The sequence below is a fragment of the Pseudoliparis swirei genome, chromosome 11 (genome assembly GCF_029220125.1).
Source record: "Pseudoliparis swirei isolate HS2019 ecotype Mariana Trench chromosome 11, NWPU_hadal_v1, whole genome shotgun sequence".
Lineage (NCBI taxonomy): Eukaryota > Metazoa > Chordata > Actinopteri > Perciformes > Liparidae > Pseudoliparis > Pseudoliparis swirei.
The window spans coordinates 12,250,930-12,395,108 of NC_079398.1; the positions used below are offsets into that span (position 1 = coordinate 12,250,930).

At 45.3% G+C, this 144,179-nt stretch overlaps 2 protein-coding genes across 11 annotated transcripts; one reads left to right on the plus strand and one right to left on the minus strand.

Annotated features, from left to right (window-relative positions):
* Positions 1-1,240: 1,240 nt before the first annotated feature.
* insm1b (insulinoma-associated 1b) lies at positions 1,241-4,097 on the plus strand. Its single transcript, XM_056426605.1, has one exon. It carries the CDS (start codon positions 1,513-1,515, stop codon positions 3,001-3,003), a length of 1,491 nt encoding a protein of 496 aa, XP_056282580.1. The 5' UTR covers positions 1,241-1,512; the 3' UTR covers positions 3,004-4,097.
* A 1,877-nt stretch (positions 4,098-5,974) lies between these two features.
* ralgapa2 (Ral GTPase activating protein catalytic subunit alpha 2) lies at positions 5,975-102,167 on the minus strand. Of its 10 annotated transcripts, none has more exons than XR_008833283.1 (43): positions 101,902-102,167; positions 81,564-81,674; positions 81,139-81,188; positions 72,742-72,799; positions 71,209-71,252; positions 70,948-71,128; positions 70,632-70,747; positions 69,868-70,006; positions 68,533-68,741; positions 67,963-68,208; positions 67,555-67,737; positions 65,910-66,044; positions 65,644-65,792; positions 65,426-65,537; positions 64,815-65,052; positions 63,799-63,984; positions 61,198-61,344; positions 60,706-60,828; positions 59,592-59,677; positions 59,400-59,490; positions 59,021-59,194; positions 55,572-55,745; positions 54,668-54,861; positions 53,206-53,304; positions 52,854-53,009; positions 48,972-49,100; positions 47,898-48,026; positions 47,580-47,638; positions 47,152-47,260; positions 45,118-45,228; positions 44,774-44,842; positions 44,409-44,546; positions 41,850-42,027; positions 39,640-40,474; positions 38,951-39,022; positions 38,140-38,263; positions 37,869-38,024; positions 34,945-35,100; positions 32,721-32,848; positions 14,008-14,129; positions 10,938-11,038; positions 10,737-10,778; positions 8,642-8,730 (listed from the first exon to the last, which is right to left on the minus strand). XR_008833283.1 is itself a non-coding variant. In XM_056427340.1 (42 exons), the coding sequence occupies exons 1-41, from the start codon at positions 102,005-102,007 to the stop codon at positions 10,774-10,776; spliced, it is 6,027 nt and encodes a 2,008-aa protein (XP_056283315.1). In that variant the 5' UTR covers positions 102,008-102,166; the 3' UTR covers positions 8,642-8,730; positions 10,737-10,773. The 10 variants fall into 10 exon arrangements, 4 of the variants coding, with proteins under 4 accessions (XP_056283313.1, XP_056283316.1, XP_056283314.1 ...); XR_008833280.1 differs by having other exon boundaries at positions 10,938-11,687; XR_008833284.1 differs by lacking the exon at positions 10,938-11,038 and adding an exon at positions 12,467-12,576.
* Positions 102,168-144,179: the final 42,012 nt, after the last annotated feature.

The window sequence follows — 144,179 nt, forward strand, 5'->3', positions numbered from 1 at the left end:
GGAAAAAGAATGCACTCTCTGCCAAGTGGCGCTCTGCAGGCCACATTTAGCCATTATAACGAGGGGGAAAAGACAAATACACAATATATGAGGTATGCACAGAAACCTTAGGGGAGCTGGGGGAGAGAGTGGGGCACAGATAGGGTCGGAAATAAAAAGCAGGAGGCTGTGGAACTAGACAATTAAATAGACGCGGTTGAAAAAAAATCCATTATTAAAGTAGTATACACATATTTACTTTAGTTAATTTTGGATTATGTCAACTTTAATATTAAAGCGTACACACTTCTTTTAGCAATCTGAGCCCAAACAACAACAACAATTACCATCCTGAAAACAGTATTAGCACACAGAACAGTTGCACACTTTGTGCAGGAACAACAGCAGCTCCATCTTTGCATATCTCTGCAGCATTTTGCTACACCAGCCTCGGCTGCGGCCTTCTTTGTCTGGAGCACTGATTCCGCCCAGCACGCGTCTCCGTGGGCCAGATTGTCCGTGAGTCCCGTTAAGAGGTCAATTTGCCTTTCAAGCGACAAAAAAAAAGACAGGGGATTTTGAAGAACGGGCAGACGTGGCTATTGTGCACAAAGACCAGAGGGCCTTCTTATTACTTATGTATGCAGCAAGATGTCTGATTTATATGTCGAGTTAAACCGAGACAGACACGTGCCCTACAATAAAGAAACACTCCCTCTAGTGTTTATTTAAGACATAATAAAAGTAAAGGTCTATAAAACGCGTTTTGGCCTCTTGGAAGGCGCATGCGTATAGTGGGCAACGGTCGCGCGTAAAACGAGGCGCGTGGATCGAGAAAACAAACAACTCTAAAACGTGTGGAGGTAAAACAAATTAAAGTATTTACGTGAAACTGAGAGAATCTGGTCCCGCATGGCCCTATTTATGTAAATGTTCTCTTTGAGCAACATTCACATTCAAATGAATGCAGCGTTGGGTTTGTATTTAACCAAGCTCGCCTCATCCCTGTCTTAATTCTAAATTGTGATGATTGTGGCAGTGACGGACATTTCCTTTTGGCAACTCCGGGGCCCCCAGTGGAGAGCCACAAAGCCGTGGCACGTGTGCATTTGTATAGGAGCCTATCAGACCGTAAAAGGAGGAGGGTCCCGTCGTGTGCCTCTGTCGGGGAGGGGCTGAGCGCACACATTAATGTAATAAACCGCCAGTACATCTGCTAAGCTATCTGCACATCCTCCAACAAAATCCACCAAACCCCGACTTGAGCCCTCCCACAATCCAATCCACTGGGACACAGGTTTCATCTGATTGGTCGGGGATTCTGCAACAGGGGGGGCGAGAACAATAGCATCATTCCGGCATAAAAAGAGTGGAGCTATGCCTTGGAGATGAAAACATTTCAGCAACAGAAGAATCGATATAGCGGGGAGATAAAGTCCCATAAGCTTCTAGAGTTGCCATATTTTTAACAAACCTGGATACTCCAGACTGCGCCCACCTCCCCGAAGTGCCTTTCCGCTGTGACTCGCCAAGATGCCCAAAGGATTCCTGGTAAAAAGAAACAAGAAAACTACACATATTTCTTACAGGAATCGGTCCGATGAAGATGACCTCCAGGAGCGACCCACCCCAGCTGCCTTTCCGAGTTATGTGGACCCCTCACCGCAGATGTTCGTGGCGTCCAGTCCAGACCGCTTCGCAACATCTCCGGATTTCAGAGCAGCTGACGTGCCGGTGCCAAGACTGGAGAACCCGCCGGTACAGTTCGGCAACCCAGAGGCGGTGTGCCAAGCCCTCTACAGCCCCACCCGGCCCACCAGCAAGGAGCACGACAGGGGATATTTTGGGAGAAGTTTCAATCTGGGCTCGCCGATTTCTGCCGAGTCATTCCCGACACCTGCCTCCCTCTCCGGCCTGGACCACCTCCTGTACGCCCCGGTCGACCTGAAAATCGGCACCAGCAACAGCAGCCGCAGCGGCACCACCAGCAGCAGCCTCCCGGCACCGAGCAACCGGGTCGGCACCAAAAGAGCCGCAGTCGACCGCACAGAGCGCAAATCGAAACCCGCCTCCAAGAAACCCAAAGCCATTAGGAAACTCAACTTTGAAGATGAGATGACGACTTCTCCCGTGCTTGGTCTCAAAATCAAAGAGGGGCCGGTGGAGATGAAGCCGAGGTCGCAGTCCGCGGGAAACAAGCCTCTCGGGGAGTTCGTGTGTCAGCTGTGCAAGGAGGCGTACATGGACCCCTTCTCTCTGGCGCAGCACAAGTGCTCCCGCATCGTCCGGGTCGAGTACCGGTGTCCCGAGTGCGACAAGATGTTCAGCTGCCCGGCCAATCTCGCCTCTCATCGCCGCTGGCACAAACCCCGGACCACCAGCGCGCCGGCCCTGCCACCGGCGCAGGGCATCAAACCCGAAATGGCTAAAATGCCCCCGATAGGTGTCAAGTCCGTCACCGACGAAGCCAAAGACACGAGTGACAGAGAAACCCCGAGCCCAGGTGTGTCCGAGTCGGGCTCTGAAGACGGCTTATATGACTGCCAGTACTGCGGGAAGAGGTTCAAGCGACAGGCATACCTAAGAAAACACATCACGGCGCACCAGGCCTTGCAAAAGAAAGTTCTGGAGGAGCACGGGTTTCAAACCGGCGAGCACCCGGCAGAGCAGGCTCCGGTCTTATCCTCTTCCTCCTCATCCTCTTCATCCTCCTCCTCCTCCTCCTCCTCCTCCACTTCCTCAGCATCATCATCATCATCCTCAGAGGAAGCCTCAAACCAAAGCCCTCTCAATCTGAGCCCGGTGGACTGCCTGCTGTGCCCGGTGTGCGGGGAGAGTTTCACCAGCAGGGCCGGCCAGGAGAGACACCTGCGCCTCATGCACTCCTCTCAGATCTACCCGTGCAAATACTGCCCCGCCACTCTGTACAGCTCGCCGGGGCTCACCAGGCACATAAACAAGTGCCACCCCTCGGAGAACAGGCAGGTGATCCTGCTCCAGATGCCGGTGCGCCCCGCCTGCTGAACACAACACTAAACGTGTGCCTTTGATGGAGGGGGAACATACTAATGATCATTTAAAAAAACAAAAAGTGGCTTTGAGGTAAAAAAAATTAAAAAAAGAAAAAGAAAAGAAAAAAGAAGAAGAGTTTGTGATGCTCACTGCCATAACTTTAGGCCAATGAAGGGCAGGGCGGTTTGATGTTTACGTGGTGTTTAATGAGATGTCTTTTCCATGCCAATCAGTGATTGTTGAATGCTTCTCTTTATATTTGAATTACACATATAGGCCTATTTTGAGATCTTCGTTCTCAAATCAGTTTATCAAGAAAAAAAGGAAGAAAAAAAGGAGTACAAAGCGTTTGACTGTTAAAAGGGTATTTTTCTAGGACAGCACACGTGTTCAATGATAGCTTCTAGACCTAAGAAATGTCTTAAAATTCTCAGAAATCCTTTTCTCCATCAAAGCCTTGTGGATTCACTGACTGTGAATCAGAAACAATATCTATCGCTGCAGCTTTACGCGTTTTGTGGACGACAGAAAACTTGTCAACTTTGTATTGGTGGGAAAAAGAGAGTGAAGCATTCCCAGTTTAGTACCACGGATGCCTTTAGCCTCTCCGACATACATACACATCCAAATCCCGCTGTATACCTGCCTTAAAAAAAAAAAAGTCAACATAGACAGTTTTAATTTTGAATGCTGGCACATATTTTATTATGTTAATATTATTATTATTATTATTAAAGAATTGTTGCAATATTTTTCATCATGTTTATTTATTTATTTATTTCTGCTTAATTATTTTTAATGTAACTTATTGTTGTGTTTGTTGTGACTTCTTCTGTGAATCGTTCAGGCAAGTTTACATGTCGTATAGCCAAAATGTTTATTTTGTTCTTAATTCACGAGTCTGATCAGTGTCGTCGTGGGTTGGGTTTTAATCTTCAATCTCCGCAGCTCTTGAAAAAAGAAAGAAAAAAAACCCGTAAAGCTCTTACCTTAGATGCAATCTTTTTTAAGGACAAGTTATTTTTCTTAAATGTTGGCTTTTATAGCGCTTTGATTGTATGTGTATATCGTTGTTGTCTATCAAAATAAAAATATTTTCAAGGACACGTGTCTCATGGGTGGCTTAACTTTTAACGGAGTGAAAACGGACACGACGGAAATTAACTTAATTTCTTAACAGTAATCCCATATTTCTGAGTTTTGTGTTGAAGACATGAACCAGTTGTTTAAATAATACGCGCGTGTTTCCTAGTTTCGAGTGTCCATGATGTGTCTCCTGGAACTGTTTATCTTTAGGAAAGTCCAAGGGGAATTATTTATTATTTTTATATGACATGGCCGATATTAAGATGTCGGAATAAGACATCGGCTTTCCGTGTTCCTATTAATTAAGACCCAAATTAAGACAATTACCGTGCGTAAAACTTTGCGTCGAAGAGCTTTCAAAATTACCTTTAAACTAAAAACAAATGTTTACTCTTCTTTTATGATATAATTTTTAAAAGTATTTTATGGCTTTGGAATCTTCATAATAACTTTTACAAATGTAGTAACATTTGCTGTCTATCACACAATAGTTCACAGGGGGTGAAGGGCAGGTCTCATCCAGAGGAGGTGCGTTGAGTTGACTCCCAAAGGTGCAGGGCTCTTTAACACCCTCACAGTTTGAACACTGTTAGCATGCCACTTCTCGTTTCTCTTAGTACACTCCAAAGTAGTGCGAATCTATTCGTCCTCAACAGGAAGAAGAAGCTTCAGGAGCCCCTTGGACAAACCTCTGCCTTCGGTTTACCGGTCTGATGCCGGTAAATCATCGCTGCAGAGGCTCAATAGACGCCGTTTCGCTGCTGCCACAGAGAAGCACTTAGGGGCTAATCATAAATTCCCTCCTTAATACCATGTCAGGACATGACAGGAGGACAAAGAGGTGGTGGATCACACTCACCTCTGGAGCAGTAAAACATCTGTCTGCTTCGGGGGACTCATGCAGCTCGATTTGTGCTGATTTAGGACCCACGAGGGCTCGGTTGGCTCCATATCTGACCCCCAGCAACTGTAAAGCGTTAAGTCACTTGTAATTTAGAGGCCTCCAAATGTGTCACTTCAGACCTAAGAGACATGCTGTCAGCAAAGTTCACCTCAGAGCATCATCACTGGCTGGAAAAACAGGCTCAATTGTTAAAAGGATTAATAAATAAAAAAATTGTCTGATAATCTCCTGTGTTTCTCTTTTTGTGTGTTATTCCTGCAATAAACCCGTGAAACACCTTGAAAAGCAAGTTTACACTTTTTATTTATTTAAATGAGTGTTACTCCCCCTTAAGGCATCAGTAACAATACATCAAGATGGAGAGATTTCTGAAGTGTGAAAATGGACGACAGGGAGCAGTGTGAAATATTAACCAACACATAATACCAGCGGGTGGAGGACGTCAGCCTCACAGGGGCCGGGACACCCAGACCTGCCGCCCGTGTTGTAAACCACCTCATACGACCGAGGCAGCAGCAGCAGCGCCGGGTGAACATGAGGTAACATTATAAGCTTCTTTCTCGCCCTCTCTCAGTTTTAGGGGCTTCAATTACGGTCAAGTGCTTTTTCTTGCGTCTTTATATGACCCAGGCGAGACAGGGCACCCGTAGGTGCTATAACCATTGCACCTGTACCTCCTGGTGATGTTCCATTATGCTGGCCTCCCCTAAGCAGCGCTGAGCAGCAGGGGAGACAGATGGGAGGAGGGTCAGGTTACTCCTGCTGCTAGTGTGGCGGGGCCAGGGTCAGAAAGCCCATGGTAACAGCACCGTCATAACACACACACACACACACACACACACACACACACACACACACACACACACACACACACACACACACACACACACACACACACACACACACACACACACACACACACACACACACACACAATCTGAGGTTACACAATTAGCTGATGTGTTTTTAGAAGGAAAAACAGGACAAAAGATGTTTAGAATTTAAAATTAATTTAATGAAATGTTTAAATTTCCACATTTCTAATAAAGATAGGACTTCGGTCTTTAAAAACAGTTTGATATGTTGACAAGTAATGATGACATCTTCAAGCTTTTTTCCCCCTCTTTCTCTTATACAAAGATTATATTACAGGCATTAATATATTTATATTCGGAAGGCGCTCAAGCCCTCAAATTTGACACAATGTACAAGGATTTGAGTTGGAAAAAACAAAACACATACTAGGCCTAACGCTAGCTCATTATCTTCACGTATTTAAGACACAATCCTTATCTTGGTCCAATCTAACATCTCCAGCGGCCACCAAAGGGGAGCACAGAGCCCTTCAACACACATCATCTATACAATCTTTAAGATCAGCATCCTGCAAGGTTCCTTCAAGTGGCTTTGGGGGGGGACATAAAAAACAAAACATAGATGTGATCCATGCCTATAAATCTGTACATTTTTCAAAAAACAAAACAAAAAAAGGATCCATCCATCCTCCTTGCTATTTGGATTCCCCATTTTCAGCTCGGGGAATAAACAAACAAAAGGAGGCGACGGGTGAGGGAAGAGAGAAACACGACAGGAGCGCACGGGGGGAAAGTAAGGCATCGTAGTGCAACAGATGGGGATAGTGCTGCAGCTTGGGTGGAGCCCTCAGAGGGTGTGAGTGCACTGTGTGTGTGTGTGTGTGTGTGGGGGGGGGGGGGGGGGTGGGGACACCTGGCTACCATGACAACCCCGAGCGGGCAGGCTGGGGAAGTGAGAGCGTCGGCCTGGTCGTTGCTAGGAGGGCTGTTGGAGTTCAGCTCTGGCATGCCACCTAAACCAAGAGCAGCCGCCCCTCCCTCGGCCCGAGGAGGCGACATGGGGAGAGGATCATGGGAGAGCGGAGGGGGAGGAGCCGGTGCCACTTGATCCATTCACAGATAAAGACGGAGCGGCGCACCACCTGTAATAAAGACTAAATAGAGAAGCCCGCAATTCAAAATCCATCTGCCGTTGTTTTTGTTGAGGGGAAGCACATGACACTGACCTTTAGAAACAGAGGGTGGAAAAAACCCAAAACACTTTGAGTGAACGCGGCTGACGAGGAGACGTGACGCAGGGCGGCCATGGTTCGTCTCAGACGACGAAGAGGAGGAACTAAAATCGGATTATGTGGTGTTGGACAGCATCTTACAGGACAGACATTACACAGGCACTGTGAGACGCTCCTTCTGACTGACTGACACACACACACACACACACACACACACACACACACACACACACACACACACACACACACACACACACACACACACACACACACACACACACACACACACACACACACACACACACACACACACACACACACACACACACACACACACACACACACGTGCATGGAGGTAAGATTCCCCTGAGGCTCTGGCGGTATTTTTCCTCTACACAGCTCAAGAATACACAATAAAAACAAACATGTCATCAGATCGTCTCTCTATGGACATCCAGCAACAGACACAATACAGTTTAAAGCAATTTACATCCAATAACAAAGGAAAACATTCAATGCGAGTGAAATCAATGCCGGCGAGTGCAAAAAGACGTCGGCGGGGAACGTTGGAATGTCGACGTCTTGAGCTTCACGGGAACAGGAACCGATCGCGGAGGAAAGAGACGGGAGGAACTTATTCAATTACCGGACATGAGCTCACGTTAACGACATCAGAGGACGATTACAGACGCAGTCTTTTCTCATTCCAGCAGAGATGCATAAATCAAATCGTGACACAATCCATCGGAATTCATTTAAAAAGGGAAATTAATGTGATAAAAAAAACAAAAACAAATTTCTTCCTCTTCAGCTCAAGCTAGTCATTGATTGTCCGCTCTGGGTTCAAAACAATAAAATGAAAAGAAGCCTCTGGCTGCTCGTATACTGCAGGGCCTCCGTGGCCCCGGAAGCCTGAGTGGTCGTGCAGTGAGTTCTGGTTCTGGGGAGGCCCCCGTGATCAGTGTGTGCTCCTTTCCAGTGTAGCTGACCACGGCCACCGCCCGAAGTGCTTCTCTTGGACACAGGAAGGTGGTGGCAGGTGCAGAAGGAGGTATAAAAGGCAGACACGTCTATAAATGGAGACCAATCTTTAGTGCAGGTTCAGCGAGGTGCCATTTACAGCCGTGTCGTTCAGTGCTTCATCGCATTAAGAGACGGAGGCGTGGAAACAAAGCGGAGCCGTCCTCCGGCGCCTCACTGGAGGAGAACTGTTCCTCTCCAGTGCAGCCGGACGACAACACGGGAATAAAAATGACATTGTTATCACAGGTCGCTTTAAGACTCCTACGTCTGAAGCAGAAACCACCAGGGTGAACATAAATAGTCACACGTCCATCTCGATCGAGCCGTTAAACGCCACGACAAATGGAAATCAATGATTGACACTTAAATTAAAAAAATTGCAATATGCTCCAGTTACATGTGGGGGGACACGAAATAAAAACAAAGGACTCACGGGAAAAAAGACACAACTCTCTCAGCCCCGGCGAAAGGTTAAAGGCTGCACTCTGGGCGGGGGTGGGGGGGGGGGGGAGGAGGGGATGAAGAGCTCAATTGGAGGATTTGCTTATAGCGCTGGCTGATCGGCGGAGTTTTCCGGAAACTCGGTTCTTTGTGGCCCGCGGCATCGTGGGAGAAACCTGGTCGACGGAGTCCGTCGCGGTGCTTCCAGCTTCGGTGCTCGCGCTGCCGGTGAAGGAGCCTGGCAGAGAGACGGAGAGAGAGAGAGAGAGAGGTTAGACGTGGCAGTGGGGTTCATTGGGCTTTGTGTGGTTGCTGCTCATCCCAGCATGCTCGGTCATGCACGTCGCTGCTCCCACAACCAACAGGATTACCCAGTTCACGGGATTTCCACCAACATTCACCAAACCTCCGAGGACTGATCCATCCCTTAAAGTTATTAGAGGAGAGAGGCGGAGGAGAGAATCAGAAGAGGGTTCAGGAACGACATGCCTCTTTCACATGCCGTGAAAAAGCAAAGCGTGTTCAAGAGAAGCGGCGCTTCTTCACCAATGCAGCTTTGCCAGGTGCTTATGATATATACAAATAAATAAACGAGGTGACGGTTGCATCTACGGGGCAAAAATATAAAGTATTCAGTCGTCAGTGTGACCCGAGCGTTGAATGAGAACCAAAAGGCACTCGGCGATGCTGTTGTTGTGGCGCCTCCCCATCGACAACCAGCGGCCTTTTTCAAAAACCTCACGTCCATGATTATGGGATGGCCAACTGCACCGAGCCGGTCGGCGGGCACGAAACGCCGGCGAGGACAATCACAATCACGTATTGGGAACACTGCCCCGACTTCCTCAGTGTGCCCCTCCCCACACACACCCCCCCCCCACCTCGGGCCCCGCGCTCACAGTTTTTAAACAACTTTTTTTCCTGCTCTGTCGAGATGGCATCTGTTTGCCTATTTCCTTTCCTATCCTTTTATTTTCTGCCATTTTTTTCTCCGAGGCATCTCGAGTTGCAGCGGCTAAAAGGAACGGCAGATGGCCGGAGTAACAGACACTCGGCAGCACAGTGGCCACCGGCAGCATCCAGGGCCGCGGCTGGGAGAGGAGGGCTGCGGATGAAACGCCGGGTGCGTGTATTGTGAAGCGATGGGAGGGGGGAGGGGGGGGCGGGGACCCCCAACATGAATTTCTTAAATCTGCATATGAATAAAAAAGAAAAGAAAAGGGTATGGGCTTGGCTAAACATGAGGGCTGGCCAAATCCTGCATTCCCGTATTCTTCTCCTCATTCCTATAAACACTTTGTCCTATGAACTAAACTTTGCGAGACACATGACCGACAGGATGGAGGAAACCACCTATTACGGCTAATATACGCAGACGGCAGTGTGGTCCAGTTATCCACCCACTCAACAGACTTCCCTTTTCGTTTAGCGGCCATTAAAACATGCTGCACTAAACAGTCATCACTCCCACCGAGGCACTTAATGACTGTGGTTACATCAGCTTCTAAACGTCGCTCCTCACTGTATGGCCTTCTGTCGGAATTAATTTTCATAGCAAGTTACTGAGTGGAAATATAACCCAGATCCAGAGGAGCTAATGCATCATTATTATCGTTATAAGAAGCCCGCATTTCCGCTCTTTACTCAGCCCGGTCGGCCTTTCGGCGAGGTTAATTTAAAAACGGAAAGAAGGAGGGAGCGACCGAGAGCGAAGGAAAACAAAAAGGGTCTTTAAACGGCCCCGCGCTCCCATTGGTCGCCTCCGCAGCAGTTCAAACAAGGCTTTAGATGACAAAGACATCTTCCAGTGCGGCAGGTGTTCGTCTCAGAGTCTGCCCCGGGCAAACAGGAACACTCCAACCGGAGGAAATGGGGCGGGGGGAGAAAGGAATGAAAGAAAAGTGTTTGCTGAGGGAAGCGCGCCACATGCAGAAGCGAGGGCCAGAAGTGTAGCCGTATTGTTCATGCTGCTACTTAGTCAGGTGCTAATTGTCGCCACCGTGCATCACTTTCAATTACCAGCCCGGCCTGAACAGTCGGACCCCCCCCCCCCCAAATAAACAGCCTGATTTCTGTGCCCCCTTCTCTTTGTGAGAGCGCTCAGTAAGTAAAGCTTGGTTAGTGCTGAATGACAAAATAGGGGAGGGGTAGAGGGGAGGAAAAAAAGAGTCAGGATGAGTGATCGAGCGAGGGGTAGGTGGGCCGCTGGCCGGAAACAAGCGTCCGCTCTGACTCGGGGCTTACCTTCGCCATTTACAGTATTTGGATCGTTAAGATATTTTTAATCTACAAGGGAAAAACAGAGTAGAGCATCATGTGAGAGAGCAGACACACACACACAGCACACTGCAGCGGGACACAACGCCGCTGGAGAGGACAAGCGGGGGTTTATCAGACGTCGAGGTTAGTCGTCACTGGAGGGGTTGAAAGGTCAGACGAGGTCACCTGATCTGGGAGAGGCGGGAATCATCAAACGCCTTTCACTTTTCCCCCTTCTTTTTAAAAGACACCATTGCGGCCAGAGTGTCTGATGGTACCCGATTGATCTGAATGAATCCCAATGCACATTTCAAAATCAGGTACATTTTGAAATCCAGAGCATGAATGGTGGGCAGTTCACATGGCAACCAACAGGAAGACGTATCGCCGGGGTTACGGGAGGAACAGATGCTCGGGCACCTCGGAGGGACATGGGAGATTTGAAGTAAAAGAAAAAAAGAAAAGAAGCTTTCTCTTCATTTGGAAAAAGGTTTAGAGGACGAAAACACACGACATAAAAACACAAGGATAACAACGGAGCAAAGCAGTGCAGGTGTATCGCCACGAGGGCGGAGCGCCGCCCGCGTGACAGATGGACCGGCTCATGCAGGAAGCCGCGAGGCCGGTGTGAAGTTACAGGGTCAGAGTGAGGTTGCATTCGGGAACATGGCGGACGACGCCGTGGAGGATGCTGAAAAAAGCAAAAAAATGTAAAAGGGATGACGGGAAAGGACCGGGGGTTAAATGCCCTTTCACCGAGGGGCGCGCCACTTAGCAATTAGCATGCAGAGTCCGTACTTGTACGGAGGCGAGTCCTACTTTTCTTTTACAAAAGGCCTAAATGAAGTGCGGCCCCCGGTTATTTGACGGCGTCGGGGTTCAGTGACCTAAATGAATGGTGGATGGATGCCGGTGGGCTGTGGCTGGGCGTCATGCCTAGTGTGGAGGAAGCAGGCAGAGTCTTACAGTCCAGTTTGGCCCAGGGGAACTCCATGTCCCAAACCATCCCCGGCCAACGCCGGCACGCTGTCGTGGAGCATGATGACATGTTAGTGGCAGCAATGGGAGCCAGAGCAGGAGGGACGGACACACAGATGGACACACACACACGCGCACACGCACACAAATCACACACACAGGCGAGGAAAGCACATTTCAGTCGGGTAAGAATGAGAAGCAATGTCGGCCAGCCATTAATGATACATTAAAGCTATACATATATATATATATATATATATACACACATATATATATATACATACATATATATAGATAAATATATATATATATATATATAAATACACAAACACACTTGATGGGACACAAAAGAGAGGGATGATTAACCACAGCGATAAAGAATACTTGAATGCATTATTCATGTGGCCTGAAGTAATAAATACATGCCGATGGTTTTGAAAGAGCAGCCTTTAGCTTATGGACATAGCCGAGAAAAAAACATGAAAACACACACACAACTGTGGAGGCAAGGAGTACCTGTTAAAGTCAAATAAACAATTAGTTGATTGATAGAAAATGTATTTGCAACAATTTTGACAAAAGATAAATTGTGTCATTCTTTAAAGCAAAAATACCAAATGTACTGGTTCTAGTTTAGGCCAATGGAACTTCTATCTTATAGCTTTATATCCACCTGGTGTGTGTGTGGGTGTGTGTGTGTGTGTGTGTGTATTTTCTTAGAAACACATTAGGCTTACATTCTTGATATTTCTGTTTCTTTAACATGAGAGAGAAACTCTCTTCTTCCACACAGACAGTTTTCTCTGTCTGATTCTGTGGGTTCGGACAAATGACCCTCAGGATCAACCTGTCAGTGTTAAACAGGACAGACATCAGCATTAAAGGCAATTTGTGAAAGTGCTCAACAGCATCGTAATAATGGTTAACGTACAAGAAAGGGACTTTCGTTACATGCGGTAAGTGAGTCCTGGATAAAATATGAATGGACACCCCCCACACACACACACACACACACACACACACACAAACAGTAATCCATTTACATACGTAGTTTCCCGAGAAATACAAATTGCTGTTCAGAACGAGTTTCCGCAGCAGCGAGGGCGACACCGCTGCCGTCCAGACTTCATTATGTTACGGCCTCTCACATTAGACAGTGTGAGGCCCATGCTGTGAGACATTATTCTCGGGCCTGGCTACCCTCTCAAACTCATTTCTTTCCGGTTACAAAAGAACCCGTCTACGTCAGCTCGCACGTCTTGCTCTCCCTCTTCGGCCTTCGCCAGTTCTCCACTATATTTCTCTGCATCTCTATGTGTTCCTCTCCGCTCTCCCTTGAAGCTGCGTTGGTTCTGGGTATGAGAGGAGGTGACGAGAGGCCAGTCTGAGGAGATTTCAGGGGCAAACCCTGTGGTCATGTGGCCGACTATTTCTATACAGCCTGAATAGCACACCTGCTGACGGAGAATCACACACTAGAACGTAGAGACGCGTCATTCTCACACGCCGACATACAGGATAGAAGCATCACGCACACATCCAACCACCCTGAAAGCAGAGAGGCACTGGCTGATTGGAAAATGACAAGACATCTATGGTGTGGTATTGTCGAGCGCGGAGCAGAATGTGTGTCGTGATGCAACAGAGTGGAAAAGTGCAATTCCGTATTGATTTCAGTGCTGCTGCCGATCGATCAGAGCCGGGACGAGAAGGAAGAACACGATAAGACACGTTCTCCATTGTGTTCATCACGGCCTGATAAGGCTGCTGTGTTGACATCCGTGAGCTGCTATTTGTCAGTCGGATCCTCTAAGTGTTGGTGAACGAGCTCACACACACACACACACGCACACACACACACACTCTGCGGCTGCCATTTAACAAGGCTGCTTATATTCATAGGAAAGTAATTGCACGGAAAGATGCAGTTTGAAACAAGAAGAGATGAACAAAGTAGCGTGAGTGGGGCTTGAGGAAGTGGAGAAAGCGGAGCGTTTGAAGTCAGTCGGACGGCGTGAAGAGCCGATCGCGTCGTTTGATATTCATCAGTGCGTGTCGGGGGTGGACGAAGAGTGGAGAGAATTAGGAGGGGGGTGGAGGAGGCAAACAGGTGTGTTGTAGAGGAGGTGGAGAGGCTAATACAGGAGAGGAGGCAAGGGGGGCGAAAGAAGGCAGGAGGGGGGGAAGCGACGTCGGGATGGAGAGACGGAATGAGAAAAGCAAAAGGAGTGGAAAGAACGTGAAGATGGACGTAGGCGCAGTGCGGCTCCGTTCTCACCTGTCCCACTCATTGGATAGCCGGGAGAAGGAGAGAAGACCTGTGAGGCAAAGTCTTCAAAGGTCATGACCTCTCTGTGGTTCTGCACAATGGCCTCCAGGTAGAGCGCCCGCTCCTCATAGCTGGTTGGCGGTCGTTAAGGAACAAAACACAATAGCCTGTTGGAGAAGATGAAGGCAGCAAGGTCGAGAGGTATTCTTTGCCTCCTTTGTCATTAAACCCCAAAACTCACAAAATAGTCGAATTTCAGGATGTCATCGACCACACGTCGGCTCATCGTTTCCTGTGTCACACTGCATGCATGTATTGTGAGAGCGAGAGGCAGGGCTCCAACATCAGCACCCTCGCCAGAAGCAGAGCTGAACCAATCAGCCATGCCACACAGCTCCAAATAAGAAAGCGGTCTCCAAAATGATCGTACAAAAAGAACGAACGAATGCATCACGACTGGCGTGATGCTCAAAGCCTCTCCTCTCCCCCTCTCGGCCCTCTAATAGAACCCTGCTGCAGGCGGCATGTCTAGGACCACCCTCCTCGACATGCTGCCTGCCACTTCTCCGTGCCATCAGGGGGAAAATTGGAGCCATTTGAAATTCAGAGTGACAAGCAGTGACTGGAGCCCGGGCAGCCGGCATGGAGGATGGAGGGCCGGATTCGAAATGGGCAAAGCTCAAAATAATAAATAAATAAATAAATGAGCCTGCAATATGGCTGTCGGATGAGAGTGGAAAACATTCTGATGGCCATTATCATATCATTATCATAGATGTATATATCGTGCAAAGTCTGCTGTGGAATGGAGGCAAGTGCTGCATGAAACTACCGGCGGGAAAGAGGTCCGACGGAAATCACTTTTGAGATTGGACAATGAGTCCGATTATTCTCACGCCTGTCTGTTGTGGCCATGTTTCTTTGACAGACGACACACACACACACACCCACACCCCATTACAACTGCCAGGGTGGAGTGGCACTGGGCTGTTTCTGAAGCCAAGGCTGAACCAAGCTGAGCCGAGATAGGCTGGACTGGGCCGAGAGTCTCCGGTCTGGGTTAGATAGATAGGACGAGACAGGGACTGGGCAGGGGGCCTACTGTGGGCACATGCCGCCACAGCAGGGGCCAACAGCCATGACCAATGGCTTTGAGGGAACCGTGGTAAAGCGGGGGTGACGGGCACCTGAGCCGGGAGGCACCAGAGGGTACGATGGCCAAGCTGCTCACAGGGACCGACAGAGCTGGACCGAGGGGCAGACTGAGACAAAGAAGAGGGCAACAGAGGACGATGGGGATTGGGATTGTGGACTTGTAAATGTGTCGTCAAGTTCTGTTGCACCTTTGAACCAGTGTAATATTGTCTTTTTGGAGTCAATGTCTTTAAAACGGCAAAAGACATGAGCAGCATTATTCAACCATGGAAGGTAAAAGTTAAATTAGTGCACAGGAAGAGGAAACAAAAATTGCAGAAAGACTCATGTCAAAAGAATGGGGATGCCTACTGATGCTCACCTTTGGGGCATTTCGCTATAAACACACAAGGATTGGCAGGACAGAAAACCCCCAAATCCCTTAATAAAGCTCATACTTCCTACTTTAAGTAGGAAAAGGGGGGGGGGGGGAGGAGTCAAGGCCAGGATCATTAGTTAGGAGAAGCAGAGCCGCACAGCGTTCAGCGTGGAAGTAAAGACACTTCCCTCTTCAGCTCTGTGTCGTTGCTGCAGTCGTACCAGACATGCAACATCACTGCTTTCCGTCACTTGCTGGAAAAAAGTATTGGACAAAGAGTGGGCATCCCAGTCTCTGCTGCCATGGTAACCTGGGTCACAGCTTTGTGTGGTGGGTCACATCCAGGCTTTTATGGATGACAGACACAGGAAAAGAATGTTTGTAAAAGAACAAAATGTGCCCAGATAAATGATAAGTGGAAGACAAAATAAAGTAGAAGGAAGGACTTAATGTAAAGCAATGGGATAAAAGTTAGAAAGAAGCCGAGCGATGAGAGACAAGGGAGGACGAGGAGAAAGAAGGAGAAGCTTCCGCACAGCGTGGGTCAACAGAGCCATATGGCGGTCCATTATCAGAGATGCAGATGACTGGAGGCCTGTTATTGAGATTCCTAAAGCAAATATTGACTCCAGCTGGAGCAGGCGCTCTCTCCGACTCTGACACACGCCTCTCCTCCACCACTTCCTTCCGCTGCCCCCTCCATCCAAGTTAGACGAATGGATTATGGTGGGTGACGGGAGGAAAAAAGAAGAAGAAAAAAAAAAACTTCAACGAATAAAATGAAGGTAGATGGAATGATCAAGAGCTGAGAGATAACATAGGACCGGCTGCTAGGGAGAAAGAATGGCGGCGAGGGAGGGAGATCAATAAAAGGTATTTTGGAGATGAGTGAAAGCGAGAGCCATAATCAGCTCACTTAAGTAAATGTACGATGCTATCTGTGGGGAAAAAATTGCCGCACAGAAATCAGACCTGATGCACAGTGAGGGGTAATCTTTCCTCCTCTCTCTCTCGCGCTCCCTCTCCTTTCTGCTCGTCTCTCATTACTAAACCACGGGCACAGCTTGTTCCCCTGCCTTTGCACAGATGCGGCTGCCTCCATGCAGTAACTTAATCAACGGACACTTCCAGAACAGAGATGCAAAGACCACGTCCATGTCATGGACACCAAACCCGCTGACACAGGCCTGTTGTTCAGGGGGAGAGCAACAACATTCTCTGGAAACGAGGATCACAAAATACTAAATTGTGTGCTTTATGAAAATGGTAAACGTTGTGAGAGCCTTTTCTTCAATTCAAAGCTCCTCTATATAATGTGCTTTAAATTATTCTCAAAACCCTAGGGATGGACTTCAACCCAAGTCACCCGTGACATAACTGTCATCTACAGCTGAACCGGGCAAGCAAGACACGCCGGTGTGTGGGAGGAAAGTGTGTTGCGCCACTTTAGGAATTTCCAAGGAACCCCTTCGCTCCAAGCCGCTGCATTCCTATTAGGCAGAAGAGAAGGAGACCGATGCCAATGGAGCGGGGCGAACGTTGGGATGGTCAAAAAAAAATTCCAATGTGAAACAACCTCAGTTAGTGGAGTGATGTCTCAAGACATGGAGGCTGTGGTTGGAGCATGGTGCGGATGAGGAGGGAGTATTTGGTTGAAAGCACTAATTCAGTCCATTAGTGACCACATTCACAATAATGTGTTTTATTGGATAATGGTCCTTAATCACCCGGTCCCCTGATTGCCCTCTCTTCCTCGGAGACAAAGCCAGTGACTCATGGTTGGCATGTCATGTTTGAGTGTGGACAAACGCAGAGGTCAATTATGCCCAAACACACTCAGTGGAGCTCCCATGCAAAAGAACACAAATTATCTTCTGTTGCTGAAAAACACCACAAGAGACAGATTCCCACAACATGAAACCTGTAAAGGCATATATGTATGTGTGCGTGTGTGTGTGTGGGGGTTAGCCAACGTGTACATGCATATGTATCTGTGGGTGTGTGCACGTACGTATGTATACATATGCATGTGTGTCTTCCAGATGGCAGGGGGGTTGCTCTGGGGGAATGGTGGGGGTCGAGCATCTTTGTGGATCAAAGCCAAGGTCAGGGCAGCTGCAGTGGCCCATGTTCAAGGTGAATGGAGGCCTCAGATGGCTCTTCATTAGCAGGCTGCTCCATCCCTGCTGGACCAACCGCCACCGACCCTCATCATCATCATCTCGCTTCCCTTTTTCTATCTCCGTCCACAGGGACCGGGCCTGAAAAATGCCTGTCCACCAGGATCAATTTTGTGCAGAGTGTCCCCCCCCCCCCCAGCGCATGCGGACACATGCTCACACATAGGCGTGTGTGCATAAGTTGGCCCAACACACACCACCCACACTTCCCCGAAAGGGCCGATGTTGACCTCTGAACTGGTGTCTCTCTGGAGATCATCCTGACCATCCAGCCACTGTCTTTGTGCTCCTCCGTCCCCCTGCTGACAAAACACACACACACACACACACACACACACACACACACACACACACTGTGTGTGTATCCTTGAGAAACAAACGTGCAAATGTATTTAGTTTCCCATTAAACATTAGGTGTATTAAACCCGCATCGTGATTTGTGCTGGAGCGATGCAACACGTCTTATTGCATAACTGACGATCATCAAACATTATGAACCATTAGCGCTCATCTTTATTGCATCCCACATGTGCTCATAACTGGGCGTGAATACCTAATTTACCAATGTTTGCTATTAGTCTACAACATCCCATGAAACAGTATAGATTCCCCCCGTGTTCAGTTACAATGACACACACCTGTAGGCAAAAGAGTAAACACCAAGCCATAAAATCTAAAGAGCTCCATAGACCTATGAGACAGAATTTGCCTTAAATACTACAAGTGCATTAATTTGAAAACTGAAGGCACCACAAGAGCCAAGTACGGACTATCTTTGTGAACTGTAATATGTTTTGAACCATCCCAGATTCTTTCTGGGAGGCACCATATGGCCAATCTCAGGAAAAGTCACAGAGGTCTTGGTCAGGAAACAATGAACCCAATGACCACCGGGTGACGGCCCATCTGGAGTTTGGCAAATGGAAGTTCAGAGGTTCTGAGAGCGGGATGGGACAACACATTATTTAATCTGAATGCCAAGTTAACACCAGTGCTATATCTGATGAAAACCATAGAGGGAATATCATCCCCATAGTGCATTGCAATGGTTGCACCATCTTGCTGTAGGGATGTCTGTCAGCAGCAGGGACTCAAGAGACGGGTGAAGACTAGAATGGGTTCAGCTCATGTGTCTGCCAAAATCACAGAACAAAAAACACTTCTTTTGTGCTTTGTTTGTACAAAACAACAAACGGAGTGTTTTTGTTTTTATTCTTTACTCTCATTTTCCAGTAAATGTACGACTGAACAGAATGAACAAGGCAGACTGGTAGAGACTCACATCGTTATAAAGTCGGTTGATTAGGGCAGAGGGTGCCGGTCTAGATTAGGCAATAGAGCATAAGAAAGGGTCTTAAGATGCACCAGACTGACTTGTCACTTCTTAAGCTCCATTACTATCCACTTCTAAGTCAGATGACGGGTGCAGCAGGGTGCCTGACCCCTTTTGTCAAAGATGCCCTTATCATGTTGAGTGATGAGGCTAAAATCTCTTTGCTTGATGAGGAAGGTTTTATCACCAGGTCAAGTCAATTGTATTCATATAACCCCGATCACAAAGCACACATTTTTCCTCCCTCTATCCAGAGAACCCAATTTAAGTAGGAAAGATTCCCACTAAAAAAAACCTAGGAGAGAAAAATGGAAAAAGTCTGAGTAAGAGCGACAGCAGACAAAGATGTAAAAGATCGATAAGCAGCAGGACAAATATGGACTATAAGTACTATACGTAAAGTAGAGTCCACTACTGCTGGAGGGATGATGGTAACATGATAACAGGTACAAGAACCAAAGAATACGCAACTAACTGAAGTGTATATAAAGGTCTCAGGAGACAACCAACCAGAGGACAGAGCCCGGAGGTACTCCATATTTCACATTAGCACATTTTCATAAAGGAACCGCACTGTGTTGAGCCAAGGCCAGAGACACCCAATGCATTCTCCAAGTGTCTACAAATATCAATGGTGTCAAAAGTTTCCCTGAGATCCAGTAATAGATGTGCAAGGTGGAATCTGAGTCCATAGTAAGCAAAAAGATCACTCACCACTTTGGTAAGTGCAGTTTTGGTGAAGTGGTAGGGCCTGAAAGAAGATTGGAAATGGTTAAATAAAAAAGACGACTGAAATATCTGCACGAAGGTTGGTCTTTCGAGCACTTTTGAAGAGAATGGAATCCTGGAGAGCGGGCAATATTTATTCAGAGACTCTGAATCTTTGAGTGTATTTGTTTTAAGCAGTCTGGAAGCTAGTTGGGGCAGTGCCATTCGTTAATGACACACTAACAATATTCAGCACACGCTGACTGTGCGAGAAGGCTGATTAAAAGACAAACAAAGGTTTTTAAATCCAAAACAAAAGAACTCGATCCCTATAATAAAAGCTAAAAGTTTGCCATGCACGGGGAGGAAACACTCCTACGCCTCTCTGGCCTCCACGGCCGCAGCCAAGGTTAATCCGGTTGGTAAAAAGGCCTCTTGTAGTGAAGAGGGGCAGTTTAGAGATGAGGTGGAGGGCGCCTCTAGGTGCTCGACCCCCCCTCCTCTCTTAGCCCCACATCTGCCCATTAACCTGGGCCAATCAGCTTGACCTTGGTGAGGAGAAGAGCTCGGGAGTAGCTCACATCGCCATTGACTCCCAGCAGTCACATAATTGGCCTGTTGAGAGGAAGGGATGGGGAGGTGGAGAGGTGTGTGTGTGTGGGGGGGGGCAGCAGGGTAAAAAAGCCAATGTAGTCATTATATTTCGTTGAAAGGCACAGGTCCTCACGTCATAGCAGTACATCACACACATACTGTCCATCAATACAAATATATTGAGGTGTTAAGTCTCGTGCTCAGGTGGTGAACGAGAGAGGGAAAAGTGTCAGATTTTAAAAATGATTGGTGGCAGAAATCAGGCTCGGCGCACCTTTAAATGACTCGCATACAGACTTCTGTTGCCAGTCATTACACTGAAACCATATGAGGTCATGAAAGCAGACAGGTGTCACATGAATATGTCTAAATCAACAGGGGAATCATGCGGCATTGTTATGGAGAAATGGATCGGACTGCATATGGATTATCCGTTGCTCATTATGGGAAGGGGGATAAGAGGCAGAAAAATGGCAGAGTGGCTGGGAAATGTAAAGAGGGGATACACAGGGAAAAAAATAGGCAGAGACACTAAAACATGGGATGGAACTATGGCGAAAGACGGCAGAGACAGAGAGACGTGAGTGGGGAAGATGGAAAAGAGGAAAGGGAAGAAAGAGGGATGAAGCCGAGCAGGTGTTGATTGGAGAGAGGCCAGGCGGTGAGTGCCAGCGGTACCTGTTGTCACAGCGAGGGCTGAGGTGTGAAGCTCGTCTCAGCAGAGGCCCTCAGAGGTGTGAGGTGATTATGGGGAGACGGGGAGGAAGACAGAGACATTTAGACGGAGAGACGCGGGGAGAGAGAAAGATAGGCACAGAGAGAGTGAATGTGGCAATAAAGCTGGCTGCAGGAATAATGGCATAGTGGGAAGGAACAACAGATTGAGATGGAGAAAGTGAGAGCGTGTATGACAGGAACTAGCCAGTAGGGTGATTTTATAGGGTGCATGTGTGTCCCAATCCCATCTTATATGGCAGCTACTCAAACCTTGGTGTCTCATTTAACAACTTCTGCTGTAGACACAGCAGCAGGAGAGAACATGTTGGAAAGTGTCACAGATGCATTATGATGAGTGGAGGTGTTTGCGTGCCCATTTTCTAGGTGTGCATAGACGTACAGGAGATCAGATGCTCTAGAGAAATAGCCGGCTGGAGAAGAGTTTTAACAAGTGGCCTAATTAGGAGCCGGTCTAGGAAACCGGATCTCAGAGCCCCGACCGAGCCGGGTCAACCAGTAAGCCCAGGTTAATGACGCCTCCTGGGGGGTGAGTTTCCCCACAGCAAGAGCTTTCTAAGCCCTAACCTCCACACCTCTCTACCACCCATCTCGCATTCGGACAGCGGGACGGGGAGTTATGGCCGTGACATCGCTCCTAACCTGTGACATCATCACTGCCCATCAGTGATCGCACACAGGTTTGCCACTGCGGCAGACACAATCTGATGTCTGCTAGCTGGCAGGAGCAGGTTATTTACGAGCTGACTGGAGGAAGTAGTCACCCTTTTTCTCAAGTCTCTGGAAGCCCACCATTCCTCCGGGGGACACTAAAAATCGATTTCTGCCCGGTAACAAATCATAAGAACAGCACCTTCACCAAAGTCAATGCTGACCCCTAAACTATGTTAGGACAGATTGTTGGGGGTTCACGGAACATACATGATAAAGCAACAAGTCATCCTCACACCACGGAGAAACACGATAGTCGCAAGATACCTGGTGACATCATAGTTTGTTGTCGCGTGATTTGTTCAACACAACATGACTGCCATCAAAGCCTTCTGGGCTTGTGTATTCAGATGAGCCAAGTCTGTAACCAATCTCCTTTTCAAAGGACTCTGGTCTCCATTGATGAGTCATAACACAGCAGCCTTAGATGTGAAACACAATGGATCGACATGATTAATCAAACACAGGCCCATTACAGCCAGACAGTCACACAGGCCCCCACCGTGCATTAACAGAAAGTCATAATAAGATGAGCAAAGGCTCATAGGGATGAAGATTAACAGATACAGTTCTGTAACCGGCTGGGTGAGAGTTCTCTCTGAAGGTCTCCTTTGTCAGTGACGATGGCCAGTGACATGAATGCCTCAGCCTTCTGGAAACATTATTAGGTCAGGACAAAGGTGTGCATCTTATGAGTTATCCGAGGTGAATATGCGTCCTATTTTCTTCCTCCAGTTCCTGATATTTGAATTGTTTGGAATCAAGACAACAGCATCTATCTGATCTCAATTTGAACTTTTAATAAAAAAAAGTCAAAGACGAAACCGGGGAGGACACACTCGACCGAGACTTCGCTTGAAAACCATCAGATTACTGATGAGGCATTTCACCTCTCCTTTCTTCAACTTTCTGTCAATTTAAAAGAGGGATAATCATCAGCAGGCTACAGACTCGAACCCTGTTCCCACCTCGAAGCACGGCAGCAATCAAAGTGTAACCCTGATGTTCTATAATCTATTTGACACATCGAGAAAACCACTCTGACACTTGATATGGAGTGGGCCAACTCCGGGTCATGCCAAATGGCTCTGATTCTAACCCTATGGTAACGCTGTTCAGACAAGCACTGCTGAAATATTAAAACTAAATGAACAGAGGCTTATGCAATTTTAATGATGCTTGTGGCATGTGCGTCAGAATAACTGCGATGCCTGAACGTCGAGCACCTCGGTCTGCTTCCCCGCCAAGGCGTGCGGCATGGGAAGTCTCGTTCCTCCATTGCCCCCTCCGTGAAAGGTTCATCGGGCCAATTAGGCTGCTTGGCCTCATGCAAAATGCCCGGCATTTAGCGAGAATGATAATGATTAGCGCTGGGTTGCATGTGATCCCGGCCTTGGTGAATGCACAGGGCAGAGAGCGTTAGTTACTGGGGACGAGAGTGAATCCATTTGGCCTCACCTTTGCATTTTGGACATATTTCAATCAATTCTGTTGTGATTACCTTAAAATAAGATATGAAGACACCAGCCGGGCAAGGCTGCTGATACCGTCTTGTCAAAATGATGATGATAATGATGGATGAATATGTTGTTGTTGAGGATGAGATATATGATTTAAGAAATTATGTTTTGTGACTTTCTGTACGATGAGCATTGAACATAAGTCTCCAATAGTTACCGTCGATAATCTGTCCATATATTTGGGTTTCCTCTCCAATTGAGTCGTTGAGTATGTCGAAAATGAATGGGCTGGGTGACAGCCAGGAAAAGGGGCCCGGCATTCTACCTGCTGTAATTGTAATGGATGAGGACGACCGCAAAGGGGATGTATACATGTATACACACATAAGCATGCACAGAGAGAGAAACTCACACACAATACCTTGGGCAAAAAGAAAAATGGACTTCTGTGTTGGCAACAGCTTTTTCCTAATCCTCGCCCCTGGGCTATATTGTGCAGTCAAGCAGGCTATTACATGGCAACAATTAGGGGGGCTGGAGCCCAACACCTGGTCGTCTCCTATTCTGGCCCTTCAGTGGCAGCTGACTGTACAGTCTCACAGCCAGGTGGCCCTCCTTCAATGACATTAGCTAGTCACTCCAGGGTTAATCAGGAGCCTGCCATCATCCAGTGGGCACGCATGGAGCCCAATTCAGACAGGGAGCTTTTATAAGGGGAGGGAAAGGGATGATGGAGACAATGTTGTTATAAAAACTTGTTCAACTGAAGATCTCAGAGAGCCCAGATAATCAAAATGAACCTGGGGGAGGGGTTGGAGCCTCTTGGATACGAGGCCTAAGTTCAGCGCACTGCCTTGATTGGCTCAAGCGGAGCACATCAACTGTGCATCCTGCAGATTATAATGGACCTTTTCATGGGTGGACAAAAACAGATGGAGGAGCGGGAAGTGCTATACGTCCATGCAGACGGGTGATGGTGTGTGGGGGGGGGGGGGGAGGAGGAGAAGGGGGGCGGGAGAGAGAGAGAAAATGGATTTCGTCAAAGTCGGCAGATACAAAAACAAGTGGGTGTAGCTAGAGCTGCCCCGGCTAGATCTGCCTGCACAAAGCCCCATTCCGAAGCCCCCTGGCTCAGAGATCTGAGGGTAAATAACACTCATTAGAATAACAAAAGCTATAGATTTGTACCCAAATCAGCCAGAGTCTCATCAATAGTAATTAGAGGCTATACATAACTAATGAAGATGTGTACACTACATTAAACAAAAGGTGCTAAGAGCTGTTGTGCATCTAAACATAGAGTGTTGGATAAGTGGATATCTGCATCACAAAGCTTTTATAACATGTTATTAACATTAGAATCATACGTAGAAGCAATCTTTATTGTAATGTAACTGTATGACAAAGATGCATTTAGTTGTGAGGATAATAATCAGAATGTGTTGTGCCTGGAACCAACGATACTTTCTCTTTGTTCGACATCGACCCGATATTATTACAGCCTGTTGCAGTGGGGCGACACAGGAAGATTTGGCCGATATTTCTCAGTGCTTCTCTCTCAGCCACATCCACCACTTGACAATGAAACACAGACTACCAGTATTAACACATCAAAGGCTGCTTCCTGTAAGAAGAGGCAGACAATGCACAGCGATGCATACTTCAATGTTTTGTTTCTGTTATTGCTTTGTTTGCCATGCCTTGTCTGTCAATGCCGAAAATACCATTTCGTGCAAAAATGCAAATGCTGCGAGGCACAAGGACATCCTCGAAAAGAGAACAATGGCCACAGGCCAGCAGAGGAGCAGACACTGCCTTTGAACCATTTAAAGAGGCATTAATGCAACTTATAAATAATCAACTAATTCCTCCTTAAAAACAGCCAATTAAGTCGGTGTCATTAAAAGCAGCACCGCCCGTGCAAACCGAAAAGAGCAGTCCAAGTCTTCCAATCAAAAAATGAGAAGAAATGAAAATGTAGCGGCCATTTCGGGACAAAGAAACCCAATAATGTCACAAGGTGTCTTTACAGGAGTCCCAAAAAAAACCCAGGGCCAAATCAGAGAGCAAGAGATTCCAGCGTAGAACGGTGAGTGACATTTCCCTGACATTTCCCAGCAGCATTCAATACGGCGCTGTCTGAAGATGCCATCAGAAATGTCTATGGATGTGCTTGCATGTGACACCGGCGTTAAGGGATGCGGCTTCTTTCAGGGGACGCCGCAGCTCTGGGGCCGGTGATGAGTTAGCCTGGATCCTGGGAGATTGAATGGTAATCACTGGGGCACAGATAATGGATGATTGAAGGCTCTTTCTACGCCGCTGTTGGATTTCAATATCAGAGAGGCCCTAGAATTGGGATTCTTATCAGGGGCGGTGTGTCAAACAAAGGAGAGCCGAGCGTGAAATATGGGGTCCAACTCAGGCACACGACCATGGCGATTAGCACGAGGATAAAAAAGGCCGCACAAACAAAAGAGAGCAGCTTTAGCTGGACAAAGGGCTGTCCACTGCCTTGTAACAAGAGACACGGAAGGAAGAGGGGACATAAAGGAAGGGAGAGAGCACTTGGTAGAAAAGGAGGAGAGGACAAGAGTTGTGCCGAGACGGCTGAAAGATGAAGAGTGACACACACGACTGTTAAAGAGTGTTCCAGCTTCTGAAGAGGAATAATGGACCAGTGGGGACCAAATGCACGACACATCGCCTCAAAGCCATTCATACACACCCAAACAAACAAACAAACAAACAAACAATATCATTAAAGTACACACAAACACACAAAGTGCCACGAGGCTTCACATCTCTGCCAAAAAAAAACCCCGACAACAAAATTATTCCCATTTATCCACGGATTCCAAGCGTTTCGGCTTTGCCAGGAAAGCTCATTAACGCTCCCTTCAAGAAGCCGGAGACAAAAGAGGGGAAAACAAAACATAACTAATCAATGAGAACGCGCCCATCGAGGAAGAGGAGGGGGGGACAAGAACATGCATCCATTTGGATAACGTGAGAGGGCTAACAGCTTTTGCTTTAGTGTTGCGCTGGCTGGCAACGGGGCGGGGAAAGAAAGTTCATTAATTAAACAGGGCGAGGGGGAACAGATGGAATGGCTAGCTGGATGCTTATCACTTAAAGCAGACGGACAGGTTTTTACACCCGCGCTGGAAGCAGCACCAACACACATCAATCACAATGAACATGTCGTCTTAACGGGAATGCCGTGGGTACTAGTCCAGTGGTGACACCGGGTTCAGGTCATTCTGGCTGATGGACACAGAGACCGATGACCTATTAGCAAGAGAGGGTCTTTTTTTAGAAAATTACTTTAAAATTTTTTTTTTTTTTAGCAAGGGCATTTCCCCCCCCCAAGAGTAGGGTCTTGATGAGTGTTAACATCCACACCAATGCAGGCAGTCATTCCTTCACATATTAGTCACCAATTTATGATGATTGCTCACAGCTGGGCCAACATGTTCAAGTGTACACAACACGTAATATACGCAATAAAAATGGCACGATGCTCTTTGTCTGTTCAAATGTTGGGAATTCTCGTACTATAAGACTTTTCTTCAGCAGCAGTATGAACACATAGCAACCTGTATTGTCTTGCTTTGTGTACTTCTAATAAAGGGTTTATCTGTAGAAAAAGACACTTAATCACTGACATTTTTTTGATTTAATAGTTTAACGCCGGACATAAAAAAACAAGCACAAAAGCACATAAACTTCTGTGATCTATGCCCTTTAAAAAACAAAACCGATCTGCATTGTGATCTATTGATAATACTGGAAATTCTTCAAGACTCTGCCTAAGCAAGTAATTAGTAGTAAGTTAATTATAATGTATTCCCATATAGAAACTACAAATATGCTCTAAAAGCAGTTTTCAAAAATACACATCATGAGATGATTGTGAGAGTCTTGTTTTTGTTATTCTACCGGATACCCGTGCTTGAGGAGGGGACAGGTTGGATGGCCACGCACTAAACTGGCATCTAGCCGGCTTTCCCTTTGCCGCTCACAAACACACAGATGTCAGACATGAATGCATAACAGACGGCAAGAGAAGGGGAGGGGCGTGAGGGGGGGGTTCAAGTTTAAAAACACACAGAGCATGACATTTTTGGGGTTACACAATGATATGCCGTTTCTACCAGTGCTAGTTGAACATTTATGATATTGTTATTACTCTATGTAGTGGAGAACAACTGGCTTATTCTGGCAGCTGAAAGCTCCCTAACACCATAAAATGGTTCATTAATAGTATCTAATCAAAAGTAGGAAAATAAACGGAAATGGCAAATAAAAGACAATCCTCATTTCCCAGAAAGGTTGCAGTGACACACAAACAGAACACGCGGTGCTCAAAGACACGCCCGCGTTTCAGTTACACCAGAGGCACCACGAAATGGAGCAGCTTCCATATACATTCAAACACAAACACGCGAACAGGCACAGCCGTTTGACACCAGCAGTGTGAGTACGCTACCCCAGGCGGGGCTCTGGGTCCCTGCTGTTGGCCGTCTGGTTCCATGCCTGCTCTACCTGTGTTTAAAAGGGGCGGCCCCCGTACTCAGACCTCAGAGTGCAGGCTGGGCCCCCAGGGTTTTCACGGTGTGGGTGCCATGCAGCGGACGCCTTTTGTTACAGGCTGGGTGGCAAGAGGAGGAGGAACTAATGTTGGGGAGGGGGGGGGGGGGGAGTAATGCTATGAGTCATTCTGCATTAGCAGCAGGGGAGGGAGACAGAGAGGGGGGGAGGCAGCAAAGGAGAGAATACTTTTGCATGTTGTATGAAGCTAGACGCCATATGCCATCCGAGCTGGGCTGCCTCCTGAGTCAGGGCTCTTGGTTTGACAGGCCTGTGCTTGCCCCCTCCTCACCCCCACCGCCCTTCTTCCCTAACTAACACCCTCCTCCCTCAAGGCCCCTGTAGGCTCCAGCAATGGGCTCGGCAATTGCTTTGGTTGTGCATGGTCTGGGCTCTGTGTATTTGTGTGTGCGTGTTGGAGAGAGAGAGGGAGGGCAAAGGGGGGGGGGGGGGGTACTCGGTGATCTGAACACATCGGACATTGTCGTGAGTCCCGGCAGGAACAGCTGGTCAGCTGGAGAGCCGGGCAGGAAGGGGGTAGGGTTTAAGGAGTGGGAAGAGATGGGAGGCAGTGCGCTACACTGATAATGGGATTAGGTTAAAACATTCAATGGGGGAGAGACCCCTCCTCTCGGCGCAGCCCTCCAAATACTGCGTAAACTCTCAACCGCTCTCTCAAAGGCAATGCCAGCCTTCGCCCAAACCACCCTGGAAAACTCCAAGCAGGGACACGGCAACTCAGAAATGGCCCCCAACCCAACCCCCAACGACCTACCAACAGCCAACATGCCTCCAACTAAAAGGTTTGCATCCTGTAAATATGAATACACCACTTGATAGTTGATGGAAGTTGCACAACATGTCGCAGAGATGTATTAGGCCTCCCGTACTCTCTTGGCAACCTTTTACTTGGTCACACCCGTTTCCATAAACAGGAAGTTGGCTAGTTATACTCCTATCTGCTCAGACCACTGCATGAAACCAGCATATAATGACTAGCTTGGCGTCTCACTGTGCCCAGTCAAGCACTGTGTTCCACAGTGATATACGCTGAGTATTATCTATGAGACTGCCGACAGTTATGGCACAACAGCTGGCAAATTAGACCTATCAGCGATGCTAAATAATTCATGTGAGACAACACTAACATGGCAGATCCTATTCACGACATCCTATCATGCATACAGGCGCACTTTCATCTCCGCTAGGTGAGGAATCTTACAGTACACAAAAGAACGCACTGCCGTTGGACAAAGACACAGCGGGAGTGGGACAATAACTTGATCAGAAGGGGTGTGAGAATGTGTCATTAGCAATGCAGTGACTGTCATAATTATGATGGCGCCGGGTTGGGGTGCAGCACACAAAGGGAGTGCACACAGGATATCATATCCATTATGTTTTCAGTATACAGACATTGAAATTCTGTACATTTAGTTTTTTGGCATTCGGGGAACTGTAGATATGTTCACAGCAGCCTGTGAGTGAGTGAGTGAGTGAGAGAGAGAGACGCACACACACACACACACACACACACACACACACACACACACACACACACACACACACACACACACACACACACACACACACACACACACACACACACACACACACACACACACACACACACACACACACACACACAGAGAGAGATGGGCAGAAACAGATTATGGTTATTGATCGCTGCCTGGAGCTGGATGTGTGTGTGTGTGTGCATGCGTGTTTACGTGTGTGTGTCCGAGCAGACGATTAGGACTAAGGGCAGTGTGCAAAAACTATTGATTCTGTCCAGTAGGGAGGCTGTGTCTCTGAAACAAGGTCAGTTCTACACGGTCTCACCTATTAGAAACTCGCCGTTTTCCCGTCACAAACGGCGTTGTGCGGCACATCAAACTCAAGTGCTCGTTGAAGAGAGAAAAGAATCCAAAGCTTCTGGGTGAAAACATTATTCTGCAGTGACAGTATGAAGGATCTTCATGGTACAGTAAATGGCAGCAGGCGGCACAGCCATCCAGTGACGGGTTGGGTTCAGGTGACACCGACAAACTCACTGCGTCTTCCAGGAGAATGTATCAAACGCTGTGCGCATGCAGGAGGGAACGGAAACAGAGGAGCACAATTTCATTTATCTGTTGTCCTCTGTTGCCAATGAAAAATAATGGTGTTTTTAGTCACACTTAAAAAGGGGGAAATCCACTACCCACCAGTGGATGTCCAATCAGTGCTGATGGTTCCCCGGCTACCCAGAGGCAGAGACTATAAAAGTCAAGCTCAAATAGCAGCCGTTAAATATTCCTACAACGTCATTTTCACTTCAAATGATTTTGCATCTGCAAACTCGGCTTTCAGGGTCAATACAGCAGAAACGGAGGAATCCATTGCTTCGATATGCAGCCTCTACCATCAACACTGAATGGACATCCACATAAAAAAGGTGGCGATTTCCCCCCTTAAGGTTGTTTTAGATTTAACATTTTGTGGTCTCGATTATTCACAACGCCGCTGTGACGGGTGGACTAGTTGCAGACAATACACTTAGGACACACAAAGCCAGACCAGCTGCATTTTCCATCAGGCACGTAAATAATAGATGATACATTACGACTCGTCTGCGAGGGGCTTGTGAGATGAAGCAAGGCCGTGGTTGTGTCTTGACAGAGGAAATTGACACAAATTCTAACTGACAATGAGAGCTGGACCCTGTACGAGAACAAACAAGTAAACAGATTTCACAAACCCTCACAGTTCAGAGATTGAGGGAAAGGAGAGAGGAGGACACGGAGGATATGATGAGCAGAAAGAAAGACAACAAGGGGGGTATCTATCTGAAAAACACTCTGCTGCTGGAGGTCATTTTTCAATATCAAATCCTATTAGCCTGAGAGATCCTGTGAGCGTTGTGGCAGACTGCTGGAGTACTCTCGAGCCTTGTGACTGAGCAAGAGAGGGGGCCACAGTGCCATACTGGCCTTTTATCTGGACACACAGGGGTCATATAGCTTCTCTTTGAAGAAATATTCAACTAATTACCTTAGAGAGCGCGGCCTCAGAGGCAGAGCGGACAGTGTGGATTGTTAAGGCATTGTGAAGGAGTAAAGTAATCTCCCACAAATAAAAAAAACACATCCCAGAAGAGAGAAAAAAAAAAAAAAAGGTTGGTTCATTGTTCCAACCTGAGAGGGATAAAGAGCTGCAAAACCTGAGAAGATGGAAGAATGACGACTGGAGAGGAAAAAGTGCAAAAGGGCTGGTAATAATACAACAGAGAATCCAAATAAGATATAAAAGAGGAACTCCACATGCTAATGAATACTTTTGCTTCTTGTTTATGCCAGTTTTGAACATTGTGACGTCAGGGCATCTTAAAACCTAAAAACGGTGCCTATCACATGGCATGCACCACCTGGACCATTTTAGCTACTCTGCTTCTGTCCTCACAAGCTCTCAAGCTAGGCAGGAAAAAAACAGACATGCAGATACTCGTGCTGGCTGTATGTTTTGCCTGGCACATTCATTCGTCTCCACTCTTGGAGTGTGCGACGCCTGGCAGCCCTCCAGTGCCAGAGCTCTAGAGGCAGCGCTCATCTCCTCTCATAGATCATGCATTTGTGCTGTCGGCTCCTCTGCTAAGGAATGCCAGGTAAGGCTTTTGTAGCCCAGCAGTCCCAGTACTGTCCCCCCCCCCACACCCCCCCAACCCCCTGAGTCTCGCAGAGGCAGTCGGGCCTGTGGCTGGCCCCCCCTCTGGCACAGTGTCACACTGGGCTAATTCACTTGGCGTCGGGTAACAGACATCTGTCACTCAGGATTCCCTTGGGGACACACAGACAAGGCCTGATGTAGGCGTGGGGTGTGTGTGTGTGGGGGGGGGGATGTGATGCACTGTGAAAGGCATATGGGCAGACGCATACTTACACACACCCAACTGTAAACAACATACGCAAGGTGTGTTGTAGGTTCATTAAAGACCAAAGCCTTTTTTTTTTAAGGGTAAATGACAAACATACAAGGGCCTCGTGATAATTCAGAAACAACAACTTTTTCCAAAAATATGTAAATGTTTCAAAAACAATGGAAGCTAGCCTTCCACCCAAATGAAACCTCCTCGGGGGGGGAGGTTTCTATAGCAACCGCCAGAGGGGCAGCGTGGTTCTGGAGAGGCGGTGCCGTACATGCTGTCCGAGGAGGAGCGGGGCGTTGAGGGAGATCAGGTTTCCCCCTCCAGGGGCCATCCCATCTCACCCCCCAACTCAACTCTGTGCTGCTGGCATTCACATGCTAATTCATCTCTCTTGGTGATTACACTCCCTTTAAACCAACTGACAACTACAGCTGGAGTCAGGCTCTTAACGGCACACCGTTGGATGGAGGATGGAGGATGAGAGCGAGTAGGTGTTTGTGTGTGCGCTTCCGTCTGTATACACTTGTATGTATTTTTTAGGCTGCTCTTATTTTGCCTCTCAGTGTGCTCCATAAAGCGGTCGTGATAGATGATGACACATTATCTGTGCTCCTGCCCAAAACAGCCTCACACAACCTCCCATGCTGCTCCAGGCTGTGAAACAGCCCCAGCCTAATAGCTGTATGTAAATCAGCCAGACCATAAAGATCACTGTCAGCACTCAGCTGTGTGCATTGGCTGACATGACAGGCACGCCACATGTCTCAATGAATTTACCCAAATGGGCCACTGGTGGTGCTGACCATTTAAGCTCAGTGGTGCGATACATCTTATGTAATTGTCATAACAACATAGCTTAATGTACGCTCATCATGGTCTCACCTGTATGTGCAGTCAATAGTAAAGAATCGTTGCATTCCTCTGACGAGCCATGCCCCGTATGGGACGGTGGACAGTACATGAAGCAGAAGGCACGAGGAGTAAAGGATACAAGCTCTGGTAGAGAGTCAGCCGGGACTTGACAGCTCTGCTGGCATTGATACAGGTGGCCCGCACCAAGCTCGGAAGCAGCGTCCCAGTGACGATGGCGCCGTTAAACAGCGGCCCGAAGAAAGGAACCTGGAAAAAAAGAGCTCTTTCACAATGATCCAGAGCTAATTTAGTCAGCGTCCTGTCATTTTATTTGCAGGCGTCCCAAAAAAAGAGAACAGATTGATTAAAAACGTTGTTGTTTTCTTACTTTCTCTCTAAAAAACAACAAGGTTTTAACCATCTGTTTAGGGCAAAGGTTCAAGATGAAATTGGATTGTTACCTAACTTTGCATGACAACCACACATATCTAATGTGAATCAATGTTAGGCAAATGAGATTAAAATGACAATCAATACGAAACAAAGCCCTCATATTGAGCTACCGAACAAACACAAAGGGCCAATATGCATTTTAGCGGCAGCGTGTGTTTGTGTGTGGATACACGCGTCTGTTCATGCATACTGGAAGGGGGCCCTTAATCACTGAAGCTCAATGGTCGTTGACCTGGAAGTTGACATGAATGTCAAAGTCTCCAAAAGGTCCTGCTGTCTTCAGCATGGAAGTTCAGATTGTGTAATAACCAGTCAAATTATACAATAAATGGATTTTCACCAGAAATGATACGGACCAATTAACCTAATCACATGCTGGAAAACTGGGGGGACAATGTCTAAATTAACATCATAAATCTGACTAGATAGCTTTACAAGTTCTGAGGTAGAGCGAGTTTAAGATGTCCAATTTTGGAAAGAAATTCACCTGTTTGCGTGTGTTTGGGGGCTTTGGCTGTTGAGACCCTCTGAGGTACAATATGTTCTCTAATATGTGATCCATCTGCAACCATCGGAGGATTTATGCGTGATGCACACTTGTCTTTGTGTTATTGTGAATTAAAAGGTAAAGGTCACTGTTGAGTTTAAAGGGGAAATTGCAGCAGAGAGAGTTCAAGGCCGCTGCGTGCAATGCATCCTGGTAAATGTAGGCGCCGCCAGCTCAGCGAGAAGGATAACTTGGCTTTCTCGGTCAATATAGCATAAACTGAGGAATGTAGTTCTTCAACTGCCGATATTTACCGTTAACACTGATTGGACATCCACATAAAAGAGGGATTTTAGATCATTTAGATCCCCACAGTGAAGAAAATACAATGCAACTACAATCAAATAATTAACACCATTAAAAATATAATGTACTTTGATCGTCTTTTAAAAATGACTCATTTAAAAAAGACCACATCAAAGACGATCAATGCCCTCTGTGAGGAACACAAAACAAATGCCATTATTTGTTTTTCATCTGAATAATATAGGAAACATGGTGAATATATCTGAAGATCTGAAGGCAGACATTCTCAGGCAGAGAAATGTCCACACATCGAGTGCAGTACTTCAGAGTATCCGAGATGAAAGCTCATCAGGAAAGGATGGTGACCATCTCTGAGAGCACATACCCACAGTGTGGGTAATAATGCACAGCTGGAATAGGGAAACTGAGAGCCTCCAAACAGAAAACCAAACAGGAGAAAGGACCTAATCAACTAATGGAAAAGTCTGAATCGGAAGCCAGGTGAAGGGGCTCGTGAACAGAGACCGGAAATTAGTGGTTTTCTTTCTCAGTGGGCCTGAAAACTAAGAAACGTTGTCATGTTAAACATCAAAGTATAACTTCACCTTTAGGTCTGAGCCCAAGTGTAACATTTTCAAAAGTGGACAAGGGCCAGAGAGATTAAACTGAGCCCTCTTCCGTTGGAAGAAAAGCCTCGATGCACCTTGATCGCACTCTTGTCATAGTGAAGGAAAATACATTGCTATTGCCAGATTATCAGTCATTAACAACATAACACAGATTTATGTGATTGTGAAGAGCTAAATTACCAGAAAGGAGAACAGGCTTATTCTGTGCTGTGATTGTAAAGTTATACGTAGGTTACAGCTGTGGGAAGAGGCAACGAGGGGGTCCGAGTAGAGGTCTTTGGAAAGTAGATTAGTCCCAAACGGATGTCATGTAATATAGTTTAAAGCTTAAAAACATGTGGAGTCACTCTTTACATTTCATTATTTATCGTCAGCTAATTGTTTGACCACATGCAAAGAAGTAACGTCCCACTTCCAAGTCGTTGATCCATTTTGCATGTGTATAGTTGATAATAACCTGAACCCCCCCACTGACGGGAGTGGTTTACCTGTTTCTTCATGATCTGGATAAAATACATGTGGTTCTTCATTGGGTAGATGATTATCAGCACGTCCCCAAAATCCGTTGGGACGATGCCACGTCGGTAGTCCCGTGTGTGCTCTGACCACACGATGTGCACCTCGTCATTTCCCAGGTGACGCAGCTGCAAACAAACATTACATAATATTTAATTCATCTTCATCTTTAAGGGACTTACAATCATACAAGGGGGAGAACTGCCAATCCTCTGATTGAAAGATGAACCTGTTGACCACTGACCCACCGTCACCAAACAAGTTGAGAGTTTCTGGTGACGTGTTCTTGTCATCATCCTATGGTGATGAGGACAGGAACACATATTTATTGAGATCCAGCCAGTGCCTGCAGCTCACACTTTTTAGAATGAAGGTATAAGAGTTGTGTGGAAGGAGATAATAAAACCGTGTTTACTGTGTGTATCCTAAAGATAACACATTATTGCAGCAGGTGTGAGCGCAAAGTGAGCAAGTCAAAATCACAAACTTTGTTTGAAAACAATAGTTTAAATAGGGGTCTGGACTCTTGTTATAGCTTTTTCATTACAAATTTAAATTGCATAAAATGAGCAAAATTGAGCATTTCAAAAGCAAATAATTCAAATCCAATTGGCTTTCCCCATCATAGATTAAATTGCTTCCCATTTCCACACGATTCACACACCCAAATTAGACTCGGCAGGAGAAGAACGTTTACTTAAATGACAGGAAATTGATGGATGCTAGCTTGAAAAAGGTAAACAGCTCCCCCTTTCCCAAGGTAACAGTCACAGTCACATTATGTATTTCTGTAGATCACTTTTGCCTCATTTTACTGCGTGGTGGGGCTCGACTCGACACCAGGTCTTTTTCTCTTTTTCGTTTCCCACTGCGGATCGTAGCTGCTCGCCCAGTGATGTTTTCTGGGGTATCATGGACAGTGAAAAGTGAGCCTCTGCGCAGAAGAAAACATCTGCCAATGTACTGTGGGCCTAATGAGCCATTAAGAAACATGCCCTCGCCACCAAAAATGCAATTAGCACATTCTATTATAAGCCCTTAATTATGGTAATACGGTAATCTTAAACAAATCCACGGCATGCTGATTACTGGAGCTCGCCAGTTCTGTCCAGGGATCAGCAGGTACCAACCAGGTCAGTCACTGGGACAATTTCAGAGAAAATGTTGAATATGCATTTGCGGTAGACAATAAACTCTGGGATGTTAATTTGGGTTAAGATATTAGCATTTGGATGAGCTTCATAACAAGTTTAATGAGGATGCTTATGCTGTAGTCAATCATCTTCTTTATTTACTCCTTTGTTAATCACATCCAAATGTTTGAGACTTCTTTTATAAAATGGGATTGAAGTCAAAGGCTCTGGTCCAATTAGCTCTCTTTGACCTTCCACCCAGCCAATGGGCTGCACACATATGGAGACGGCAGACCAGGAGCGCAGAACACAAGAGGCTCCTTGTAAAAACAACCTGCAGCAGCCCAGTTAAGCTGCGGTGCCTGGGGGTGAATGTGATCGCTCAGGCGCCCGTCTATTTCCCTCTCTTTCACAGACACACATGCACACGCACGCACTCTACATGGCCTGACCCCAACCCTGCAGGTCGTTTCTGTAACCGCATTACTGAAGCCAGCTGCTGCAGCTTGCACGGCCCTAAAACCCACAATTGGATTGAGGAATTCACGCTTTTCCCTATTTTTCTTTTCGGTTTAGCTGTTGTTGTTTTTTTACCCTCCATCGTCTACAAACAGGCAATCTGCCCAGCGAGAGCTCGCCAATCCGTCACTACCACCACATCATATGTACGGTTACAGGCAGTGAAGTCGGTGGCTGCTGGACTAAAAGTGTTATTTTTAAATTGACAGGGAAACGTCCTGCTTGGACACAGTCCATTTCTCAATCAATTTGTTCATCCCACTTTCTCTTCTCTCTGCCCTGCCATCTTTTTCTGACGCATCCATGCATGCAGCCAGCTTGCCAATTCCCGTGCAGCTGCGAGAGATCTGTGCGAGGTGAGCTTGGGCAATGACAGAAGTTCCCTGTGAAATGGATGGAAGAGGAGTGGCAGCACACTCTCCTCTATAGGCATGGCCATCCCTCCAGCGCCTCACTCTGGCCAACCCAAACCAGAATCTTTACTCCGGCTAACTAACTTTCTGCGGTCAGTAAGCACATGTTCCGGATAGGTTTGGAATGAGTATGGGGTTATTTGTGAGACGGAGAGGGGCAAAGTCTGTGGAGGACTGGATATGAAGAGAGTCTGATGAATTTCCCTTCTCAGCAGGGTACTGTATGAGAAGATTGGCAGCACGGGCAGAGGCCTCGCGGCTCATTTCTTCGTGCTAACTGCTACTCGTTCACTACAGCTCAAAAAAACCCCACTGCGGAACCCAATCGATTGCTCCTGTGGCGGCAGCAGGAATTGGATAAAAGGATCCTGCCGGCATCCGGCCGGCGCCTGCCCTAGCAGGGAGAGCTAATGGCTGAATCCAGGCCCTGGTCACAGCACACAGGGAGGGGGGCATGGGCGAGCAGAATCATAGTCATTACCGCAGCGGCACATGCCCTCTCTTCACTCACGCGCCTGAGACTCTCTACTCCTCAGGTCTGAATGGCCAGGGTCACTAATCAATGCCCGCACTCTGAAGTCACACCTCCCGATCACAGCTTAACACAGGGCTGAAGGCTACAACAACATACTGCTATGGGCAGGCAGGACTGTGTAGCCATTTCACCGCATCAAACGGACAGAGCAGTATTGTTCGTATTTCTGACACTCAGATTTGAGGTGTGCAAATTAACACGACATATTCTGACGATCCAAATGTCATGCACAGGCGGGAATGTTAGCCTCACAAAGCTGGAACACAGAGCAAAGACACAAACAGGACTCGTGTTACCTTTTTGGTGAGGCAGTCATTAGAATCAGATGGCATGCGAGTGGAGACGTGGAAGATGGTTTCCACGGTGGACGTAGCGTAGTAAGGAGCCGTGAGACCCGTGCTGCCATTCCTCTGGAGGCCACCCATAAAGCCACAGTGCGTGGCCAGGTCCACCTGAGGGACACACGCACAGTTTAATGCGTTCGGAGTGCAAGTGTGTTCGTATTTTGGCTGTATCTGCGGAAGGCAGAGGATGTGTTGAATGCTTTGAGGGTGTGGTTGTCGGCACCTCCCATCCCAGCCCAGACACAAAGTCCTCGTACGCCTGGCTGCCTGCGCTGTTTGATAAGATGGAGCACTTGTCCTCTTGGCCCTCTCCAATGTAGAACACGGCAATCTTGTGCGTCTCTCGGCTACAGAACAAAATACTTTATTTAAAAAAAAAAAAACAGCAACAACAACAGAGCAGCCACTTTTATAATCACAACAGAACTTGAAAAGGTTCTTACTACTATTGCCACCTGCTGTGAAATGCAAGCCCAATGACTGTAAAGAGTGTAATTGAGTTGGTATGAATCAGGAAATAGAAAAAGTTTGTCTGCACATTCTATCAGCATCCCTCCAGCTCCAACATTATTTTAAAAAGATTGTAGAAAATCCCATCGACTTTCCCTGTTGCCATGGCAGTACATCACGCTGGGGTAGATTTAGGGCACTTTGCATGCTTGCGCACAGGTTGTTTTTTGCCCAACCGAGTCTGGCCATCTGGGAGGATGAAGTCTAGTCTTGAGGGAACATTTTTAATAAGCTCCCGTCATCAGCAATGTGTGGTGTACTTATTGATTGGACTAAGAGAGACACAAGAGAAGGACAGCAAGAGTGATAGTGGGAGACTTCCAGGGGTGTGATCAACAGGACGTGGTACAAATTAGAAAGATCATTGGGGAGGAAGGGAGGGAGAGGGCAATACAATCAGCTTGGACCAACTGTGTGATTTATAACCTGTGCTAATTTAATGTAGAAATAGGTTTACCATAGGGCTGCAGGGACAACCTGATGATTATCAGATATATAGATAGATAAACAGATTAAGGTTTTACCACTGTCTGGAATCCAAGTTCTTCAGTTCCCTTAAGAGTTTGGAGTTCTTCTTCAACAGATGGAAACTTTTCCTGTTCGATAAAAACAATCTCAATTAAATGGGATATAATAAAAGTGACATGATCTACGAGCAAATTGTCCTGAAAATCTTTTCAACCAAAGTTTTTTTCAGACATGGTTAACGAAAGGTTAAAAAAAAAAAGGTCACAGGTGCAAACGGCAATCTCCTACGAGCTGTGTGCACGTTGCACCATCAGCATTAAGGAGGTGTAAGCTTTTCATTTACGGGGGAGCACGGCAAAGATGTGGCTCTGCAAGGTAGACCTGTGAAAACAGCTGGGCACTTTAACCCTGTGGAGAGGAGATTAAGACACTCTAGACTCCACAGTGCTTTGAGCTTTGCTCTTTCTCTCTTTGAGTAACGAGCCGACAGCCGAGTTACTTTGAGGAGGAATGATGCAACTCTGGATCGTTAATAGTTTTTGGACTGCAGAGGTTTCAACACAATGTTGTGTATTATTGTTTCTGTCATGTCGCTCACATTTATGATGCGATTTGCAGACCGAATGATGAAGAAATAAATTCAGATTAAAATAAGCAGCATGACTTCCCACAACCACATGCGCCTCTTCTTTCTTCTAGAACAGTGCAAACCAATTATTGGAGCCAACTTAATTTGGTAGTGTACCTGCGGTCCCAAGAGTTCATGCCAAGGTCATTAAGGAGCAGCCGGCAGAAGTAGAAAGGGGCCTTCGGCTCCTGGTGGGAGGGTTCCCTGTGGCAGGCGGCCCGAAAACTGACATCAGCATCCCACCTCCTCACTTGCTCTTCCTCCTGCTGCGTCTGGCGCAGAATGGCCTCGAGGATGGCGCTCTCTTGTTCTATGTTCATGCCATGGGGGGAGGAGGCCGGCTGGTTGAGCCTGAGCTGTGGCTGGGGCAGGCATTCTGGGCTGCTGTGGCCGAGGTTCTCCAAAAGCATATCCAGAATATCGACCTCCTCCTCCTCACAGCAGTCGGAGAGTGAGTCCGAGACGGAGCAGTGGTTTTTGTACGGCCCCTTTGTCGGAGAGTTGGGCTGGTTTCCGCTGTGAGAGACATCGGCGGTCGTCGAAAGAGGGCGATCAACTGCATTAAAAACGCCTGCATCGACAGAGTCCTCCTGGGTGGTGCAGTAGAGGATTGCGCCATCCCACGAGTATTTGCCCGAGATGTCCCGGACGATGACGCGCACTTGGGAGGAGGGCTTGGGGGGCTGTCCGACAGCGGGGGCCTCGGCGGGGATCTGCAGGTAGGACACCAGCGTGCTGTCGTTGAAGACAAACAGCTGCAGGTTGGGGCTTTTGAAGACCTCGGAGGACAGCTCGGACGACTCCACGTAAGGGTTGTCGTGGTTCTCGCTCACGAGGCTATGGAGCAGGGCGGGGCCGCCACTCAGGGGATGATGGCCGAGATGGTTCACGAGGTGCGTCATGACCATCCGCGCCGTCAGGGGAATCAACTCCATGTTCCGACGTCGCTTTTCTGGTGAAGGAATAAAAAGACGGGGAGATGAGAATACGTCTGAAGGAAAATACAAGTGAGAAAGTGTAAAACCTAGTCAATCGCTAAAGTTACTGATGGGATAGGAATAAAGCTACAAATGGAGCTTTCTTGTGGAGTACGCACATTTGTGTGTAGAGATCTTATCATCCAATAGCTTTTTTTCGTCATACAAAGCCAAATCTTATTCATGATTACTCATAGAGGATACTTTATTCATTTCTCACAATAGCTTGGCCAGCACACCTCCGAGTAGGTGGCATCTAATTATGAGAGACAACTTTCAAAAGCCCATAGAGTCATCTTACAATTGACAAGCTTTGAAACTGGTGCTAATGAGAACCACCATCTCTACATGCTGCTTAATAGGACTATACTTAGTGAATTGCCGGGGTTTTTTTTTTTTACACCCAAGTGAAAGGCTTGCTGTGCTTTATTCTGCAGTGATGTGGGAAAAACAAGAAGATGCACTCCTGCATTGTGACAGTGCTATCAATACCATCATCCCCCATCAAAGTGGAGAAAGCTCTTTAGAAATCAGAGCAAGCTGCATTAGAGATGCACAAGCCCTTTGATGTGACTTGATCAATATGAGGTGGGGACATAGGCCGGCACTCTTTGGTTTGCTCGTTTGATAGTGTTTTGCTATTTCTACTAACAATCTTGCAGCTGTGCATCAGAGAGCAGAGGTGTGGTGACATTTTCAGGGCGAAAGTACGGTTAAAATGTTCTTACATTGTTACACTAGACTGCACGTTGTTTTTGGTCTCTCTAAGGACTTTACAGAAGTTGAGGACACGAGGGAGAGAGGAATACATTGCTTAATGGAATCACAAGGTCACAAAAAAGAAGGAAAAAAAATTCACATCTATCTAAACCCCATAATGGGTCTTCTCTCTAGGGCTAAGAGTACTAATGCGAACATCAACCCTGTGATGCTTGATTTCCTTTCTATACTTTTAATAAAATATTGACATTTAATGGAGAAGCTCTAAATGGGTGAGCTACTCAGAGTTCGTTTTTCCTCCGTAGTCCTTTTTTGGATTAATTTGCATTGCTGTGTTAGTGTGTGTGTGTGTGGCGGGGGGGGGGAGGAGAGGAGGGGGGCAGAGGGGTGTGTGTGTATGGGAACATCAGGAGCTGAAATAAAATAGTGTCAAAAAAAAGTTAGCAGAGCTCGTCATCTGGGGATACACTATAATGTGATAAACGACATCTACCACTAACTCAGCTGTACTCTCTCACACATGCAAACCTAATAAACCGTCATCCCACTTTCATCTGCCAGTCCAGTGCAATGTTGCAGGCGGTAAAACAACGACAACAAAAAGAAACCCAGAAGGCTCCATGTCCTTACCCTCGGCGACGGTGAGCAGGTCGCCGAAGTCGGTGGTGGCGGTCTGGGAGGGCGGCGGCTCGAAGCTCTTAACTTGACCCAACATGAGGTCATAGTCAGTGGACAAGTCTGACAGGCTGAGCAGGTAGTGGCTCTGTTGGGTGTGCAGGTTGGAGCCGGCCACACAGCAGTGCAGCGCCTGAGGAATCACAGAGGAAGGGCAGGACTGTGTGATTCCCATGAAGTGTGTCTGGGCAGCTTTTCTACAGAACGTTGGTGACTGAACTTGAACTTCGATGTGTAAAAGACCGATCTGGGGGTGTTTGGTCAGACGACGCAGTGACACTCCTGCAGTCCTGCTACAGATCGACATAACCAGGAGCATATGAAAGGGGAATATATGGTCCATTTACATCATACGGCGATGGAGGGAGGGAGGGAGAGAAGGAGGGACAAGAGGGTCTTTACTGCCACTAATCCATTCCTCCTGTGATGTGCGAGTGTATCGATCTGCATAACAGATGGCAGAGCATCCGTTGGCAGGGGGAGATAAGACGCACTGGGGCAGTTGATTACGGCATTGGACAGGTTTACACTGTTTGATTTAATTAGGACTTTATCCCTGTGCCACCACAAACATGCACGCGCAGCCACACAGACAAACACACCTGTACACTGTATAATCTGAGTGGAGGGAAGGTGCTGCCTATGAGTGGCTAAAACATATGCCTAATGTATGTAAATGAGGGGGGCCTCTCATTCAGAGGAGAGCAACTTGGGTAAAGCCATGCAAAGGCTAATCCCATTCAGTACACACATGCACTCAAACTTGGCAGGGAGACGCTCCGAGAGGCAGGCTGGCCCTGACATCTGAAACAGTATTGTGTGGGGCAATGTAGACAGTATGTGGATGATTCTACCGAGCAGACCTCTGGGTGCATGGGGGAGGGAGGGATTGAAGGCTTGAAGCTGAAAAGACCTGAACCAAACAGCTGCTACACCAAAGCCCCAAAGAGCTTCCTCCGTGGAGAGGTGGAGAGACAGAAAGGGGGGGGGGGGGGAACGGACCCACAGCTGTGCTTGACAACTAAGTGACTGCACTTCGCATAGCAACAGTTCCTGGAAGGTAACACACAGCGCATGTTGTAGTTAAAGGGCCACATATGGAATGGACACGTAAATTCACCTGTGTGCTCACGTAAATCAAATAATAGAAATGCAAACAGAGACAATGACTCACACACACACACACACAAACACACACACACACACACACACACACACACACACACACACACACACACACACACACACACACACACACACACACACACACACACACACACACACACACACACACACACACACACACACACACGCACACGCACACGCACAGCTGGCTGCCGAGGCGAGCTGAAGGAGCAGAGATGGAGAAGCTTGAGCAGAACTCCAGTGAACCAATGAGCTCTAATGCAATGTTGCCTTTTACATCGATCTGCATGCTGTTAGTCACCAACAACTATTACAATTATCTTTATTTTTTTACTTCTCTCATCAGCTCAGAATAAATGGCAAGAAGACCGTATCAGCTGGGTGCATGTATTGTGCTGGTGTTTGATGGCTCGTCGTATGTTAAATATAAAACTGTAATTAAAGGAAGGTGAAGCATGAACAATAAATGGACAGCCCCTGCTCGTCAGTGACTCTTGCCGAGCATTAGGGAAGCTACTCTCTGCTTGCTATGGAGAATAATTAGCAGCCGAGGCATCTTTGGAAATGCACAGATTCCAGTATTGATATTTCATTAATATTGTCACACTGTGTGATGCCTTGCTTAATATATTATTTCCAATGAAACCAAGAGGGGCTATGCCTTTTGTGTGCTGATAGACAACCAATCATGCCTAATTGTCTTTGCTTTCATAGCAGCTGCAGTCGTTCTCATATTAAGACATATTCCATTCAAATCTCCAGGACAAGCGTTTATAGCCTGAGCTTATCAACTGGACAAAGGGTCCTGTTTGAATAATTGGACCATTTCTTATCAGGGGTGACATCCTTACAAAGATCTGCCGTTGACCGCATCTGCCCAGACAGGAGGGAATGAATAATACCTCATTCATTTGTGCCTGAAGCTTAGCCCTCATCCTCTGGGTCAGGCCATAAAATAAAGGTTTAGAGGGACAAATACAGAGAACTAGAATGAATACCGCATATTCTGCCCGTTTCAAGCTAAGGCAGTTATTGTTACTACAAAGCAAGTTGTGCGTGTTTCCTGCTTATGATAAATGCCAACCGCATGCGTCGGCTACAGTGGGTGCTTCTTTGCCGTTGTGCCACGATAATGTTAAATGAGGCATGGTCATGAGGTCACGGTGGAGGTGAGTCTAATTAAAGTGGCAAGCCCATTGGGTGGGGTGGGGGTGGAGGTGTCAAAGCTTTAGGTTATTGTGTCTGCAAGCAAATACTATGCATGCTCCAACGGATATTGGCAAGAAGACGGTCGTAAAACATGGCCAGGTTTGTTTGTTGTACACTTTGAGCTTTTCCAACCCACCAGCTGCCAGTGGGGCTACCCACCCTGTAGATGTAGTCCAGCAGCGGGGCCTTGTGGGACGTGCGGTCCTCCAGCGACGGCATGGTGATGGGCTCCAGCAGCAGACTCAGGGGAACGGCCATGCACCAGTCCAACAGGCAGAGCAGCAGGGACACCATCAACTGTGGAAGTGAGGAGGAAACGTGGTCATCACATCGACATATAAACACACGTTGTCACTGCAAGAGAGAAAACAACCGGTGCATTGCTGAGAACTGCGAAGACGGATAACAACAAGACAGGTAAAAAAAGAACAAATCACTTCAGATGGAACATTCCTTCGCAAATGCACAATTCCAACATGGTAGATCAACGGCCTTTAGATCTCAGCCATGTCCCCCCCATGTACCTTTTTGTCTGCTTCCACTGTTGAGTGCTCTGCGCTTGGCAACAAAAAGGCTATTGTGGCCACAAAGATCTGTGTTGGGACAAATCGAGGAGAAAGATAATTGGATGACACACTCCCATTCATCAGCTGAGTCAGGTCTGTGTGCTAAAATGGACGTGATGCCACGGGATGTCGAGTGTGCATATGCATGCGTAATGACTCATGTAAGACTTGCATTTAAAAGCTTAAGTGACTTGATAGTAATTTCGCATTCAATGTCTTACTTATATGTTTTCACAGGCCCCTAATGGCTGCTGGCAATTTAAATGTGTGTTTGCGTGTGTGTGTGTGTGTATGTGTGTTACCTCAATGATTTTCTTAGGCAAAGTGGACTCCAACCTCAGGAGATGTTCCCAGTGGGAGATGAGCAGCTGAAACACGTCACAGGCCACTTGAGCCACCGCTTTGTTCCCAAACTGGACCAACAAGCAAAAAAAAGACGGGTCAACGATGTAAAGCGCTTGGCTCCTTTCATAATAGTTTTGTTGATGAACCAGTATTTTTCTATCATACATGGACATTTTTGGGGGCAGAATAATGCTCCTTAACCCTTGTGTTGCCTTAGGGTCATTTTGACCCGAATCAATATTACACCCTCCCCCCGCCTTAGGATTAATTTGACCCCATTCAATGTTTAATGTCGGTGTTCTTTCGGTAGTCAACAAACAAACATAAAGTGCCTCACACTTAAACTTGGAAAACAATATTAATTCTAATAATTTTCTGGAGGTTTTAATTGCTGGCGTCAAATTGAACCCAAAGGGTAAAATATGTTAGTAAATATAAAGGTAACAGGAGGGTGAAACATTGAATCGGGTCAAAATGACCCAACGGCGGGGGGAGGGTGTAATATTGATTCGGGTCAAAATGACCCTAAGGCAACACAAGGGTTAAGGCAACTGCCTTGGCATTGTTACGGTGACACTTTGCTATCAACAGATATATGCATATAAAAATAGATTTAAAAAAAAAAGCAAAATAAATAAAAAAGCCACATCGATATGGCCGATATCCGATGGGCTCCACATTGTTTACATTGCATTACACTTCTTTTGCTCTCCACACAGACACTTCACCTGCATGCAACCAAAGCAAATCAAAAAGTTCCGGTATTTATTGTCTGTGACAAAATTCGGAGTACTTTCCTCTTCAATTTAATTTTTCACTTACTCTGCATATAATAAGCATAATTTGATTCCCTCTTTAAACCATCGTTCATTTTCTCCAGACTCATTGCGGGGCAAAAAAAATTGAGCGGTTGACAATTTTCTCCAAATGTGGATTTCTGTCGTGATTTGAAATTCTTTGTGGAGAAATAGAATTTCTCATTTCTTCCAGCTGAATGCCTCTCAACATGTAACAAGGGCAGACAATGTGGGGAGTGCAGAAATGGCCAAACACAAAAAGGGGCCCTGAGAGTTCAGCACCTGCTTTTAGAAAAGAGACTCTCAGTGCCACTCTTCCCCCTAGATCCCCCACCCAGCCTATACCCTCTATTTTGGGGCTGGCTGAGTCCGTGTGTCAAGTTGTACAGGGGAGTGATTACTGCTCCATTAGAGAAGGGGGGTTGCTCGACCAGGAAGCTGGGAGATGTAGCTGCTTAAATTGGCCCACATCTACCGAGAGCGAGCAGCCTGGAAATTACGCCACCGCCCCAAACCCTTTTCCATGGAAAAAAAAAACCCCGCACAAAAACAAAAAACAGCTCTCTCTGCATCTCTTCACTCAGGGAGAAAAGAGAGCTCTTCCAAAATATGCCCATGAACCACATCATTGGACATGTTTTATTCTCACACTTTTTGTCCACTCACTATGTTGAAAATGTCCTGCGGTCCTTTTCTGTAATCAACTATCATTTCTGTTAGAGCTAAACACTATCGGGCCCGTGTGGTAAAAAAAAAACCGACTGATGAAACCCAGGCTCCCTACATCAATATGTAAAGACACCGTTGCCAACAATGATCATTTCTATTCAGAATCTTTGCCACAGTTACAATCGTCACCACTGCCCATGATGCAACCGTTTATTAAAGTGCAGTTGTGTTCTATAAATCATATTGCACAAATAAATGAGCGGATAATAATACATTTATTTTCTATAGCACTTTGAAAAAGGGTACTTAAAGCCACTTTACATGGTAAAAACAGAAACAATGAAAGCAATTACGATATAAACAAGGCAGAGAGATGACATTATATAACGGCAAGAAACAAAACAAAAAACATGCATAACTCGCATCACAGGTTAAAAGCAGATTTATATAGATGAGTTTTCACGTGGGGAGTGAGCGGAGAGCCGCCTGCAGATGCAAGCGTCCTCGCCTCAGTGGGTCACTGACCTTTAGTGTTACTCCCAGAACATTGATGGCGTCTTTGACCTGGTGGTGGATGTTGTTCTGCATCAGCTCCTCACACACCCACAAACCCAGACTGCACACAGCAATGCACCTGAACGACAGAAGACAGTGAAGACTGACCTGTAAATCTGAGACTAATTTGAATTGTACAAAAAATACTCTGAAAAAAATGTACAATTAAACTAGAATGTGCTAGATTCCAAATTCAATGCATATCTATGATTTTGGGATTACCTCCTCTGGGATCCGACGGCTAGCCTTCGCAGACATTAATAAATGCTCTGTATCAATTAGCTTTTTAATTGTAATTCTCCATGTTATACTCCAAGTACATCCATTTCCAATCAATACAAATAAATAGGAAAGTGCAACCTAAAAAAAAAAAGCATCATCAATATTGCCGATCATACCTGGCCCCTTCACAGTGTTCCTTTGTTGCAGTCTCTAGTAAGATGTTGACCAGGTAATCCTGGACCGCAAATAAAACAAACACGTTTACAACATGTTCTCAAAGGATGCCATTCACTTGATTTGATACATGTAAAGAGTTGACACATTTTAATTATAACATAAGATGTCAAATCACTCAAGATTCTAATTTTCACATTTTAAGTGTAAAACTCTTTTCTTCATACTGCATGTGATGAATCTAATTACAACATACAGTAAGCGTTTGTTTTGTATTCAGATGGCACATATAATCAAAATGCACACGCGGACCATTTTACCTTGATATTCTCATCGCTTACGGTGATGTCATCAGAGCCCGGCACACGCTGCAGGACAGGAATCTGTAGATAAAGGTTGGGGAAACACACGAGAGAGCCCAGGACGGTCTGAGCCTCCGTCCTTGGAGCCTGCAACAGATAATAATAAAAAAAAATATGCTATTATTCATTCCCTAAAGCTACGTAAAAAACAACCTTCTTCGAGGAGTCTATTTTTTTACGATTCTGCTGATGCTCAACAGAACCTCTTGACACACGGTTGGTGTGGGACAACAGAATGGGCAACGGGTGCAGCTGTACAGCAGGTTGTACATGTTGTAGAAAGTGTCTGGCAACCAAAACATATAGTTCAGAGAAGAAAGAAACAAGCAATACTAATTGCCCTTCTTTAAATCTGTGTATGCTGGCAACCTGGTTATCTCATTGGTCTGTCAACATAATCTCTACTAATTGATCCAAATTTGGCCAATTGTGAAACATTTTCACAAGTATTAATGCAAACGTACATCAGAACTGTGTATCGGGCTTTAAACAATCACCTGTTGGCATTTTTTTCCCGGGCAATGCGGACTCTGTTTAAAGGCCCCAATGGCAATAGGAACAGCACAATATAAAATTGAAGGAATGCCAATTTCATTTTCCGCTATATGTCAATTGGGCAATAAGTTTTACTTTGCGTCCATAAGATGGAGGGATACTTTAAAAGTCAACGATTCCATGGCTTAGGATGCTTCGAAATTGTTGCACAATCCGGTCTCAGAGTACAATTGTGAACCCTCAGATTCTCTTCAATAACTACTGGATTTTACAAAAGAATTGGTATTTTTCAAATGTTAAAAAGCTGTAAAATTTCGAAACTTCTTAGACTTATTCATAAAACTATCATTTCTGAGTGAGTGAATGAAGAAGACAGTGACTGAAGATCAACAGGTATGAGGAGCAATCCAGATTTAGTAAATTCCTTATCATTTATTAAGTACAGTATAGTATATGAAAGGTTTTCAATGATATTCCTTTTCTAGGATTCCAGTTTGATTGGCATGATACATCTGAGCGTGACCAGTGTGCGCGTACCTCTGAGGAGACGGAGCTGAGCACGCAGGCAGCAGCAGTGATGAAATCTCCAACGAGCATCGTGAAGCCCGGCAGGCCGAGGAAGAAGAAGCGAGGCGAGCAGCAACGGACGATGGTGTTCAACACATCCTGAAGACGAGCACAAACACACACAGAGGTTGATACGAGTCAAACCTTTATTTTGATATTTATGTTATTTTCCACCACCACCAGAACCAAAACCCAGTATTTCAGATATAGATAAAGATATAGTATCCTAGTTTGATGGAATGTTTTCATTTGGTATGAGCACACAGTCTCGTCACGGGGCTTCACAACTGTAGTTTGGTTCAATTTGTCTGGACTCAGAGGAAAATATGGAAACCTTGTTGAGATCCAGTTCTGGTCCTGTTCACATTGACTTTAAACAGAACAATCCAAGAGCGTTAAGAATGAAGAAACACCTTGATTAAAAGCATTAATAGTATTATCAGACTTAAAAATCAACCGCATGAATAATGTCACACAGGTAGAGAGGTGGGATGAAAAAGGAGGCGTTTTGTACTGCAGCGATTCAGCGCTGTCACACTGATTTTAATGGACCTAATGAATTGGCAAAGAACAAGGAGTCCGATACAAGCACAGTAGTGTGAACAGATTTTGACATATTAATGATGGAAAATACCCGAGATGACGTGCTGCTGGGATTTACATCGAAAGGTTGTGTGCATAGAAACAATGAACCGTGCTAACCAGACGAATGGACCTGACCTGTGTTTGACCAAACCAAACACGTTAAAGTCACCCTTAGCGTGGGTGGAGGGAAGCGGCACTATTTAGTAAATGTGGCACCATCAGGTAAGGTAGGCATTTTAAGTGGGTTAAGGAAAGTAGGACGCTCAACAGTACATGTCACTAAAGGACAGATAAGTGGCAAAGAAGGACAGGAGGGAGAGAGAGAGAGAGAGAGAGAGAGAGAGAGAGAGAGGGAGAGAGAGACAGCAGATGGATTGTACACAGAGGAGATGAGGAACAAAAGATCTCAACTTTCGTGAGTCCCATGTATGTACACAGAGGCAAACCTGTAATTACAGCCAGAGACATGGTGTTGTTTTGCTGAGTGGCAGATGGATGCTCTTTCAACATTGACATAGGCCGTACTGCAAAAAGTGCTCAAGTATGTGCAGCGTGATGCCATCCGTAGACGAGCACAGAAAGCTCCGAACGGGTGTTCAAGAGAAAAGGGAATGGTTCCATTTTACTCGTCATTAACAGATACTCTCGTTAAAATAAAAACAATAAAGAAATAAACACATTGGTATGAGAATGCATTGTATCAGAAAAGCAATAAAGAGTGTTCTCTTTCTTATCTGAGACATGCGCGTGCATATTTGTGTGCAAAGGCAAGGTCCAGGCTAGAAGCACCTGCCGTCTTGGCCATAAACTTGGCCAGTAAATCGGACAGTTCAAACATCAGCCTGTTTCTCTCCGAACCGAAGGGCACCTTCGCAAACACACAATTTATGTCAGACACACACACAAACACACACACACTTTGGGACAACAATCACCTGAGGCTTTGGTAAACAGGGAATGTAGGTTAACAAAAGAGGAATAGAATAAACAGCAGAGGCAATCCAACATGATGCAGCGCATGTGGAAAATTGGTGGGAAGAGCTTTCAGATTGAGGGCCCATTTTACCCCCACTTTGTAAGTAATTGACCTGTGAAACATAATGTGCAGTGCAGACAGAGGTAATTAGCATGCAACAAACTGTTGCTTGATTGCCTGAAAAGAGCATTTTAGAGCAAGCCACAAATGTAGAATGCAAAGTGTTTTCCATTGTATGTGTAAGGGAACCGATTTTGAGCTGTGTGGACAAAAAATGAGAATTGAGCCCCACATGTGGCTCTGTGTTGGCAGGAGGAATGGCCCCAGTGTCAACAAAAGGTGCATTAATGTCACTGAATAGAACCACCTCGGGCCTTTTCATTTGGCCTTCCATCTTGAGGAAATCATGTCCTGTCCACCTGCTGGCTCCCGGGGTGACAGGGTTCAGTTCAACATCAGGAAGTTTTTCCTCTTATTTACTAAACACGGTCATATCTAGTTTAGAATGGCACAGATTTCTCATTTCATATTCCACAACGTTATTATTACTATGAATATCTGGGGGTTTCCTCTCACTAGCTGTTAAAAAGGGTTATAACCCACCTGCATAACTGCGAGATGAGAGGTTTAATCAACAGCCAGGGTTGTGGCTTAGGGGTCAACTGTCGCTTTAAAATCAGGCTTTACGTTAATCATACAAAACCTTTTTTTGGGGTTGAGGAGGAGCTAGTCTTGGCAAAGAAAACAGTCTGTCCACTTGACCAAGCACATTACATTTTAGTCCACAAGATTAACTGATGATACGTTTTCTTTCAGCTGTTTTTCACCAAAATCATGAAGTGCAAAGCTGTATTTGTGTGCACCACTAAACACAAAATGTGCTGTAGAGTATTGCTGTCCAGACCGTGGACCTATTAGCTGGATTACTGCTATTGTGCTACGGTCATGCCTTTGTGTGACCAGTGACCAGAGGATGACAACCAGGACAAAAGCCCTGACCTTGGCACTGGCGGAAGGAGAATCCTGACAAGGGAACTGTCATTTTTCTCTCAGCTTAATTTAATCCTGAGGATTTACACTGGGAAACTGCCTGTTAAGGTAGCTTTTATGACTTGATTCAAAGGTCGCCTCATGAAAAGCCCCGAGCTGTATGCTGGACTATTTTCTAAAATACAAATGTACAGTACTTACTGTATGTTAAAAAAACAAAAACATTTGTTTAATTTACTAAATACACATCATCATATTAGATTATTTGCATATCAGCCTGTACTGAAGGTATTGAAAAACATGTGCATGAAAATATATATGTATGACAGATTTTAAAAAGTATATGTTTTTTCTTTTTATGGGCGGGGTGGGGGTTGTGGGTGCAGGCAGAGAGGAAGGAGGAGGGGGAGAGTAAGAGCCACTTTCTTATGTTAAGCAGGCGTGCGGCTGTCCTCTATTGTGTGGCGTGAGGACTCTTTTCTCCGGCCAATTTGAGCATGCTTCAGTGGCCAGCCGACGCGACGTATTATACAGCGCCACAACAAAAGCTGGAGAATGTTGCCTCTTCCCTCAATGTGCCCCCCCTCATTGCTCTACTCTACACTACGTTCCCCAGGCACCACACACACACACACACACACACACACAACTCTGGGCTCCTGGCCGACATGTCAGTCTAACGGAGCGCGACAGACGTCAATCCTTAATTAATCACGTATACGCAGCAGGGGTTCGAAACATTATTTAACGACATGGAAAACATTCTAATAAGCTTTCGCACTGCCAAGGCGCAATGGAAACCCAGCCAGGAGGGCATAGATGCACACACCGACAGACACACTCACACACATCAAAAACACCACCCACAGACACTTCTATCCCCGTCCTTTGTTTTTTGGGGACTCCATTCATCTCAACTCAGCTTCGGCTGGAAGAAACAGCGAGGGCAGATTTAAATACCAGGAAGGGTGTGGCTAAAGGAGGCGCAGGATGCCAAAACAATGAGGAAATCACTGGCTGAAACGAAGCCGGAACAATCTTTAATTGCAGTTCAGCTACATTGACCCCAGTTACAGTTGATCCTAAATAAAAGAACTGGCACAGGACACATATTAATATCAAGAACTAACAGGAAGTCACATCACGCAAGAAAAAGTAGGTTACAAATTGGCATCTAGGAACCATATTTCTCATCACTGAAACCGGGCCAATGCATGTACACCACATGAGTTTGACTGGTGTGCCATCTAATGGTGAAAAGAAGCACAACTGACAGCCACACATTGAACTGCCGGCTGTACCTGGTCGTTGCTGGTGATGCCCTTGTGCATGACGTGGTAGAGGTGCACCAGGAATTCACTGTTGGGGATCACGTCCTGGTGCCTGGTCATCATCTCACAGATCAGCTTGTAGGCCTGCAGCTTGCCGGCCTTGTACTCAGGCGGCAGCATGGTGGCCTGCAGAGGGGGGGAGGATGCTGAGGTCACTATCTGTAGATGTATTATTGATTCTGCATGCTGTATTCCCACTAATAAACTATCAATACAACCCTCAGATGTTCTTTGCCGACTTTTTATTTTAAGTGATGAAGTATATTATTATTGTGACTTTTGTTTTCTGGATGTTGTCTGCTGTGCTATGTGTTGTTCATACCCTAAAGAGCCAGGAGGCCAGCATTCGAAGAGGAGGGATGAAGGCGGGCTGGGGGGGAGAAGACAGGTTGTCCACACTGATCCCGAGATTGTCCCGGATCTGTAAGCACACATTCACTTTTGGTCAGTAAACGTAAACCGTCAAGAATAATCGATGTATGAGAAAGTACAAAAAAAGGTTTATATGATTAATAAATAAAAAGCCATATTTATTTGCTTAAAATACTGTTAATTCAAATAAACAGGTCCAAACATTGACGTAATTTAATCCTAAAAAACACCCCCAATCTGCAAAAAGTCCTTTAAAGGGTACCTGTAGTGAAAGCGAATATGTAGCCAGATCAAAAGATAATGTGTTTCTAAAGGTTATTCATGCACTGACGGTCCAGTATTCAATAACAATACGTAGTTTAGGCTGTTCAAAGTCCTCAACTCCGACATGCGACATTGCACTGGAGCTTGAATATGTCGCGGGTGGTGTGAAGTCAAATCGTTGAGAGATCGACAGCCAGCCACAGCGGATGTGTTCAGATACCAATGTAAACAACGTCGAGCGCTCGCAAACAAATGCTGAGAGATTGATAATATGGACGATGAAAGATTGTCTGATTCAGCAACTGGATACTTGTTTGAACCTTTAAAAGCAGACTATCCCCATTTAGTGAATTGTGACAGCGATGATAGCGATGATTCTGATGAAGTTGATGCGAAGGACCGCGGTCCAGATGCTTCACCGTGCGGACCGTGCACGCAAGTCGGCGGACGTTTGGTGCAGTTGTGGGAAATGTGTGCCACAAAAAACAGACATAGAGTGCATTTGTTGTAAAGAGCACGAAATTATGTCCGATGATATAGTGACATTAGACCTCATCTGCTTCACACAAAAGAGTGAGCTTGATAGCTACATCGCGCATAAGCCAGCGCTGGAGATGTCTTTCATTGATGCAATGATCGGGATGTTCGGGGCCTGCACCGAGGGAGAACTGTCAAATCGGTAAGTTTGCCAGTTGTTTCATGTAGGCTAATTTGCGATCACCAGAGTTGGTGTGATTATTACTAATATTCTGAATATATTCACCTTTATTCTCCCATAAGCGAGAGGCCTAACATTTGCCTGCATACTCCGGATTGGCTGAATTCCTTTCAACGACTCAACGTCATAGTTAGCTTTGACATGAGTAAATAACTAGCAAAATGGCTGCGCCCTGAAGCGTTCACGGACTCGGAATGTTGACAAAGAAATGTAAATCCTCGGGCTATGCGTGACTTGTTGACAATAGCGGCGGGGTAAATATGATTTATTTGATGCGCCGAATGGATGTAGCACGTTGTTGTTTTGCACTACAGGTACCCTTTAAATCAATCAGTTATGTTATAGTCATTGCGCAATTTCATGCCGACCATCAAGAGTAGGTATATATTTGTCTGCATCTGAGATAATGGTTGTTGCCTCTCTACCTTACCTTGGCCAGCTTGTGCCAGAGCTCATACAGACAGTAGAAGACCTTGGCATGGATTTTTGGACAGCGGATGCTGTTGACATCTCCCAAAATACCCAAAATCCTCCTCCACAGGACGAAGGCCGAATCAGCATGCCAACCAGTCAAGGTCCCGCCCGCAATTATGCTGACATCATCAGCTAGACACTCACTACTGTCTGCATGGTCAGAGAGAGAGAGAGAGACAGATAGACAGACAGAGAGAGATGGTTTGGGTTAGAGAATCAAGTATTTGCCTTTTAATGTAACTGCCGGTACCTAATACAGAATTTATCACTTTTTATTTTTTATCAAGGGTATGGGATTCAGTCAACACATGCAGAACACCTTTTATCAAAGCATTATGAATTTAGAGCCTTGAAATACACATAAATACATGTCACTGTTTAAGAAGTTGTTTATTAAAGCTGTCTGGGCATTTCCCCAAATGCATCTAAGCACTCAGTTCTTTGGGAAACTGATCAAGCACTAAAACACTTTTGGGAAACCTGCACAAGTCACATGCACCATCCAAATGAACAGGCCAAATTCTGGGAGGACAGCGCCACCTAGCGGGCATCAGAAGAACGATAGGGAGCAAAGGCCAGGAAAAGGCACCAAGAAGATTTGTGTGTTTAAAATATCTGAGGTGATTATTAAATGAAAGATTATTCCGCTCTTTGAGCAAAACGCAAGAAGGTCCAAAAAAAGAGGAGAGATGTTAATGCATTTAATTAAATACTAGAATGGGAACCAAAATACAAAAAGACATGGATAGTGTAATGGAACAAAATAAATCAAGGTAAGTGGGAACAAATAGAGAGCATGGAAAGCTGGTGGTAATTGAGGACTCTCTTGTTTATGATGAGTAACAGCTGGGGAGCAGTACCCATGTGGTGTGGCATGTGTAAGACAGACTGATGCATGGTGTCGTCCAGGGGGCAGTCCCGCGGGCATTCTGTGTGCACCAGCAGGGCTGGTGAGGCGGGCGGGTTCTGGGGGTAGTGGTAGTGGTTGTGGTAGGACTGGGGTGCAGAGTGGGGAGGGAGGGCACACTCGGGACCTAAAAACGACAAAGGGGGAGGGATAAAATTGGGTTTGAGGATGGGCGCACAAGGACAAAGGAAGAGTGACAACTTCATGATGATCACAATGTGGGACAGCGTGGACAGAAGTTCACGTGAACGGGTGGGAGGGGCAACCACTATCAAGGAGGGGGGTGAACGAAAAGCGAAAGTGTTGACGCAAAAGGATCATGTTTATTTTCCTATGAAAAAACCCCACACAAAAACAAACAACTAACAATGTGGGACACGGGTAACGAATGTCATCAGCATTAAAAGATGAAATCACTGAGCCAGAGAGATACCGGAGCACAGGGGTTATCAACCTTTTTGCATCAGCCCAGTGGATGAGAAAAGCTGCTCATGTTTCCACACCGGGTCACTCCACCTGGCTAGGACTACCATCAGGAGTGAGGTAAGTGGCTCGATGGGACACACCTCGGATGAAGCAGAGGAGCAGCTGAACTCATATTTTTGCTTCACACTCCTGATCACAGCAGTAGTCCTATTTTAAACTCGGGGCCAGCCTATGTAACCGTGAAAAGGTGCCCGTCTTGTAAGTAGTACAGATTGTAAAATAGTGGGGCAGATAACTGTAACAATCGTTCAAAAGTGGATACAAGCACCAAATTTGGTATATGTATCCCTCTGGGGTCATTAATTAAATAAAGAACGTTAGCCACTTACATTTCAAAAATGGCCACCATTTTCCAAGATGGCCGCCAATTTTGCTGCTTGACAGACATATTCTGCCACAGAATTGTACCCATGGGACATATTTTTATATTTTTACCATTAAATCCTCTATTATTTGCCCTGGGAACATCAATAATGTAAACAATCTTAATGATTGAGGGTCTTTTGGTGACATCTCTAGTAAATAACATGGAAAAAGACAGGAAAATGATTTAATATGAAGAATGTTTAATAAACAGAATGTATCATGTTATTGAGGAGGTTAGATCTCTTTAGTTTTTCTGAGACATCGAAAATGTTTGAAAGTTCATTGCAGTTCTTTCTAGTCCAGACACCTCCAGCTGCACAGAGCTGTACAGGTAAGACCAAACTGGTAACAGTTGCATCTTCCATTGCATTCTACCTTGCATCCACATTTGGTCAGCTGCTGGCAACTCTCTGCTATTGGTGATAGCTCTGTCCAGAGGACCTGCCACTGATCATCTTTCTTGGTCCATCCCCACTCAGAAGGACTCTCTGGTTCTCCTGACTCCAAATGCAGCCTGCCTGGTAGGCTGCACGCTTTACATGCTGAAGCAATGCTGCTTTAGTCGGAGGAATGGCCCATATGACCGCTGTTTTCTAGCAAACAAGTCCAACCTGGCATCATCCACTCCTGCTGCTTCACTGGATTTGTCATACATCATGACCACAAACCTTTCTAAAGTCTTCAGGTCACTGTCATCTATTCTTGGTGGATAGTGGAAGAGTTTGGTGAAGACTTCAGAGGCTTCATCAAATACACCCCACGTTTGCCAAGCAGTCTTCTTCCCTTTGCCACGGAAGGCTGAAACAACATCACAGCCTGTAAAGGCATGGAAGAAAAGGATTCCTCTTCTCCTCTCTCTTCCTATACACTGACAGAGGTCATGTATAGGGATCCACCTCATGTTCACTCCGTGACCAAAAGCAATCCATAACTGTTGTAGACCTGCTGCTTGAAGAACTGGTAAAGCACTGACTGCTATAACAAGGATGTCTGTATCACTGGCTTTGATCATGATGTTTTTGCTGCCATTTTTGACTGCATGCTTGGCATGGACAAAGATCCTGGTGTCCGCTTCCTCATGTGGGCATGAACTGACTTCATCTAGGTTGATGGACTGATTGCTGACAGCCTGCTCATCTTTGGTCACTATAAGCACATTTGGTGTCAATGTTTGTGCAACCTTGTCAGCAAGGAAGTGGAACAACTCAGTTTTATTGTTGTCATTTCTAAGAAAGTTCCGCCAGTTAGTTGGTATTTTGCCATTGCTGGTCACTTTCCTTCTGGCTCCATGTCCTCTCTTAGACCTGGTCTCTGCTTTCAGACTTGATTGCTGGTACACGTCAAAGACTATGTCTGTTCTCTTGTATTTCGCAGAGTATGCCTGTATTTTGGGAGAAACTCAAATGATGCATAGTCGTCAAATGTCTTAGAGCTCCGTGGGGGCAAACTGTTGAGTGCTGAGCCATCAATGATAATGGTTTCTACTTCTGGTTCGGTATCATAGATTTTGACAAGAGACTCAAGTATGGCTGCCAACTGAGCTTTTTGAACAGTGTGGAGCCTCCCACCATCACTCAAGGCAGCAGGGAATGGCTGATTCTCATGTTAAAAAAACTCTTTGAGATCACATTCTCTGCTCTGACATGAGATAAAAAGCTTGGAGAAAAGCTGGCAGTCCTCCTTCAGCACTTTCTCTTTTGAACAATTGACTGAGGGTGAGCCATGATGGAAGAAGTTTGTGCAGTTCTTCTTGATAGGCTCATAAACCCTGGGCTCTTTTTCCTCTCATCCTTTCATGAACTCTTGGAAACGGGCTCTACCTCTCTCAAAGTGGGTATGAATAAACACAGCAACACTTGGGTTTGCAATATCCTTTGTGTCAAGTGAAAACAGATCATGGCTCTCCTCAGCAAAAGGATTCCCAAGATCCTCCAGGACACTGGTTAGCTTATTGACTCTATCAAGGAATGATATTTGAGCATGTTCTGTCTGTTCATGGTGACTGGTGTGCTTTGCACCCTCCCTGGCACTGGATGATGCTTCATATTGAAGAACCAATCCTTGACCATCAAAACATAGGGGTAGACATTACCACTTTTCATTTATTGTGTTTGGCTGAAGAGATATGATGCAAAATACAGAATTTGGTTATGGAGGAAGGCAAAATGGTGGCCATGAATGCCACAAAGCATTCAATGATGCTGTCTATGGTATCATTGCAATCCTTGACCATCAAAACATAGGGGTTGACATCATCTTATATGTGCTTTGATGTTTTTTTCAGGAGATATCATGGAAGCATATTTTGATAATGGCGGAAAATGGCCGCTTGGCCGACATGAGCTTTTTTTACGTTGGCTAACGTTCTTTATTGGAAGAGCAGTATCCATAGAGTAATTGTGCCAATTTTGGTGCTTGTATCCACATTTGAACGATTCTTCATCAAAAAATGCTGTTATCTGCCCCACTAAAATACATTGATATCTGAAATAAATAGAGGGATGAGATCTGTTTCAGGTGCTCCATGTGAGTGGATATCCGTTTCAGTACCTGCGAGAGCCTCGTTGTGGATGAGCAGCAGACTGCCCTGGCTCTGGGGGTCGGTAGTCACGTCCATGTGGGCTGACTGCGTGGACTGAGTGTCAGCTTCCTCATCAAAGGCCTGCCAGGTAACCTCAGCTTCATTGAGGTAGCCGTTGGATGTCTCGCTGCTTATGCTCTCGCCTAGGCGAGAAATTTGAGATGAAAGGTTCCGGCTGTGTAATCGTTAAACTATTAATCCATGCAAAGAGTTTGATACTTCTGTGTTTGAGCTAACTGATAACTTTTGAATTCAAAAACAGTAATTCTTCATGCCGAACATGAGAATTAAAACAGAGCTACACAGAAATGACAGTGCTTATCATGTCAAAGAAAAATAATCTCTTACTTTTTTCTCTGAGCTTGGGTCTCGGGTAGTTTGTGTGTCCCTCAGCGTTGCACTCGGTTTCAGTTGGACTGCTGCTCCGCCGGATGTGGATCTAGGAATACAGAGACAAATGTTTAAAGAGGAGATTCTTGAAGGGAAAATCGAGTATCATTACTTTGACATAATACAATAGTGCAAGATGATTCTTCTCACCACTGGTGGCTCGCTGCTCTCTCTCCTTTCCTCAGATGTCCTGCTGTCAGAGCCACAGGAAGTAGGGGAGTGCTCTCTCTTCTGGGCTGAAGTGCAACAGAATATATTATTTTAAAAAGCAGAGCATTAGCTGGCTGATTCACAACTATTTTTCTCCAGTTGATCAATGAGCATTGTCCTTGTCAAATAAAGTAATAGAACATAATAAGATAAAAATGCATCACTTTCCAGACAAGAATACACTCCTGTCTTCCTCCATGTCCTCTCTATAGGCATGGATGACGAGTTAAGTTAAAAGTGGGGGAGCAAGACTAGTGACAGTATGGCAGGAAACAGTTATTTTAATTACCTCTGGGTCATGCACATTATTGTTTTTGCTTTTTTTGCACTTTAGTTGAGACAAATTGCAAAGTTACGCAAGTAGACAGATACTCAGACTGCAGTAATGTAGTTAGTGGATCTCGCATGGTTCTCTTCCGGCTGTAAGAGTGCGTTTTTGTTTTGATTGATAGTGTTTACTGCTCCTGAAAGCTAGCACGAATGAGAAATAGGGTTCTACTGGTATTTTGTGTAGAAATATGAATTTTGTTCTTAGGAATAAGCAGAATTACAAAAGCAGCGTGTGCCCTGACATGATTCTGCAAATTATGTGAGAAAATGTAGAAGGTAAGGATGGGAATTTTTTTTTTTTTAAGTGGTAAAAATATTATTAGTCACCCTAAAAAAAAGATGCAGAAATCCATTTCACATTTCTAATTGTATATGTTCCAACAGCTCATGTCACATCTCACCATATATAAAAAAATGCACAATATTACAATATGTATCCTCGACCGCAGTCTAACACTAACCAATCAGGACAAACTTTGGCCAACACCTCCCTAATATCTGACCAAAAGGCTCAACAAGTATTTGTTTCTGTTATTGAATATGATTATATTGTAAATTATATGTAATTAAAAACATTTCCACTCAACCGGTAAATTTCTTTTCTCTTGATAGAGTTTTACATGTAGCTCAACTCAATCGAATTAACATAATGTGAGGCCACGGGTGTCATTTTTTGTGATCGGAGGTGAAGCATGAGAGGAATCAGGTCTGCGTTTGCATTTACCTGGTAGAGTGTCAGACAGTTGCTCGGTGATGTCGGAGGTGCTGCTGCTACGTGGCAGAGGGCTTTCCCCGCCTGCCAGCTCCTCCTCCCCCCCACATTCTGACAGCTGACACTCCTCCACATCTGACAGACGGGAGAGAAGAAGACGCTAAATAGTGAGGCCGAGCCACAAGAAGACAAAACAGGAGCACACACACACACCTTCAAATGTTAACACACAAAGATATCTCATGTGTGGTCTTTAGGGAGTTGGCATCAGAACATTGGAGAGACGTGAGGACATGCAGACGTACTCTTGTTATAGACCGTAATAATACACATTGCAGTGCTGCCTGTGAGATTAGTTTCCAAAAAGTAAACACAAGACAGTCTTAAAACATCCAGATACCGTCACAGCACTGACAGCATGTAACAGAGAGTGACAGATGGATGGGAAGGCAGGGTGGAGGTCACAAACACACAAACGCATGCAGCTCCCAGAACACACTTTACCTGAGAGTCTGTGAGAGCAAGCAGAGTTACCAGAAGAGATACCAGGCAAGAAAGAGCTCACAGTGTGGAGCAGCATAGGAACGCTTTTAGCATTGGGCAAAGCCTCGTACAGATGAACACAGTTGCTGATGGACTGGCTTCGCTTCGCTTCCATCAGGGAAAAAGAAAGAAGAGGAAGAAAAGGAAGAAGACGAAAGAGAGTGGAAACAGAAAGGAGGTAAAGGGAAGGAGACACAATTCAATGACAGCATAACAAGTAGAGAGCGCTCGAATGAATAAACAACATCTCCGATCAGGAAAGCAGAGTAAATAACACAGTTTGGTAAATTAAGTGCTTGCTGAAATGGATTTAACAGAGAAAACGTTCTGAAGGAATGACTCTTGTGGCTCCGAGAATGAATTGGAAAGAATTAGACTAAAATACCCAAAATAAGATAAAAACTGAAGAAGAAAAAAATAACACAATTAAATAAAGGTTGGTAACCTGCTTCAAAAACATTTTTGATTTGTTTTATTTGTGAAAAGTATCATTACATTCTGGCAGCAATAAATTAATCAAATGCTCCGACAAAAAAATTATATATATATATATAAATATATAAAATTAAAAAGAGAAGATAAATCAGAAATCTGTGGCTGTGTCAAGCCCGTCGGCCTCCTGCGCTGCACTCATTGTGCAGCCACAAGCTGCTGGCTTCACAGCTGTGAGAAACGACAACAGCCACGTTTGTTGTTTATTTTCATAATTTTGGGGGAGTGACTTTGGAGAGAGGCCTGAGCTGTGTCGCTGACATTCTTACTAGATTCAGTGACTTCTGGAGCTAAAGCTGCTACCTTAAGATCGTAAATGACAATGGGGACTTCAGTCGGAACATTTCTAAAAATGTATACCCAAGATTATTAAACCTTGCTTAAATTAAATGCTTAACTATCGTATTTTCATATCATATATCATAGACAAATCTGGCATAGCTTAAAAGTATCACATTATTTTTATTAGCAATGAACCAATGACCTGGTGATAAGTAGCACATGCTTTACACATGCTTTCGGATGTGGTTTGGTAGAAGGAAAGTAGTTCCTCTATGAGACCGCCCACAAAGAAGTCAGTGGATTATCTTGAGTAGCTAAGTCTTGGAAGAGACTTTGCGATCAAGTTCAAATCTTTTGGGCGCTTTGAGCTCCACAAGACGAGAACCATCTGGTTCTATTCCACCGTCGACACCTTCAACTCACACAGAACGATCGAGGTTAATACGAAGCACTTCAGGAAAGAGGAAAAACTATGAATAATGGATTTTGCGGTTAACTGTCCTTTTTTTAATGAGAACCATAATCATTTTTGTTAACCGTGTTCACCATTTTTGAGAACAATATCTCAACGTCATTAGTTCGTATTTGCATGCAGAGGTCCAGGCGGGTTTGGACAGTTGTCAACGCTGAGGCATTGCCAGTGTGTCTGGCCTCATCTAAAAGAGAGCAACCGTAGAGGATGGTTCTATTCTCTTTTCAGCACACTTTAATTATGCCTTTCAGTAAGAGAGAGACATCGCCTACAGCCCGCGAAAGCTTCCCATTTATGCATATTAATGAGCATTAATTACACTCTTAATGAAACTATCAAAAACTGCTGCGCAATTGATGTGTGGGCCCTCTCTTGAGGAGTGGGGAGGAGGGCTGTCGGGCCTTTGAAGATCAATGTGGGAGAAATCCAATTAGGCCAAAGAAAGGGAAGGGAATTTGAAGCGGGAGCGTTTAATGTCCATCTCGGCTTTGCACGTAGACACAAATAAACAGACTAACTAAATAGGTGCATAAACATGCACATGAGATGCATAACAGATGCGTCGGTACACACAGCGCACGCACACCTTCTCAGACTGATGCACGAATGCATCTCCGTCTAGCTCAACAAGCTCGTCATTTCAGGACGTTGGCGGTAATTGGGGAGGCGGAAAACCGGGGAAGTAAAAGGCCTCGTCTCTGTCTTTTATCCTCCGCATTAAGATTCTGTCTAGACAAAACGAAGACAAGCAAGACAGGCACCGCCGCTGGTTACTGTTCTACTGCCTTCCAGCTCAACTTCTAATTAGCCTGCCACACTCCCATCAGATAAGGCGTGTTTGTGGTGTATGAAATGAGGACAATGACAATGAGTGTCCAAAGCTGGCCTTTGACATGCTGTCAGTGCTTGTGGGGGGAGGAGGAGGAGGAGGAGGGTTGGGGTCGTCCTGTATGCCTGCAATCGCGAGCTGACATAGAAACATGTTGACATTGGCCAGTGACATGTGAGGGGGAACAATGAGGGCCACCTGCTTGCCTCTTTGTCTTCGTTGTTGGGCCTTTCAACGACACCTGGGCTAGCGTACACATGGACCTGTCTGAAGGCTTTCACACGCAGTCAATACGTCTGATAAAGCCTGCGGTCTGACGCTGGGCTACGTGGGCTTATCGGCGCTGTGCTGTCGGCCCACATAAAGCCATACAGCATGGATAAAGAATCACACATGCATACGGAGGAGGTTTTCTAAAAGCTTTGCCGGTCCAGTAATAAAGATGTAATACAAGAATAACGCCATCACTAACGTTAAAAGTACTTACCGGAAGCCTTCTGTCGGACGTTGTTTCGGGCTTTCTCTACACCGGGAGCTCCTGACGTCGTGGCGGAGCGAATCCTCATGGGCTCCTGAACTCCTTGTCCGGCCTGCTCCCCTTGGTTCCTCCAACTCAGTGAAAAGGAGCGCGCCACTGCTGCTGCCGCTGCCTTCTGAGAGTCCTGGAGCACACCTGCCATGCAGAGAACAACACGTCTTAGTACCAATACTGAGGTGTCATTGTACATTTGTTGTATCTTCTAATAATCTACTTCATAACTCTACTGGCATGCAAGACAGTTAACTGTGGCTTTCAGCAAAACAAGAACAGCTGTGGTCATGGTCAATTAGACCACACTGCTGTAGTCCACATCAACATCTGTCTGCCCATTGCCTTAAACTTGCATGGAGTGAAGGTATTATCTGATCTAGAATGAGCTCATATCAAGTACACAATAAAGCTCCGATATGTAGTATTTGAACATTATGGCGACCACTTGTGGTTGTTTCAGAAAAGACACTCTTGTAGACAGCAGGGTACGCTGAGGGATGGCAGCTTTACATAAAAGGTATTCACAGTACAACATAAAAAAGAGAAAACTTTTTAATCTCTTATCAAATTTGAACAATTCTGGTGAATGACTAATCTATCAACAATGAGCAAGAGATTAGGATGTACAAAGCATTTGTTGTACATCAATTCAGAAAATGCTTTCCACAAAAATCTAAGCCAAATCTAATACAAGTGAGGATACATGCAATTTAGGTTGACTTAAATATTTAAAAGCTTCCCAATTGTTATTTTGTTCCACTCTAAATTAAAAATATTCAGTCCCCTCGAGTCCCTGATCAACAGAAATTACTTTTTTCATTTAAAAATGAAAGACATTTTCATTAACCAATCATCATATAGTCAAATGCCAGAAAAAAAAAGTATCTTCCCAAAACACAATATAAAAACTTTTTTCACCCAAATTGGAGCCCCCCCCCCCCCCCCCCCGATTCCCATTGCTCCCCCCTCACCACGTCCTCTTTGCTTCTTCTCCTTCTGTTCGCTGAGTTTGTCCAGAGGCAGGTTGGCCATGTCCAGGCCGTAAACGGAGCGTGCCAGCACAGCCGTCAGCGAGTCCATGATGCTGGCCCACTCTACCACCAGCTCCTCCCAGCAGGTAAGAGAGGACAGCACTGCCAGCAGCTCGTCCCATAGCTCCCGGGAGATAAATACGCATAAGTTGGCTCGCACCCACGCCACAATGATGGTCTGAATGTGAGGCGAGACGGGGAAAGATGAATTAGCATCGACAGACATGGCTGCAGCTCTGATTTCCAGCTCCTGATAAGATGCGACAGCAGGATTCTCATACTGATGCATCTAATTTGTCATAGTGTCTCTTTGGCTTTTTATCAACAACCAATCCACCCAAGACACACACACCCAGAACATACAAGTTCCCGAGCAACAAATCATGGTGGCTACCAGGAATGACGTACATTTAAAGTTCTGTAATTACAGTGTCCTATCGCGACAGACCGCTGAGAACAGGAATGATGACATATCAACACTCACGCCCTAAAGATATGAATATAAAAGCTTGCATACAAGAGAATGTAAAACTGAGCACCCGTAGACGCACCCTAAAAAGTATAGATGCTAAGCTTTCAGCGAAATTGTCTTTTCTTTGGTTTTCCAGTGGCCTCTTCATCACTGCCTCAGTGATCCTCAGCAGTACCTGCAGCAACTGCTCCCTGCAGAACACAACAGAGTTACGAACGCTGTCGAGCCCAGGTAAAAGTTGGACGCAAGGATCACGAAGGAATAGCTGTCCAATGTGCATCTGAATATCTCACTGACCATGTCTGTGTATTCATCGTGTGCTCCATGATCATGTGCCGGTAGATGCTGAGAACACCCTTGCACACCTCGACCTGGTTATCCAGGAGTTTAGCTACATCTTGGCATGGCTCCAGCAGGAAAACGTTGGACGAGTTGGTCAGGAACACCTACACACGATGGGTGCATGAAGACACAGTGGGGTTGAGCAAAGGGCGAGACAAAGTACATCTAATCGTGAAAGGCTGTGATGAGGGGAACTACACACTGAACCTATGAAGACAGACCTGTAGTGTGGGCTGGATACCAGCCTTGACATCCCTGTTCTGCCCCTCGGTGAGAAAGCCCCTGTTGATGGCGCTGCTGAACGAGTAAGTCCTCCCCCAGCTGGACGAACGCCTGTGGCCGTGACTCTCTACCGTCTGGGAGAGGAAAAGACAGACCATCCAAGATATTAATAAAGACACTACAGAGCTTGCATGTCTGTTAACATGCTATGGTCACAACTTATTGATCTATGCTGTTTTGAGACCTCGATAGTGTGGTCGATGCAGCTTATGACGTCATGTTTAGACGGGCGTGGATAGTAACTTATTAGAAGTCAGGCCAACGAGAAGGAGTGGTAACTTTTCCTGTTCCTTTTTAAAACGGTATTCATTCTTTTCACTAGTTTTCATCGCTACGTCTGCCGTACATACCTCCGTTACAAGTAATCTGTTACGTGCGATGCATTTCACGACACGGTCACAGCTGTCATCCAGACTGTGTGCTTGTGCTTACGAGGAGAGCTTTAGCTGGTCTTCCTTGCAGCAACAAGAGACAGGCTCTTGTGCCAGATATTATTCAATTGGGCAAATGCAAAAATAAGGAAAATCAGGCAAATACCATTTCAAAAGTTTGATCACACTCTGCCTCTCGTGGTCAAATAGCTGTATTAGCATAATCCTCTTTTTGGCTTTTCCGGGATGTAAATTAGCCTCCTTCATCCCTTTATTTGCACTGGTTGATATTTGTTTAATAGCAACGCTCGTTTGTGAATTTATTAAATAGAATGTTGTCGCTGAAACGCCTGTGCTATTGAGCAGGGCAAATCATATGCAGCACCCTTCATATCAAAGAGAGTAGTTTAATTAGCTACATGCCCATCAAGACAACAACAGATACAGTATTATAAAGTAAGGCATCTTATTTATACATTCTTGGGGATACAAAACAGAAATGGCTAAATTTGAGATAATCCATGTGCAAAACAAAATACATTCACTAGAATGAACCATATTGCTAAATGGCTATTTCAAATCTGATGCACAGCAGATGTCACAATTATTATTCCAAACACTTGATACTTGACCTAAAACTCTTTATGACCAAAAAAAGATCTTTGTGTTTTAATATTGTTTACTGTGTGCAGGCCAAATTATTATTGATCAAATACTTATATATTTGTACTTGAGTGGATTTGTCAAATATAAATTTTCCTTTTTAAAAGAGAATAATTGTACTTTTACTTGAGTAAAGATGTCCAGTACTCTACTGTGTACAGGTGAGTATGTAATGTCAGTCAAATTAAAGTGAGAATAACAAACAATTGAAATACATAAAAATATAAAATATATTCCTAACTGCTAAAAAAGTTCGCAAATTCACTGTTTGGGTATAAATTGTAGAACCTATAATGGGTTATTTTGCCATCTGTAATAATGTTTGCTGATCAGTTAACCAATCCCATGGCGTTGACATTTCCCATTACATATTGTATGCACAATATTTCTTTACATCCGAACTACACTTCTCAATAAGTGCGCACATAACCATGAAAAAATAAAAATTCTTAGCTACCCGTATACTATATAATAACCAATTACAAGAGCTGTATCTATGTGTGCTGTACTAGCATGTATTGTAATGGTGTGTCTGTATGTGAGGTGTTACCTCTACGTGCATGTTGGTAACCTCTGGGCTGAGTATCGGTTCAGAGTGGTCATCAACCTCATCTTCCTGGGTGGTTTTCTCAGGCTCTGCCATAAAGCCGGGCTTGTCCTGCAGGATCCACTTCCTGTACACTTTGATCACCTTCCTGGTTGCTGATGCCTCGCAAGACGGTAGCAGGAAGGCCTAGGAGGGGAAACATGGGCATGTGAATGTTTATTTTAAAAAGGCAGCCTGGTCAAGAGGCATCTTTAAGATATGATAACAAACAGCCAGCAGAGGGCAACCTAGTACATGATATCAGTGTCATTTCTCATCACGACCCAAAACGAAAACTCGACAAAATCTGCAATGCAATTCATTTTCACGGCATCAAACAAAACACACATCACTTGGTGACCCCCGCTGTACCTGGTGGAAGACCTCGTTGACAAAATTCACATTGTCTCTGGTGGACAGCAGGATGGCATGCACCATGTCATAGACATGGCGGTGCTCCTCCTCAATGCTACACAAACTGGAATCGCTGTGCCGTCGATCGGACAGCGTGCTGCTGTTGGAGTGGCTCTTCTCCGGCTCACCCGCTGGCCCGGTCGTATCGCCCTCGGATGTCTTCTCCTTCTCCTTCTCCTGGCTGCTACTGCCTGCAGTGACAGTCTGGGCAACCACAGAAACGGTGAAACATGCTGCAGGGCTGCCTCAGCTCACTTAAATAATTGGGCCCTGGAGTCTCATTGAATAGACATTCCTAAGTCGTAATTTATGATCCTTTCTATGGGGAATGAGCCACTGTACCGGCCATTACTGTAAAATGATTCTCACCTCCGTGCTTCATTTTGCATTTAATTCTCATCCTGTCCCCATGATTAGTGACTCGAGGGAGTCTTCATACAGACACAGCTCAGCCCCCTTCATAACAGCCAACCCATCCTCCACCCTCAGTGACGGCATGAGAAACCAACAGTGCGCTCTCATTCTCACCTGGATGAGTTTGGGAATGACCTCGGTGCCGTTCTTGGCGCTCTGCGCCGCAGCGGCACTGCTGACGTACTTCTTCTCCAGGAAGAAGGTGACCAGCCAGGAGATGAAGGCCACACGGGGGGCCAGGTACTGGTCCCTGGTGCAGAAGGTGCTCTCATTGTTCCGCGTCACCGGCACATACAAGGGTTTTGGTCGGTGGTGGGGGAGGTCTAATTGAGCAATATAGCGGGATGAAGAGTGAACGATGGTGACAGAGGGAGGGTCAAAACGAAGAGGAGGACAATAGGAGAAGAGCAAGAAAAGGAGAAAGAGATTAAACGTCAACACCAGGCTGGGAAGGTTGTTCCAGTTTCCAGATGCATCAACATTTGCTCACTCAACCATAACGTCTCTGGCACAAAACAAGAAGTATTTATTACCTTCGCATTGAAAATGCCGAAGGTTATGTTTTGATTGCCGTGTATTTATTTATTTATTTGTATGCGTGTTACTCGCATAACTCAAAAAGTATTTAACCGAATCGCATGAAATTTGGTGGGATGATTGGTTATAATCCGGGGACCATTTGATTAGATTTTGGGATCGATCGGGTCAAAGGTCAAGGTCACGAAAAGGTCAACATCTTCTTGAATCGCATGAAATTTGGTGGGATGATTGGTTATAATCCGGAGACCATTTGATTAGATTTTGGGATCGATCGGGTCAAAGGTCAAGGTCACGAAAAGGTCAAAATCTTCTTGAATCGCATGAAATTTGGTGGGATGATTGGTTATTATCCGGGGACCATTTGATTAGATTTTGGGATCGATCGGGTCAAAGGTCAAGGTCACGAAAAGGTCAAAATATTCTTGAATCGCATGAAATTTGGTGGGATGATTGGTTATTATCCGAGGACCAATTGATTAGATTTTGGGATCGATCGGGTCAAAGGTCAATGTCACGAAAAGGTCACAATCTTCTTTTTACCATAGCGCGGTCAATTTGTATCCAATTGGCATGCAACTAATGCCAAAAAGTTCATAATTCAATGCCCAATCTTGTGATTTGCGAAGGTATGCGCTCTACCTAGTGCCCATTCTAGTTATATTAATATTATAATATTCATATACCTCATGCTATTTATCTTTACTGCTCATTTGTTATACCTTTCTGTTTTTCAGTTTCATAATCATGTTTTGGAGTCACAACGTCACACATCATTCTCCGTTGTCAACAAAAACATTATTTGTTTGTGTAGTTTAATTAAATTGTTACTGCATTTTTTATTAACACCCACAATTGAATTACTAAGTGAAAAGCCTGCGCTCCGCCCTTCAATTCATATCGTCAGCTTACCTAATAAAGGCTTGTAGAGATTTGTAAGCTTGGTGAAGCAGGGGAAGAGGTGTGGAAGGTAGTACTTCTTGAACAGGCTGAAGAGAAACCTAAAGCCCGTGTCCTGGTTCTCTTTGTTGCGCCATTCTAAACTGGATGCCTGGAGCACAAAGGCAGACACGGTCAGGCTTCAGGGAGAGACGGTTCCAGCGTCGCTCAGAAAGCGACAGTATTATTGTTTGCAACACAAAACTTTTAAGGTTCCTCTGACAGACAGCGCACCCTCCACATAAATGATTCGATCTCTGTACAGTGCACACAAGGGGACATGATTGGGGGTTAGGGTCACAACTCACCGAACTACTGATCTTATTTTTCATCTCACTGTTGTATACAGTGAATTGTACTCTAACATTTACACTGTTAAAAATGATGGGTTGAATTATTTAAATTGTGACAACTCTCTGCCCACCCCCGATGTCATCTGGGATCCGCAACCCCAAACAAGCCCGGTTACAGATGATGGATGGATGGAATCGACTACCAATAAAGCCTTTTACTAGGCATTAAAGTATAAATCAGGGTCATGCAGACCCAATCTGCATCGTGACAATACCAGACTATCTACACAATGATCACAGCCCTTCACAACAAGATGACCATGTCACCCAATAGTAGAACACAGGATTCAGTTAAACTTGAGATCCAAGTTATGACCACCACACTGAATTCCATAATCTGGCAAAAACATTGTGTAGCCTCTTCCGAGCATAATCCGTTATTACCTGGATGACCATGTACTTGAGCAGGGTTTCGAGGACGTAACAGGTCTGGTCATCTGCAACCTTTTCTCCGACTACAGCCGGAACCAGCGGGGTAATCTCCTCCGGCACCACCTTGGCTGCTCACATCAACGGGTACAAAAGAGCCGAGTTTAGTTGAGGAAAGCTCCCTCACAAAATAAAAGGAACCTACACATCTCAATGTCAGTTCAGTATGTGACAGATGACCTCGGTGACCACACGCATCACAGCACAAGCTCCAGAAATGTCTCTGAGCCTTCACATCATTCATCACACGTGTAGGAACATTCATGTTCACCATCAGGGGGATTAGAGAAGGGGTTGTAAATGATGGTGTCGAGGGTGCAGGGCCCTCTGGAGGAGGGCACGGCGGGGAATCCTGGCACCAGACAGGCAAAGATAAGGAACTGCTCCTCGGCACAGTTGTCCCGAAGGGCCTGCAGCCACAGCAGGAAGAGACGAATCCCATCACATCGGATCTAGACGGGAGGAGATGGAGTCGTGTTGCAGTGAGTCGTTGGGGTTGAAACAGCAACAACACAATGAAAACAGAACCCACCTTGAATGAATTTCCAGTGTGTAGAAGCTTTTTCAGTATGGAACCTGGAAGGAAGAAAAAGCCAAACATTCAACAGAAGTCTGCTGCACACTGACCTAAATGGCTGGTTCTCACAAACTAGTGGGGAGAGCAGCAAGGCTTCACTTGTTCCTGATGGGAATTATCAGTGACAAGCATTCATGAAGGCAATTGGGTTCCACTTTAATCAAATGAGACGTTGCTCTGATTACATTGAGCGGAAGAGGTCTGTCTGTGTGTGTGTGTGTGTGTGTGTGTTAGGACATGCTCTTGACAGCAGCTGTCCTTATGAGGCCTCGGTAGGCTGTGAAGACATTTTGGCTAGTTTTTAAATAGGTATTATTACATTGGGGCAAAATGTGCGACTCCAGAGGAGAGAAGAAGAAGAACAACAAGAGGTCTTGCTCAACTGAGTGATTTGACCCAGACACAATTAAGTGGCCACGTTATTTCAGAAGTACAGAAATGCTGATCTGTTTGCATGCGAGTGGTCGAGTTCATGAGTGTGTTTGTTTTGTGCTTAGGTTGTTCTCCTCCCATCAGGTTCAATCTATAACAATTTATATGTTAGACACATAAAGAGATGCTTTCAAAAAGGTCTTGGGCTCAGGAGAGAAGGAATGACAAGTTAGCAGATAAAGGAAGATAAAAGGTTTGAGGATTTTCATCAGCTTCTAGTGGTCTCTGTCAAAGACCTGTGACCTTGCAATCCTCAGCTAAACACGACAAAACCACCACAAGTCATTAATGTCCTTCCTGCGCTTCGTGACCCGCCACAAGGAATTTATCCAAGGGCACTAAAATGCTTTCAGCAATGCAGCGGGCCTGTAGAATGTGTTAAAAAAGAAGAAGAAAATGACGTAAAATAAATGGTTCAATTCAATTAAAACTAAAAGATATGGCAAGGAGCTATCCAGACCACCACTGCACATTCTTCAAAACAGAAGTACACAGTGAAAGAACCGCATCTTGACCAGTGACACAAGAACTGATGAGTGCTAAAGAACAGTCAGGGCGAGTTCAAGCCAAAGCCAAGAGGCAGCCTCGAGCCCGTTATGATTTGTTGTCCAATGACTGACAAAGTGGTGGATTTGTCTGCAGCATCCGACCCCAGATGAGTCCTGATATTTGCAATTGCAAGGCCAATCTCCAACAGTGATCGAGACCCAGACGGTTAACTGCCACAGACACACAACAGTTATAATTGGGATTATTGCTTCTTGCAAGGGGTTTTCCTGTTGTTTTTGTGTGTGGGACTGAAATCACGGCAGTATAATTCAATTACTTATTTGCATTTCAAATGAAGGCCTCATTTACATTTCACATTTACATTCCCTTCTAAGACTAATTCTTTTCTTTTCATTATGAAAGGCATGGCCGACATTGTTTTGTCCATCTTAGGTCACGGAGGCGTAAGCAGAGAAACGTATGCATCGTGTATAACTGCACGACAGGTGTATGTAACACAGCATAGCATTCAACATCTTTAATGTATATGAAGAATAAAATACATACCTATACTGTGAAACTGCCATCGGTTGTAGATTTTCTCAGGCAGATGTTGAAGAATTTTCTGATGGAAAAAAAACAGTGAAAAAGTGAGGATTAGGCACATTAATGATGTCTGCATCAGGTTACAGAGGAGGAGCTTTTCCCAAAGCACTGACTGAACAGCTACAGGCTTTATTCTGAAGAACACATGTTCTTCTAGAGCTGAAACGATTACTTGATTACTTGATTATTCGATGAGTCGATCAACAGATAATCAACTTAGTTTATGCAAAAATGGCAAACATCCACTGATCGAGGCTCTAATATGTAAATATGTTTCTGGTTTCCTTATGCGATTAAAAATGGACTCTGAGCTTTAGGTTTGAGGACCTCAGCTGGTCTTTGAGAATGCGTGAGCTGTCATTTTATGGACCACACGATGAATCAATAAAGCATGGAAATAATTACCCAACAATGGAAACAATTGTTGTTTACAGCGGTGTTTTCTTCATGTGATCCTAAATAAGGGAGCAAACACCATCTGCCTCTGCTTTGTAAGTGGCACTGTTCTGCCAACGCAGTACACACTTAAGGAATGCAGGGTCCTTGCCCTTTCCCTCCACTTGGCCTGGCATGTCTGCAGATCCCTGCGACACAGGACAGCACTGAGAAATGTCATCACCTCGCCAATAACCGCTTTACAACTCAATTAGAGCGCCCTAACCTTTCAGCAGCCTGTCATTATTCTTGAATGCAGCGACAGGTTAACTGGGTCCCTCTGGACGGAGGACGGGGCGGAATAAATAAAAAAAAGTCGGGGGGACGGCAGATGTGTGCGCGCATGCAAGCGCGGCCTAGTTGATAGTCGATGCACTGTGAGCAACTGATGCCCCCCAAAGGCTCACTTCTGATCAAATCCTAATCACTGACCCAATAACACTTCATGATTGCAATGTAGAGGTCAAGTCTGTCCTAGACTGCTCTTCGTATGCAGCGCCGACCCACTCGACCAGACAACCAGCTCGGGCCGGCATAATAAAAGGCTCATCTGCCCTCGAGAGTGAGAAACACAGGCAGGAGGGACGCAGAGCAGGACACAAAGACATGTGCATGGTCGCACACACACAGTGCCACCACAGAGAAGATGAGCATTCAATTAGTGAAATTGAAGCTGATCACTTTGAGTGAATACTAATCTTTAGCAGTATATATACTCAACACTTTACTTTACTCAGCACTTTATTTAGTTTCCTCTGTATATTTAGTATTTTAGTTTTATTATTACCTTCGCATTGAAAATGCGGAAGGTTATGTTTTGATCGCCGTGTATTTATTTATTTATTTGTATGCGTGTTATTCGCATAACACAAAAAGTATTAAACCGAATCGCATGAAATTTGGTGGGATGATTGGTTATTATCCGGGGACCATTTGATTTGATTTTGGGATCAATCGGGTCAAAGGTCAAGGTCATGAAAAGGTCAAAATCTTATTTTTACCATAGCGCGGTCAATTTTTATCCAATTGGCATGCAACTAATGCCAACATTTTCATAATTCAATGCCCAATCTTGTGATATGCGAAGGTATGCGCTCTACCGAGTGCCCGTTCTAGTTTAGTATTGTGTTTGGTGTTTTATTTTTATTAATGCTCTAACGTGCACCTGCTGCTGTGATCCTGAAATTTCCCGACTGTGGGACTAATAAAGGGTTATCTTATCTTATATACAAAATACTGTCTTCCAATAAAACATGCCATTTGTACACAGTGAAATGGGAGTATTCGTTTGCTTGTTTCCACTGTGCATTTGTTTTGCGGTTAAATCATAGTATTACCACAACAGAATCTTAGCTACTCTACATTATGCTGAGAGCTGTCGTGGTCCAGAAGTCATCGTGTCTCAGTTTTTCAACAATGTCCTTCTTCCCTCGTCGTCATCCCCCATCTTTAACTTTCCCTTCTTGTCCTCTGAGAGTAAATCCCCGGCATTACCAGTGACAGCAGAGACACTGAAAGACACGCATCCCTTTAAGGGGGCTCTGGACGACTATCTGGCTGTTCAATTTCTCTCTGATCCACAGGCATGATGGTATGCATGTACAGGCACGCCGCTGCACCTTGCTATTGATCCTGCGTGGGATTATCCGATGGCGTGCAGGCTTCGAACTGGCCTCCTTCACTCCGTCTCCTCGGGGCAGCAGACACATTATGCTCGGCGGTAACACAGCAGGGTAGCCTGCTTAAGCCTTTCCCTGTGAGTGTGTGTGTGTGTGTGTGTGTGTGTGTGCAAGCAGACACAATAACACATTCTCTCTCCCCTCAAAGAGCACCAGGGCGGGAGAGTGGGAATGAGATGGAGAAGCGAGCTCAGAAAGACTCCCTGCGGAGCCGGCATGGCGGCCGCAACAATGAGGAATTTACTGGCTGATATCAGGCGAATGGAGAGTCTGCCGGACTGAAGGTTGGTGGAGTTACTCTAATCTGCAGCCGTACTCCGGCATAAAGATGGGAGCATTACTGTGGTGCAACTACAGCCGTAATGCATTTACATGATCCGCACTTAGGTTTCCAGTCGCAAGGCCTGAACATGACACAGAATACACTCCTCCAAGAGGTGGTCCACACGGGCTTTAGGATGGCAGGGACGGACATGCAGCGCTCTCGGGAGAGATGGAGTCATTTACATATTGTGTAGGTCTTTGATACGACTCAGAGATGATTATACCATCTAGAGACAATGGAATCTCCAGACAGACACAAAGCCCGAAACCACTAACATACGACAAAGCCACGAAGGCAAGATGTCCACGCAGCAATCAGAAGATAGACAGCTTGTCGAACGCAGAGACAAAAGATTGTAAAACACAGTATATATAGTGTTCTATAGTTAGTTCTACACCGGAAATCAGACCATGGCACTAAAATCCCTTCATAATGGACGGTGAGTAAAAGACATCAGTTACACACCAGCTTGGTTTACAGGGGGAGTCCAGACCCGACTCCTCTTTCACATGATGCCAACCACATTTTCGAAGCTTACCCCTTATTATTTGTTGGAAAGTCAATTTAAGCTTAAGTACATATCTAATATGACCTGAAAGTATAATGAAGTTTAACTTTTACTTTCTTGAGTTTGACTTTACAATCATATACTACAATACCCTGACCCGTATCAGCAAAACGACTTGAGATGTTTTCACTCTTCTCTGCGGCCAGCAGGTGGGAGCAGCGGAGTGCAAACAAACTCCGCAGCCATCAGTTCTTCCTCTTTGCCCATGTGAAAGCCAAGCTGCTTCCTCTGGGACCACTTTGAGATGGGGTTAGAGCGGGACCGGACCACGGAAGAAAACTAAATGTCAACTAAACAAATATTCATCCACAAAGAAGACCCGCACTCATTTCTAATCTCTTTTTAATGGTATTAAATTAGCAATTGGTTTCATTCAGGGTTTTTAAATTTCATGTTTACCTTTCTTTGATTGCTGTATTGTGTTTTGTATAATTGCTATTATTAATGTATACCTGGATTGAGGCAGATCCTGACCCACCTGCCTCTTCTGAAAAGCACTTTGGGTCACCTCCTTTTTAAATGTGTTACATGTGTTATATTAAATGAATTGTATGACTTGGCTGGCACTCTTGCATGTGACAAAAACAGTCGTCTATAAAATTGTGCTGCAGAACTTTAAATCTGCTCCCGTTTAAAAGGGTAAACACGGGCCAAGGTTTAAGCACACCCTCATGAAGATCGATTTACTCAGCCGGCTCCGAGTGCACACCCGAGCTATACTCAGTAAATTTGCATTCATGCATTAACCAATGACCCCCTGCTGGGGAGCTGCCAGTCATAACTAGGACTGCATAAAGAAATCACTTCGCTAAATGGCCGTGGGTTAATTTTTCAGCAACATGCAAGTCACCATGCAGGGGGGAGTTTCAGTGAATCCACCCAAGATGTGCATCGAGAGGAACAGGATGCCATTGAACCAGGCAGAAAAAGTCAGTTACTTACTAATTACTAACCATTTACAGACACGGAGCTTAGACGGTGCATTTCGGAGTGGAACGTAAAAGATAGTGAGTCATAATAAACCGTCTGTTTGCCACGAGCGATGGCAGGTGGACAACAATACGGATCATTCCTCCATAATCGGGCTTCATTTGTGAATGCTAGGTTTCTTAAGTGGGCAAATGCAATTGTTTGGAACGCAAGTTTTGTGGAAACAGCAATATCTTGCTTGTCTATTAGTAGTAGTAGTAGTAGCTTTATTGTCAATTTCATTTCATTGTCAATTTTATTCTGCGTATGCCAGTTCCGTTTGGGTTCTCTGGTGGTTTTCTGCAGATGGCGGTGCTGTCATTTTGACACTTAGATGTCCATCTGAAGTGAAACTCTGTGGGATATACAAGGCAACTCAGCATCTACATTCTTAAATCTAGATGAGGGGCTTTTTACAGGGCATTACGAGGGGAATTCAGAATGCCGAGTCAGGTCCGGTTGACGGATGACAGGTCACGGTGAGGTCATATCCTGGAGAGAGAGTGGATTTAAACAGACTTCCCTCAGAGTTGTGTTGGTCCCACAGCTGTCCCATAACCTGTCCCACAACCTCCGTGGCCCCAGCATCGAGCGGCTTTCAGACAGTGAGAGGTCATTTGCGGTCATATGGAAGCGTAAACAAACCGGAGTCCCGAGAAGCTCAATCTCGTCCTTCTGACAGCAAATAAAAAAAAGATTTTCCAAATGCAGAAAGTGGCTTTATGTGGTCGCACAGTATCATGAGTACCCGTCCAGAACAGCTTCATGGTAGCTTTCTCACTACATTACAGTTGCTTGCACTATATGTAAGGGTCGACACCAGTGGCGGTTCGTCCATAGAGGGCGCTAGGGCGCCGCCCCTCTTAAAATTTGTAGATGAAAAAAAACAAGAAGAAAAAAACAAAACAACATCCTGTCAAAAAACATTATATGCCAAATCATTTAAATAGTAAATATACCGTGTTGACGCGCTAAATGTGTGTGGGAGACCGTCAGCCTGTCAACAACCACTTAAAGTAAAAAAAAAAAATATAAATATTAACCATTATCACGACCTTTCCCTCCTTTTTGAGGCGTGTGTCGTGTACATCGATAAAACATTTATGGTTTTCGACAAGGCAACTTCATTGGCGGATGAAACGTGAATCTTGGGTCGCAAAAATGTGCGCTCGTTGGCCAATTACATTGTTTTATTATTTCACGTGATTGGACTATTCGGCAGATCAGAGACGTATCGTTCCCTCAGCCCAGTGAGCTCCACGGAGCTACGCGAGCAGGTTGCTAACGGAGCTGTCAGCTGGAGGCTCAGTGAGTAATGCGCTGTTTAGTTTCCCCTGTCTGTTGTTCCAAAGGGACTGAAACTCTCTGGACTACAACGGGGTGAGGGATCAAAAGAGCTGCAGACAAGAAGTTCTGAAAAACAGACACATTCCCTCAAGAATAATGGAAACAGGCTGGTTACAGACATGATTGACTTTAACCAGAGAGTAAAGTGACCACTTTAAAGAGAGGAGGCTACTTTTCTTTACAGTAGTGAGTCTGCTCTGTCACCCAATGTAACATGTGCTGCATCTCTTTCTGACTCTATTCTGCTCTGAACCTCTTTTATTTTGCAAACCTCTGAAACCCAACCCAATGTTCCTTAAAGCTGCTCTGAACCTCTCATGCCCAAAGTTACAGTGTGTTGATAGTTGTTATTGGACAGTGTTGAGCACGCTGTGTTCTTGAAATAAAGCTTTGTTTTTTACAATATTCTACTCAAAACCTCTTTTCTTCTCATTGTTGATTGATATTTAAACTGCACCCCACCCCAAAAAAAATTCACCAGCCGCCACTGGTCGACACACAAGGTGGTCAGAAAGCACGCAGCTACACTCTGATTCAAACGGTTGCCAAAGGGAAGAGGACATAACTTTACCGACGAGGAAGTTGTCTCACACACATGCCATGTTTGACACTCACACTTCTAAACAGAGCTCACCGACACGCTCCGACAACAACTTAAACTAGGGAGCATCGGCCAACAGCAGAGTTGAGCTTTTCAGAAAACAAACAGATTGTTCAAAGCTTTTCTCACTCGACTTCGGCTCTTTGCGGCCTCCCTTTACTGCTGCCCATCCCTCACTGACGGACAGCTACCTCGACTGACCTCAAAGTTCCCCCGTCTTCAGTGGTTTGAACATAGAATCACTCGTCACACCGTGATTACACAAAAGTGTCCACTGAACTAGTTATGCAACTTTTACAAACAATTAGCAGCATCAGTGGTGATGTAGTTGCATTATTGTAAGGAGGTGTGTGGGGGGGGGGGGGGTAATACTCCATGTATCTATTCTGTCCACTGTCTATTCTTGTTGCGTTCTCACAGAGATCAGGTCCCTCATCTCTTGTCAGCTCCGGTGCAGCATCACAAGCTGCCATGGTGGATGCCTTCGTGGCAGCCAACACAAAGGGATCCTGGAAGGGAATGGCTGCTGGTGGCGGTGGGGGTGGGGTGATTAGCAGAGTTTCAGAAGGAGGGACAAAAAGATTACCCCCCTCTAGATATCTATTACTCAAACCGGCTCAGCACGGGGGATAGCGTACTCCCCCATAGCAACCCAGGAAAAAGGGGTCACATACCTCATCGTGAGAGCAGCGTAATCCCCACATCGCCAGCTCAGACCTAACGCACATGCTGGACATCGGTCAACAACATTCGAGTGCGAGAAGGCACCCAGGTGACGGAGAGGGCGGGTGGCTAGGATTCCCATATGCACGGAGACACGAGGACACAACTGTGGCTTTGCAGGGGAATTCTCACACAGAAGAAAAGGGGGACAGTGATGTGGAGCTGCGTTGTTCCCATGAACCTGTCACTAAAGTGTGTCGCAAAGCACAGAGCCGCAAAATGGCCTTTGTCTCACCCGTTGTCCATTCACAGCCACCGCTCTGAGGCTTTTTGGACAAAGGCGGCTGGGGTTTATGCTTTGGTTGATTGACCTCTGACTAAAACAACTGAAAATTCAACATAGGCTACACATGAATGTGCAATCAAATTGCCCCAAAAATACAATATTAGTGCATTTGTCATGTCCCTGTACTATACACTAAGCACCTTAGTCGTGCATGCTTGTGAGCTCAAAAGTATCTATTGATATCATATTCACGACCACATATGATCCAATATGCCTAATCTAATGTGGCGTACAGAGAACGTCTGCAGAGTGCAGCAGAGCTCAGGATCAAAGCCAGTGTGTATCTGTCCTGTACACACTACTCAAAGCAAGCTTATCTCCTCAGCTCACGGGTAAAAGCACACGTTGGCACAAGACAGGGCTAAAAGGGGACAAATGAGGGTTAAGCTGCTTTCAATATTTGTTTTTAATATAAAAATTAAAAAAAGATGACTTCATAAATATGTAGGCGGTATAACTCCAGGCTTTATTTACAGGTTAGATGACTGGATGTGTGCGGACAGGCTGTCTCGGTGAGCAGAGCCGAAAACTGCAGGGATGTCCAGTAAATTATGAACTAATGTCAAGATGAGATGCCCATGAATTACAAACCTGAGTGAGTGAGTCTAGCACCAGCAGAAGCACTGCGATGCACAAAAGAACATCATACATTCACCCAGACGGAAGAACCACAAAAAAATATGTATTGTGACAACATGAATAAAAGAGTCCGAGCTATACTAGATATGCCTGACTTGAAAATTATGAATTCATAGCTAGAGACAGGTAACAGCCATATCTGCTCTGATGCTAAAGATCCTCTCTTTCTGTGCTTTCTAAGCCGGAATGATTTACTCTATGTTAGACATTACACTCCCACACAGTCTGCCCAGGTGATCATAAAAACTAGGACAAGACACATTGTACAACGAGGAACAAACAGACTGCCCTCCCAACCTTTATTTTTTCAACCTGCTGTCACCCTTACAGCCCTGCCCTGAGCAAATGTAACTGGAGAGCAGGCTGTTTGTATTGGAAACTGGAGCTGCCTTTGGAGTCAGGTGGGAAAACAAGGTGGGGGACTTTAACCTGCCTGTGGAACACAAGAGCGTTCAGAAGAATAGAGGGAGGGGCCAACCGACTGACACGAGACACACCCACTCTGATTTGCATGCACGCCTAGGCTTTAGAAACAAGGAATGAACTGACAGCGCCAAAGGCTGGAAAATGATTGAGCCTGGCTTTTTTCCCTTTCTTCCTCCGAATGATTTCCAGGCTATTTGAGGCAAATTCAGGAAGTAGCCAGCGGCAGCGTTAAATGTAGTATGGCACCATGGAAACGACGGTTCTGCCCCAGAGATCGGCAGTAAACAGGTTGAGGCAGTAGCAGCTATCAGTGGAAATCAGAGATGGAGACAGTGGCAGAGAAAAAGACAGATGACTTACTTCAAAAATAAAGAGGATAGAGTCCAGCTCCTCCCTTTGAGATTTGTTCCCTGCAACACAAGGAGAGTACTTACGGTTTTTAAACACATAACTGGAAGGTAGACTGCATTAGCCTCATCAATAATGCAACAATAATAGAGGCCATTTCATGAACAATTATTCAAAAGAATTTGTGTTACCATGAGAGCATACTCCCAGTGGGGTTTAACCCCTTACCCCCAATAGTGTTGGAGTCGGGCTCAACACATAGATATGCTGGACATAACCAGAAATGAATACTTTATGTGTGTCCATGTGCTGTAAATGTGGGGCAGAGAGGAATCAACCCTTGTTGTAACGCATACCACAGAGGGAGAGGGTCAATTATTGAACCAGGGTTGAGGGTGGTGGGCTGAACTAGTGAGTGAGTGAACCTTTGAACTCACCTTTTAGTTTTAAGTTGCTTTCCAGTGTAATGAAATTTTCATAGAAGATAAAATAAATCTGAGAACAGTTGCATTCGAAGAACGGCTTCAATTCACTCTTGTCAATGATATCTGTGAAGGGAAAAAGGGAAAGAGTGTCATGACATCTAACATCTAAACATAACATATCATTGTCTACATCTCTGTTAATCACATTATTCTGGCTATAGCTTATATGTGTAGTGTCCTGTTCTTAAAGGCAGAAATACAGTTAATGATGCAATACTCCAAACTCATTTAAATATACAACAAATGGTGCTACTTCTTTGATCATAATAATCAGTTTCGGTGATGATTTTCTTTCTTGGAATTTCTGTTCATCTTCCCAATCATCAGTAATCCATCATTGAATTAATTTAAAGGCTAATGTTTGATTGTGTCAGTATTTCTGTGTGTCCACGTGTCAGTGTTCATCCAAGTGCACAGAAAGTTGAACTAAAGTGCCCCGACTAATCTTGCAAACAACACCTATTTTTACCTTCGCATTGAATATGCCGAAGGTTATGTTTTGATCGCCGTGGATTTATTTATTTATTTGTATGCGTGTTACTCGCATAATTCCAAAAGTATTAAACCGAATCGCATGAAATTTGGTGGGATGATTGGTTATTATCCGGGGACCATTTGATTAGATTTTAAGATCGATTGGGTCAAAGGTCAAGGTCATGAAAAGGTCAACATCTTTTTACCATAGCGCGGCCAATTTTTATCCAATTGGCATGCAACTAATGCCAACATGTTCATAATTCAATGCCCAATCTTGTGATATGCGAAGTTATGCGCTCTACCGAGTGCCCATTCTAGTTAGACAATGTAATGCTCCTGAGCAGTCCAGTGAGTGTAGCTTTTTCTCTTCAAGCAGCTCCGTGACCATCACTTTCATTCAAAAGTGACCCTGTTGTAACATCACTGTGGCACCGACAGCGTTCCACTTGTTTCCCATTTTGCAGACGACATCGGTTTTACATCAAGGCAAACCGCTTTACTTCCTTATTCTGTGTGACTTCCCTTCCCCTCACCTGTTATCGTCAGTGAAATGATGACAGACTCTTTGGAGGTGTTGAGAAACAACGGTTTCTACAAAAATCTCCCCTTTCTTTTGACAGTTTGATACATCGTCATCGACTCCTCATTTCAGGTGGAAAGAGAAGCATAATGAGAGACTTCACATACAAGGAAATTCTATTATTTTAATGGGAAATCGCTAGTTAACTTATGTTCTCAATCCACATTTTCTTCAAAAGGTTTTCGGTCATTTGGGATGTCAGCTTGACATGTCAGTTTAGATGAGTTTGGGGATTCTTCCATGTGGTTTATGGTCCTATGGAGATTGAGAGGGCTGGTCTGGATCAAACCCAGGCTGAGGGATGGAGGTGACCACACAAGCTCAAGCTGCAACTGTTGATGAAAGAAGTACGTAGTACATGTGTACCGTCGCAAAAAAGACTGGTACTGACTAAATCCCCAAATTCTCCATATAATGAATCCCTATCATTTGTCATACTCAGACAACCGTGGTAATGAGATAAGCCTGGTCTGAATAATCAATTGTAGGCCAGGAGGAGTACTGGCACGCTAACAGCAATTACGGTTCACCTTCTGTTGCAGTTCTCCCTCGACCACATGGCAAACTGGAAGGCTCCCAAAAGCAGTCCAGCTCACGGGAGTGCGGCAATTATGTGGTGTGCGACGAAGATTTAGATGAACTATCTTTGCCCTGCGATTAAAGCAAATCTAGTAATAATAATGTAAATTTGTATTGATCCCACAGTGGGGACATTCTTCTTTGCATTTAAGTCAAACGCATGGCTGTTTTCCTCCTCAACACAGGATCATCAGCTGAGGAAGCCAAGTGGGCGACTGGCTCTTTGAAAGTAAAGAGGCACATCGCACTCATTTCATTCTCGTATTTTAGGATTCTACGAGAACACGTTTACATTCTTTAAATGTTTGAAAACCCCTGTATTCTCCTCATAGATCACCTGCATTGGTATAGACAAATACCTGTATTCACCCTCAGTGTATTCTGATAATCTTAAAATTGTTTGAACAATCACGGTTAGCCAGAGACCAATTCTACATTGACAAATGAGTCGGACTGGTCTTCACACTCTGCGTCGTGCACACTAAAGAACACATTCGATGCTCACACTCTCTCAAAGTTGCAACACTATATTAAATGCCCCTTGCTCCTGGAACTAAACAACTGCTTAATTCACATTCAAGCGCAAACAGGAGAACATTCCTGCCGACGGCTATGAGGCTCTATAACAGATCACCTCTTTCCAGATCATAGTGCAATAACTACAATAATAACTTCATATCCACACTATGTTGATCTGCACTTCACACATTTCATTTATTTTATTTACACTACACACATACACACACATTTCATTTGCACTACACACATACACACACTTTGCATTTTGCACACTGTCTATATTTGGTGTTTTTATATTTAGTTTAATTGTCATTAGTATTGTGTATTGTGTATGCATATATGTTGTATATATACATATATATTTTATTTTATATTTTGCTTTGTATGCTTCTATATCTTTCATCTCTGTTTTTATATTTTATTTGTTATTTTTTATTCATGTGTGTTTGGTTTATTGGTGCTGCTACTGCTACGACAAATTTCCCCTTGGGGATTAATAAAGTATCTATCTATCTATCTATCTAAACACAAGGTTCACGAGTTCAAATCACAACACACACTGCCTGGAAACCTTGAGAAACAGTTTCATGGTGAAGTAATGATTGTCCATGCTGCGACTTACGTCTCACAGCCAGTAGGAAGTGCACAGGGAAATTCTGCCCTCTAGGCAAAGTCTGCTCGTCATGTGCAAAGCAGCTTCACGGCTGTGGCTAAGATGTTATCGGGCTTGTAATATGATAAATATGCAATGCATATATTACACCATTTATATGTTGTATGAAAAACACTGAATAGAACTGGTTTCCCACTGATAGCATTGGTTTCTTTGTGTTTCGAGCTGGCAGGATTAGCTTGCCACTAACTTGTGTTCTGTATCGCTGGCAGGATGAGAAACTGGTTTTATGGACCAACAATAACGCTCCTGCCTGAATACCCCATGGGTTATGATACTGGGCGTGTGGAATTAACTTCAGGGAATGAAGTTGAGGTTACACCGAGTCAAACACCTCTCAAAGACATACTACAATAAAATCATAATATTTCATTGGTATATGTAGGTAAGAAGATTGCAGATTGCCACTTAAAGGCCAGATGCAAATAGAAAATACACTATACACTTTTAAATACAAAATGTATTTCATTCTCTTTGACATTAATTAACACGTTAAGACTCTGAAATGAAGCTATTCTAGTTAAGGAGGACCAGAAATGTGACCAATACCCAAGGGTTGGCGTATGACAGCGCTTCAGTCCATCACATGCTTCAGTTTTCTAACACTCTCTATTTTGTTGGGAGGGTTTCCTGAATTCTGGTTCGCCTGCCAGCTCTGGAAGACAGTGTCACAGGGGAAAGGAAACCACATTTGGAGAGTCAGTGTCGGTGTGTTGTTGAGGCAGCTTGAGCGTGTTCTCGTGTCACCAGGTGGGCTGCTCTTCAGATAAAACAGGTCAGAGCCAAATCACAGCGGCCTTGCTTTACATTCAGCAAACCCCCTCAGACAAAGAAATGCTTTGCTCTGCTTTCTATTATTAGACCAGTGCTGAAGCCCGTCTCTTTAAGATCAGTTCCAAGGATAATGATGTAATGCTACAATGAAGATTTTAACCTGTCTAAATACACAATAGAATTGTAATATCAAACAGGTCTTCTCAGTGGAACCGGTGTACCTGTGTGCATAAGAGAGATCGAGGAAGCACAGAGAGGAAGTCTGTGTGATAATTATGCAGCTGATTTGAATATTGTTGCATGCATGAAGAGTTGATGGGGGGTTGGGCCAATTTCGTATGTCATGCTGCATGTCACAGAGTCGTCAACATATGCTCTCCATCCTTCAGACTCACTGCTCCTCATCTGCTCAGATACCCCAAACCGGCCACTGAGGCATGACGGATGGATTTTCCAAAAGGACGACAAGCCTCATAACAGCAACAATCTGAGGTGGATGCTCACCCTCTTGGAAAAGGCTGACAAGATGCGGATGAGTCTCCCGGAGGGGCAATTCAGACTAAGACAGTCAAAATCAAAAATGAAAGATGTATCTGTACGAACAGGTTCCTGTCCAGGCTGCATAAAGTATGTCAAAAGGTCAAAGATGAGCATTAATCCTCATGCAGGAGTAAAGCCATCTGTTCACAAAATGTTAGACAATATGGGACAAACAAGATATGCTTGCTTGTCTTGTGTATGCTAAAATATGGATAAACATTAGGGATGGGCATCGAGAACCGGTTCTGTTTTAGAACCGGTTCCCAGTGAACCGATTGTTTGGGATCGTCAGCCAAATTCTTTAACGGTTCTGCTAACGGTCCTCTGTGGCGTTGCGCATGCGCAAACTTTTTTAGTTTCTTCTTCAGACTGCAGCAAACATGGCAACTAGGCAGAAGCGTTCTAAAGTTTGGCTCTATTTCACATGACAAAATGACAACTAGGCCACTTGTAACGTGTGTAAAAAGTCTATTTCGTCGAAGGGAGGAAATACAACAAATATGAATAAGCATTTGAACACAGCATGGAATTAAATGACAGGAATGTCATGTGTTCGATGCAGCAGCTCAGCTAACGTCGGCGCTTCATCTCTTTCTGTCCAAGGTAAACTCCTCAGAAGTGATCACAACCACTCACTGTGTGAAGCCATTTGCCTTTATTGTGTGGAGTCGATCAAGTTATCTTCTGTCCCTTCGTTTGAAGCATACATTTGAGCTCCGGCATTGGTCCCATTATTGATCACTTCACGTTTGGATTGAAAGTCCAGTTTTGAGAAATGTTTGATCGTAACGGTGTTAATTATCGGAGGGCGTGTGTTATCAGCAAACTTTCGCGTTATCATGTTAACCCATTATTAAACAGAGCATATCGATTTTTAATCCATTATTAAACGTAGTGTAGCGACCCTGTGAAGTGGCTGTCAATCACAGTGTGGCACCGTGCATGCTGGTCGAGGGGGCATGCCTGTGATTGGCGGAGTAGAGGGGAGGCGGGGTTAACCTGTCGAAAAAGGGGAGTTAAGGGTGGTTGACGGGAACCGTTGTTGTTGACGTTCGAGCTGCTGAGCTGAGAGGAGCAGCTGTCTGTGTTGGTGGATGCCCAATAAAGGAGGAGTAATAACGTCGTCCCGTCTCCGTGTCATCAGTGCCATAACGTCCGAGATGTTACAGGAGCATATAGCTATGCTAGCTTAGCTATAGAATCTTCCATTGTCAGCCCCCTACATTGAGGCAGAGGTCGTGTTTGCCTCCCCTCTTAATGTGGCTTTATGTCAGCTCAGCAAATTCAGCGATTTTGTTAGTGCCATTTGTTTCATTGTGTAAACTAGCTTTCACGATATAAATAATTTCCATTGCCATCCAATTTAGCTGATGACGTTCAGAGTCAGACCGGTTCAGAGGCTGGTCGTCTGTCTGGGTCACAGGCTACAGCACGTCTTGTACACCTCCTCATATCTTTGTGTTCAGGCATCCTCCACCCCATCTGAGAGAGTGTTCTCCACGGCTGGAGACACAATAAGTCCTGAGAGATCGCGTATCCTCCCGGAGAAAGCAGACATGCTTATTTTTCTGCACAAGAATTATTGATGATCCATACAATTGATGGTTGCACACTTGGTATTTGCCACTGCTAGTTTCAATTGTGGCAGCTCAGTTCATATACCCTTTAAAAAAAAGGAAGGAGCACTGTAATTTCTAGGAACATGTTTAAATTAAACAGAATACATCTTATTTAAGTTATGTAAGTTTTATTTTAAGTTCAAGAGGAATATGTATAAATGTTTTAGGTTATTTAAAAAAATGTAAATGTGTATGTATACATACTGTATATGGTGTATGCAGCATTATAGAAAATTATATAAAAGAAAATTAATGTAAATAAACCCGTTTGTGTTCTTTTTTTCACCCCTTGCCCAATAAGAATCGATAAAAGAATCGAATCGATAAGCAGGAATCGATAAGGCATCGGAATCGTTAAAATCTTATCAATTCTCATCCCTAATAAACATAATAGGATAATTACACTTGCACTAGTCTGAATACGTTTTTGGTTACGACCTCTAATTCAGCTGAGGTTGTCTAAAAGTCCTCCCAGGTGATGTGTATACGACCTTTAACCTTCAGCCACTTCTGAGAATTATTGTGCATGAACAAGCTCCCGTTTCCCCCCCTTGCTCTCTGGTTTTGCGTTTCGTAAAAAAAGAAATACTGAAAAGATAAAGTCGTACAATGGCGATCAGCGTTGTGAACTGCAATATCCAGCGAGATCCGTCACTCAATGGGCTCCACTGACGTCTCAGGTGACAGCGTGCGGACGGAGAGAGACCGGGCCCTGGGAAGTCAGGGGATGACACCCTATCCTCTGAGCCCGACCAGACAACTGAGGCCTTCAATCGACACCCCTCCGTCTGCAAGACTCTTGTGCCAAAGGCAGGAAAATAGTGCTGGATGAACGGCAGCTGTCGAGAGCTGTGATCACACAGGAAACCATGTGACTTCACACTGGCGACCGCAGCTCAATGAGCCGAGAGCTTGGCTCCCTCGTTTTCAGAACCCACCCCCCCTGTTCAAGGAAGCGACGTTAATGCCTCCACTCAGTGACGGGATTCGCACATAATAGCACTTCTTAAAGGGGGGAGAGTACTGATGAGGGGATAAAAGGAGAAGAGAATGGCTAGAAGGGTGTATAAGAAAGCCCAGCCAAGTTCAGGAACAAAACAGACCACGGGTTAATTGTTGCCCTAAATGCTATCTTAGTGAGGCTAAATACTGAGCTATTGCCCCACTTCAGCTGCCTAAATTGCAATAAGCTGACTATTCTGCAAGGGGATATTAAGTCAGCCTTATTGTTAACCGACAAAAGAAAAAAACATGTGAACAATGGACGAGATACTGCTGACTGATGACTTAATGAAGCAGAGACCTGCAATCTTCTCCAGTGGAATCAATCCACACGTGGCCAACAGAGCAGCCATGGCAGGCTTGGGTTGGGGGACCCCGTTCTCCATTGTGATACGTTTCCTGTTGAATGTCAGGGAAAGGCAGACGTTCCAATTCCAACCCCATAAGTGAGGACCATCTGGAGAATAATGTGCATACAGCCACAGCTGAGGGCAGAGCTGGACTATTATGAAGGGCAGAAAGACACAGCATCTTCTCCAAGTGTTCTGTTGGTGCAGTCATTGGAGTTGCACTTTCATTTCCTCAGGGAAAATGTTTTCCCCATCCAAAGTCAGCGCAAAGATTACGCCACTATTTTCCAACCCCTGGCTGGATCAGAATCAGGTTTATTGGCCAAGTAAGTTTGCACAAACAAGGAATTTGACTTGGTAAAGTGACTCTCAGTGTGCTTACACAAAATATACATTACAACACAATACAATACAAAACAAACAGTGCAACGGTCTAAGAAGTTTAAGAAAGTGACTTAAGAAAGTATATACAAGGCGGAATGGCTATATACAGTAGCTGTGAAACAGTAGTGCAAGAAGAAGTGGAGAGTGCGAGAAGTGCAGGGATAAATATATAAATATATATGCTACAGTGGGTTAGCTGTTCAGTAGTGAGACGGCGAGGGGGAAGAAACTGTCACGTCACGAAGGGTCTCACTGTGACTTCTGGGCCCACGGGTGGAAGCGTGGACTGGACCGCAGAGCGCCACACAGTAGAACATACACTTATGGCTCGTCTTTGGTGTACGACAACTTTGCGTGAGGCAACCATCGGACACGTCCACCTGGTGGGCCGAGCAGCATCATGTTAAAGCTCCAGCTGAATAATTAGTTTCTCTCTCAGTGGCTCGCTATTCTAATGAAGCGACGCTAAACTGGGTTTGCCCAGCGAGCACCAGGAGAGCGCACACAGCGGCGTGCGCACATCGGGCTTGTTAGCCAGACGGGTGAAGGTCATCTGGTCGGCTGAAGCCGTGGGTGTATTTACACAATCAAAACCAAACGGGCCGCTCTGCCCACAGCTCCCTGTTCAAACTTAATCAGCACACAACACATGAAGTGCTCCCATTTAATGTCACGGGGCCGTATTTAACCCTCTGGACGACCCACAATGCATACCATTCAAACCACCTGACGCAAGATCATTAATATGCCACGTCATACTCGCAAAGAAAAAGCAATCCGATTAGGCCTTTGATCAGACACACACTCATTTGCATTAGCTGTGGGCTAGCTAACACTGCAGGTGCACTTTATGCTTGCCAGAAAGGAGATGGGGGGGGGGGGGGGGGGGGGGACAGATATGTTTCTTTGGTAGCGTAACACAGAGGACTCTTTAAGAGGGATGCCTGGAGCACATAAAAGAGATGCGGGGGCGGTGGCTAAAGTGGAAGCTAAGGGGTGCACCAGAGATGGGGTGTCCCTTCTTAAATGGTTTTCTACAAAACAAAGAAAAAAATAATTCAAATAGAGACTGCGTGAGATTGATAGTTTCGAGGAATAGAGAGACATGTTCTTTTGGGATTTCCTTTCATGGCAAACATCTTGGGTTATGCACAAGGGAGAGCCCAGAGGGCAAACTGACAGACATAGTTCTTTAACCAGTTCCAAAATTATACCTATCATTTCCATTTTCTACATTTAAATCTCACCCTTTTATAATGAAATACATCTACAAAAGCCAAATTTAGCAGCTTTGCATTATTAAACACAAAATATATTTTCCAACGTTTTCTTTCACCGTAAATCTTACATTCCTTCCACCCTCAACAAAAAAAAGTGAACATACAATACTTAAATGTAAATTAGTGACATTACGCCATATTGTATTATATGAGCATTCGGTTATCGCGTTTTCTTCGGCCACAGTGAAGACAAAGAAAAGAAATAAGAAGCAGATCAGCTACTTTGTGACCAATGAGTGAAAAAGTTGATATTTGACCAAAGTAAACAGAGTATAATCATAAATCTGTTGCAACCAGCTGAGGAGGGCAAGTCTGTCACATGATGCGATTTAAAGGTACAGTAACCGTGTGTAGCAGGTTGCATGAGCCTCATCTAAGGCCTTGATAACACACAGATGGTTCTGATAACTGATAATTACTCGATCATAATTCAACACTCACTGGGCCAAATCAATGTTCTTTATCAGGTGGGGGGGGGGGGGGGATTGGAGCCAATTCACTTAGCTTTCTCTAACAGGTTTGACAAGACTAACCTTTTAGGAATTGGGTTGACTTAGTAACCTTTAAGTTTGCGGCATCACACAATAGGAGACTAACAACCATGTACACATGTTGCGGGCTCGCCGCATTCAAGGTGCCGTCAATAAACTATCTCAGCCATGCAGTGCATCGTCCTCTCTGAGTAAGTCTCCACAGAGAGCGCTTAACACACTGCTGGGCTAAAACAATGGAACGAACTAGAAGGAAGCTCTCTTGACAGAGGCACAGCATGGGCCCCATTTAATATCGCCTAACGTATGATGTCAGTCTGTAATTACACACCGTAGTCAACTGGCTTGTAATGGCTCTAAAGATGACATGCTACAGCAGAGTGCCAATATATTGGTTATGATTCAGGGTTAAGCACTAACTGCAGAATTGCAATAATTACAAAAAAGGGCCATTCCTGCAATTACAGCACTTATGGTGCATAAGATCATTTCATTATGGCGCCACTGTGCCAAGCGCCCGATGAATGCCACTCAACTTGCGGCCCGTCAAGCTGTGTAACAGATTGGGGAGAGTGGGACGACACAGAGCAGTGTGAAAGAGTCGTGGTAGAACTGGCAAGGCCTGACCTCATCCCAGTCCGGGTTCACACATTAGAGAGGGGCTTATTTCGGCAGCGTAACACTGAGGAGCTGCTAAACTGGCAACTTTCATTCTTCATCATCAGGTGGCACTAATCTCCTCATTGTTACCACTACAGGGGTTTCATTTGTCTCCCTGGAAAATCAGACCTTCTGGACAGCAAAACAAGTCTAAAATTCAAACTGTTTGTGTTTCACTGTACACAGCAGTATGATGATCTCTTCCTTGTTCCGTACTTCACCTTTCCTTCCAGCAAATGGTAGAGAATGACCCCATTCCTATATGCAAGAAACTCTATTCATACATTTAATTATAGATAGATAGATATATACTTAATTAATCCCCAAGGGGAAATTTGTGGTCACAGTAGCAGCACCAATAAACTAAATACACAAGAATAAAATATAAAAAACAGGGATAAAAGATATAGATGTATACAAGTAAAATATAAAATGAAGTATATATATATATGTATATAAAATGAAACATCTATGTATACAGGACTGTCTCAGAAAATTAGAATATTGTGATGAAGTTCTTTATTTTCTGTAATGCAATTAAAAAAACAAAAATGTCATGCATTCTGGATTCATTACAAATCAACTGAAATATTGCAAGCCTTTTATTCTTATAATATTGCTGATTATGGCTTACAGCTTAAGAAAACTCTAAAATCCTATCTCATAAAATTTTAATATTTCCTCAGACCAAGTAAAAAAAAAGATTTATAACAGCTGAGTGTTTGTCAAGGCTCAGGAAACCCTTGCAGGTGTTTCGAGTTAATTAGACAATTCAAGTGATTTGTTTAATACCCTACTAGTATACTTTTTCATGATATTCTAATATTTAGAAATAGGATATTTGAATTTTCTTAAGCTGTAAGCCATAATCAGCAATATTAAAAGAATAAAAGGCTTGCAATATTTCAGTTGATTTGTAATGAATCAGAATGTTTTTTTAATTGCATTGCAGAAAATAAAGAACTTCATCACAATATTCTAATTTTCTGAGACAGTCCTGTATATATACACATACACAAATATAATACAATGACTGTGCAAAGTATCCAAAGTAAAATACTAAATAAAATATATATGTATATATATATATACACACAACATATATGCATACACAATATAATACTATTGACTGCAGTATAAAATTAAATTAAATATAGACAGAGTGGGCAAAATGCAAAGTGTGTGTATGTGTGTAGTGTAAATGAAATGTGTGAAGTGCAGATCAACATAGTGTAAATATGAATGTGTACAGTGGTAATAATTATTATGTTATTATTACAGTTATTGCACTAGGATCTGGCAAGAGGTGATCTGTTATAGAGCCTAATAGGGTGAAACAAATGTGTGCTATAGATGAATCTTGTGCTTGAGGTCCGTTCACGATGCTAAAATGAAAACGCAAACAGAGGGTAAGTACGGGAGGCCTGAAGAGTTTGATTTATCGGTTACAGAAGACAAAACCTCTGCTCCAACTAACTTAATAGCAATAGCTAAGGATTGCCATTTGACTTAAGCTGATCCCTCATGTTTCTTTGACATGATGCATGTAACCACCACAGGGCCCACAGAAGGGAACTCAATAAGGGAAGACAGAGGAGCTGCCTGAAAAACAATATGTAGATATTTTCTCATATCTTTTGCCGAGCATAAATATCTCTCTAACAAGTCTGTGTAGCAATCTGCTTCTTCTGTAAGCCAAAGCTAAGTGTTTATTTCCCTTTGGCTTTAAACCTGAAAAGCCATAGCAGATTAGCGGGAGCTTGGACTTTCAGATCAAATCTCAATAGCAAATGGTTTCCTCGTAACCTGCAGGTCTCGAGTCTTGGGCTCGGTTATTATAAAAGCGTGACAGGTTCACAGTGGAACTAGGCAAACTGGTTTTTCAGTGTGCAGTGTCAAATCGTGCGTCCATCTTCTAGAACACAGAGCACTGACGTCTTCCTATCTCTAGCTCCGAAGCGGGCCAGTAGAGAAAAGAAAAGGGAAAAAAGCCTTTCATTCAACACCATGTGATTTATATCACTTCTGAAACGCTTGTTTAGAGCAAGCCCTGCAACACATAATAACAAACAGGAATGGCACAGACTGAAAACAGAAACACTCAACTATCAAAAGGTTTCTGTGCAATTCTGAAATCCTAGTGGTTAACAAAATGTGTTTAGAAGTCCCCAATAAAAAATAAAATACTCTGTAAAAAGAGTTTACGCAATTAATGTTAAAAGTTTAAAATAGTTCTTGATTTTGTTAAGTACAAACGAGGAAGGACATAACAATATCTTGAAATAGATTAAAGTATTGACGTCAGGCTCCAGGACATTACATAGTCTGCTCTTTGATGGAGACGGATAAGAAACGACTCAGCTGGCCCTCGAGGGCTTTAAAACATATCTATATAAAGCAAACCATAATTCAAACCCGTGACATCCCAGGAGAATGTGTTAACCAACAAGACCTGTTACTGATTTACCAAACATGATTGTGTTATGAACACATAGCAGCATCCACCTCACCATGAGCATCCCAGCAGACACTATGAGTAATGTAATGGGCAGCAGTTAACAGCTCTGTTTTATCATCGTTAGCTATTCTCATACATCTGGGATTGCAGCACAGAACTTTATTAAGAGGCCAACTAACTTTGTATTTTAACTTCTGATATAACAACAATAGTTTGGAGCAGGCCAAAGCTCACAGACGATTAAGAGCGGACAGCGTCCAGTTATATATTCACCAGATAACTTTTGACCGGACAAATGGTCACTCTTCAGCTTGCCCTATGTAAAACCAGCTGTTCCTGGGGCAAAGTTTTAGACGACATTTTCTAAACCCATCGCACAAATAATTGCATTGGAGGTCATTTCATGGAGAAACACATTTGTACGGCGTGCCATGAGCTGTAGTTGTGAATGCTGGAAAAATAAACAGTTTTTCATGAAAATTATGACACGGTCCTCGTATTTTACTTTCCGATGTCTTCTGTAAGACTCGTTAGGACAGAGGACAGAACCCAGGCTTTCTTTTTAGCAGCACTGGTTCAAAGGTAATGTGTTGGGTTTGGTATTATTTTCCACCAATTTTAGGCGGTGAAATAATATTTAAATAATACAACTAGGTAGCTTGTCTTTGATTTTGAAATGTGGGCAAACCCCGATTCTCCATCTTATGTACAGCTTGACTGGTATCGGCAGTCAGATATTACCAGTTTACATGGTGAATTTGGTCAGAGACATTATAATGCAACATTCAGCCCAATAACATCATTTGAATTTACTTATTTCAAAGGTTCGATCTTGCAAACTACAATTCAAGCTAAAACCATGCAACTTTACATGACAACATTATTAAAATAGTTGATGATGATTCTGTCGAACCGGGTACCTTGTGGTTACGGGACGACCGCTTATCCCCCTGAGCTAAATGCCTATTTGATGAATGAATGTAAAAAAAAAAAAGTGTCATCCTGCTTCAAACGCTGTATGTTTATCTTATAATTAGGGTTGTCTGATAATTTGGCCAATGGCTTCATTTAAATAATTTTGAATTTGAAATATCAGAGTCTATTTGTGCTTATCATTGTCGTCAGCAGTTTCTTCTTCAGTGTGTGATAGCCTGTAAGCAAGTAAGAGGAGAAGGCCTCAGGACACGGGGAAAAAAGTCACTAAAACCCATTTGTGATATCTTACTCTGGTAGTTTTAACACTAAAACCCTCAAGAGTCGACACCATGCCGACATAGTGTGGAATAAAAGATTGAAAGATGATAAGAGGCTGATGTTATTCACACGTCGAACCCGAGTGCTTCACAAAAGGGTCGAATCAGAAGTCGAGTGATCTCAGCCGTTACTTCAGCCGCACAGAGGACCTTGTTGAAAGCCCTCCCAGTGCTGTGCACATTGTTTCCTCTGGTGCTTCACCTTGCAATTCCCTCTTATAACAGCAGCGCTTTCAGTTGACCCTGGCCTCAGCAACACTTGGAGCACGCAATTGGACAAAAGTAAGATATTTCATTTCTTCTAAAGACGAGTGCAGATCTTCCTTTAAAAAAAATGTAATCATGAGCGTTGGCCACAAACGCACACACACCTCGACTCACAAACAACCACATCTGACTGTTGTCACTAACAACACCTGCACACAGGCACTGTTGTTCCCATGCAGTTCATCGAGAGGTCTAAGCTGAACTTGTTTACAGCAGTTGAAGAGAACCAAAGAAAAGAAGAAGAAGCTCTTTGAGATGTAGCGCTATTCAGTCGATTTGGTCATTTAGTTATTTGTCCTTCAACCATAGGGTCCATGCTCAAATAGGGCAAGGATGTATATATATTGCTGAGTTTTTTCAGACTGTTCCAACTTTTCTATAATGTTGGCATTCACCCACTTTGTCAATATATTTACATTACTGATGGTTATCTATCAAAAAGTATCATTGTGTAGCTCCAGCAGCACCGACTGGTCTTTGACCTCTCCATTGAGGGAGCAAGTGAAGAATCTCCTCCAGGAATAAATGGATATTCCCCCAGATAAACACTCCTTTAGTGTGAACAATCCAAGTAGTGAACGTTGTTCTGCATTAATTGCCTATTTTTAGAGGAATAGGGGTCGTGCCTGAGAAAGACCATGAGCAGGAATGAGCTGGTGTGCCTCCATCAGGTGGTTTGCTGGGCTCCTGTAATTAACAACCTCAGCGAAATCCAGCCAGGCATGACCAGCAAATTAACATGCAGCGGCTTTCACACTCTACCCCACAGATCTGCTCAGTCAGTGAGCAGAAAACCAACACAGGGCCACTCTGAAAATAGCCCAGACCACAGATTGTACTTCCAATGCCAATACCACTGATACTACGACAAGTTTCAACAAGCTGGTTTCACAGACCGCTTACAATGACTTTACAGGGCGTCTACGACAACGTCAAGTTGCCATTAACTCAACCTGTGTACAAATATTGGTTAGACACTTGACATTTAAATGATCGGCCATCACAGGTGATAGATAGGCTTGTTTAAGTTCACTGAAATACAGTAAAGCTGGACATTAAACAAACATCATATGAGGGAATGAAGTCCGATAGACTCACTTTGTTTTTATCTCAGGCGAATGTTATGATAAAAAACTGTCAGCAATTAAATGAGGCCAGCTATATTCCCTCAAGTCCCGATGCCGTCCTCCACAGCACCCTGTCTCTCATCACTGCTTCCTGTCCACACAGGAAGAAGCAGCAGTCGGAGGAGGAAGTCCTTACTCGGCTGAAAGCACGGTGAGATCAGGGAGGTGAGGGGGACCTCAACTTGTAGGCCCTTCTATCAGCTGCTGGACAAACAGACCGCTCTTATCTTTAACTGCACATGGGGGAAATAAAAACAGAGAGCATGCAGAGCTCGCGATGGACTTCCACTTTGGTTGTACGAGTCTTGACATTGAAAATGTGCTACGATGGCCGAGATGTGTCGGCCATCGTAGCACATCGTTTTGTTCGCGCAAACTAAAAATGGTGACACTGATGACGGCGGCCATAGCTTTGCCACTGTGCAGAAAAATCTATAAAAACGACCAACAGGCCACGATGACCCGCCACGAGGGTCTGACCCGATCATGCATCAGTTAACAAATAGTTCAAACCCTAAACATCTGAAAGATACCTTGATCCAGACTTATTTCCAACAACTGTGGTTCACAGTCCTAATGTCTTTATTTATTGTATTTTTTGGTAATTATCACCATATTATATATATATATATATATATTAGGGCTGTGAAACGATTAAAATTTTTAATCGGATTAATCACAGGTTTTTGTGGATTAATCATGTTTAATCACATATTACCGATATTCTCGGTATATTTTGTGAGAACATAGAGATTTATGACAAAAGACGGATATATACATTTATACATTCTTCTATACAATGGTGCTGCAACTCAGCAGTTATTTAGCAGTTTTCTTCCATATGGAACATTAATACATCTTCATCCTAAACAGAATGTTTAACCCTCCTGTTACCTTTCGGGTCAATTTGACCCCATTCAATGTTTAATGTCGGTGTTCTTTGGGGTCAATTTGACCCCAGGCTGTTTTTCACTGTGTCAAACATATCAGAAATATCAACTTTCTTATTTATTTTAAAGGGCTATTTAGGTAGTCAACAAACAAACATGAAGTACCTCACACTTAAACTTGGGAAGCAATATTAATTCTAATAATTTTCTGGAGGTTTTAATTGCTGGGGTCAAATTGACCCCGAGGGTAAAATATGTTCGTAATTTTAAAGGTAACAGGAGGGTTAAACAGAGCATTTTCCTCTTGTTTGTCAACCATTAACTCCACCATGATACAATCTAAAGGTGGACAGATTGACAAGTGACTTTTTTTTTGCTCAGTCGATGCGCGCACGGAGCTCTGTGGCGCGCGAGACGGAGATCGATAAGTGTTAACGCAACGCGAAGAGACAGAAATGACATGCTGCTGTGGAGATACGATCAACAACAGACGTTTAGTTTAATAAAGAACAAAGACGTGCTCTAGAGAACATGTCAGGGGCGGGCCAATCTTTTAATGTCATGCGATCTACCAACACTACTGTCGATTGGCACTGGTGGTCGCGATCGACTGGCAGGTCGCGATCGACGTGTTGAGACCCCTGATCTACAGGAAGTAAAAGTCGTAACAAGGTTTCCGTAGGTGAACCTGCGGAAGGATCATTACCGATGAACAGACCGTCTGCATGAGAGCGGACAGAGTTCAGATTGAAGTGGTGGATTGGAAGCTCATTTTGCAAGTGACTTTTTTTTCGTCCCGACGACCAACAACAGACGGATTGGAAGCTCATTCTGCGCATGCGTTAAATGCATAAAAAAAAAAAACTAGTTAAACCTGTAATTGAATTAACTGAGTTAACGCGTTATTTTTCACAGCACTAATATATATTAGAGATGCTCCGATCAGGTTTTTTGGTGCCGATCACCGAATTTAAGCATATTGCTAAGCGGAGGAAAACCAACACAGGGCCACTCTGAAAATAGCCCAGACCACAGATTGTACTTCCAATGCCAATACCACTGATACTACGACAAGTTTCAACAAGCTGGTTTCACAGACCGCTTACAATGACTTTACAGGGCGTCTACGACAACGTCAAGTTGCCATTAACTCAACCTGTGTACAAATATTGGTTAGACACTTGACATTTAAATGATCGGCCATCACAGGTGATAGATAGGCTTGTTTAAGTTCACTGAAATACAGTAAAGCTGGACATTAAACAAACATCATATGAGGGAATGAAGTCCGATAGACTCACTTTGTTTTTATCTCAGGCGAATGTTATGATAAAAAACTGTCAGCAATTAAATGAGGCCAGCTATATTCCCTCAAGTCCCGATGCCGTCCTCCACAGCACCCTGTCTCTCATCACTGCTTCCTGTCCACACAGGAAGAAGCAGCAGTCGGAGGAGGAAGTCCTTACTCGGCTGAAAGCACGGTGAGATCAGGGAGGTGAGGGGGACCTCAACCCTTCTATCAGCTGCTGGACAAACAGACCGCTCTTATCTTTAACTGCACATGGGGAAAATAAAAACAGAGAGCATGCAGAGCTCGCGATGGACTTCCACTTTGGTTGTACGAGTCTCGACATTGAAAATGTGCTACGATGGCCGAGATGTGTCGGCCATCGTAAAACTAAAAATGGTGACACTGATGACGGCGGCCATAGCTTTGCCACGGGGCAGAAAAATCTATAAAAACGACCAACAGGCCACGATGACCCGCCACGAGGGTCTGACCCGACCATGCATCAGTTAACAAATAGTTCAAACCCTAAACATCTGAAAGATACCTTGATCCAGACTTATTTCCAACAACTGTGGTTCACAGTCCTAATGTCTTTATTTATTGTATTTTTTATATTTTGGTAATTATCATCACAATATATATTATATATATACACACATATATATATATATATATATATATATATATATATTAGAGATGCTCCGATCACGGTGTCGATTGAAGCATTCTATTTATTGTGTAGCATTATTTATGAAATGAATTATTCTTAACAACATTGGTTTTGTATTTTAGGTATTTAAATTACGAGACGAGAGAGTATCATGAATTGACAACCATCCGTTTTATTGCAGGGAACGTGCAACATTCCCGTGTAGAACCCCTAAGTGCCGACCGTCGGGATGCCCGGTGCGTAGGCCCTCTTCGGTCTCGCCCCTCTGGTCGTGAACCTCCTCTCGATTGGGGACATGTGGCGTATGGAAGACCGCTCGCCCGGTGTCGCTCGGGGGCTCGAGTCCTTCTGATCGAGGCTCATCCCATGGTCGGTGGGAGGCAGTGGCGGCCCCGTCGCGCCGGGGTCCGGTCTTCTCGGAGTCGGGTTGCTTGGGAATGCAGCCCAAAGTGGGTGGTAAACTCCATCTAAGGCTAAATACCGGCACGAGACCGAGAGTCGACAAGTACCTTCAGGGAAAGTTGAAAAGAACTTTGAAGAGAGAGTTCAACAGGGCGTGAAACCGGTGAGAGGTAAGGGGGCGGGGCCCCCGCTGTCTGCTCGGGGGATTCAACTCGGCGGGACAGGGACGCCGCTCGGTGCGTGGGGATCCCCTCGTGGGACCTCTGCACTCTGCCGGCCCTCGCCGGGCGCATTTTCTCCGTTTTTTTTTTAAAGAATCATTTCTTACCATTGGCGGCCTGAAATGCCCATCTCTAACGTTTTATTGAAACGTCTCTGATAGATCTCGCAGATTTTATGTCATCTGATCGGTCAAGTTTGATCGGCCCTTTTGAGAACGCCGATCAAAACCGATATGGATCGGCGCCGATCAGATCGGAGCATCCCTAATATATATAAAAGTTTTATACCTGCGGATATTTATTGAGATAATATTTGTTTCTTTAATATAAGTGCAATGTAGACAAAGTGCAGAAAATGCAGTTTTAAATACATTTTAATTGGAGTCTAATGTTGTTGTGTCTCAATTTTTATAATTATATTGTCATTATCAGATGCAAAACAACAACAACAACAATAATAATAAATCTGCAATATACAATATCAACCAGCCTTTTCTCCAACTATCAGCATTAGCCAGTGAAAAACCTGTATTGGTCAACCTCTAGTATAAATATTATGAGTTCATTAGACTATATATATATTAAACTGCGTGACAATCCATAGACACAAACTGAGTACAGAGCAATACTTGTACATAACAGACCTACTTTGCAATTCTGGAGAGAAAGTGCACCATACAGTACGTTGCACTCTTAACAAATCCATCGCAGTTTTCCTCCATTAATCACATTTCCCTCCCGATAACGTTCTTAGTTTCTACTGCCAAAGTACCTCCTGACCCCGTTGTATCTGTGATAGTATGAATAACAGAAGTAAACATACGCTGCTATGAAGGTCATCTTGTGCAACTGAAGTTACAGTATGAGGTTGATCTAGAGTCACGTGGATTCAGTTTCAGCAAAACAGAATGCACATAAACTATTAACTTGCATGTCATCTGCCGTCTCCATACATTTTGCAAAGTGGATTAGACACTCAAAGAAATCCACTAAACAACTCTTTTAGTGCGATCAATGAATGAAACCGTGAAAGTGGATTGGAAAAAGGCTGCATTATGTGTAATACAAAACTCCGACTTGCAGCACAAGTAAATGTCTCTTTGGAATATCAGACCAGGACAGGGTTGTAACAACAGCGCTATGACTGTCACACATACCGCACTTTCTTGTCCAATAAAAAAAATAAACAAAAAGGACATCAATTTTTTTCACATCTATATATTTTGTGTAATGTCCCACATCAAATATCAAAAACAGAGTAACTTAATGGCAACTCAGCAAGCTAGACGTGCAGAGTAAAGCTGCATTCTCACTCCACGGTGACCTCTGTCTGTCAGGGGGTCAATGTAGTAAACACTAGCCAGGCTGACACAGGACCACATGACAACAAAGGCTGGTGGTGGGCACCTGCTTCCCAAACGACCGATGCCCTGACCAGGCAGCATCACTGAGCAGCGGCTAGCTGTTAGCCACAGGGGGAGCTAGCTCCCTGTCGCTAGCATCCATGTCTCACCTCAGTGCGTCTTGCCCGATATTAGTAACTTAAAAAAAATCAATGAAAACTTGTTGTGAGTGGCAAACACTTCCGCTTTCGAAGGTATTTTTTTCTGCGGGCGAATGTGTGTCGCCTGTCAGCTCGCTCGCATTCGTCCCCGCGGTGACAGCCAGTCGGCTAAACCTGACGCCTGTGGTTAGCCGTCGGCTGGTGCCAGCTAGCTGGAGCTAGCTAACCGTCGGCGATGCAGCAGCACACAAAACAGAAGCCCGGTGACGTTTCACTCACCTAACAGTGACCGCAGGTGTTTGAGCCGGGTCAGCACGTCCTTCTTTGGGTCCAGAACTTTCTGTGTAGATTTCTTGACGTCTCCATGTCCCCTTCGAGTGAACATACCGCTGTGAAATGCAACCGTGGACGCTGAGATCACCTGCGTTTCCCACCATGCACCGAGCCTCCAGCGCGACTGTCACTTTCCTCAGCGCCGCCACTCTGCTGCCTGCTCGGTAAACATTCGGCCAACGGCCGCTGGAGTCCCGCTTTCCTTTTTTTCTTTTTTTGGTGGGTGTGTAAACACGGAAGCGCAGTTTGACAGAGAGGAGTGGTCAAGATTATAGGAAGAAAACGCCTCCTTGTTTATCACCGCTACACCTCGCACTTCCAAACGATGACTGCTTTTCACGCGTGTTTTAACCTTTCGATATACTTGACGTATTTGTCGTTTAACGCCGAGCCGTTACGTGGGTCCTGATCCGATGTGAGGTTTTGGGACAGGGATGTCTATATGTACAGATTGTAAAGCACTCTGAGACAAATTTCTAATTTGTGAAAATGGGCTATACAAATAAACTGAACTGAACTGAATTGAATTGGTTCCTTCCCCGTTCGAGTCGCGCACCGTTAGAGAATGGGAACGGCACGCTTGAGTGCACTGTCTGGCAGTGAGCTGTAGTTCAAGACTGCCACCCATCTTCGGTCCAAAACAACCGATTCCACTTTTAATTCACACAATAGACGTCTGGGAACAGGAGACTGGGGTCTGGTGGTTTAATAGCTCAGAAGCGCCCTCTGCTGTTGAAGGTAATGACACGCAGTTCACCGGCAACAACGATATAGAAATTCATGTGACTGGAGCCAACATATTTGAGTCCAACAATTTATCGACATATTATGTTATCGATAATATTTTGATATATAAAATATTTAAAAAACTACACCTTGTGCTTGTTTTGTAAGCCCAACATTTAAAAACTAAACAACATCTTCAGTTTGATATTTTAGTAATTCATTCTTATCAAATGCGTTTTTTAATTAGTGGTAAAGCTACTTACTTAGTTTTCTGTCATTTCACTAATTGATTCATCTACTAATCATACTCTAGACTCGTCTTTTTAAGCTTTTCCAGAACTTCAAGAAAAAGTCAATTATAACCAAATTGTAATGCATGTTATAACACACCTGCGTTTTAAAGGCTATATGTTAATAACATTAACAACCTTCCGTTTGCGTGTTTTATTTCTCAGGGCTTTGGTAGTGTACATGCTGGATCTACATGGATTGATGCTCTCGGTGCACTGGTGAGTTTCCTGCAACGAGAAGTGTAAATTGGGTGAATGTGTACGTCTGCAGTGAATAAAAAGAAAAGAAAGGTCCATTGAATGTAGGTGTATGTGTTCTATCTGAAACAATATTCCCTGTAAAATGGTTAGTTTGTTCATGTCATTGGTCATGCTGTATAAACTCCAGCTGGTCGGGTTATAGCCAAATCCTGTATTAAAAATACTCCATGTCTCCCTAATAATATCCATAATGAATGCACCATTTGTTGCAATGCAGTTATGAATGAACCGAGGAACCCAACTTCCAGATCAAAGACACTTGTATTTTTTGATATTCACACTCGTCTACAGTGACACTTACACAGAGAAAAAAGGTCTAACAGCTTCACTGCTCACTCTAACTCCTGCCACTTGACACTTTAAACTGCAGGTTTTGATGAATTAATACAAATACAAGGGATTTCTTTTTTTTCTTCTTCATTTTTTAATAGCAGAGCTCTCCTGCAGTTATTGTAAACTTAGTGTTATAATACATTTAACAGAGTTCAGTGTGCTCGCGACTGTAATGGATTTTTCAAAAATAATTTGTTCGACATGGTTGTGCAGGCAACAAATTCCATCTTGGAAATGAAAAAACAAGTGTTTACGTTCTGAGATGAATTTTAAGTTTGAAGAAATTGGATGTGTCTGGTAATCAAGCCACCCTGTGGACCCACCACCCGCAGGGACAATCATCGGGGTCGGGTGCTATGTAGACCGGGCGGCAGGCTGGGCAGGGGACCTGGGCGGGCCGATCGCCGGCGACATAGACTAGCTTTAGGGACGTGGAACGTCACCTCGCTAGCGGGGAAGGAGCCGGAGCTGGTGCGGGAGGTGGAGCAGTACCAACTAGATCTAGTTGGGCTCACCTCCACGCACAGCGTTGGCTCTGGAACCAAGCTCCTGGAGAAGGGTTGGACTCTCTTCTTTTCTGGAGTTGCTCAGGGTGAGAGGCGCCGGGCGGGAGTGGGGATACTCACAAGCCCCGGCTGAGCGCTGCCGTGTTGGAGTTGCCCGGAGAACGAGAGGTCGCCTCCCTGCGCCTACGGGTTGCGGGGAGTAAAGCTCTGACTGTGGTTTGTGCTTATGCACCAAACCGCAGTTCAGAGTATCCGGCCTTCTTGGAGTCGGTGGGAGGTGTCCTGGAGTTGGCACCGCCTGCCGACTCCATAGTTCTCCTGGGAGACTTCAACGCTCACGTGGGCAATGACAGAGAAACCTGGCGGGGAGTGATTGGGAGGAACGGCTTGCCCGATCTGAACCCAGTGGTGTTCTGTTATTGGACTTCTGTGCTAGCCACTGCTTGTCTATAACGAACACCATGTTCGAACATAAGGTGGTTCATAAGTGTACTTGGTACCAGAACACCTTAGGCGGAGATCGATGATCGACTTTATAATCGTATCATCTGATCTGCGGCCGTATGTCTTGGACACTCGGGTGAAGAGAGGAGCAGAGCTGTCAACTGATCACCACCTGGTGGTGAGTTGGATCAGATGGCAGGGAGTCGGCCAGAGAGACCTGGCAAGCCCAAACGTGTAGTGCGGGTGAACTGGGAACGTCTGGTCGAGGACCCTGTCCGGGAGGTCTTCAACTCCCACCTCCGGATGAACTTCTCACACATCCCGAGGGAGGTTGGGGACATGCAATCCGAGTGGACCATGTTCAAAGCCTCTATTGTGGAAGCGGCCGACAGGAGCTGTGGTCGGAAGGTCATCGGTGCCTGTCGCGGCGGCAACCCAAGAACCCGGTGGTGGACACCGGGGTCAGAAGCCGTCAAGCTGAAGAAGGAGGCCTACCGGGCCTGGCTGGCCCAGGGGTCTCCTGAAGCAGCTGACAGGTACCGGCAGGCCAGAAGGGCTGCAGCTGCGGTGGTCGCGGAAGCAAAAACTTGGGCATGGGAGGAGTTTGGGAAGGCCATGGAGAAGGACTTTCGGTCGGCCTCAAAGAGATTCTGGCAAACCGTCCGACGGCTCAGGAAGGGAAAGCAGGGTCTACCCCAGGCTGTTCTCAGCGTGGGGGGGGGAGCTGCTGACCCGGACAGGGGACATCGTCGGACGGTGGAAAGAATACTTTGAGGAACTCCTAAATCCGGCCAACATGTCCCCTCTAGAGGGGGCAGTGCCTGTAGACTTGGGGGGGGTCGCACCAATATCCCTGGCAGAGGCCGCTAAGGTTGTTAAAAAGCTCCTTGGTGGCAAGGCGCCGGGGGTGGATGAGATCCGCCCTGAGATGCTGAAGGCGCTGGACATTGTTGGGCTGTCTTGGCTGACACGCCTCTTCAATGTCGCATGGGGGTCAGGAACAGTGCCCTTGGACTGGCAGACCGGGGTGGTGGTTCCCATTTTCAAAAAGGGGGACCGGAGAGTGTGCTCGAACTATCGTGGAATCACACTTCTCAGCCTCCCTGGGAAAGTTTATGCCAGGGTACTGGAAAGGAGGCTCCGACCGCTGGTCGAACCTCAGATTCAAGACCAGCAGTGCGGATTCCGTCCCGGTCGTGGAACTGTGGACCAGCTCTTCACCCTCGCAAGGGTCCTCGAGGGGTCCTGGGAGTTTGCCCAACCAGTCTTCATGTGTTTTGTGGACTTGGAGAAGGCTTTCGACCGGGTCCCTCGGGAATTGTTGTGGGGGGTGCTGCGGGGGTATGGGGTTCCGGACCCGTTGCTACGGGCTATCCGGTCTCTGTGCGCCTGCAGTAGGAGCTGTGTTCGCATCCTCGGCAGTAAGTCAGACACGTTCCCGGTGGGTGTTGGTCTCCGCCAGGGCTGCCCTTTATCACCGGTCCTGTTTGTGATTTTCATGGACAGGATATCTAGGCGCAGCCTGGGGGTGGAGCAGGTCAGGTTTGGGGGTCTTGGGATCGCCTCTCTTCTGTTTGCAGATGATGTGGTCCTGTTAGCATCCTCAGACCATGACCTCCGGCACTCACTGGGGCGTTTTGCTGCCGAGTGTGAAGCGGCAGGGATGAGAGTCAGCACCGCCAAATCTGAGGCCATGGTGCTCTGCCGGAAACCGGTGGATTGCTCCCTCCAGGTGGGGACAGAGTGCCTGCCCCAAGCGAAGGAGTTCAAGTATCTCGGGGTCTTGTTCACGAGTGAGGGTAAGATGGAGCGGAGATCGACAGGCGGATCGGTGCAGCTGCAGCAGTAAAACAGGCGCTGTACCGGTCTGTCTTGGTGAAGAGAGAGCTGAGCCGAAAGGCGAAGCTTTCAATTTACTGGTCGGTCTACGTTCCAATCCTCACCTATGGTCATGAACTTTGGGTAGTGACCGAAAGAACGAGGTCGCGAATACAAGCGGCCGAAATGAGTTTCCTCCGTAGGGTGGCCGGGCTCAGCCTTAGAGATAGGGTAAGGAGCTCGGACATCAGGAGAGTCGAGCCGCTACTCCTTCGCATCGAAAGGAGTCAGCTGAGGTGGTTCGGGCATCTGATTCGGATGCCTCCTGGACGCCTCCCGTTAGAGGTTTTCCAGGCACGTCCTACTGGGAGGAGACCCCGGGGAAGACCCAGGACACGCTGGAGAGATTATATCTCCCGGCTGGCCTGGGAACGCCTCGGGATCCCCCAGATTGAGCTGGAAAGTGTCGCGGGCGAGAGGGAAGTCTGGGTCAACCTGCTGGGTCTGCTGCCCCCGCGACCCGACCCCGGAATAAGCGGATGAGAATGGATGGATGGATGGATGGTAATCAAGCCCAACAAACTGACACTCCGTGCAATCTCACACTCTCGCTTGTCTGAACCTATCTCTCTTATTTTGGAGGCAATTAATTTTGAGGCTAAGCTGGGAGAATTATTTTATTCACACATTTTAGTCTCATTGAAGACAGAGCTTAGACTGTAGAGTTCAACTTCGCGACTGAGAAATCTTTTCAGACTTAAAGTCTACTTGTGAAAAAAATTAATACACATATAGCTATAACTGTGCTATTGTTCCCCCTATCACATATCACATAATGCAATGAAAAAAAATCCAGACGTAGTATTATAAGATATAGTCTACTATGATAAAAATGTATTTATTTTCTATTTATTGAACTCACAAGAAGCTCAAGTGAGAGTGAAGTGACATTTTAAATGACCAAATTGACCAGGAGGTGGCGCCTAAACCGTTGGCGATTGAAGGCAAACAAAGCAATGCTTTGAGTTTGTTGTGATAAAAAAAGAAGAATAAAAGAACGTGTAAAATCATTTATATTGCAAGAAAAGGGAGGAACTATCTTCAAAAAAAGCGCGAGACGAGTCTCACACAAGGAGTCGGTTTTGTTAGAATAACAACATGGAAAGCAAACTAAAAGCATTGAGGGGAATGTCAGCGTTGAGTAGTCGGCTGTGAGCGATCGCACACTCTGCAGAAAGAAGACAAGACTGTATTTTATTTCATCCACCGCCCCCACATATCGAGCCCTGACAATGTGGCGAGAGTGCTTGTCTCTCTTTTTCAAGGTTCTGCACAATGGATGTCTTGAATGATCGGAGAGGGAACAGAGGGTAGTGAGAGCGGAGGCCAAAGAGGAGGAGTAAAAAAAGAGAAGGAGTAAAATCAGCCTTTGCCCTGCAGTTTGGTATGACACTCATTATCTGAAGTGGGCCATTCTGAGGAAGGAGGAGGTTGCCTATCACAACAGATGTTGATTACACAAAACAGGGTAGTTTGGAAGGATGCATGAATAAAAACACACGCTTGGACGCACACACACACACACACTCACACAAACGGGGTTATTGTTGGTGCTTTGTCACCAGTCTTAATTGATTGTAATCACCATTCCTTCTCCCCTGTTCTTGTAGTGCAGGTTATTGCTCATTATCTAAGATGGCATGGACCGGGATGATAAGCTATCAACGTTAACAATGGGACTGGATGTTTTCTTCCGTCTCTCTTTCTGCACCTGGATGTTTTTTTTTCTCGGATCCAGCATTTTCTGAAATGACACACCAACATAGACTGAGACAATTCGACTTTATAGTCAAACGTAGAGCCCCGCCACTGCTTTCCGGAAAAAGAAAATGACTTCCGTGCTGAATTAGACAATTACGGGGCCAACTGTGACATTATTTTCGAACGAGATCATTTATTTCAAAATGGGATTTCCACAGAATAAACCAGCATAATTTATTCTTTTTCATACAGGCCTAGAATTGCCAATTGCCAGGGCCTTGCAGAGAATCGAGAGCTCCATCGTGACCAAATGGTGGCACTGTAGCCTTACAAATGTCGCCCCGGCTTCTCATGGCCAGGCTGTCGGGCTGATTCCAATTCAAGGTTTGAAAAGCACTTGTCTGCTCTAAATTGTTCTTATAAAGAGCTTGGAAATACTTGACTTTTCTCCTTATGTGGTTATGGATTTCCTTTTTGTACAATTAAGTGCCATTAAAAGCTAATATATCCTGTTAAACCACATTAAGGTGTTGTGGTGGACAGTGGCACCGTTATCCATCCGCATATTTTGAATAGGAGCCCACTCTCTGAGAACTTTTTGAAATCTATATTGAGCCATTCAGAAACTTCAGGAAGAAAAGGATGAAAAGGGAAATGTCCAAAGGGCTGCTGATTTTGTTCCGTCTGTGATACCACCCACAGCTGCGTGACAGAGATGAGCTCTGGAGCAATGCAACGATGAAACAAAACTAACCTGTGTTTGAGTCAGTCAACCGCAGCCTCGCAGGCGTCTAGCGTCTCACACCAACCGCTTTAGAATTATTAGTATTTTTTTATGACCCTTAATGCAAAAATGTTTATTAATAAATAAATATTTATACATATGGATCAAATAATATTTACCAAACTATATTCATGAAATATATTTTAGTGCCACCGTTATGTTAAAGTATAGAAATATTTGTATTTTAATCCGTGATGCCATTTGTTAACAGCCGGTTGGGCAAATAGGGCACCAACAAAAAAATGTGAGATGACAGCTCCCACCAGGGGTCGTCATGGTGCCCCCAACCGCCAAGGTTATCTCACAATTAACAAGTTCAAAGCACGAAATTCAAAATGGCACAGCCTCCTCCTTTTATTTAGAAATGATGGAAATGAGGATGATTATTCTAAACAACCGATTGAGGAATCGTCTTTTGTTCCCGCGCTGAATTCACCGCGTCGTCAAATGTGGAGCTCTGCACATGGATATGAGCAATTTCCAAATCTAGTGTTTGTAATGCACACTGTAGTTTGTAGCACATCTCCAAAGAGGTTAATGAGGGGGCACTCTGAAGTAATTAAAACAAGAGCATTATAAGGCAGCAGTTTCACATAAGGCACTCATGGCAGCATAACCCATACTTAATTAAAACTCTTTGCTGACAGCATTCTGTATCTTCTCAGGTAATCTGCTATGAAATTAATGAGGAGGGAGAATTAAATGACTAATGTTGGCAAAGAAAGGCTAATTTTTCTTCTTCTTCTGCAGTATGCATGACAGGGGTCTCTATCTGCAATGTGTGATCCTTATTGTGTAGAAAAAGACTTCTTCAGGTTCTCACCGTAATCTGATTCCAATTTCACTTACGGCGTGACACCGTAGCGACCAGCCGGGGGGACGTTTAATTTAAATGTCCACGCTTTTAATTGGATTCTGTTAAGATGGGAAATTACCTCCTGATATACACTCTTGTACCTTTAAAATGCAGATCCAGGATGGCTGGAGCTGAAATAATGTCTCCATTCAGCGGCCGCGGCGCCGTGCGGAGGCAAAAGAACATTCTCGAATTTGGAGACAAACTGTTCAACCTGGAGCATTTCAAAGACGGACATCCATCTCGCGAAATTAATTTTCTTTTTTAACTGGGTAGTGCTTGAGAGACAACGCTGCACTTCAGAATGCTCCTGTTGCAGCAGACATGGCCGTCCAGATTCCTCCATCAATTCCCAACATGGGATGTACGCGGCGACTCTTTGTCATGATTCGCTGTTTCGACCGACAGAATCACACAGTGGCTGCGAGATATCCATCGCAAGGCGAGTGAACCGGGCATTCATGATATCATCGGCGAGCTGAAGGTGTTAACGTCTGACATGCTCGGCTAACGTGTGGGTGGCAGGCAGCGAAGCTTCCCTCACCTCCTCGAGGGTTGCGCTCTTCCAACCTCCTGCATTGAGATTTGTGAATCTTCCCATTCTGGTACTGTGTCACCCTGCTGTGGGAGCGTAACGCATCCCTGCCTCCTCCACCTACACCCATGACCCCCTCTGATAAGCTTGGAGTTCATCCCTTTCACTGATTAGTTTGCTGGCAGATTGAATGCCCGTGTCTACGGCCCCGTGTCACCCCGGCTGGCTCCACCTGTGTGTGGTTGGATCAGCAGGTGGCTGGCACAGCGTCCAGCGTGATACTGAAACCATTATTTATACATAACAGTTCCCCGTGCTCTCACCAAAGCCATGTTTCCCCCGCCTTGGGAATTAACCGCCTTGGTTATTTCATAATTCCAAAGAAAGAAGATAGATTGGGTCTTAAATGTATGCCAGAGATGCAGCGTTTTGGAATGACTTGCAAAACAAAAATATGTTCCGTGCGGTTCTAGGATTCGTATTCTGTGCGAGAAAATGGGAGGTCATTAGTAACTTGTCAGTCCAAATCCCCTCTCTTCTGTGTGTGTGTGCAGTTTGCGTGAATTCACATGCGTTTGTTTGTTTTCCGTGCCGCGGCTGGCCCAAGTCGGAGCCACGGGAGTGTGAAATAACAAGCACAAGAGGGATTTCACGCCTTTACAGAGCTGAAAAGGTATGTTTTTGTCAGACAAGTCCATTTCCATCCCCGGAAAACTTTGTTGGCTTCCCACTAGACACTGCCTACCTATTCCCCCCCCCCCCCCCCATATAATTAAAGGGCAACATTATATATGGGTTCCCACGGGTATAGTGTGTCCAAGTTTGCTAATGCTACACCTCTGGCCTGTTTTATCGCCTTATCAGCGGCACACGGTGCATCATTAGAAAAAGACAAACAGCCCAGTTTCTTTTTGGGGGGCAGACGCGCTGACAGAAAATCAATGGCCGGTTTCCCATGAGCACCTAATTAGCTGCACACTTGTGCACTGTTGAATCACGGGCCGGATCTCTTTGTCTGCCGAGTCGATCGGGTAAAATGCGCGAGAGACATCTTCAGAGCTGATAAAGTGTCAGAGAGGTGAGGAGTAAACGCGTAAGTGACACTTATGGTCTAGCATGTCCCCCACCCACTATATGCTTTGGCAAGATTGGATTTGAACTTTATCGTCCGTGCACCACGGCGAGGGCAGTATATGTTCATCAAGGAAGCTTTTCTTATCTCACGAACACCTCTGATGTCGTTTTTTTGTAAAAAAGTTGGCTGTAGCAGAGGGTCAGGAAACAAGTGCTGGGATTTGGAATGAAAATAGCAAGTTGAGTGCCATGCAGGGGGCCGTTTCCCTGCGTAGCCCAGACTCAATTGGTTCTCTCGCTGGAAAAGTCTAACCATTCAATAAAGAAAGGGAAGAAAAAATATCTAAAATATCCAAACCTTATTCTATAACCTGTTGGAGTGACACTTGCGAATTTCCACTGTGGACGAGGTGGCAGTACAAACACAGATAGACGAAGGGGAATAAAAGGGCCTTCTCGTGACAAACTTTCTGGAAATGTCATCCTTTCATGCTTTTGAGAAGACCTATTTCATATCTATTACAGCAGGCATTCTGTGTCCGATATTTCAGATTTCAGTCCTCCCCGCACTGCAAATCCTCTGCCAATCTTCCGCCCTTAAGAATCTCTGCCAGCCCCGATGCATTATTCCCCCTACATCCTCTCTCCCCCTTTTGATGTGACAGAACAAACCGCGACCTATTAGGATTAAGGCTTTGAAAAGATCTTTGAAGCCGCTCAAGGTTCCTTTAAACTGGGGAATGACAATATGAGCTGTGTGGCAGCAGATGCTGAATGGAGTGATTGCTAGTCCTCCTCAGCGAGGTCTGCTGTCACACAACACACAGACATGCGCGTGCATTCGTGAGACACACACACACACACACACACACACATATACACAACCTCGCAGCATCCACCCTTTGCCCAAAGCACTGCGGTTGTCTCTTGCAGAACATGTATTGTGTTCACAAATGCAGATTCGCTCCAGCACTTTGGAGCTTGGCTTCGAGCCTTTTTGCTGTATCTGAACTGCTGCCCGGGATGGAAATTAACAAACGTGAAAAAAATACCTGGCGTCCCCCAGCTTTAATGATCTGTTTCTGTTTAGGACACCGTGGTGTCAAAAGCATCATCGGAGGAAGGATGCTGCAATGTGAAGCACGGCGGTAAACACGGGAGGATGTGGGCTGCCGGAGACTCGCATGAAAGGGAGAAGTCGTAACCCACCTGTGCGTGTCAACGACGTCTGTACGAGTGCTGAGTTTTGTGTCTACTTAAAAACATAATAACGTGCTGTGGGAGCAGTATATCTGGCTGAAAATTAAAGGAGTTCAAGGTGTCCCACTCTACAAGATTCTGAAAAGCAGAGGAGAATTTCCATTTTTATCTCTCTATATATTTATTTATTTTTTGACGACGCCTCAGCGCTGACAGCACATCTGATGATGAGGGGATGGTGGAATGCCGCACTGATGCCAAGGAGAGGAAATTAAGTACAAATGACACCCTGAATGCTACCTGTGCACTTTACTTCACACAGACGTGGCAGGGTGCACACACCATTGCTACGCATCTCCCGCAATCAAATGAGAATTTAGCTTTCTTTTATCTAATCACTCCTCTGAATATCCCTTATCAGACCTGCCTTGTCCCCCTCCCCCCCCTGAGGTAGCCAAGGACAGATGTGATATGGAATATTCAAACCGGGTGATTCCTGGAGTGATTTATCGAGGCAAATTTTCGCAGGGTGATCCTATTTAGATATTCAGCGTCTGTAATGCGCGGCGTCTGGGGGTTAAACATGCCCCCGGTGTGAGATGTCACCGCGAGACAGTCCCGACAGATAGCCGGTCTGCCGAGAAATGAAGCCATGGGACGCGGAGGGCAAAGGCTCCTCGGAGAGACACGTTCTCTGGGAGCTGCCGCCATAGAGCACATACTGATCTGCCATTGCATCTTATCTTTGTGACTCTAGATTAAAATGCTCAACACTGGCTCTCCCTCTACCCCCTCTCTCTGCCAGGCTGAAGGCCTTTCTATATCCCTGAGTGGAGAAGCTCTAATCTCCCCATGAAGTAGTGGGAGCCGATCACTGGCAGAAAAAAGAAGAAAAAAGGTGCAGTTCCCACTGCAGGAAGAGGGGGAGCTCAGAAATTAACCGGCTTAAAATGCTCCGCATCTAAAGACTAACTTGAATGATAATCGGGTTTTGATCCGTGCTCTGCGTCTTTTGATGCTGGTGGTTTTTTTTGCAGAATGTTTTGCTCTGTGAGCCCCCCCCCCAGACCCCCCTCTCCTCCTCTTCTTCTATCCCACTCTTTCTTCTTCTTCAGGCACTGTTATCAAAATCCAAACAATTGGCTATTGTAACTGTATGTATTCCTCTTGTGGGAAATGGCTGGGAATCAGATACTCTGCGGCCTTGTTTAATGTCCTGTCCAAATGAGCGTGTGTGTGTGTGTGTGTGGGGGAGGAATAAAGGAGAGAAAGCCTGGGCAGACAGACGGATGAGCCCCGGGCTCCAGAGCTTTGACTTTGGCCAAACAGACGTTTGTTTTTCAAAGTGTTTTTTTATAGTGGGATGGATTAAGGCGGATGTGGACCCAAGCCCCCCCCCCCCCCCCTGCCCATCCGCGGTCTTGTCAAACGGTGCATTGAGAAGAGGGGTCGCACCTGTTAGGGCAGCCCAGAGGAGAGCAGCACCAGGGTGATATTGAGCAGGGCTTTGTGGGTATCAGAGTCAAAACAAAGCTGTCAGCCAGGGCTCATTCATCTTTGATGTTCATTGATGAGGAAACTGGTGGGCCTCAACGTGGCATTGTTTCCTCTAAGTGGTGCCCATTGATAGCCAGAAAGACACGTTTGTTTTTAGGTGGAGATCATTTTAAAAGGCTTAATGGTGCATTTAACCAGTCCAACACTGCGCTTTGGAGCCCTCCTTGCACCGTTGACTCTGGGCTGTCTTCCTGCTTCCTAAATGGCCTACAAACAATAATAAAATGCTAATCAGGTGTGAGTGGCCAACACCGGTGGGCGTTCGTGTCTCGTCAGGCCCCGGGCTCTTATAAATGCCCGCTGCGACAAATCAAGATCCAGGAACCGGGGCATTTGACTGCCGTCGTGTCTGCTTCCTGGCCCATTCTCCACCTCTCCACTCTCTTTGACATAAAACCCTGGATAGCCTTCATAAAGTGCATTTCTCATGCTATTGTTCGGCTAATCATATCCTCTCCAACTATTTCAGGATGTGACAAGATAAGATAGGGAATATTAATGCCATATCGGCTCATCTCAAATTATGAAAAACGCACGGATGGGGGAGGGTGTGTGTGTGTGTGTGGGGGGGGGGGGGGGGGTTGGCGGGCGTATCGGGAGGAAATAGATAAATCAATTTGTAGCGCTTCCATTTTTGTATCATGCCTTGAAAAGAAAACAGCAATTTTCCACGTTATCTACCTCCAATCCTATCAGAAGCCGGTTAATTCAGTGCCAACCATTTCAAAACGTTATCATATCGTCCGATCGGCTGATGTCTTTGAGTGCTCTCTGTTTGTAAGGTGTAACTGTTCAAATTGACCATCATGTCAGACAACGCGTGTGACTGAGGCATGATCTTGGTTATCACTTGCTGAATGGTGAATGCAGGAACCCCACATTAATTAAATTCTCAATTGATAGCGGTGAGAATGCGACGCCGCCGCGGCTGGAAATCCTTCAATCCGCTCTGAAAAAATGCCAAGTTGTTTATCATTTTACTCTTCGCTTGACCTTACCTCACCCGGTATTCACATTTCTCCATTCTACGCCACTCTATATGGACACAGTGTTGAATCAAATGTAATTAATGAGAAATGTGACCTCGTCTGCTATTGTGCACACGGGAGACATGTACAACATAGAATGATATGCTTCATATGAATACTCTGTGGTTTTGTAAAGTTTCTAACATTCCACATGGAGCTGCATGCTCACACTTTACCACTATGGATCCTGAATTCATGAATAAAAATGTGTCCTCCTCAAGAGCCGGCCCCTATAGTCGTAGAGGAAAAACAACAAGGACTCGTGCCTTGTTTCAGCGCGGAGGTGTATCAAGGATGCACCGCCACATCTTACCTGAGATAAGGGTCTCTGTTTACACCTTCAAAGCACTGGAACAAGAAGCTCTCCCAGAGTTTTCTCTCCCTCTCGCTCCTGATTGTTTGCGACCTTGATTCGCTTGGATTCTTAAATGATAGGCTCATATAGACTCCCAGACTTTATTGATGTGGCCGCGTATTGGCTTGCTGCCTCCTTAAGCGTGAGGAGATATGCAAGAGCAATCAAGTATTTCTATGGCTTGTATAAATGACGGTGGATGGGAGAGGAAGTTTGAATTTCTCACTCCTCATTTGCGGTTCAATTGCCAGAGTGTGTATTGCCTATTTCTGCGGAAAGAAAATAGATAGCTTTGTCACTCAGTATGCATAAAATGTTGGTCTGTTTGTTATACGCCGTCAACAGAAATGATAGCAATTCTATTTGTCTTATGAGGAGAGACATTGTTACACAGTCGGAGCAGCGGTTTTAATGAAAGAGATTGTTTGTCCATTCTCAAGTTATTCCCGTCAGACGCCATATCTCCGTGGACCCTTTCAAACGCCGACTCCCCTGTCACAATGTGATATGTTAAGTGGAAAGCAGAAAAGTAACTTGACTTCTCTTTGCATACACCTCAGAGGACACAGATTGACAAGCCGTCCTCTTATTTCTCCACATAGTGTGTGGAATTCAGAGGTGGCATCCAGCAACAACTTGATAAAAGTGCCGGTAATTATGAGCTTACTCCAACGCCAATAATACATCACGGAGATTACAATTTGTGTCTTTATGGGAAATAACACACTGTCACACACATCCAGCCCGTCCACATCTACCTTGCGGTCTCATATCATTCGGCACTTGAGCCAAACATATATTTCTACCAAGGCGCGGGAGAATAGCATCCTCCGTTTTAGCGCAGAGGAGGTGTGTCCCCCCTTCCATCTTCACGAGAGAGAGGGAGAGAGAAAGACTGGGGGGGGGGTGCAGGTACCTCTCTTTTGTTCACTCCCCTCTCTAACTGGTAGTGTTTGACTTCCCCCAGCCAGGAGTGGGTAATTCTGGAGCCCTGTGTGAGGTTGTTAGATCACTGAGGCCCAAGACAGCACCATTCTTTGCAGACCCTTGACGGCAAATATGTGGTAATGATATTGTCTCCTGCTGGGTAATAACACACAATTCAGACTGCCACATCCTGCAGTCGCCGGGGACAAAATGGAGGGGAGAGCGGGAAAAGAAAAAAAGGAAAAAGAAAAAAGAATTACACTGAAGTACTGCCGGAAAATGACACGAGAAATGTCTTCAACCTGAAGTGCTGTATTGAAAAAGATTCACTCCTGCAGGACACTGCGGTGGCAGCAACTGTTTCATTCCCCTCCGCTCAGAGCGACGCGGCCACCGCTCTCTGGAACACGGCGGTTTGCTCATGCAAATGTCCCTTTCCGAGCGGTTTGTCTTTACACGTCTTTAAAATGGGACTCTTTAACAATCCTTATGTTGTCACTTGGGCATTTTGAGCCCCTGAATGCTAAATACTGAGGCTAGCACGTCCTGGGTGTTTGACAGATGCCATGGCTTCAAAAGACTAAAGCCCTTTGTGCCCATGTAACACACTGCATAGTTAGTGTTTAGGAGAAACAGCATTTTCCTACTATGGAGACCTTCCATTGTTCAACAGACCACACTGGCAGCTTCAACCTTGACCTTTGTGTTGCTCCACTTGGTACTCGGCTTGTAATTGTCAACACCATCCATCACAGGCCAATCAGGGGCTAGGGGCGGGGGCCGGTCCCCCTGCTGTACTGTGAAATTGTGGCATGTGATCCTTAATGAGCGTGAAGTAGACAAGGCCTTGACACAATGAATGGCGCTTCAGGGGGGCTCCTCGGGGCCAGTCTATTAGCCTCCCGCTGTGGCCCTGGCTGCCTGGACTTACTCCTCGGGATAAGTTGGAATAAATAGTGTTACGTCTGCCTGCCTCCAAGTCACCGGCATTAGCCTTCCTCCGGCCCAGGGCTGGCTGTCAATCAAAAACCCAGTCCAGTTAGACAAGCCCGGCCTATCAAAAGTCCAAAAAGAGAAAAATGCCAGTGACCGATATGGAGGATATTTGGGCAATCTCCAGCTCCCAATGAACCCCCCCCCCCCTCATGTTTTTCCCAAATGATCTTTCTGGTCTCCTCTGCTAGTGGCCGTGGTCTTAGATACAGACCTCGGCTCGAGCATGAGAGAGAGAGATAGAGAGAGATAGAGAGAGATGACGACTCCCTCTCTGCATTCATATTTTTAGCAGCATTGTGCAATGGGCTAAAATAAAGGCGAGCACTATGTAAAAAGGGTAGCCTTGATAACGGCGCGACTGGGTGAAAAAAAAGTACACACATTGAAACGGAAAAAAATCATCTTTTTCCATCAGCCCCCGCCGCTCGCGAGTTGAACCAGGTATTCAAATGGGTTCAGTCTCAGCCGCTCAGATTTGCATAACACAGACAGATGAACTCAAGTGATTGAATTGGTCTAGGTGGAGTGAAAAAAAAGGAGTGAAAAAAAGAAAAGAAAATGAATTTCCAAGCAAATTAGGAAATGATGGAAAAACGGCAACGAGTACATTATTTATTTTTCACACTGAAATAATTACGAAATTAACCTTTTCCTTCTGACGTGACTGCCCTCTAAACCCTCTTTATCGCGGTGAATTTGACGTACTGCACTCTTTTGACGGATAAAAACTGCACTGCCGATTCTCTCACCGTCATACCTGTGTCCACTGCAGCCACCCGGCTGCCATGTTGTCCACCAGTGATGCAACGCTGGCACCCGAGCACCTTCCCTGTGACTGACAGTGACCACCAGAGACTCACAACACTGCAGGAGGGGAAAAAGCAATTTCATGGTTCACTCTGTGGTTAATGTGCTGCTGTAATCTTTAGAGAGGCCGGCACTTTTTGTTTAAGTTTCACAGAATAAAGGCTCGCGCTGTCGTAAACTCAGGCCTGTTAATCACCCCGCTAAATGGTGGCGGCAAACCTACCGCTGGGAACGGGCCGCGGCGAAAGCGTGTGCCCGCTTGTGTGTGTGTGTGTGTGTGTGTGTGTGTGCTCGGCTGAGCGAGTAAGTTTCTATCAAAAGGATCAGCTGGTGTGTATGTATTTACCTGAGTGTGCTGTATGTGAGAAAGACAGAGAGAGAGGTGGGAGAGTACTTTACAGAGTGTACCGTGTGTGTGTGTGTGTGTGTGTGTGTGTGTGTGTGTGTGTGTGCATGCTGTGCTCACACAGTCAGGTAAGCCTCTCTAATTGCTGCTAGGTGCATTAGCACTCAGCCACCTCTCTCTCTCTCTCTCTCTTTCCCCGTCTCTTTGTTTTTCCTCTCAGTGCCAGTCTGCAGGCCAGAAGACAATCAGACCAGAAGGGTCATTTTCTGCAAGAGCTCACCTCCCTCCTCCAAGCCTCGCCGCTGACAGGCTCGCGCTCGGCAGGAACCCTAAATTAACACTTGACGTCTGCGAGGCTCAGCGCTGATGAGGCCACGGAGAGACAAAATGTCAGAAAACAAACACTCGATCATTTTTTGCTTCATTTCCTTTTCACCCGCTGGAGAAGCACACTCACCTGGAGGGCTGCAGAGGGCCGCGGTGACATTCACTCCCATATCTGTCGCTGTGGATCTGCCCCGGTGCCTAGGTGAGAGGCTGAGAGCAAATATGACTGGAGGGATGCCCAGCAGGAAGTGGTCATGGAGTTGTTGTCATCAAAAGGCAACTGAAGGGAGAACTCACTTGTTTGACACCTGTTGGGTTTACATCAATTATCTGAACTCCATTCTCTTGATTTCAGAAATTGGATTCTGACCTAATTCACATGCACCAAATCCAATTTAGCTTTTGATTTATACTTTTTGGGGGGGGGGGGGCAAAAAATAATAACTTCATGATTTCCTTGCATTGGGACTGTATTCATCTCCGCTCTCTCTTTACAAAGCAAATGATTTGTTTTTCCCGAGCGCGTCAACAACCACCCGTGTAATTATTCCTCGCTGGGGATGTGCAGGGCGCTATAGGACTGCACGCCGCAGAGTAGTATGATACTATTTGAAGCCTACTTCAAACACAGTGCCCCCGGCGAGTTCCGATAGCGCCACTGTCTATTTTATTATTTGCTTTATCTCTTTGTTGCGTGAGGGTTTATTTTGTTTATATGAGAGGGATTGGAGGTTTGGTGATCTGAGCAAATCGCTGCAGAAAGTACTTCAGATGGGAATGATTGTAATTAGCATGCTCTTAAATGTGGAATGCTCTCCTAATGTTTTTGTTTACGTGGGGCAGCTGATCTGTGACTCTGCGCGGGGGCGGCCCACAGGCAGGTTAAAATCACTTGTCATGCCAGAGATCATCATTATGAGCTTACAATTGGTCAGCGTCGAGGAACAATCAATGCGGCGCCGGGTCGACACTTCACCACCAGCGCGACGCGGTGCGACTCTGTGTAATTTTGTATTTATGCTTGTGTATTCCAGAGTGGATGATTTGAAAATACGAGTGCCCATGTTCTTCTTTTTTTCAAAGCCTACAGCGAGCTGCCTTTCCCTAATCTCTGCATCTCCACCGAAGAATATCTTCCATGCCGCTCATTAAGAGTCAATTAAGAATTTGCTGGTGTGCCCGGTTATTCAGTCGGTGATTACATTTCACTGGAGGATAATATCCAGGTACATTTTCTTTTTTTTAAGGATTTCGATTTAATTCAGCCCTGGTTGTCGCTGCATCTCCATTTCACATCATGGAACAATTGAGATCTTATCATGGATTAAAGTGGGGAGATATTACACCTAATTTAAAATATGCACATGTACAACTGCACGCATCTGCCATGATATTGTGTGTGCGTGTGTGGGGGGGGGGGGGGGGGGGGCGAAACAATTAAGCGCACCGCGCGGAAAACTCAAAGGGAGGCAGCTGAAGAGGAGACAGGAAGTTGGGAAACATTGGAAAGTGGGTGGCATGGTCGTGAGGTGACAGTGTGACAAAGTTGTGCTTGTTTAAAATGGAAATGTTTCCAGACACCCCCCCCCCCCCCCCCGGAACCCGATCCGAACGCTAAGCCTGCGACATCTGAAGTGGCAACACTTGAGATGGTGAAAGTGACAACATCTTAACATAAGCTGAGGGGCTAAAAGTGAAAGTCAGTGTGAACCCCCCCCCCCCCCCCAACCAACATCTGTTTACACCCACATCCTTCACCCCTGCTCGGTCATCCCTCCTAACCCCCCACCACCGTCACCATGCTGCGGCTGCTTGGACAGCCAACGGCGGGAAAGTTACAGGTGGGCAGCGGAAAAAAAGATTCTGCCGATTCAAAAAGTGGAAATGAAAAGGTGAAAGGTGAAGAGGAAAGGGAGGAATCTCTCTCTCCGTCTCCAATCTTTCTACGTTTCACTGTCACCGTTGGTCCTGCCTTCAGCTTCCAGCCACAGGTGCCTTCTAACAGAACTGGAAGCATGTAATCCGCCCAAATCCAGCCTCTTCCGAGGAGTGTAAAACCAGGAATTTTCTGTGGGGGTCATTGGATTAGACAGAATTCATGGTGGTAGCTTGGCTTGAGAGGCGGAATTAGCGGAGTAGGGGAAAAAAGGGAGAGGAGACTGAACTGGTTTTGTATTAAAATGAGCTTACCAGGTGGTCTCCCTCCCAAAAGTGGACACAGTGTGTCAAGTAATCTGAAAAGCCCCCGGGTGTTTGTCGCTCATTGGCCAGAGGCCTGGTAAAAAGAGAGAGCGAGGGACTGAGAGAAAGCGAGAGAAAGAAGGGTGTGTGTGTGTGTGAGAGAGAGAGGGGGGGGCTGGCTATGGAAGTGGCACTGATGTGGCCATTGAGGCCTCAGTGAAATGTCTGTCAGGCTTGGTTTACCACAACCACAGCAGTGATTAGGACCCTTTTGATGACAGGTTTAGTTTTCTGTCCATTGGCAAGAAAGTGAGAATGGACAAGAGGGAGGGGCAGGGGAGCGGGGTCGGGTTGCACTGGGAGACTTTGGGGGTGGGCGTTTACACACTGTTGCAGGGAAAACGGGAGGGGTGGAGATGGAGGGTGTGTGCGTGTGGGGGGGCGTGGGGGGGTGTATTAAGGCCTTGCACCAGGGAGCTCCTACGTAATTTCCCAGCGGGTCGAGGGGTCAGGTTTGTATTTAGTTAGTGGTAATGATCTCGTTAGGGATCTGAATGGACCACCATCTAAGCCCATTGAGGACAGCGAGTGTGCCTCCCCATCCCCCACCCCTGCCTGCCTTGTGTGGGCTTACACAGCCCGTGAACTGTGATTAATGGACTTCCAGGGCTTAATAACTTGCAAAACAGTATTAAACAAGGGAGGCCCCGGGACAATCGGAGAGGCTACCCAGGCGGAGTAGGAGGTGGCTGTAAACAGTGCCCGGCAACAATTGCAATGCACGGAATTAATTGAGATGGGCCACTCACAATGCTACAGCTGGCTAGTGGCAGGGAGCCAGGCCTGGGAGAAAGCTTCACTGGTGCTTCCAGGTGGCCCAGACCGGGCCAGGGCTTTCAGTTTTGTAAGTGTTAAAAAATAGAAGGGGAGAAAGGCTACATTTGTGATGGGGGGACAGTGAGAGGAAGCCATTGAGGAGAGACAAGAAAGAGATTAAAGAGCACAGAGAGTGATAAGCAGATCATGGGGGACACACACACACACATTCAATGGAACAAGTAATCCTTGACATGCAAGCACAAATATGAAGTCTTTTGTCTCTTGTGTCTAATTCAAGCCAGTATGCGCAAAGTGGCAAAACAAGAATAGTGATCCACATTAACACGGTACACACAGACAGATAAAACATCCTCATCTGTTCTAGTGCAGACACACACACACACACACACACACGCGCGCGCGCACACATCCCACATCTCCCGGCTGTCTTATATTCTTTTTTTCTTCCCCACCCTTGTGCCCTCTTGCCTGGAAACAAATGATGCCAGCATGGAGTCATGAGTACTGATGTGTTCGGACCACCCTCCACTCTGTCATAGAGCTTTTCTTTTCTGGTGTGCATTTTATGCCAGTATAATGCATCTCAAATTTGTTAATATAAGCAATGGGGACCACTTGTGCCGAGGGAAAAGCACTTTTTAATGGACAAGGGGACAACATTGGTCTATCTTGCAAGAAGACTTCGGTTGAAAGGATGGAATTGTAATTGACTGTTTTTTGGCCAGTGACAGATGTATATGTATATATATATATATATATATATATATATATATACACTACCGTTCAAAAGTTTGGGGTCACTTAGAAATATCTTTATTTTTCAAAGAAAAGCATTGGTTTTTCAAGAAAGATAACATTAATCAAAAATACACACTATACATTGTTAATGCGGTAAATGACTATTCTAGGTGGAAACGTCTGGTTTCTAATGAAATATCTCCATCGGTGTATAGAGGCCCTTTTCCATCAACTATCACTCCAGTGTTCTAATGGTACATTGTGTTTGCTAATCGCCTTAGAAGACTAATATCTGATTTGAAAACCCGTGCAATTATGTTAGCACAGCTGAAAACAGTTATGCTGGTGATATAAGCTATACAACTGGCCTTCCTTTGAGCTTGAAGAACAAAATTAATACTTCAAATATTAATCATTATTTCTAACCTTGTCAATGTCTTGACTATATTTTCTATTCAATTTTCAATTCATTTGATAAATAAAAGTGAGTTTTCATGGAAGACAAAATTGTCTGGATGACTCCAAACTTTTGAACGATAGTGTATATATATATATATATATATATATATATATATATATTTACAGTGGGTACGGAAAGTATTCAGACCCCTTTACATTTTTCACTCTTTGTTTCATTGCAGCCATTTGCTAAAATCCCAAAAGTTCATTTTATTTCTCAGTATTGTTTACTCAGCACCCCATCTTGACAGAAACAAACTGAAATGTAGAAACTTTTGCAAATGTATTAAAAATGAAAAAATGAAATATCCATTAATACATTGTGTGTACATTAATGAGAAATAAAATGAACTTTTTTTGATTTTAGCAAATGGCTGCAATGAAACAAAGAGTGGACATTTTAAAGGGGTCTGAATACTTTCCGTACCCACTGTATATTTATATAGCATAATATTTTTTGCAATGCATTTATCCTGAATACATTTCATCTGTGATCTTGCATGAAAACAATTGACAGCAGTATGTTTGGAAAGGGAACACGGGAGATGACGGTTAGTGCCGTGGACAAAGATAACGCCAGTGCGATTTGAGCAATCGCAGAAACTGGCAGGAAACCACGAAATTGCACAGCGTGGGCTCAATTATAGGTAATTATGAAACAATTTGAAAAGCGTTTGATTAAAGCGCGAACAGGTAGTTTCTCCCACCGTGAGGCATGTGAGATAAATGTTTTTTGTTCAACACAATGTAACTATTGTTTTACTCCTTGATCTCTGAAAAAGAGATTTAATGACAACGCGAAGCTGGAAAGCAATAGCCCCGTGTTTGAAACACAAATATCATTCAAACATATCGTATATATTCCTATATTTTGTTTGGCTTCGATGAGAAAAAAAGTCAAAATAATACGCATTAAAAATATAAATAGGTGGTTTTAGTCTTTGGTTATATAAGAAGGTACAAAAAAATTGAATAATTGCATGCAGAAGCAAATAGAGGAAGCTTAGCTGACATTCTCTCCAGTGTGTTTAGCTTTTCTCGACAGTGACTCATCTCCAAATGAGTGACACGGGGGTCGTCCTAATCTGCTTCTCTTGCAGATCAGAGTGAGTCGGACAAAGGCTCACTCTTCCATTCACTTCAGTGTAGAAGTCCAATATGTCTCCAAAGTATTTGCCCAAACCCTTTACTTAATCAGCGGCTGAGAGGTTATTCAGAGCCGCGGTGTGATGCTCCTTCCAAGTCTCTGATAAGTGTGTGTGTGTGTGTGAGTGTGAGTGTGTGTGTGCATAAATGAGTTAAAAAACACTTATGAGCAATTCCACAGCAGCAACGGATACATATAACACATCGGTTCAGGATATTGATGAAGAAATCTATTTGAGCCATAATGTGTCGAGATGTAGTTGCTACTAATTCATATTACAAATGCATTTACAATGACATGACATGATGGCGTTTAATAGGTTTGTGTGAGCATACACACCGATGCATTATCTCTCTATCTCCCTCTCTCACCCCACAGCTGTCGCCTGCACCCCCCCCCCCCACCCTCTCTCTCCTGCATCAGGGGGCCTTGGCCCTGACGGGGCCGAGAAGGGATCCACTGCTGTGCTAAGCCTCTGGCTCGCTGCTCCCTCCCCACCTCCTCACATCATGAATAATGGAACAGAGAAATACATTTATCTTTTAATAGCCCCGGCCCCCCTGGCTGAGACCGTTCAGTATGGCCCGAACCGCCACAGCGCAGGGCTGAGGTTCCTGAGGACCCCGCCCTTCCTGACCTCCCCCCCCCTCCCCTCCCCCCACTACAACCCACCCGTGATTGTCTCTGCTCCTTTTGAAGTTGGGTGCTTCTTAGTGTCCTAGAGATGGGTAATCAGGCTTGATTTTGGAAGGGTCAGGCCATCTTTTGAAGGGGCGGTCATCCCCAAGTTCGACCAAAGAGGGCTACGCTCTGAGTAAGAATTACTGTAATTTCATTGGACATGTGAGCTGCCCAGTTTAGAATTTAACAGACTCCCGAAAAAAGTATATGAAGGGTTGCATCTTGGCCGTGCCACGAATAGAGAAGTTGTGCGAGAGGATTGTGTGATGCAAATGGCCAGCTGTGCCAAAATTGTTATGTTGTTTACTTGTATTCAACTTTCAGTTATTGAGAAGCCTTAAGATAACAAAAAAATAGAAATCAGGATTATTGAGACAATTTGTTTTTCATGCCACATTACATCTTTTTTGCATCTCCTGCCCCCCAAGATGAATATCTTAATTTCTAAAGAAATGGAAAAACAACATGTGAATATGTCTATATTTTATATACATTTAGATTGCTTATAAATTTTAATGGTGAGTTTTTACAGTGAAAACACACACACACACACATACACACACACTCACACACACAATAAACCTAATACAGTTTACATAACCACCATCAACACTAAAACTAGATATGAGCATCTAATAAAGACAAAACCACTTCCAATAAGATATAATGATTTGTAATCCGGCGGGCTGTCAATGCGCTGCACCATCATGTGGGAATAACACCGTCTTTCTCTATTTGACGAGGGCCAGGAGGATTTCGGTGCAGCCTCCTCGTCCTCAGCGCTTACACATCTGTACGCGTGGGCTCTGGGGAGGTGTAGCTGCGTGACCCTCGGTTTGTCTACGCTGATTTAAGGCTCAAACAACTCTCACTGTGACACCTGCTGCAAAGGGAACCGGAGAGGGACCGTGTCAGCTCGCAGTGGCTCCGATAGTTATCCAATAAGTTCATTTATAATTATTCACACTGTAATCAGTTATTTTTGATGTTGTGCACGAGTGTTGAACAGGCTTTCCTCCATGCGCGGTTTAACTGAATTATATGTAATACAATACAGCATGTATTCTTTCATCACAGTTGAGATTTGACTTTCTGTAGGATTTATTTATGTATATCTTTATGATAGAACATCTCTATCTAAATACATTTGTATAGTTACAAATATTTTTGGGGGTGTAGGATCCTTTTATTTCTGTGTATTCATTGTAAAAAAACAACAGGATTTTCAATTGTAAATATATATTGGGATGGGTTTTATTGTGACCTGTTTCTTAGTACTTAGGGTGATGGTAATGTGTGTTTGTGTTGCGTATAAATGGAAAATATTTTTATTTCACAAACAATTGAAATGGCTTCGTCTGCAATGAGTACATCACTGCTTTTATGGGTGTAAATACATATATATTGAAGTCAACAATACCAAGATACAATTTGAGAGATTTTCAAGTCAGATATTTTATGTCACCAGTCAGATTTCCACATAATGGAAAAATACAGGGAACAAAACACACTCGAGTAACACTGAAGCTGACATCACTTTTTTCCAGCCAACAATAACAAGTTCAAGCACACACTTCTTCCCAACGTTCCCTCTCCTCCCCCTTTCTCTCTCACACACACACACACACACTCACACACACACACCCTAAATCTCGATTCTCTATACCCGCACACACAGCCCATCCCCTCTTACCCACCACTCCCCTGCACCCAAAGCCTTCAAGCATCCCCGGGCTTGTGTAGTCGTGCGGCAGTTGCCCGGCGTCGGGGATGAGGCCTTGCTCGCCGTGGCTGGGTCCGAGCCAGCAACTCCTCAGCTCCCTGCTCTGCTCTGTGGAAGGCAGAGAAGCTGAAAGCACCATTTATCATCACTTGTGTGGGCAGCATCACCACGGCAACGCTCAGGCTGGCAAATGCCACTGCTGTGAATACTAATGAGGCTCTTGGCAGGCCTGCGTTGGCGTCAATGGGGCCAGGGTTGTATTCTACGTGTGTGTGTGTGTGTGTGCGTGCTTGTGAGCCAGTGCTGGGCTTTAGGAGGGCTACAGTAGAGGTAAACAGTCCAAAGGAAATCAATTAAGTGTTCCCACAGTGTTTGGCAAGCGCTCTAATCTTCGGCAGCACATTTTAAAATAAGGGCAGAATCTGCCTTTAATACCTCGTCTGCTTTCTGCATGACAATAAACAAGGAGGCAACAATAAACAGCCGGGGACCGCCGAGCTTGACTAAGTCCTTCAGTCGGTACTTTTGTGAAAACACACGTGAAGTCATTATTCCAGAGTTCTGTCGCTTTCTTCCCTGTGCAGTGTGTCTGTTCTTGAAAACTAAATAACAGCAATTATTTCCGCAAGGCTTTATATTCTTTCAATCTAAGGTTTATTTATTAGCCTAACAATCTCAGATGATGCAACGTCGTGCTGCGGATCCCCGAATGGAAGCTGCATGGCATTTGAGTTAGTGTCGTGAGCAGTGCACTTGCATGAATTGGGGAACACCTGCCTCTCTCCTATTGACACTAGCTTTTAGTTTCAGCGGGGCCCTCACATTGTCACCTGTCAAGAGTCTCTCTCTCTCTCTCACTCTCTCTTTCTCTCTCTCTCTGTGTGTGTGTGTGTGTGTGTGTGAGCGTGACGCTGTGAATAAATTGGCCCGGAGCATGCCTGCACCGCTCTTTATTGATTCAGGCACTTTGATTGAGCAGGGATCTAATCAATTCTTCAGTGGTAGTGAGACGCCAGAGTCAAATTATTCTAAGGCAAACCCTTCAAATGACTTGTCATTAATTTGCCTCTTTACTGGTACTTGTTTGCTGGGAACGAGATGCTTTTTGGGCTTCCTCTGTCTATTAGCGGGGTTGTGCTCCTTGGATTTTCATGGGCAGCTAAGCTTGGGGTGGGGAAAGGGTGGGGGGGGGAGAGAGAGAGAGAGAGAGAGAGAGATAATGTGTGTGTTTGCATTTTGTGTACAGGTCTGTTTATGCGTAAGTGAACTGGGGGTGGTGATTGGGCGCACTATGCTTGCTCATCCTTACAGAGTGACTTATTAGTGCTAATTGGGAAGGACAGTTCAAACAAGCACAGAGGAGTGGTTGTCACACGAGCGTGACATGAGTGTAGAGAGGCAGGCGGTGCCGGGTGCTCGTCCCAGCTTCACCCAACCCTCCCTGGACCCCAACACTCCCTACTAACACCCCCCTCCTCCTCCCCCCGGCCTGGCCCCGCAGAGTGGCCACAGAGTGGGCTCTTTGTCTGGACACGGCCATTAGCAGTCAGCGGACTTCAGAAATGTGAGCGGGACAAGGCAGTGGACAGAGGCGCAGACAGAAACACGGCTGTCTGAGACACTTAGGAAGTCAACAGCTGACGGAAGGGCCAACACAAAGGAGGAGCCGCTGAAGCACCGGGAGCGTGATCTGCATAGACAATAGACCTCCCTCCGTTTACTTGTGCACTTCGTGGTGAGCACACGCAGGCGGCTATGAGCCCACGCACTCACGCTATGCACATAAACATGCCCGATATGCCCCTGAAGAAGGCCAACACTCACCCACCCACACACACACCCACACCCACACATAGGTGAATGTGCTACATCACTGTTTCCATTAGCTGGTGCAGAAGATGCACTGACACCACTATGTGATTGGAAAGGCATCCCTCCTGCCCTGAACCCTCTAGTTAATGATGAATCAACCGGTGGTGCATCGACACGAAGACCTCCCGGTGGAAAATGCTCTATACTTCTATTTAGCACGTTTTTTTGTGTGCAAAAAGATGCTAATTCCAATGATTATTTAGCGCCATAATAGCTGCAATTATATTCGGCACAAACTGATACAAGGTGTAAGCACCAATTAGTAACTGCTCATTATCTTAAGCATTCGGTGCAGGGAGAGTGAAGTAATGGGCAACCATTGGCTAACCCTTGCTCAGGAAAATGACTGCATAGTGCCTTGATAATTAGAGGAGCCGGTTTGCCTTTAGTCTTGAAAGTGGGTTGCATATTCACTAACCTGCATTACTGCTTTTGCTTGCAGAGTCATTTCGCTATTATAGAGGCAGCCTTGCTGTTAATGGGCAGCATGAGGACTGTGTCGTGTTTTAATTATTCTCTATTTGGTTATGACAAGGGGACACTTTCAATGAAGTGGTCTTTTCTGTGAGAATAAATGTCATGTACCTGGATGGTTACCGTGGGATACTTAAAAAGAAAATCATTTCAGAAAGAGACACGTGAGATAAAACCTTTAAATTGGTCTGAAGATGGCAACAAAAGATGCCAAACCAGCCACATTTCCATGAAAACACGCGCTTAGTGGCCAGCTGAAAGAGGGTGGTTTCATGACAACAATAATGGAAAATTCTGGAATATATAAAAAAGCTCTGTGTTCAAATGGTATATGTAATGGTGATGGCCGAGCTGTGCGTTTGCTTTCTCAAAGCCACGCCGGCGAGGATCACAAGAGCCGTATCAAAGCAGTCGGCCACCCAGCGAAATGTCTCCTCGCAGCAGGAGGTTGTGGGATTGTTGTCGGCAGCCCAACTCTCTTTGAATGTCAGCCTCACTAACAGGGCAGTTGGCCTAGACGGCACTGCTGACAACACAGCTACTTTCAACTTTTATTCTTTAATTTTATTTTCCTCCTCCTCCCCCTCCTCCTTTTTTTTTATTTCGCCCGGCACAGCGCCTCTCAATGGCAGAAGACGACCGACGGGTGAACTATTCCGCCGTCCTCGTGGAAGACAGATCGCATGTGTAGGTGAACATGTGTCGAGGTGAACGTCGGGTCAGAGCGTATTATTTAAGGCGACGTACGCCCCGTAGGATTTTGTTTTTTCGTTGTCTCAAACTGACACGGGACTTTCGGAACATACTGCCCAATGTGCTGGAGAATATACGGGCAGCTGAGCACAACAGCTTTGCACATAAATCAAGTGCAGCCCAACACACAGGGCCTGCCGAATAGATGTTTAACTAAACCCCCTCATTTCAAACAGTTTGACCCCGGTCCGCTGAAAAACAATGCCAGAACTCCCCGAGGATTAGGCCCTGACCTCGCGGGGAATGGAGGGAATGGCCCACACTGGCTATAAAGGAGCCCTCCATTGTGCTGCCCAGGCATGGGGGAGGACAGTGCAAGGGAGTTACATGCCAGTGGGTGGAGATAGCCTTGTTGTAACGACATCTTGATGGAGCATCTTTCCCACCCACCAGAGCAGCACCGGCCCCTGTATGTATTTTAATGAGGCTTTGTGTCTGCCCACATATAGCCCCTCGACTGACAGGGAACGTGTTAGCAACATGCTCACCCTTTGTCACACTCCCCCAATCACACAATCGACTGGTCGGACAGATTTATTCTCTTAACTCTCCATATGTATGTGTGTGAGTGTGTGTGTGTGCGTGTGTGTCCTTGTGTGCAGGCAGGGCCGTAAACAGTGACCTTTTACAGACACCATGCACTGCATAGCTGGCATGGCTTGTAAAGCTGCTGGGGTGAGGTAAAAAAGAAAAAGAAAAATGGAGCTTTTGTGAGTTACAGACCCCTCCCTGTGTGTGTGTGTGTGTGTGTGTGTGTGTGTGTGTGGGTGTGTGTATGCGCAAGCATGGGGCCTAAATAGAAAACCTTAACAAATCCATCATTCACAAGGGGCACGCCGATGACAGGAGTGCTCTGCAGATGCTCGTCCTGAAGATGAATTCATATTGTCAGATCATCAAAATAATATTTTTTACTTGTGAAGCTCAATCTTTTCATTCCAAAGTGCCCTTATTAAGAAAACAGTAAATTGGTTCATCAAGTTGGAGAGGGGGAGGGGTTGGATGGGTATTTTAATTTTCCTAAGCACGGATGGAGCCGGTCTGGAGGATCCAATTGTGTGCCGGGATGCAATTCAGATTTTATTTTCTTAGTCACTGACCTTGATCGGGGAACCGCAGGGTCAGAGCCTCTCCAGTCTCTATTGTGGGCGCCAATAGAATGTTAATGAATTGGTGCACTGAATATGAATATTAAAATGCAGACCCCCTTTCAGCACCCAGTCAGACTGCGGCGGCATGTTGAGTGTTTCGGAGGCTGGAGATGCAGAGTCCGCCTCCCAGAGTCTGCTGCTGGCTGGGGGGAGAGGGTGGTGGGGATGCCGGAGCCATTGCATCCGTTGGTAGCAGAAGAGGAGACTCCTCTTTCTTCCTCTCTGAAGAATACAACCAAGTCTCACCGCCCAGGAGAGGAAGGGAATGAATGGATAAAGGGGGAGAGAGAGACGAAGGGGGGATGCGGGAGGAGGTAAATGCGTGATTTGTAGGTGTGGGCGCGGAGGAGTGTCACTTGGCCCGCAATTGGGTGCGGTGTGATCCCGAAGGTTTCTTTTCTGGGAGAGTACAATGGTCCTTTTAGGGTGCACCCGTGGCCCCGGAAGTGCTTCACGTGTTTTGTCTCGGAGGACAGCTGCACGGCTCCGTTTGTCTTCCCTGCCTTTTGATTGGCCTGGCATGCTCGAGAGGGGCATGAGTACTGATTGTTCGGAACAGAACCTGGCATGCTATCAGCTGGGAGGATTGTTTATTGGTGTGTGTGTGTGTGGGGGGGGGGGGGGGGGGCGGGACAAAGTCAACAAAGTCGAGCCAGGAGCCAACAGTGGCTCTGGAAACGTCCAGAGACCGCCCTCAAAGGAAAACAAGCATCTATGCAGCATCGCTAAGCCACCGCGAAATATAACAAATAGCAGCACAATACTCGTCCCTCTAGTGCACCTCAAGCAGTAGCGTGTAGTCAAGTATAAACCCCGCCGAGCCACAGAACACAGGGCTCCAGAACACAAGCAGCCGTCATCGGACGGGTCATATGGAGCGAAGTATGCATATTAATTATGACATAGCAGAGGTAGCCAATCAGAGATGATGGAGGGTCATCGTGTTCTCGATGTGGACCGCCTGCATCCGCATTTAGATTAGAACATCCGATAGAAAACGGTTGAATAACAGGAATACAAATGGATGTTTTCTTATGCATTATTCACCAAGGACATTTATCTGTGTATTTACTCACAAAAAGAAAGAAAAATGGAAGCGAAATACGACAGAAACAAGAGTAAGAAGAACAAGATGGAAAAAGTGTGTTAAGAATGGTGAGCTGGGACCAACACACCACCACAGATTCAACACTGGTCATGATTTGAATAAATATAATTACTAGTTGAATCTATTTAAGCAGCATATTTAATGTCACCAAAGCGAGAGGTGGAGTTTCACCTTGCATTTGGTATCTAAATGTGAAAAAAGGGTTATCCTTTCGAGTTTGGCTGAATGGAACAGATCCCAGAATTAATTTAGCCGAATCTATTTCTCTTTCACGGTCCCTGGATAGAAGGATGGGTGAGTTGTGGCCTTGTGCGAGCCTCCATCTCCCTGAAAGAGGATCGGGAGAAAAGGCAGCAAATAAACAACAAAAATAAAACGCGTCTTGGAGTTTCTTTTCTGCCCCTCCATCCGACTCATTTTGAAGCAGCTGTGCAAAAAAGGAAATTTCAACATTTCAGAGTGTCCTCTTTTTATATACCTTTCTGTCAAGTATTTATACCCCCCCCCCCTTCTCTCAGGTTCAGATGGAAACACATCTGAGGTACTTTAAAATGACCCGGAGAGAAAGGGAGAGTGAGAGTGGACCAAAAAAAAGAGGAAAGAAATGCTGGTATGCGAGTGCGTTTCCTCCGGTGCCTGACTGTGCATCTCTGCTTGTGTGCGCATCTTTTCCTTTTTGTGTGTGTGCTTGCAAACACACACCATCTGAGGCTGGTGCAGATGTCCATGCTGCGGCCGCTCCAGCACACTGTTCAACGCGCCTCAAAAAGAAGGGATTTTCCCCTCTTTGTTTCAAATTTCACAGGCCGTCCAAGTGGCCACCGACATGCTTCCAAAATAAATAAATAAATAAACGGATGTATCAGTGGCCAACATCTGCAGATTATGATTAGCATTTGGGAAATTGCGTCCGTGAATGAGATTTGGATGTCAGTCTTCTTTTATTGCGTGCGACTCCTATTCTGGGGAACTGGAGGGTACCGCTTTGTCCTTAAATTGGCTACAATTTGGAGGGAGAAAGAAATCCTCTTCTCGCTCTGCCCTCCGCCCGTTATGATGTGCCGTCTGAACAAGAAGGAGACACTATTAATTGTGCTGAATATGAATAGCTGTATTTGGTTAACCAGTTTCAAAGGAAATTGGCCCAAAGGAACTTCTTTCCCTCTTCTTCCCCCCCCGACTGTCTGTCCCTGCTTTTTCTTCTCCCTTTATCAAGATTTTTTTCTTCTCCCCTCTCTAATTTTACACTGAGCGAGCCGGCTGCCTTAGTGCGGCTGCATTATCTTATGTATTCAGCTTTCAGCTCCTCTCCCTCTCGCGATGAGGCGAGGCTTAATTGGGCTCTGGCTTTAAAGTCTGTAGAGCTCTCCACTCGCTCACAGAAACACATTCAGGGGCTGCTCATTCACTTCGAGTATGTGTTAGATGTACAAATATTATTTACTTTTATACTCCAAATCAAAAGGCACACACTTCCTGCCTCTCTATACACAGTCCGTGCTGGAGAATTTACAGTTCAATTCACTATGGGTTTTTATTTATTTTTATTTCTCGCCTCCCCTTCGTCAACTGCATTACAAGCATGTGCTGTCAGTATTATTTTAAAGGGCCGTTTTATTACAATGTAGTGGTATTGTTGATAACAAAATATTAACAACCCTTTTAAAGGACAGTAATTATTACACTGCCTCACGGCGACACAGAGACGAGACGAGTTACCGCATTTTAATTTGAAACAGAAACTTTTTTTTTACCTCGACTGCAATTGAAACGCTGGGATATTAATTCAACTTTCTTTTTTTTTCAAAGCCATAATTCAATGTGTGACACGGTCGGATTTTTCCTTTAAATTTCAAAAAACAAACATGTGCCTCAGAACCGACATGTATTATTGAGGAATCCAATCAAACGGCAGAGCCTATTTCGCTGTTGATTGGATTAATGAATGAAATAAAAACAGACACAGATGGCAGATGTGGAAAATTAATGTTTCACCCCTCGGATATCAGGCGAAGGGAGCTGCTTTGTGCTCACGCTCCTCCGTTCCTCCCAGCTAAACAACCTGAGCAATTAGCTGCACCATTAGAGCCTGGAGAAGGGGCAAAGGAGCTGATAAGAGAGAGGCGCTGACAGAGAGGAGGAGGAACCCGTGGCTCTCGGTCCACAGCGAGCAAAGGTGCTGTTATGTGGAGGGTCTCGCCACCGCCGCCGCCGCCACGCCGTCGACGCCGGGGCCATTTCGGGCGGGAGCTGATGAACCTGCGGATGGACATTTTCTGCTCGTCCCTTGGACCTGAGCTTGCAAACAAACTCCTCCTCATTAGTTTTTGTCACTTGTGCCAGGCCCGGGAATAAATGAGAGCGCTATCAGCTGCTGCCTTGATAAGCTGCCTTATCTCATTAGGTTCCACATCAAAGTTAATCAGAGATGGGAATAGTAATTGGCCGACTAGACAATGCCACAGATCATGGGGCTTTTGTAGTGCATGTCATCTCCACAACATCAGCAGGCTGGGGCTGGAAGATAGGGTGCATCTGTTGGAGAGAGGAGTGTGTGCAAGGGGGAGAGTGGGAGTGAGAGCTGGGAGTGAGTGTGCATGATGAAGAGCAGAGAAGGGGGGGGGGGACTGAGTAGAGAAAGAGAGAGAGGGGATGAGAGGGGAAAGGAGTAATGGCAGAGGCATAACAAGCAAGCTGCTCAGAATTAATGAGCTTACTCAATAAGAAAAGAATAACCAATCAGTGTGTGTTGGGCAAATATAATTTGGGAATAATTGCTTGATTGCTTTTCTATAGTAGGCTGATTTGACCACACACAAGAACTGAGAATTAAGATGTCAAGACAAGAATTAATTTGGCAATGCAGGGGCACACAAATGTTCCTCTCGCTCCCCACTCAGCCGGCTCGGGAGGCAGCAGAGCCGCGAGTTGGAGCGCACTAATGATGAAGACACAGTGGTAGATTGCGTATTCATTTCCCCGGCTCTATTTTACATAAAGAGAGCCATGGCTAATGCCACAGATGTTGGGATATCATAAAAAAAAGAGGAGGAAAACTGTGCGTATGCTAACACATTTAATTGGCATTTTTGCATATTCCACTCCATCGTTGATAGCTAGTTGCAGCTGATTGTTCAGTTTGTGTCCTCATTGATTTCAGTGTGCCATCTTTTTTTTTTTTTTTTTGGAGGGGTAACTGTCTGGGGATAGTAATTGGTGCATTTTGACGCTTGCCACCCCCAAACAGTTCTTATTCCTGAAGCCTTCTCTCCTCTCCTGCTTGCCAATTCGCGAAAGGCTTAGAGTGTGTCTTTCATTACTCGCTACCTGCTTTGAGAGATCAGTCTCGACCTCACTCACGCGCACTTGTGTAAGCGGAAATGGGTTTTTTTTGTCCCCTAACAAAGTGCCGGTGGTCAGAGTAAAAACATTAGAGAATAACTGACAGCAATACAGTGAGGAGAAGAGCAAAACAACACCCACCCCGAGGACCCCGTAATGGCCACCTGCACCCTGCTAATGACACACACATACACACACACACACACACACAGAACCCTGCAATGCTACATTCCCATTACAGGGCACACAGTACACGGTCTCCCGATGTACACATGGAGGGAGCTTATTAATAGTAATCATGGTGCATGATGCGGGATGGAATCGAACATTAGCTCTACATTTGGAATGGATTCAGCCCCCCATTCAATTTTGATTTAAATAAGAAATATACCCCAACCTGACCACATGCATATGAATCGCCACATATATTTGCTCCCACATGTGTCTGGTACTTAGTTCCAATTAAGCTGAAAACACATGCTGCTGTGACGGAGGCTGCTCACACCGCCTCAGTTATCACCTCTCTGCAGGTTCCACGGCTACGGCTGTTCATTTTCAAACGCGTGTGTGTGTCTCAGGGTGTGTACGTCCGTGTGCATGTGTGCATTGACATTATTTGAGCGGTGAGGTAAGTAAAAGCAATAAATAAGCAGGCAGAGGTCCTGTCATGATGATGTTATTGCCGCCCAGGGTTTGCCTGCAGTGTTCGGAGGACCGTCACACTGCCAGATCCCTCACTGTCACATGCACACACAAACATAAGCGTGCACACATGCCTGGGAGCTGGGGATCTAGGGCACATGCTCTAGGTAAATTTGCTTTGATCCGCATTGCACCTAATTGAGTCACAGGCAATGTCTCTATTCCCACATCAAAGAAATTGGAAATGTTAGATTATTTCGCCTGGGGATTAAACCTAATTTTCGTGTGTTACGCATTAACCTATTAGGCTGCAGTTCATCTGCATTGCTAATGCCCCCCGGTGCAGACAGCTGTCACTGGCCTGAAAAAAAAAATGGGGAAGAAAAAAAACATGATCATGCAATCCTTGAATGAGTGATCCCTGCACCGATTAGTGGCAGTGAACTTCGCTGAGCCCAAGTGATAAGGCTGCAAAATTCCCAAGTTGCCAATAGCTCCGAAAATTATCAGACTGTAGGCAAAGGAGAAATTGTACCTTCCGGCTCAGGGGCTTCAATCCAGGGTTTGCCCAGATTGACATTATTTAAAGCTATGGAAATGGGCTCTGGCTATCTGGAGGTTTGCTAGAATAAGACATTTTTCCAGCAACATTTATGAATACGCTGACAGGAGGGGATAGGGGCAAAGTATATATATATATATATATGTAGATATTTATATTTATACTGTGTGCATTCTCGAAAAAGCAATTTTAGGATAATTTCCTGATTTTATGATTTAATAGGTAAATAAATGAACAGATATGTGTGGAGGGAAAACCCATATGGCTGTAATATTCTTAAAGGAGCTCAGCAATCTTTACTGAGAAGCTACTTTCACAAGATTCACTGTGTGCGCTGCACGTGGACCAAGTGAATTGTTTCCTAACCTGATGCAGCAGAAATGGAAACAAAATCCCTTCAAACCGCTTCCTGTTGTTTAGCCGGGGCGTATTGGTTCTGCAGCATCTGTGCAATGGAGATTTGTTATAGCGAAAATGAATCCACGCTCCCAGTAGATTCAGTTTCGGTGCATATTTTATTCCATCGCCGCAGTCATTCCTCCGCGTCGGACACACACACACACACACACACACACACACACACACACACACACACACACACACACACACACACACACACACACACACACACACACACACACACACACACACACACACACACACACACACACACACACACGCTGCTGGCACATCAGCCCTTTTTAGCATGCACAAGCACTTGTGAGGTGTGAATGTTGCCGTTTTGCATAGCTTAACACAAGTGTGCACACTGATCAACAAAAGCATTTGTGCGTAGTAGAAGATGGTGTGTGTGCATGAACACAACTTATTTATCTGTCTTCAAGTGCGTATGTGTCTGTGAGTGTGCTATCGTCACCTATGAAAATGCTGAGCGTCGGGTGAAATGCTGCCCCTGAGTGCCTATTCAAATAAACCCAAACATGAAATCGCTGGCCCGACCCCCTTTGCGTTTTCCAGCCGTGGAGGGTGACGCTGTAGTAGTCACGCACACGCTCCACCCGGGATGCTTCTGTGGCGCTTTAATGAGAAGCAGCACATTAATCCTGTCCTGCGGTTTATTGTGTTTTATTTTTTTTTATTATGTTTTTTTCTCTTTCACTTTTGTTTAAGCGCTATGGAAATGAGTTACACACGTGCATGCGTGTGCGTGTGCATGTGTGTGTGTGTGTCTCTGGGCTGTGTGAATGGGGTACTGGACACTTCAGGGTGCCTAATGGATACAACTTCATCGGATACGGTCATTATCATGGATGTTCAAGAGCGATGTGACCTCACATCATCACAATAGATCCCCTACTATTCTCACCCACTGTCTAATTATGGATGGGGTGCTGGGCACAGTGCACTATACCCACAATATCCACTTCGCCAAGGTTTGATTTTTATCATGGCTGGCTCTGTAAAAAAAAGGAGAAAAAAAACATGGGGCTGAACACTGAAGCTCGTGGTAACCAATCAACTTTATCTAGAAATTCCAAACAGAAATGCAAGCCCCCGAAATTGAGATTCTAGGCAGAATAAAAGCAAATATAGCTCCAACTTTACACATTGCCTATTGCTCACCCAGCGGCTGCAGTCTGAATGTGGGGAGTCCCGGAGCACAAAGGCTAATCAATGTCAGGGTGGAAGCGGAGAATCCCCTGGCCCACCCTATTTGACTTAACTGCTCCGTTTGTGCTCCTACTGATCCTGTGGTCTTTGTGTACATTGTAATGAGTGCTGACATAATCCTGCGGATTTTCCTGCAGGCCAAACCTTTGCCACCCCCATCAGGCCCGGGGTCTCTCCTCCGATCGGGAGGGCTGCCGGAGGGGGGAGAGACAGAACCACAATGTCCCCCCGACCCCCATGAGACACTTACATTTAGGGATGGTTTGAAGCTCTCTGTGATTGAGCTAGTAACCCATTTTAATCCTATTAACACTAGCCAACAAAAGCTAAAGCTGCTGCAGGACAGGCAGGGCTGGGGCATGGAGGCTGGGCTGTGGATAGAAACTGGTGGGGGGTGGGTGGAGGGGGGGTGGGGACTGGTGGGAGATATTGTGGCAATATAAAAATGATGTAGCAAAGGGAATAAAAAAAGATGCTGAATTGAAAAGCCTGCCCTTAAGGTTACTCCTTTTTATTTCAGGAAAAGAGATGGAGAGGCGGGGAACAAAGGACAACAAGAAGAAACACAAGGAAGAGACACAGAAAACCGGGGGAACAAAAAGCCCTTTGTGCCACGGCAGCCTCAAAGAGGCGGACCACCAATGGCCACTGTCAAATATACACAAGGTTAACTCATTCAGCAAACATCCATCTTGGAGCTTGAAGGACATGTTATTGGCAGAGCGGGGTAATAAATGTACAGCAAAGTGCAGCACAGGAAGTGAGCCCAGTGCCTTGTGGGTGTTGGTACCTCGAGGTCGAGGAACAAAAACCGGGGAGACTCTCAATGCACTTTTGTTTTGGGTGCTTCGTGGAGCAGAGGGGCCAAGTATGCTGGTGGTCCTTGCCCTCGCCCCATCAGAAAGGGAAGGGCTTTACACATCTAGTGTGGCAGCTTAAAACCCCCCATTGTAGGAAACAAGAGGGGAGTGACAAGGCCCATACAGAGAGAAAGTGTTCTTTAGCCAAACAGGGCAGGATATGACTCTTTAAGGGGCAAGGGGTGTGAATGAACAATAACTTGCGTGAAGAATGAGCCCCTGTGTAAGCAACACTGATGCTGCGATCCCTCACTCGGTGTCTTCAGCCATCCCTCATCGGACATATTCTCCCCCCGCTCCTGCCCTCCTTCTCTTCTCCGCGCCGAGTCTCTCATCCCTACATCAATTTGTCATATTAGTGGCCTGATCTGGCGGCGAAAGCCATATATATGATTATAATTGTCATCGTGGGGTCTAAGTGATGAGCTATGACATGTCATTCCGGCAGTGCGCGGCAGTCTTTGACACGGGTCATTAGAGACAGGAGCCTTAACCAGAGAGGCGGCAGGCCGTGAACCAAAAACTCCGAGGGGAATAGCGGGCACCCCTGTTCATGACGGCGACATCATTATTTAGACACGGCAAACGTGTAAAACCCCACTTCTTGGAGCCTCTCCCTGTGGAGTATCTCCAGTGCGGTCTGGGAAGTGTGCATAATCAGCGAAGTGAGACGCGGGATTGGCCGACCGGCGGAGACAGACAGTCAGCTCCACTGTGAACCTCCTGTGAGGTCTGCCCTTCTCTCTTCCCATGGCGAGCTCCTTTAAGCATCCTGAGATCCTTCTCTGAGACGGGCCGCGCTCGCGGCAGCCCCCGTATACATTTATGTATGGGTCTGACCTTTCCTATAATGAGTTCACATCATAACCATTGACCTAAAAGAAATTCACAAATCTTCTCCGGCGCTGAGGTGCAGTTGAATAAAAAATAAATAAAAATAAAGGAGAGTGAGAGAAAGAAAGCAAGAGGGGTGAAGAGAAAACGAAAGAGCACATCAGTGTTGAGTGTGACGGACATTGTCCTCGTGCAAAGTCCCATTTTACAAGCGCGTTAGCTGGGAGCTCCTCTCTGCTCCCACGTGATGACACTGATCGGGTATAAAATGGCGCCACTTACCTATAGTATGTATATATATGGTGACTGTGTGTCTGAGGTTGTGACACGAACTAAAAGAAATACAACTGTGCATTTAAGATGCGTTTAATGTCTTGGGACGACAACAAAACGCTGGTAACAATGAATATTAAAGTTTTTGATCAGGTTGTCTTTAATAGGGTTAACGATAAGTAATGACATTTATTTTTATAACTAATACTTTGAATGATTATGATACTTGCAGACGAGAAGTTATTACACGTGAACCATACAACCACGTCGGTGCTTCAGTTTCACTTCTTGTATTCGTTTCTCCATTTGATTTATTATGTTATAGAGGCCAGCAATAAGAACAAATAAAAGAACTATAAAAGAACTATCAATTTACAGAACAAAATAAACTTTAGTTGGAAGAGTCCTAGTTTGAACATTTTAATCACTTCTACAAGTGTCATTTTACTCATATTGGTAAAAGATTGCATCCCCATCAAGAAGCAACGACAACGGTTCAACTCGGTTTCTTATAAAAACACAAACACACACACATTTAGAAACTGCATCATTTCTCCAAATCCCTTTAACCAGTCAACTGGAATATGGAGCTATTTAATACAGATCCATACACTATTGCTTCCTCGAGTACACACACACACACACACACGCACCCACACACACACACACACACACACACACACACAGTATCATATCAAATTGTAATATCTGAAAATGATTCCCGGTAAATGAAATAAAGTGTGTCTAAAATAATATGTGTGCGAGTGAGTAGGACAGACTGAGAGAGAGAGAGAGAGAGAGAGAGAGAGGGAATGAATCTCCTCTGTGTGACGGAGTGAATGTGGGCCTCTGAGAGAATACCTTGACAACCCAGTGTGTGTGCCCTGTTCACAATAGAAGGGGCCACCCTTCCAGTTACGATTGCAAATTCAACCGGGGCCAGTGAGCTTGGAGGAATTGCTCGGCTATATTGGATATGACCTCCTGGCTACAGGTATATGATAAGCACTTATCTGTTTGCACTAACAGAGCACAGCCATTCAGACGCTTCCTTCCTCCCCGGTGAGAGGATTGCTCCCATGTACTGTATATACACACACACACACACACACACACACACACACACACACACACACACACACACACACACACACACACACACACACACACACACACACACACACACACACACACACACACACACACACACACACACACACACACATACTGTTTACATCCTAGAAATAATATCTCCATACAATGGAAAGAAAGGCAGGGGAAATAAGTAGCTGCCCACCCGGCTCCTCACCCCAGCTCATCCTTCTCATAATTAGCTCTCTTGTGCCGTTGTGCGCCGCACACAGCCGCCACAAAACAAGTGCTTCATGGGAGATGCTTTTTATCAACATTTCCATTTACTGTGTACAAAAAAAGGCCATAAGCTGCACATTCTCCTCAGTTCATGGACAAACACTTTTAATTCAGCGGGGGACGCGAGCAGGTTTCCAGACAAGCGCATCCCGAATAGTGCCAGGCAGGCAGATAGGGGCTCGTAACAAGAGATCATCAGTCATTTTCAAAAGTACTGAGTTCCGGGGTCAGAAAGTGTACTTGACAGGAAACATGCATACTGAGTGGATCCTACTCTCCTGCTTTTCATTTGCATTGTGTATTGACTTTTTTGGTCCCATTTAATACAATATTATGTGTGGGTCTGCGGTGGCTTTGAGGAGTCTCTGGAGTGGACCGGTTCCATTGGACGCTTAATGATAATTGCAGCTATAGAGGCAAGCTCAGGCAGATTTCATTGCAGGGCCATCAGGGCCCTCTCGCCCACCTCTACTTCCATTCCCATACTGTGACACCCTGTTCCGTGTCTCCTGTGTTCCGTGTCTCCTATGTCTCATCTGTGTCTTCTCTGTCTTAATTGTTTAATTCCCTGCACCTGCCCTCAGCCACTCTTGTCTCATTACTGTCTGATGTCATACACCTGTTTCCCCCCCGATATATTGTGTCAGTCTTTCCCTTGTCTGCGGTCGGATTGTCATCTCTAGTTCCGTGTATTTTTCCGTCGTCCTGTCTGTCGTATCTGATCCTGCCTGCCTACCCTGACCGACGATCCTCTGCCTGCCCCTTTTGGACCTTGTTTTTTTGTAAACTGTTTTGCCTCTTTAAAGAGTGCTTTTTTTGTTATTTATATTGCGTCCAGCCTGTCACTCTGTGCCTGAGCCTCACCCCGTCACAAAGACCTGACACATACCACCTCCTTATGTTACACAAACGCACACGCACACACACACACACACACACACACATAATCACACAAGAAACGGTGGAGAGAGAAGGAATGTATCGAGAGAGGAGAAATAAATTGATGATTTTTAAAGCAATCAGCAGCCCCCTTTGATTATTTGTCATCATTTGTAACCACAATGCAATCTTAAAGTCGGAGGACGGTGCTCAAAATCCTTTAGGGTGCTTCTATTCTCCCCCCAATAAGCTTTTGTGGAGCGTACACTGGGAGTCCACTATGCAGACAAAGATATTAACAGAGAGCTGTCAGCTGCCGCAATGCAAATCACCTTTCCCCTCCTCCCGTGAGACCCTGATTAATGCCATCATTGTAATACAATTGGTCACAATGTGGCTTCCTTTGAGAAAAATAAAGTCAAATATGTAACTCCCTAATAACATGATACTTATCACCAGGGCTGGCTTATAAAACTGTTAAACCATGACATCAAAACACACAAATCATATTAAGGTCCTGGTCACGCTCCCCGGCTCTCTCTTACACACACACACCCACACACGGAGGTTAGAGATTATTAAGCTGTCACAGACAGTGGGAGTGATAAGCGGCTGTTAGGTCCACAAATTAGGCATAATTAAGGAGACATGTTGCCAAACATAGGCGCAGATATCTTCATCTGGCCCAAATATGACAGCATCCCCGTCCCATGCCAGCTGGGACAAATCAAACTGGGGATGAACTCAGGTGTTGGGGAGCAGATAGCAACGCCTGTGTGCTTTAAGTCTTTCAGCCGCTCGGTGTCTTGCTGGCTTAAGGGAAGCCGAACACAAAGTTGTACATCTAGGGGAGGGGGCCGGTGGCGTCGATGGCGGCCGTCCTTTTTTCTCTTCTTCTTCGTCTTCTTCTTTCTTTCTTTTTTTAAAGGGCTTAATGTTCATCCCTTGTTTATATCTACAGCCACCGACAGACATGCACAAACATTAATGAGATTTAGAGGAAGCGCTGTGCAATATTTATTAGGCTAGACAAACACTTCGGGGCTTTAGTGTGCTGGAAGCGGGGCCCTCTCCAGGGGCCGGCGTTGGCACAGGCGGGCCCAGGCAGGAGAGGCAGATGTCTCGACTACGCCGAGAGGATCCGCCTGCCTGCCACCCTCAAGATTGCCGCTCCACTTCTCCACACAATTTTAAAATACACTCGATGTGCTGTGGGTGTGTGCGCTTGCGTCGCTGTGTGTGTGTGCGTGCGCCCCGATAAATTCCCTGCCGTCCCCACACACACACACACACACCACCCCGCTCCTCTTCATTTCCACAAGTTACCGCCTCCGTCATTTTCATTTTTGTCCGTGACCGCTCTTTAAAAACTTAAAAATGCAAATGTGTGGATTGTTGTGATCGTTGATGAGGACCTCTTTGTATTGTGTGTTAACCTCGGTGAGGCGGGATTACAGGGACACGGGCACGCTGGCATTTGGTCAGTGACACAGTGACGCCCCTCGCTGCCGCCGCGATGGCCGGCTGTCACAGTCGGCGCCGGCGCCGGGCTCTCTCTCCTCCGAGTGTGAACTAATAAGCCCAGAAATTACAATTGCCTCCCTGCTAAATCCCCGATAGGCGTAAATAATGATATCAGTGCCCCGCTAATCTTCTCGGCTTGCCGCTTGGCATCAGCCTATTGAGGCACCAGTCATACTTAAGTCTGATGAGATGAATTTAATCTCACCGTCCGTAACGACAATAGGGCCCATTTTAATGTTATAGGTGA

Excerpts from the sequence above, each read along its gene's own strand:
- insm1b (XM_056426605.1), top strand. The coding sequence starts at position 1,513 with ATGCCCAAAGGATTCCTGGTAAAAAGAAACAAGAAAACTACACATATT.
- ralgapa2 (XM_056427338.1), bottom strand. The coding sequence starts at position 102,007 with ATGTTCACTCGAAGGGGACATGGAGACGTCAAGAAATCTACACAGAAA. Across the intron at positions 55,746-59,020 it reads CCACAACGAGGCTCTCGCAG|GTCCCGAGTGTGCCCTCCCT; the intron begins GTACTGAAACGG and ends TGTCGTTTTTAG. Across the intron at positions 38,264-38,950 it reads AACTTGGATTCCAGACAGTG|CCGAGAGACGCACAAGATTG; the intron begins GTAAAACCTTAA and ends TTTGTTCTGTAG.